This window comes from Ursus arctos, unplaced genomic scaffold (genome assembly GCF_023065955.2).
Source record: "Ursus arctos isolate Adak ecotype North America unplaced genomic scaffold, UrsArc2.0 scaffold_20, whole genome shotgun sequence".
In the NCBI taxonomy this organism is placed as follows: domain Eukaryota; kingdom Metazoa; phylum Chordata; class Mammalia; order Carnivora; family Ursidae; genus Ursus; species Ursus arctos.
Genome location: NW_026622875.1, coordinates 40,663,572 through 40,807,750, shown reverse-complemented (window position 1 = coordinate 40,807,750; position 144,179 = coordinate 40,663,572). Strand labels below are relative to the sequence as shown.

At 38.5% G+C, this 144,179-nt stretch overlaps 2 protein-coding genes and 1 long non-coding RNA gene across 5 annotated transcripts; 2 read left to right on the top strand and 1 right to left on the bottom strand.

The window, feature by feature from the left end:
- Positions 1-72,778: 72,778 nt before the first annotated feature.
- On the bottom strand, positions 72,779-82,289 carry OXSM (3-oxoacyl-ACP synthase, mitochondrial). 2 transcript variants are annotated; one of them, XM_026496893.4, is made up of 5 exons: positions 82,210-82,289; positions 81,289-81,424; positions 77,430-77,720; positions 75,764-76,878; positions 72,779-73,271 (listed from the first exon to the last, which is right to left on the bottom strand). In XM_026496893.4, exons 4-5 carry the CDS (start codon positions 76,741-76,743, stop codon positions 72,869-72,871), a joined length of 1,383 nt encoding a protein of 460 aa, XP_026352678.1. In that variant the 5' UTR covers positions 76,744-76,878; positions 77,430-77,720; positions 81,289-81,424; positions 82,210-82,289; the 3' UTR covers positions 72,779-72,868. The 2 variants fall into 2 exon arrangements, with proteins under 2 accessions (XP_026352678.1, XP_057171900.1); XM_057315917.1 differs by lacking the exon at positions 82,210-82,289 and adding an exon at positions 81,913-81,976.
- Positions 77,717-81,295, top strand: LOC113253865 (uncharacterized). The gene is made up of 4 exons (XR_008960621.1): positions 77,717-77,919; positions 78,440-78,587; positions 79,365-79,407; positions 80,933-81,295. It is a non-coding gene; the product is annotated as an uncharacterized LOC113253865 (long non-coding RNA).
- NGLY1 (N-glycanase 1) lies at positions 82,219-137,742 on the top strand. 2 transcript variants are annotated; one of them, XM_026496890.4, is made up of 12 exons: positions 82,219-82,457; positions 92,885-92,999; positions 97,485-97,730; positions 108,288-108,453; positions 117,318-117,540; positions 119,950-120,071; positions 121,055-121,200; positions 123,200-123,310; positions 124,598-124,762; positions 129,136-129,321; positions 136,508-136,685; positions 137,048-137,742. In XM_026496890.4, the coding sequence occupies exons 1-12, from the start codon at positions 82,327-82,329 to the stop codon at positions 137,221-137,223; spliced, it is 1,965 nt and encodes a 654-aa protein (XP_026352675.3). In that variant the 5' UTR covers positions 82,219-82,326; the 3' UTR covers positions 137,224-137,742. The 2 variants fall into 2 exon arrangements, with proteins under 2 accessions (XP_026352675.3, XP_026352676.3); XM_026496891.4 differs by lacking the exon at positions 136,508-136,685 and having other exon boundaries at positions 82,281-82,457; positions 137,048-137,213.
- Positions 137,743-144,179: the final 6,437 nt, after the last annotated feature.

The window sequence follows — 144,179 nt, the reverse complement described above, 5'->3', positions numbered from 1 at the left end:
CCCCTTTCTTTTTAAATCTTGTTCAAGTCATTAAATAGACTCATTTTGTAGTCTGGGTTAGTGTTTAGGAAAAGTGGGGACTGTGGTAGAGCAATTAAGGCAAAGAAATTCGTGGTAGGCAAAATAATGAGCCTCTAAAGATGCCCATGTCAGAATCTTTAGAAACTGTGACTATGCTGTCTTACCTGGAAAGGGGACTTTGCAGATGTGATTAAGCTAAGGATTTTGAGATTGGGAGATTATCCTGGATTACGTAATTACCAATGTAATTACCAAGGCCCTTCTAAGTGAAGAGGGAGGTAGAAGAAGAGTCAGTGTCAGAGTGATGCAGTGTGAGAAAAACTCAACTGACCATTGCTGGCTTGGAAAATGGAAGGAAACCATAAGCAATGAATGTGGGCAGCCTCTAGAACCTAAAAAAGGCAAGGAAATGGATTCTACCCTCTAGCTTCCAGAATGTATGTGGCTCTGCCATCAACCTGATCTTAGCCACTGAGATGCACTTCAGACTTCTGACCTACAGGACTGTAAGGTAATAAATTTCTGTTGTTTAGCACCCCCTCCCCAGTTTATGATAGTTTGTTACAGCACCAGGAGGAAATAATACAGTATCTCTGGTGTTCAAAGTCATAACAACTGAGAAGGCCTCTACAGTAGTTGCTTCAACAACTCTCAAGGAACTTCTGCTACCTTTTCAGTTAGAATAACTTAAGTCTATCTGCTTATGCCATCCTCCATGGCTAAACCCTTTAGATCAGAAGTAGGACATTCAAATGGTAGGGGCAGCAGGTAATAGAAATGAGAGAATTGGATGAACATAAGAAACTGGGGATTGGTGAAGACTGAGGCACACTGAAGAATGCACACACCATCTAATCCCGTGCCGTGCAAGAGATCTTTCTACAGTAATGGAAACACTCTATATCCACACTGTCCAATAGGATAACCAAATAGCCACCTGGAGCTATTGAGTACCTGACACATGCTAGCATGAATGAGAAGCTGAATTTTGAGTTATGTTTAATGTAATGTAATGTAATTTACATGTAAATATAAAATATATACATATGGTGTCTTATTAGGCAACACAAATATGAAGAGTGCAGAAATAAAGGTGCTAGTATGTGCAGACCTTCCGGTTTTTCTTTTTTTTTCCCCCCAGATCTTCTGGTTTTTCAAGAAAAACCAAAAACATATGCTTCCATGTGAAATATCTTGGCTTTTATATGTTGGCTCAAATTGTCGTTTTGTAAAAAAGCAGCTTTGTTGAACTCTGTTTGATATACAAAATACTGCATATATTTAACTGTTTACAATTTGATGAATTTGGACATATGCATACACCTGCAAACAGATATATCCATCATTTCCAAAAGTTTTCTTGTGTCCCTTTGTTTTTTGTTTTGTGGGAATAACACTTTGCCTGAGATCTACCCTCTTAACAAATTTTTAAGTGCATCATGCAGCATTGTTGACTGGGGGTGGCTCAAATGTTCTTTTAAACAGTATATAGGCCAGGGATATTAAGGAGATGATATCTTGCCAGCAGACCAAACAGTGTTCTGTCTGTTTTAGATTTAAACAATCTTTCTCATGTGAATGGACCTAGAGAGTATTAAACTAAGTGAACTAAGTCAGACAGAGAAAGACAAATACTATATGATTTCACTCACACGTAGAATTTAAGAAACAAAACAGACGAACATAAGGGAAAAGTAAAATAAAGAGAGAGGCAAACCATAAAACAGGCTCTTAACTATAGAGAACAGAGGGTTGATGGAGGAGAGGTGGTGGGGTGATGGGGATTAAGGAAGGCACTGGTGATGAGCACTGGGTGTTGTATGTAATCACTAAATCAGCAAATCCTACACTTGAACCTAATATTACACTGTATGTTTGCTAACCGGAACATAAAAACTTGGAAGAAAACAATAAATAAAATGTTATTTAATTGGAAAAAAAGAATTTTCTACATGCACAATCATGTTGTCTGTGAATAAACATAGTTTTACTTCTTAAAAAAATAAATAATAAACAATCTTTCTTAGTCTCAGATATTCACCAATTGCCTCTGCAAGGCATATTCCTCCGATACTGGAGAGACCCTAAAGAAGACCAATGTGCCTGTAAACTCGAGACACAAGCTTCCAACCTCCTTGTCACTGTTATCATCTTCTGAAGTTCTTACATAGTTTCTGATTACAGAATCTACTACAAGCCTAAGTTTTAAACTCCATGAGACCAGAGACAGGTCTTAAACTCTTTCGAAGCTCTCGTTAGTACCTGGAATGATTCTATTTTCAAAGACTATTGGTATTTCCTGCTATTGTTATTGCATCCCAGATGGAAATTGTATCACAAGCATGTTCCATTTAGGGCAAAATTAATGTATACATTCCAGAATTACAACAAAAAATTAGCAGGTTATTTTGTGTCTACATAGAGAATTCTTTTATTGACAATTTTGTCTCTATATTTAAGATATGATTCTAGAAGAAAAACCAATATGTAATTATCAGTGGACATATCAATTGTACCAAACAGTGATGGTGTCTAAGTTGATGGTCTCAAAACTATTACCAATAAGACAGAAATATATTTGATAATCAAGCCTTCAATCAGAACCAAAAAATAAATAATATTTGTTTTCAAATTTCAGGTAAGAAATTAAACACTAAATACAAAAACATTATTTCTACATGTATCATTTGGTCAACGAGACAATCCTACAGATAAAGGGACCCTAACATACAGTCCAAATCAAATTAATAATTAAAAAGTAACAGCCCATTTTAAAATTGGGCAAAGGACTTGAATAGATATTTCTCCAAAGAAAATATAGAAATGGCCAAAAAGCTCATGAAGAGATGCTCAGCATCATTAGTCATTGGGAAAATGAATTAAAACTCACTGAGATACCACTTCACATCCATTGGGAAAATAACCAGTGTTGTCAGGGATGTAAAAAAATAGAACACTTGAGGGGCGCCTGGGTGGCACAGCGGTTAAGCGTCTGCCTTCAGCTCAGGGCGTGATCCTGGCGTTATGGGATCGAGCCCCACATCAGGCTCCTCCGCTATGAGCCTGCTTCTTCCTCTCCCACTCCCCCTGCTTGTGTTCCCTCTCTCACTGGCTGTCTCTATCTCTGTCAAATAAATAAATTTAAAAAAAAAAATCTTAAAAAAAAAATAGAACACTTGTGCATTGCTAGTGTGAATGTAAAACAGTGCAACCACTGTGGAAACCAGTTTGGAGCACCTCAAGAGTTAAGCATGGAATTACTATATGATCCAGCAATGCCACTTCTAGGTCTATATCTAAATTGAAAGCAGAGACTCAAACAGATATGTAGAACGATGGTCAGTGCAGCATTATTCACAATAGCCAAAAGGCAGACACGACCCAAGCTTCTACCAACAGACAAATGGATAAGGGCGCCTGGGTGTCTCAGTTATGCATCTGCCTTCAGCTCAGGTCAAGATCCCTGGGTCCTAGGATTTTAGCTCCACATCGGGCTCCCTGCTCAGCGGAGAGCCTGCTTCTCCCTCTCCCTTTGATTCTCCTCCTCCCCCTGCTTGTGCTCTCTCTCTCTCTGTCAAATAAATAAATAAATAAATAAAATCTTAAAAAAAAGAAACAAAGATAAATAAAATATGGTATACAAAGCACTACCTGAGCTGAGCTGAGCCTAAAAAAGCCACAGTGCTAAGACCAAGGTCACAATTTCTTTGGCCATGTTTTAGCAACTTAGATTTTAACAGGAATAACCACTGGTAATTGGCCTAATCAAAACAAAACTGATTTAATTGATCTATGATCAACCTCCAAGGTCCACGCAGTTCTAGCATATTTTAATTCTCTTATTGCAAAAATTGCTGAAATAACCAGCTCTTCGATCTAAAGACTATTAATTTGGGGACTATGAGTACCCACAGTCTTGAGTTTACGACTGACTGACTCACTGCTTAGGAAGACATTAGCAATTGTCAATTAAGCTTTAATGACAGTATTAAAATGCAAACCAGGATAATTCATACACTTTTCTATGACTTGGAAACAGAACTTTTGTTCTACAGAACAAAATCTATTAAAACAGCCTTCATGAATAAATCGACTACAGAACAAAATCTATTAAAACAGCCTTTATGCATAAACGGAAAAAGAGAATAATTTACATGAAACTGATAATAATTAACTCACACTTGCATAGGGCTTTAAAATTTACAAAGTGTTTTAACATACATTTCCTCATTTAATCCTCATTAATATGTTGTTTTTGTGAGCTGTAAGCTGAATATTCAAATTTTCCATTATACAATCTAAGACGGAAATAATGCAAATAGTAGTGGCTCTAAGAATGAACTGAAAACTACCTTAAATTTACAAAAGAAACCTCACAACTTTTTTCTTGATAAAACCAGCAAAAATTCCCTCAAGACTAGAACTATAATGCTTAAATAATTCTTGAGCCTAAATTACTTGTTTGAACCATTAAACAAAATTACAATATGTGGGCAAATGAAATTCAAACACAAAGATAAGAATGAGTAAGTAACTAGAAGACTAGTCCCCCTTAATCACCACGGAAAGACAAACAAGAAAGAAAGGCTGAAAATCTGCTATTTAAAATAAGCAGGAGTTAACCTTAAACTATTTTTAAAAGGATTTTAGTTTTTAAAATTTGTTTGCTCTCCTTGTCTCCTTATGTTTATGCTTTAAGGACCTGTGTGTTTCAAACACGTAACAACGATAAGTAAAACATTTTAAAAGTATTTTAAAATGTGAACAATGCAAAACTGAGATAAGGAATTCCAAGGAGCAAATTGTACAGAAACATTCGATAATGAGCAGGACATCAGGTTCCCTGCATACAGTAGGCAGAAGAGTCTCAGAATTTGGCTCTTGTTGGGGGACAGGTTGGTGTTGGACCCCAGCACTCTTGAAAAGAGGGCAAGTAGATTCTGCTAACCACTGCCTGTGGCTGCTACTTGTATGAGCCCCATGCCTAAAGAGGCAGATGAATATACATACCACTTGTAGCAAGAGGCTGAGCCAAACTAGCCATGACTCGGTGACAGATTCTGCAGGAGATCAATCATCACGGAGGGACAAGTGCTGGGAACCACCGTGTGAGACACGGTTCTGAATCAGAGGCCTGGGGATAATCAAGTGGGAAGCAGGTAGGTGTAACCTCAAAACTGCTAATGGTTAAGCATCTGCCTTTGGCTCAGGTCATGGTCCTGGGGTCCTGGGATCCAGCCCCATGTTGGGCTCCCTGCTCGGTGGGAAGCTTGCTTTTCCCTCTCCCCTCTGCTCATGCCCTCTGGCTCACTCTCTCTCTCAAATAAATAAAATCTAAAAGACAAACAAAAAACAACAGACACACACACACACTCACACACACACACACACACACACACACACAAACACACAACAGGGAGAACAGAGTACAGAGTGAGAGATGGCCTTCAATACATGATAAGCCTGCAAACCTTTATGACCAAAATACATAAATAAAACTATAGCAAAGAAAGATAGTCCATAAATCAGAATATGGCTTTATGGTCAACAAATTGTTTGGCATGCTCAAAGAGATAAAGTAATAACACTCATAAACTTAAGCAAGAAATTCTAAATCCAAAGCAGTTAGTAATAAAGTTAAGAACCGATGATGGTAAATAGAAATTAGTAAAAGTGAACTTGCAAACACTAAAACACGAAGAACAGACAGGATAACGCCCTAGCTGGACACAAAGAGAAAAAGGAAACAGCAAATTGGAAGGCAGTCTAAAGAATTAACTCAGAATGCAGGACAGAATGACAAAGGGGTTTTAAAGATACCTATATCTATGTGGATAGAGAAAAGGAGCAAGAGAAACATGGAGACAGAGAGAGGCTCAAACAAATACCCAATAGTAGCGCCATAAGAATAGAATAAAGGATATGGTGGAGAAGTAATAGTCTCAAGATAACTGCTCAGATCTTCCAGAATTGCTAAGAATATAAACAAGATTATGCCAATAAATTTAAGTTAGATAAAATGGATAATTTTCTAGAACAGCATAAGAACATCAAAATTGGCTCAAGAAAAAAAAATGGAATTCCTAAGTAAACAGCCATTGAAGAAATTGAATTAATTTTTTAAAATCTTTAACAAAAGAGGATCAAAACCCCTACAATTTTAAAGGCACATGTACCCCATCTTCAAGGAAGAGATAACTTCTCTGCTATAAAATAAGTTAATATAAAGACTTATTATTAAGCTTTGGTAATTAAAACGGTGTGGGACTCATGCAGGAATGGAAAAAAAGTACCAATGAAACAGAAAAGGATGCTCAGAAACAGACATACCTGCATATTGAAACTTGGCGTATGACAGAGATGTCCCTATAAACCAGAAAGGGCTAGTTAATAAATGTTCTAGGATAAAACCCTTCCAACTATCCAGCTGAAGGGCGCCTGGGTGCCACAGTCAGTTAAGCATCTGACTCTTGGTTTCAGCTCAGGCGGTGATCTCAGGGTATTGAGATCAAGCCCCACCTTAGGCTCCACATTTAGCGGAGTCTGCTTAAGACTTTCTCTCCCTCTGCCCTCCCCGTCTCTCCCTTCCCCCTGCCCCACCCTGCCTCTCTCTCTCAAACTAAAAAAAAAAAAAGTAGCTATCTGAAAGTTAAAACTTTCAGAAGTAAATACAGGAAAATCCTTTTATGATGTTGGACCGAGTACAGATCATTAGGGATAAAACTAATTTTAAAAAAATCCACCAAGTTAAAACTTAAAGTGCCTGTGTCTCAAACAGGATCTTTTAAAAAAGTTAAAATATGAGTCCCAGACTGGGAGAAGATACCACATAAGCAATAAAAGATCGATATCCAGAATATCAGAGGAAGTCCTCTAAATCAATAAGAGACAAACCACCTGGCAGCAAAGGAAATGAACAGACAATTTACTGAGAACCACATATTTGAAAGGATGTTCAGCCTCACTAGTAGCGAAGGCAGTTCAAATTAAAACATCAACAGGAGACCATTTCACACCCATCAAACTAGCAGAAAGTAACAAGTCTGAAAATACCAGGTGTTGGAGAGCGAGAAGAAAAACAGGAATTCTCATACACACTGCTGGTAGTAGAGAAAATGGTGTAATGACTTGAAAAGTAATTTGGCAACAGTAGAACTGCAGATGTGATTTCTCTTATCAAGCAATTCCCTAAATATATGCATTAAAACTCTCATACGTATGCACGAGAAGAGACAGAAAGACAGGTGTGTGCACATGTGTGTATGTACTTCCCACTCACTCCACACTTGGTCTCTGAGGTTCAGCTGTTCCATACACATATGTGGCCTGTCATTGCAATATGACTCATAATAGTATAAAAAAATTTAAGACAGAAACTATCTAAATATCCATAATTGGAAGATGAACAAATAAGTCGTTGTTCAGTAATATGGAATACTATGGAGCAGTATAAATGAATGAACGGGAGTTAAAGGTATTGTAATGTAGAAATCTGGAAAACAAAATCTGGTTATAGAATTATACATACAATTTGATCTAATATGTTTCAAAATAGACAAAATAGTAGTATTTTGTACAGATACATATCCTTTTAATGAAAGCTGCATAAAAGCTAATGACCAACTTAAACAAAATGTCTAGCTCTGGGGATTGGGGAGAGAGTAATGGCATTTAAGAGGCACGACACCTATTTTTTTTAAAGATTTTTTTTTTTTTATTTGAGAGAGAGAGAGCGAGCACAAGCAGGAGGAGCAGCGGGCAGAGGGAAAGGAGCAGCAGACTCCCCACCGAGCAGGGAGACTTGACACCGGATCACAACCTGAGCTAAAGGCAGACACTTAACCAACCGAGCCACCCAGGCACCCCAAATACCTATTCCTTAAAAGAAAAGAATTAAAGTAAATGTATAAGATATTGGAGCTAATTTGTTGATACAGGTCTCTTTTTTATGTACTTGTAAATGTATTTGAATATTTTCTAATAAAAATATTTTTTCAATAATTTTTATCAGAAAACTTCCCAAGAAAGCTAATTGACTGAAAGTCAGTTAGTTGAAAGAAAACAGAACTCTCAGATTCACAAATAGTAGCAATAAAAAATGTTAGAACTTCTGGGCAAGTGTCATCTTGAAAATAAAAATGAATGACATTTTATAATAAATTTCAGAGTTGTGTCTTCAGTGAAAAATGTCTATGGATGATTCTCTGAGCATTAAACTAGAAAACACTGAGGAGAAGCACAAAATGAGATACTATTAGAAATGTAATCAATAAATTTGTACAACCATCTATGAAAAGTGACAGGTGTCCTACATAATTTCAAGTTTGATTTTATATTCTTTCAATAGAAGTCACTCTCTGCCTTTCGAGTGTGTTCTAACATCTGTGGAGCCACAGAAGGAACACCTAAGTGGCGTCATGGAGCCTGAGCACTGGATCTGCCATATGCAGGTCCTTGCCATTCACTCGTTCCACCCAGGTCCAGGGGCCCTTTGAGCCCTGCCCAGCCTTGAGTCAATCCTAACCAAGGCTTCCAGGGTATTAGCAATCTCAGAAACATCATTCGGTGGGCTCTAAATTTCATCTTACTGCCCTAAACAATCTAGCCTTCCAATCCACTCCACACTTGGTCCCTCGAGTTTAGCTGTACCATAGACACATCACAGCCCCACCTGTCCCATGAGAAGGAGCATCACATGCATGCCAGCACGGTTGGCCATTTTTCTAGCCCTACCTTCCTAAGCACAAAAGCTTCCAGTTTTCTTAGTCCGGTTGTGATGTTTCTGATTCTTTACCCTCAATGTTGACACTTACTTGGAGGCCTCTCCAGGATTTGATACCTTCCCCCACATTCCATTCCTCGCTTTTTTGCCATAGCCCGGTCCTGTTTCAAATGCTTCCCATTGTCTTAAATAAACGTCCCTCTCTTGGCTCCCAGTCTCCGGACAAAAATGCTGCCGTCCTTCTCATGCTACAGCCACTCAGCAAGTACCCTAAGGTATGGTAACAGTTCATGCAACTCCTGGGCAGAGGGGAGCGTTGAGGACCTCCCTGTCCACCAAAAATTGGACCCATCACTCTAGTGTCTGACCTGTAACTAAGCTTCCACTCTGGTTTCCACTCCACTTTTCCTTTCCGGAGTAAAAGCCCTGCCTTGCAAAATTAATAATAAAACAATAATAGCTACTTACATCTGTCAAGGTTGAGTACGAAGAATAGAAGGTACTCTGTAGAGGTATATTTTAATACACGGATTTAGGTGTTTACACACCTGTTGAAAGAGCCTGGGGAGAAAGGGTCAGAAAAGTCCCCACCAGCAATCTTGGGCTGCAGCACTGATATGGCTGATTCTTTAAGGCTCACCTGAAAGCTTTGGAAATCTCTCTGTCTGTGTTTCCAGCTACGCTGCCTCCAAAGGCTTCCTTCTCTTATCTTCCAAATCTCACTCAACCGTTTCTCTTGGAAACACCCTAACCAAGATCTAGAGAGAGAAGGAGAGTCTGGGGGTGCAGCTTCTACAGTGTGTGCAGACGTGTGTGGACCTGTCTCTCTACTTTTATTCAAGCTGTTCTCTCCACTTGGAATGCCCTTTTTACTCCCCAGTCGCCCCTGGCAAATAACAGCCTATTTCTCAAAGCACGTTTCAAATGTTACTTAACAAAAATCATATGTCTCAATAACGAACATCAACACGGTGCTTGTATCCTGACTATTTGCGTAAACATATTATCTGCTCTATTGCCCTGCAAACCATCAAGGGCAAGGATTATTTGTCTTAATGACGTCTTAATGATATCCCTCACCCACATTTTCACAGACTCCTACAGTGGACTAAGACATGATAGATGATCAATAAAAAACTTTCAACTTTAATGTAGAAGTTGAAAGGAGGTCAAGAAAACTGTTATCTAATAAAGCAAAACACTTCCAGTTTTCCCAAATTGGAAAAGACATTCTACACAGTAATTTCTAGCTATATAAAATAGAGACCTTAGATGATGCAAGTGAAAGGAAATTTAATATGACACTACCAAAATATGACACTACCTGGGTGGGGGTGGATATCTAGCTTCCAGTTACCAATGGATTTTAACTATCATCCCATCCAAAGGTTGGAGACCCATGAAGAATCAGTACAGGTTATAGATTCTGACCATTTATCCAATTATGTTCCATTTGCATCCATTATTTTCAGTCTATTAAAACACTTATTCAAGCCCTTGGGATTTCCCCTACCTCCTTTCCTAAAAGTATTTCCATCAATACGTTAAATGAGTAACAGAAGCTTTTGCTGAATCCTTGCCGAAATACACTAAATACTGAAACTACAGAAAATAAATCTCCTGAGTCATTGAAATATAGGAATATCAAACACCTGGAGAGAGTAATAGCCTAAGAATATAGGAAGCGTCAAAGATTGAAGCATTGGGAAGTCTTAAGGCACAGACACCAAAGGTTGTGTGGCAAGGAATCTTTGGCTTTCACTGAAAGGAAGCATTCAGATTATAGGCATAAATATACCTCCAACCTGAGGCTAGTAGTTGTCAGGTATAATCCAAAGGCCTAGAAGCCAAACATTGAAGACAGAGGTGTTAAAAGTCTGTAAGGGCCATTGGTATGGATACACAGATTCCTGTGGATATCAGGGATCAGAAGTAAGTCAATTTGAAACACAAAAGGGTCAAAGCAGAGGTGAGGAAGACAACAGGATCTTAATGGTCAAGGTAGACATAAATAAAGAATTATGAATGTCAAATTGATCAAGACAGTGTACACCAGGAATAAGAATGTAAGTCTGTTTCGTGAAATAAACATGATGTATTTGTGACACGAATACCCTCTGACTTCCTCTACGCATTTTATTAATTGTGAATTATTCCATGTTCACAGGTAAATGGCGAACGTAAGAAAACTAGCTGGAGCCCAGGGGCATTCCTGATACAGGTGAGCTCTATTGGCAGCTAGAATAGGAGTAGATGAACCGAGTGTGGCCGATTATATTTTCCAAAGATGGTCACCACAAAATCTCCCATCAAATGTGCTCTTCTGCCATGCGATCTTGCCATTTCCCCATCAAGAAGTGAAGTCTCATTACTCTACCTCAGCATGGCCTTAGTGATTTACTTGACCTATGGAATGTGGCAGAAGTGACACTCTGGGACTTCTGAGACAGGATTGTAAGAAGTCTTGCAGCTTCTACCTTGGCCTCATAGAAGGGTCACTCTGGGGCTGCTCCCTCCAAGAACTTGCTGCCATCCTATTAAAGCTCTAGGCCCCATGGCAAGTCCATGAGCAGGTACTTGGGAGGCCCAGCTGAGCTCTCGGCAGTTAGCATCAACTGCTAGCCACGTGACATTCCAACTCAACTGAACCTTCAGATAAAAGCAGCCTCGGCCTCTGTTTGACTTCAGTTGCATGAGAGACCCCAAGCTGAGCCCAGTCGATCCACAAAACCGTGTGAGAAAATAATAAATTGTTATTTTAAGCCGTATGTTTTGGAGTAGCTTGTTATGTAGCAGTAGATAATCAGCACCTGCAGTTTCAGGGCTGATTTTGAAAATTACCTCTATCTATAGCTAGCTATATTGGGGACATGTCATTTACAATTATCGCCTCGAGCAGACTCAGAAATTCACTGTCTCCCCCGTCCACTGCCTTTGATGTTCTAACAAAAAGTTTGGTGGAGGAAGAATCTGAAATTTAAAATGATATTTGGGAGTATCTGGGGAGTTTGGCTCACACTGTCTCTGTAATGCCTATTGCTGCACATGCCTGAGATTTGGCTGGAGCCTGGAACAATCGAAAACGTGGAACAGTCTATATTAAAAGGCCAGGATGGAGCATGAGCATTAGACATAATTGAGCAATTACTGAACACCTTAGAGAATCCATACTCTGGCAATAATTGCCATTCACAGGGTGAAATTTTCCAGAGAGATAAATCAGACCTTTCTCAAACAATTAATACCAGCACTGTGCTGTTTGTTATGTTGTTACATTTCCTCGTGAAACATTACAGTGCCAGGACATTTTGCTTACCTCTAAGCCTTCAGTTGTTCAGTCCCTGATAATGCAGGGACATAAGGCAGCACATAAAGTGATTCTCAGTTTACAGTCAATTCTCAATTATCCAAGGCTTATGGAACTACGGTTCAGTCCATTAGAGCTCTGCTTAAATATTGGCTTCATTGACATTTGGGCACATCTGGAAATCCAATCTGTTTAATTATAATTTTGCTATCACAATGAAGTTCTTTCAAATCTAAATACCCAATCACCTCCCATGAAAGTTTGGGCTAAATAGGAGGGGAAAAAAAATTTATAGATTGTCTTTTGTATACAATTGCTTTACCATATATTATTTAATTTAATCCCTGTAGCAATTCTATGAGGTACTGTTATCTTTCTTCTGTAGAAAAACTAAGGATCAGAGAGGTCAAGTTCACTTTGCTTCCCTCCCGTTTGCTGTTTGACATTAGAATTATAGACTCTAGAATCAAAAAGGTTGGAATCAATCCTGTTTCCATCGTGATATGTTAACATTAGAATTGGTTTTCTAATGTAAAGTTCATCTCTGTTTTTATATGTGGCAGTTTCTCTATGCTTTAGCTTTCAGAAAAGTTATATTTTTCTTAAATGACCTAGCGTCTACTTTTATTTAACTCACATCTTCACTATCTGGGAAACATCTAGCCTTAGAGGTGAAACAGGCAAACACTTAGCTCAAATAGTAGCAGCACTATGCACTAAAACAGAATGAGAAGTGGAAAGAATGTGACATGTCATTTTAAAAGGTATAATGACCACATGACCTGGAATTTTTTTGATAGTGTTTTCTCCTTGTGTTCAAAACTACAATTCTACTCTACCTGAGTTTTGTTTGGAAAGCACGGTCATCCTTTGTTTAGAGAAAAAGTAGCCCTTGACTAATAGTCTATTAAAAGCTGATTGGTGGCCTTTTTCACAAATATGGACCATTAATATGGATACAGATTCTTGCCAATATTTCTTCATATTTACATGCAATAACAGGATAGACATATAAATAGTCTGCAATGCAACGTGTCGTTTCAACTTATTAAAAAACTTGGTGCTGGTGACTTATCCATTTACTAAAGGACTCCAGGCAGATGGTTCTAATTCTCTTTCAGTAGTGTGCAGTTTGCCTGGTTCCCGGCTGACAGCTGGAGTTAAACAAAGAATTGAGTTTCATTCTTCAGTATGACAATCTTAGGCGAACACTAAGAGGTAAATTAAAAATTAGTCTGCAATCTCTCATAAAATGAAATCATAAAAACATTTGCAGGCCTCACATAAGAAGCAACAACAGAATGCAGAGTGTTGTAAATCAGAGAGCACACAGACCATACTGAAGATTAAGTAATGACAAGGCACAAAGTAACATTAGCAGTAATCTCTGAGGAATACGTTTTACTGGGGTAATATCAATCTTAGCGCAGGCAGGCAGGAGGGAAAGAAACAAAAGCAAAGATCAAAAGAGAATCTCTAACAAGTATATATAATTTTTGAAATGTAAGGTAAAGGAACACAATAGCAGACCTAACTTCTTTTAATCTAAATAAAAATGTGAAGAAATTAAAATTATCTGTAAGTGATAACTAATCAGCTAGAATTGTTTATCAACCCACAGAGACAGGTAAAAAAAAAAAAAAAAACAAGGGAAGGCACCCCAGCACAAAACACCCCAGGACTCTAGACAGCACCTTCCATTGCTCCAACCGCCCTGCCGAGGTGACCCCTGCTTGGAGGGCAAGGAGGCCCACTCCCACCACTTTCTTTGACATAGCACTGGAAGTTCTAGCTGCAGCAATCTGACAAGAAAAAGAAATAAAAGCTATCCAAGTTGGGAAGGAAAAATTAAAATTGTCACTATTTACAGATGACATGATACTGTATCTAGAAAACCCTAAAGACTTCACCAAAAAAAATATTAGAACTAATAAAATTAATTAAGTTGCAGGATATAAAACTAATATACAGAAATCTGTTGCATTTCAATACACTAATAATGAAATAATGAAAGAGAAACTAAAAAAACAACCCCATCTACAATTGCACCAAAAATAATAAAATACCTAGGCAGAAACTTATCCAAGGAGATGAAAGACTTCTACTCTGAAAACAATAAAACACTGATGAAAGAAATTAAAGATGACACAAACAAATGGAAAGATAGTCCCCATTCACAGACTGGAAGAAATAATACTGTTGCAATGTCCATACTATCCAAAGCAATCTACAGATTCAATACAATCCTTATCATAATACCAATACCATTTCACAGAACTAGAGCAAATAATTATAAAATTTGTTTGGAACCACAAAAGACCTTGAATCAACAAAACAACCTTGAGAAAAAACAAAGCTGGAGGTATCACAATTTCAGATTTCAAGATATACTGCAAAGCTATAGTAATCAAAACAGTATGATACTGACACAGAATGGATACATAGATCAATGGAACAGAATAGAGAGTCCAGAAATAATCCCATGCTTATATGGTCAACTAATTTATGACAAAGGAGGCAAGATTATGCAATGGAGAAAAGACAGTGTCTTCAGTAAACCGTGCTGGGAAAACTGGACAGCTATATGCAAAAGCATGAAACTGGGGGCGCCTGGGTGGCACAGCGGTTAAGCGTCTGCCTTCGGCTCAGGGCGTGATCCTGGCGTTGTGGGATCGAGCCCCACATCAGGCTCCTCTGCTATGAGCCTGCTTCTTCCTCTCCCACTCCCCCTGCTTGTTTTCCCTCTCTCGCTGGCTGTCTCTATCTCTGTCAAATAAATAAATAAAATCTTAAAAAAAAAAAAAGCATGAAACTGGACCACTGTCTTACACCATACACAAAAATAAACTCAAAATGGATTAAAGACCTAAATAAGGAGCACCTGGGTGGCTCAGTTGGTTAAGCATCCAACTCTTGATTTCAGCTCAGGTCATGGTCCTGGGATGGAGCCCCACACACTATCTCAGCAGGAAGACTGCTTCTCCCTTTTCCTCTGCTACTCCCCCTGCTTGTGCTCTCTCTCTGTCAAATAAACACATAAAATCTTTAATATATATATATATATATATATATATATATATATATAAAATAAATGATCTGATTTTTAACTGAGCAGAGAACCTGCATGGACATTTTTCCAAAGAAGACATACAGAAGGCCAACAGACACATGAAAAGATGCTCAACATCACTCATCATCAGGGAAATACAAATCAAAACCACAATAAGATATCACCACACGCCTGTCAGAATGGCTAGTATCAAAAAGACAAGAAATAACAAGAGTTGGTGAGGTTGTAGAGAAAAGGGCAACCTTGTGCACTGTTGGCAGGAATATAAACTGGCTCAACAGCTATGGAAAAAAAGTAAGGAGATTCCTCAAAAAATTAAAAATAGAAATATCATATGATCAAATAATTCCACTACTGGGTATTTACCCCCTTCCAAAAAAATAGAAACACTAATCTGAAAATATATATGCACTCTTACATTTATTGCAGCATTATTTACAATAGCCAAGATACGGAAGCAACCTACATGTTATTGACAGGTGAATGGATAAAGATGTGGTGTATACAAATACAATGGAGTATTATTCAGCCTTAATAAAAGAATGAGATGTTGCCATTTGCAACTACATGGAAGGACCTACAGGGTATTATGCTAAGTGAAATGAATCAGACAGAGAAATACCATATGATTTCACTTATACGTGAAATCTAAACAAACAGAAAAGCAGAAAGAGACCCATAAATACAGAGAACAAAGTGGTGGTTACCGGGGGCGGGAGAGGAATGGGTAAATTGGGTAAAGAGGAATGAGAGATAAAGGCTTCTAGTTATGCAATGTATAACTCATGGAAATGAAAGTTACAGCATAGGAAATATAGTCAATGGTTTTGTAATACTGTTGTAGGGTAGCAGATGGTAGTCACACTTGCGGTGAGCAGCACAGCATATTGTATAGGGTTGTTGAACCACTGACGATGTACACCTGAAACATGGTGTGTCAACTATACTTCAATTTTTAAAAAGTGAAAACAGCAGATTATTTCATATTGATAATCAAATAAATATGAAAGAAGAAGTAGGATGTTTGAAAAATTGGACAAAGCCCTTTAGAAAGGAAGATCCACTGAAGAACAATGATCAGGGGCATCACTAGATACAGGGTAGATTGGGCTAATAGGGCCCCCCTTCCCATGACACATTATAAAAGTTCAAGACATGGGTGAAGGTAGCTCTACCTGCCACTCCAGCAGCCCCACGTTATTGGACCCAACTGTAGGCTCCAGGAGATAAATGCACCGTGTGGGGTTCAGAACAGGCACGGTGATGCTAGAACTAGGACTCCTACAGAGAACCAGAAACTAGATCCAGGCATCCAGTCCATGAAATAGAAACTAGACTCTATCCTCGTGGAAGACAAAGTCCAGGAAATTCGGGAAAAAAAGAAAGTCTCCTAAAAACAATTTTAAAACCCAATCCTGCCTTACATGCAGGGGTAGAGTCAAGAGAGAGTACTATGTGAGTGATGATAATAAATTGTTATTTTAATCCAAAGCTTCTGGGGTAGCTTGCTATATAGTAATAGAGTCAGTACCTGGAGTTACAAGGATTCCTTCACATTGCAGGAGTTTCAAGGAAAGAAATTAACACAAGAAAGTTGATCTAAAAGTGATGAAACATGAATCACTGACAGAAGCAAAGAAAATCATGCTGAAGTGATGTTTCTAACTCACTGAGACTCAGACACTGACAACATGATAAAACCAAGTTAAAGATAAACTCACAATCGAAAATTGCGAACCACATAAGGAAATGAACACCCATGAGATGGAGAGAGAGCATACAAAAATAATGGAAAACTTTCCAACCTAAAAATGTTTATAAACTGTGTACTTAAAATTATTAAAGAAATTAAAAATAGGATCATGTATAACTCAGCTATTTCTTGATTTCTGAACTATGCCCTCAGACATTCTTTTGGTAATGTTGATAATAAACTCTGTTTTTGTTTATCTGAAAATGGGGGTCAGAAGAGGGTATCAACTACAAAAGGCATGAGGATTTTGGGGGGGGATGATGGCAATATTCTAGAACTTGATTGTTGTGGGGTTACAAAACCGTTTTGTCAAAACTCACCAAACTGTGCACCTAAAAAGGAGAATCGTACAATATGTAAATTATACCTCAGTGTCTGACATTAAAAAAAAAAAAAATCAGTCTCTTCTCTTTCAAGGTCTCCACAGACAGAAAACAGAACAACATAAACATTTTCATTCAGAGAACAAGAATTTGTGCAAAGATTCACTAAACAATAAACTCAAACAAAACAAGTAGATTCAAATCCTACTAAGGGCTCACTGATATAAGTTAAAACTTACCTGAACACCAGTCCGCAAAAGCAGACCTGGAGGAGGCAGCCTCCCACGGGAGGCTAGTGTGAACCGAGTGTGAACACACAGCCACATCCATTTTTTGAAAAATTTATAACAGAAATAGTCACATGCATTTATAGCACTGGAAAAATAATAACTAAATCCTTAGTAAACAGGTTTATCACTGAAAAGTCAGAATCAATTTGTTGACTCAGGGGGCACCTGGGTGGCTCAGTCGTTAAGCGTCTGCCTTCGGCTCAGGGCATGATCCCGGTGTTCTGGGATCAAGCCTCACATCAGGCTCCTCCACTGGGAGCCTGCTTCTTCCTCTCCCACTCCCCCTGCTTGTGTTCCCTCTCTCTCTCTCTCTGTCAAATAAATAAATAAAATCTTTTAAAAAAAATTTTGTTGACTCAGAAAATAAGGAAATCATTCAAACTCAGACTTTGCCAGTAATAAGTAATATGATCCAGAGGCCAAAGTCTCACTTCTCTGCTCCTTAGAGTCATTTTTTGCGTTAATAAAGATGATCCCTCGGGTCCACTCCTGCATTCACGTTCTAAGAGTTCATGACATTTGGACTTAGACAAGGAGCCACTAAAACTTCAAAGTCAAAATACCAAATCGGAGAAAATTTTGAGGCCCGTAAAACTTAACTGCCATGGTAGATCGAGGTTGTACCATTTCAGAGAGTAGTAAAATCATGCTTTCTGCAAAAATCTCCATGGGGAAGGGGGTTTACTATAGAAACTAATTTCTCACCAATGCAAACAGAAGAAAAATGTGAATTACAATATTTGAAATTCAATACATGAAGTTGAAGAAGAATTAGCAAATCACAGCTTCATGTGTCATGCTCCATTCCTTCAAAGTTCTATTCTCTCTTTGTAAGAGATGATGGAAATAGTAGCCAACTCCAGCCAGATCAAGCAAAACCTGTAGTCTATTAGAAAAATACCAACAGATCCCATAGAACCCAGGAAAAAAAAGTATAGCCAAGCCCCAGAAGGTGCTAAAACAGAACATTGGGACTTGAAGTCATTCTTCTTGATTCTCTGGGGCCATATTAGAGGTTCTTCCGGCACCAACTGATATACTGCAAACTAATTGTGGTACTAACTATCTGAGATCAGCACAGACCCCACAAGTTAAGGGCTGAGTCCTCCACAAGACTACCCTCATTTTAATGCCAGTCAGACATCAGGGGTCCCTGGGCCACCTGCACTTCCAACTGACTGGCTATATATTCAGAGGTTCCCACAAACCCCTCAGGCTTGCTAACTTGCTAGACTGACTCGCAGAACTCAGAAAAGTACTATGCTTATTATTACAATTTTGAAATAAAGGATACAGATCAGGACTTGTTAAATGAAAAGCCACAAAGGCCAAGGTCTGGGAAGTTCCTAAACACAGAGCATCCATGCCCTCTTCCCAAGGGATCAGGACAAGTCACCCACCTGGCACACTGACGTATTTATCTATCAGGAAGCTCCACTGAGCTTCAGTGTCCAGAGTGTTTACTGGGGTTTCCTTATATAGGCAGGATTGATTAGATCATCAATGATGTGATTGAACTCCATTTCTAGCCCTTCACTTCTTCCTAGAGGTCAGACTGCTCAAAGTCAACCTTCTAATCATATAGTTGGTCTTTCTGCTGGCCAGCCAGAAGCTGGCCCATCCGGAAGCTATTTTAGAGGCTAACCTTGAGATATCTCATTTGCATAAACTCCGGTGTGATCCAAGGGGCTCATGAATAACAAAGACACTTCTATCACTTGAGAAATCCCAAAAATCTTTGTGCCCAGAGCCCAGAACAAAGGCCAAATTCTTTATTATACAACAGAGCTCATCTCAGATTCTCTCTGTGCAGTCTTTTTAGATATTTTTTTCTCAGCACACAGGCATTCCTGGCTTTAAGATTCTGGTTGATCACAGCTGTCCCAGCACAGTGCTCCAGTTTGATATGACCATTCCCTTTCAACACTCAGCTCCAACTAAGTGACTTACATCCTTGAGTTAGCATTTTAAATCTCTGGGAGAGAATGTCTAAATGTCACAGCTTGAGTCAAGAGACCACTGGTCTAAAAAGCTGTGATCAGAGGGACAAAGTCACAGGATGCTTCAAGATGGGCCTAACAATTCTCAGAAAACAGAACATGGACTTGGCAGGCACCAGACAATATAGCTTAAATGCAAGTTCTACAATTATGAAAAGCATAGGTGTGTAAAGCAAGACCCTAGGAAATGTGAACAAGGATATACACAAAGAGAACTAAATGTAATCAAGCTCCAGGATTGTTGCCATCCCTCCTGTAGTCTCTTTATAAAATAAGCACAGAAATATTTCAGTTCAACTTTATCCAGGTAGGATGTCATTAAGATCAATATTCATGGGAGGCAAACCGAAGTTGGACATGTTCTTCTTGTGTGCAAATGATTCTATTTGGTTTTAGAGAATCATCATCAATGAAGAAAGCACTTTATAGGGAATGGGAGAAAGAGAAAGTCCATTTGGGAGTACTTTCTGGAATCAAAATATGGAGAGCTAATAGAAGAGTTAGGTAAAGCCTAACCAAACAGTACATAGTTGAGCTAAAAGAGAAAAAAAAAAAAGATCTCTTAAGCTGCATATGAGGGAAACTAACTAGAGCTAGATTAAGAAAAATGAGAATTTGTCATAATGATGAAGGCGTAACTCATGAACTCCAAGTGCAAAAATGCAATCTGGCCTCCAGAAGGTACTGAGACCCAGCCTCAGAAGCCTTCATGGCTGCTCTCTGTATATTCGCCAATCTCTCTGTCTCTCTCTCCTTCTGCTATTCCCATTTTGCTGTTTCTCAGGTCACACATCTGTGCATGAGGGCCACTTCACAACCCTGAGTTTACTTTCTGAAAAAGTTAGAGTCCCTTAGTTCCAGGTCTTTAGCTCCAAGAGACACTGTCTGGCCCCCTTGGAAGCAACCAGGAAAGGTATTGGGCAGGGATCACATAGTGCAAACTTGGCTGCAGGGAGCCATTTTTGTGGGTCCAGGAGGCAGTGAAGGAGCCATTTGTGAGTTGAGAAGATGCCCCAGAAAGTAGCTCTGATACTGTTCCATTTATTTAGAGAAAAACAATAGCCGCCCTGAATAAATGACAATGTCTAAAAAGCATGTCCCCAGGCTACATGATAGTTTCTGCATTTAATGTTTTTCTAAATTATGTGAAGAGTGAATGCGAAAGAAAGAAAGAGAGAGGAAAGAAAGAAAGAAAGAAAGAAAGAAAGAAAGAAAGAAAGAAAGAAAGAAAGAAAGAAAGAAGAAAGAAAACAATTCACATTTGCAGATGAACAAATATCTCTGGAATATAAGTAAGCCAAGGTGATAGGAATAAAATGTCAACAGCTAAACTTCAGTGAGTATAAGGGAAAAGTAATAAAATCAGGGCAAATGATCTAAATCCATTAGTTATAAGAAATCAAAGGAGCATAATCTTGAATGCACTGAAGAAAATTTCAAGTAAAGACCTGAGATATTCCTATAACCTAAAAGATGAAAGGAGACTTTTATTTATTGAGTGACTTTCAGTCTCAAGTATTATTTACTCATTTGCTCATGCAACAGAAATATACAAGGAAAGAAGGGGGGAAGGGAAAAATGGTGAGAGGGAAGGGAGAAGATGAAGAAAAGGAAGGGAGAGAGAAAGGCAGGCAGACAAGGGGGAAGGGAAATCCCCCCCCCTACCATGTCATACATACCTCAGGAGGCAAAGGTTATCAATCTCATTTTTCAGATGAGGAAGCTGGACTCAAGATCCCATAAGTTACCCAAGACCACCAATTAGTAAGTAGAGCCAGGATTCCAGGTCAGGTGTATCTGCGCCCAAAGCCTATGTTCTCTCCACCACATGATTACCCCCCATTTTCAAGATTTGGCATGAAATTCTTAGCAAAAATATTAGCGCATGTTAAAATAGCCTAGTAAAAAGCCATGAGGTACTGATTTTTCTAATACCACATAGAAGTCCACAGATGAAACAATAATCCATTTGGAGTCAGAGCATGACACCAAAAAAAAAAAAAAAAAGGTAAACATACGTTTCTCTACCCACCTACATTTGTACCCCCAAAATGCTGCCCTGTTTGCTTACTAGGGCCTAAAATTTCCAGTAGGAAAACTTTGGTATCAAGTAAAGTGAAAATATTCAAACCTAAAAACAAAGAAGAAATAATGAAGGGGAAAAACAAGATATATCACATTACAGAAAAATTAAAAGTTACTTATAGGCAAGTAATACCAAAAATAAAGTTAAATTGGAAATCATGTGTAACATTTATGACAGTTACTATTCTTAATAGCTAAAGAGGTCATACAATAAGAATACTTTGAAAAAATGTCCATCCTTATTAGTAACCGTAGTATTTGTCTATCCAACTGCAAGTCTTCTCTTTCTTTTTTTAATAACAATAACCAGGTTTTGTGGAGGATATGGGGGAATGTGCTTTCTTAACATTGTAAGTGAACATATAAATGGTATGCATTTTCTGAAACACAATTAGTCAATAGTATCAAAAAATTCAAACATCTGTCTACCTTTTGACTCAACACTTGCACTTCTAGGAATACATTCTAAGACAAAAATGAGATCGCAAAGACTATAAACAGGAATGTGTTTATACCCAAGTATCAGTAAAAACTGAAAACACCTAATAACCAAGAATAACAATTGCTTAAAGAAAGTTGATCCATCACACATCATCATTGTTTGCAATCACCAGAAAGTATGCTCTAACAAATAGTAATACTCTGAATAATTAAATGAAAAGGGTAACTTATGAGATTATGTTCACTTATCTATACAATTTCAGATACGCAAGCATTATATATTACATATATATAATGTAATAGAAATGGTATATAGAAAACGTAATAGAAATAATTTAAAGTACTCATCAGATACTCACTAAAATATTAACAATAGCTCTTTCTGCATAGGGTTATGGGGATTTTCACTTTGTACATAGAGTTGTTCTCTATTTTTCACAGTTTCCACAATAAATTAAGTTGCATTATTTTTATAATCAGAAAACAATGACTTTAAAATAAAAATGCAAATTTTTCAAAAAGAAGGCATAATTTCTGCTCATCTAGTCTATGTGCAGAATGGATTCAAACAGGTTTTGATCCCACTGGAGGAGGTCACCAAGGTGGCAGGTCATCCTGCGTGGCTGTAAGTAACTGTCCTATTTATAAATGTGTGGAGCCTTTTTAAATATTCCTTCCCAGAGTAAAACACAACCGTACATTTCTAATAAGAGCAATTTGCTTTTGATGACGAATTCCTACCAAAATAATTAAGACATTTTTCAGAATCATCAAAACCAAAAATACAAATAATAGCAACAGAATAAACACACAATAAAAAGGATAAAATACAAAAGCAAAACAAGGTCATCTCATTAAAAACAAGAGATTACTGTTGAAATTGCCCAGGGTCTCATCGGAAGGACTTTATTTTCTTTAACAATAGCTTTGATTTGAGAATGGCAATGCCAAAGCGACTTCATTTTCCTCTCAGTGTTTTCATGACCGGGTGTGGATAGCTCTGAGAGTGCTCACATGGTTGAGGAGGGTGATTTGTAGAAGAGGGAACATATTACTTGTAATATTCAAAAACAAAACAAAACACGCTACGTGCAGATAATTTATTTTAAAATGTACTATATTTTTTTGTTTCATAGAAACAGTATAAACTGAGTTAGGGTTTTTTTTATTATTTTATTTTTTTACCATTTTAAGTATACTCTTTAATTCCCATCACCTATCTGACTCATCCCCCAACTCGCCTCCCCTTTGGTGACCATGAGTTTGTTCTCTATTAAACTGAGTTAGGTTTAAGCAGGTCTGGCCCCTCTCTTCCTGTTCTGCTCCGCTTCCCAAATATTTCTCCCACCATATGCCAAAGAGGTCAAAATACACCATTATTGAGTCATTTCCTGGGGTCCTGCAGGCATTTACTTTATCAAGAATCATTCATTACTTGAAAGCAAATACTCTCTGAACCAAATTCATCTCAGCCCTTGCTTAGTTGCAAGTAAGTGACCAAGACAACATACCAGGTGAGGGGACTGTCTAGGAAGGACAAGCATATGGGAAGGCATACAGAGAGCAAAAGGAAAGTGAAAGGATCATGAAAGCAAGCACTGCTATGCATATACAGATAATGGATATAATCATCAAATTCCAGCTAAAAATAACTGATACCCTTTTAAAATCAAGGAAGCATCCGCTTGACCCCATTCTAGTAAGGCACAGAAAGCAAACCACTCACTCCCTGAAATGATCTACTTCCTCTTCTAACCACAAGGTGGGGCTCTCCTTAGGATCTGCAAACTCGGAGAGCGTATTTAGAGCTGAAACAGCGGGAAACTGGCGTTAGAAATCCCATCTATAAGCCATGCTCCTCCAGTCAATCCAGTTTTACATAGGACTTGCTGCCAACGAAACACGCTAGGCAAGTACAGAGTTCTGTCCACTGAGGACCCCTCTTCACTGATGCTGCATCTATACGGGCCAAGTCACCTCTGCATTTCAACAGCTACAGCCATCACTTTCTTTCCTCAAGCTGAGCTTTCTGTGATGGAACTGAGCTCTCTGCCTACCCCTCCCCCCTTTTCTTCCTTCTTTTTATTTCTTGGATCTCGTTTTTTATTTTTGTGTTGTGACAAGTCAAGTGAAATGTCATGCCATAGCAGATATGGAGATATGCCACCCGGATTATTCTTCAGGAAAAGACTGGCTGCCCAGCTGTGAAGACTGCCGTCATCAGAGTGCAGCTGTCAGCTCCTTCACAGTGTCAGCTAGAGAGAGCCACCTCGTTCAAGCCCATGCCCTTCCCGGAGCGGCCGACCTCAGGGATCTGGGAAGGGTGGGTAGGGATATGGAGACCCAGCCACCTCAACCCAACGCAAGGCAACTGTAACAGGCAATGCTTGCCCTAGAGCTTTGCTGGGCCTCCACTGCACATCACCCTTGTCCCCTGGTTAACGCTGCTTCCAGCCCTCTTCGTTTCAAGGTACTAATCCCTGATAAATATCTTGCACCCCAAATGACATGTCTGTGTCTACCTCCAGAGAACACAGTCTGCAACAATGTGAAAATAAATTTCTCAGATCACCCGACAATGATAGGCTATTAAATAATTTGGAGTACTTAGCTTTTGCTTTTATACACTTTCGCGCTTCGGATGTTTTCACTGAATCCCCATTTAGTCGTTTATTCAATAAATATCCAACTGCCTGCCCAGAGCTGCACACGATGCTGGGTAAAGGATACCTGAAAAATATCAGGACTGGAGGTGAAGCAGCCGTCTTGGAAGCGTGAAAATGAAAGCAGCGATCCAAGAAGAGAGCCAGAAAGAGCCTTCGTGGAGCAGTCATGACTGCCCTGGATTGCCTGACTCTGACCTTCTCATTGTGTGAGAAAAGCAACCTCTACTTGGTTTTTCTATTGTGTGCAATGGAACATCAACCCTAGCTGAGAGAGTGCCCCCAGCTGGCACTCACTATGCCTGATGCAAATACCATGCCTTGGCCATTGTTTGTTAATGTGCTGACGGAGTAAATGAACAAATGAAAGATAGTTCTTACTATCATGTGACCCCACATCCCCTGGTCAAATCTAGAAAGGCAGCCAGTAATAAGGAATCAAGCCCTAAGAAGTAGTCTGAGCCCTGACTGCCCACTCCTAGGCTCAAATCTGCTCACTTTATTCTTCCCTATTTCATTTCAAAACTATATTCATGTTATTCCTTTTATAGTATTGCCACATGAAAATGAACAACAAGCAAAGCATTTCTCCAGTAAGATCGTTTTTGACATTTTTTTCTTCTATGTCTCATATACAAAGAAGAGGAAAATTTGACACATGGGCTGTAGGGCTGTGTAAACATACAGCATATTACTTAAAATGCTTCAGTTTCAGGGCAGCTGAGAGATAAATGGCATGTCTATAATTATCCCTGCACCATCAATAAGCTTCAAATTACTATCTACTCTCAAGAGTGGAGAAAACGTTAAAGTTATTTTTTATGAAACTTCAGAAGTTGCATATTTGGTAATTTGTTATACCATAAAGTCCCAGACCCAGAAAGTGTCTTGAGATTCTATTTACTTGAAGGGAAGTTTTCAATTAATTGTCCAATTGGGATGTAAGAAGACCAACAAGAAAAGTCTGACCCATGAAGCAAATCCAGGCTCGCTGAGGTTCACAAAAGTTTTCCGCCAAAATTAGCAGCCACTGGTGGTATAACACTCAATTCAGCTATTTCCCTATAAATTTCCTTCTTCCCAACGATGTTTCCTCTTAAGTTATTGATTTATATATCTATTCAACAGACATTCATTAAACATCAATCACGTGCAGGCATAATAGAAATAATAATAGAAAACCAAGTAAAGGTTACTTTCTCACATGATGAGGTCAGAGTTAGGCAATCCACGCACTAGAAAGAAATAAGGCATGGCCTTGGATCTCAAACTACAGACTTTACAGACAGATATAAACACACAACAGAGCATTTTAATACAATACCATGTGTCCAATAAAGGTGTGCACAGGCCGTTTGGCGAAATCGCAGAAGAGAGAAACCTAGCCTAGCATGGAAGAACAGTCCGAGCAAGAAGTTTTTCTCAGAGAAAATGGCCTTTGAGTTATCCTAAACAATGAACAGAAGTTACCTCTACCTCCTGTAAACATATGCCAATCCAACTCTTTCTGCACATGTGCACCTGTGCTGGCCAAGTCCATCATCCACCTACCTGGTTCACCACAAGAGCCTCCCAACAGGTCTCCTGAACCCAGGCCCTTACATCAGCCAGAGGGAGCCTTTTAAAAGGTAAATCGGGGGCACCTGGGTGGGGCTCAGTCGTTAAACGTCTGCCCTTGGCTCAGGGCATGATCCCAGAGTCCTGGGATCAAGCCCCGCATCGGGCTCCATGCTCCACTGGGAGGCCTGCTTCTTCCTCTCCCACTCCCCCTGCTTGTGTTCCCTCCTCTCTCTCTGGCTGTCTCTCTGTGTCAAATAAATAAATAAAATCTTTAAAAAAAAAAAAAAAGGTAAATCAGATGATATCACCCCTCTAATGGCTTTCCTTCATCCTTAAAATAAAAGTCTTCGCCATGTCTCTAAGAACCGATATGATCTGGTATCTGGCTACCTATTCAATTTCATTTCCTGTAACTCTTCCCCTGGCTCACTGCCCTCCATCTACACTTGCACCCTTGCAGTTCCTCAAACACAACAAGAAATCTGTCTCCGGGCCTTTGTACTTGCTGTTCCCTCTACTTAGAAATATTCTAATGGCTTACTCACTTCATGTGTCTCTACTCAAATGTCACTTCCTCAGAGAGGCCTTCCAGGACCATACCCCTGAAAGTACTATATACCATCCCCTTATTTGACTTCAGTTTTCTTCCTAACACTTGTCAATATCTAACATTATATGTAATTATCTACAGCCTATATCTCCCTCCGGAAGGTAAGTCCTATGAGAATAAGATTTTATTTATTTCAATGCTATGTCCCCAGTACCTACAGCAATACCTATGATTCACAATAGGCACTCAATAGACTGTTGAATAAATAAACCCATAGCATCTGACCACAACCCAGAAAAGAAGAAGTAAAAGGATAGTGTGTTTAGAAGTTGTTTACATGGCAGGCCCAGGCTCTCTGCTCCCATTCTAATTGAGCTAAACAGTCTGTCTAGTTAACTACATGAAACCAAACAAAGAAAAGATCAGCTTCAAAGTGGGTACAAAGGTGGGGGTGGTAGGACGGTTTGGGCAGGATTACTTGTCTGAAAAGTTTTGGAAACGGTATTGTGAGTGAATCAGAGCCATGATACTAAAAGCCTTTTGAAAATCCTTCAAGTTCTAAGTGACTACAACGTCCAAGTCCATTTGGAAACATGCTCAGCCACCTCGGCTTGATGTCACACTCTAAAGATGGGGTATTGTGACGGACAGGGTTCCTGGAGAAACTCTGCTGTGCAATCTCGGTGGGAAGCTATGTAAGAATTCCCTACACACAGAGATAAGAGTTCTTAAAAATGGCAACCCGGAGGCCCATTCTGTATTTAGGGATTGGGTTGTGTCGGGGCGGGGGGGGTGTAAATGTATTTTTCTGTATTGAAGCATTCGAAGATTTCACATTAAAATCCATGTTCTATTATCTCTTGAAAATAGGAAAACTCAGGCAAAATGTAATAGTCAGCTGGAGCCTAGTTACAGCCGCTCCCTTCACTCTGTAGCTTGGCACCATGCTTGACACAACCTCTTTATTATCCCAGGTGGGTTCTCTCATTCATTTATTTGACCCGTCTGGGCCAGGGAGGCATGTAAGTCATGATTCCTGGCCTTAAACTTGATTGGTTACTTGTCCCAGAGTCAGGAAGATCATAAAAAGAGCAAAACACTCAACGACTCAATGCCATGAAGAGCCACCAAGTATTAAAATGCCACAAGTCCTCGTAGAGATGCAGAGCTGGAAGGGGCCTCCGAAATCATCCTGTCAACTCCGTTATTACAGGTGGAGGAACAGAAGCCCAGGTGGGTCAAACTTTGAACAGATCAAAGATTGGATCTCCTGATGCCCACTTTGGGTCTTACACCTCCCAATAAGTGGTTATCAGAACATATAGTAGCAGGTTAGCAAACACTGCCATGTAACCCTGGTCACTGTCATAGCCACCCACTGATCTTCATCCCTAATATTTGGAAAACGTTTTCAAAAATTTAAATATTAAGAAAAGACAGCATTTATAACGATGTAAGGGCAATTGAGAAAAATCTGCGGAATAAAAATCTTAGGAGGCCCAGACAAGATTTGGAGAACTGAGTTGGCCTCTGTCAGAGATAAGTAAATTCTTTTGGTAAAAGGCCAGATAGTAAATATTTTAAATTTTGTGGGCCATACAGTCTCTATGGCAACAACTCATCTCTGCTGTTGTAGCAGGAAAGCAGCCATAGACAATATGTAAATAAATGTTACTCTGTTCCAATAAAACTTTAGTTATGGACACTGAAAGCTGGATTTCATATAATTCTGTGTCATGAAACAATCCTGTGATATTTGGGGGGGGGGGTACCATCTAAAACTGTAAAAAGCACTCTTAGCTCCAGGGTCATACAAAAACAGGTGGTGGGCAGGATTTGACCCAGGGGCTATAGTTTGCTGATCTCTGGCCTAGATGGTGAGGGCAGATAAGAAGAGCAGCCAATCCTGCTTGTCCTGCTATCCCAGGTCTTCTTTCAGTTTGAATAGAAGAGATCTCCTAACTCACAGGTCTGACTTTCTAACGATAGTATTTGAAGGGTCTTACAGTTTATCAAGTTTATCCAGTTCTCTTGTTTGCTCTTCACAATGATTCTCTTAGATACACAGAATAGGTCTATGTGTGTATTGCATTTCAAATTTGTTCACTTTTTGTACAGGTTATAATGACAATAACAGAAGAAAAATTTGCCCAAAATATCACCACCTCAGGAAAAATATTTGATATTTTCCTTTATATTTCTCTATTCCTTTTTTTTTCATTGGTATGCTAACTTTTACTGAATTGGCATCATCATGAGTATAAAATGGTATATTCCCATTCTTCCCATAGTGGATTTCAGTGTCTTGCCCAATGCCACATACTTGACAAAGAGCACTTCGGACTCTAATTTATGCCTTTTGCTCTTTCCCTTTGATGGCACCCAAGGATTTCCTGGGACTTTGATATATAGTTTTGATTTCTTGCTCACTCTTGGGGGCATTTCATTTGCAGACTGACTTCTAAGTCCTAGATATCAGCCAATCTGTCCTTTCCAGATTCTTGGACCCCATTGGTCCCTCTCTAACCTGCTACACAAATCCAGAGGCAATGCTTTTCTTCTTTTTATTTCTTAAATTAAACAAGTAACAGATGAGCATTATGCGACATAATATTTGTGCCTTCGAACTCTCCTATCAGCCTGGTCACTAAACTTAGCACAGCAGTTTCCCTCATGACAGCATATAGATTGCTATTAAAGGAGATGTCGACAAGTTCTAACTCTGAGTTCATTTATATTCATAATCTTTTATCCACATTCTGATATTTCAAGGTTAATGAAATCAGTACTCCTGAAACTGAGAATTAATATCCAAGAAGAATTCATATGAAAAAAAGTGTAATACTTCCTCCTCTTTATTTTTTCCTTTACAAAAACAATATCCCCAAGAAAGGTCACAATTAGAGGCAAGAACAACTAACAGGAGAATTTTGACAAAACTATAATCTCTGCCTGTTTCCTATCATCTTATTCTGAATGAAACGCAAAGATAGAGTCTGCAAACTTCCTTGCCAGTTCTTCATCAGTCCTCCCGAGACGGTTTTCTCTAAGTTTACTCATTGACGTAGCTGTATTTCTAGGTGTTGGTTGCACTGGGTAGCAACTATGATCTGAAGTCTTTGAGGCAAATCTGGTTCTAGGAATTAAGGATACCTGTGGATATAGATTGGGGGCGTATGTGGGTCTAGAGCATGTGTCAGGAGACCTTTTTCTTACATAGCCAGACAGTAAAGATTTTAGCCTTTGCAGGCAAAAGGTTTCTGTTGCAACCCTTCCACTCTGCTATTACAGCACAGAAACCAGCCATAGACTATGTGTAAACAAAGAGGTGTGGCTACGTCCCAGTGAAACATTTACCAAAGCAGATGGTAGGCCTGCAGGGCATAGTTCGCTGACCACTGGTCTAGACGCTGATAGAACTTGCACTTCTAGATGTCAGTACCTTGGCACTTTGTAACACTTGATAATACTTCAACGGCACATACAATCTCAGTTTTGGTGTTTTCTGGCACTTTGTGAAACCAGCACAGGGTGAAGTCTTCTCAGAATTTGGTGGCACTTATGATTCTAGACCTTGATAGCGCTTGAGGTTTTATGCTTGATGATTCTTGTGGTTGTGAGTGCTAGCGGCATTTCTATTTCTAGAAGGGATCTAATGTTGTTAAGGGTCATTTGCCAATCCTAAAGTCATAGCCCTGATACCATACTAAACACTCAGAGAATGTTTGCTGAGTGAATAAATGACCTCTTTGGAGATCTTCAAGTGTGCTAAAAATTTTATCTCTAATATTTACACTTTCTCTATTCCATGCTTTGTACTCAACAAAAACTGGCTACTTAATTTGGAAAAGGCGACAGACTTTGGCCAATAGGTGGCATGGGTATTCATGAATTCATATTCGCAGTCACCATGGTAGAAAATATTAACTGAGAATCTATCATGTACAGGGTATAGTACTTCCTCTAACCTATCATTTCAAATGTTGTATTGAGGTATCTGGGTTCACAGGCTTATAAATATCTCTTATTGAAGCATGGTATATCTTCCAAAGTACTCTGGAGAAATTTCTGCGTTCCCAAAGGAATAGAAACGGTATCATACACAGATCCTACTGGTCTCATTCTTAAATAAATAAATATGGAATTTTAACTTTCTTCTGTACCACTCTGAGAATGTGCTACTCTGTGTTAGAAAACTCCAATTTTACAAGTGTAAAATATTGAGAACGAAGTCGGTTTTATCTCATGACCTAAGAACATAGTAAGAAATAAAACCTTACTTTGAAAAAATTTCACTTATCTTCAATAGATTTGTTTTTTAAAATAAAACAACTAAGCGAAGTTGGCAACGTTTATGTCAAAGGAGTTTGCAAGCTGATCTGAAAAGCCATACTAACTACCAAGGTTTTGGCACCATCATGTGGCCATTTAGATTTATCCATTAAAAACTAAGCTAAGCGCCACCGTAACCAGTGTATTCCCACAACTCCGCACAAATCATAACGGATATCTGGAAATAAAGAGGAAATTCTTCAAAACAGAGTTTCAGTCAAACCTGATCTCTGACAGGGGACAAAAGATTATTATAATCAAACTATTACCTGACTTACAAACTTAGCTTGCTTTTTTGGACACAACAGTTGTGGAATGTATGTTTCCGGAATCTTCTCTCTTCTGTCTCTCCCACTGCCAGCACCCTTGTCCAGGTACCACATCTGTTTCTCAGCCGATCTGTCTCATGGTCTTCTAGACCCATCTCCCTGCAAACACTCTTGATTCTCTCCAATTCATTCTCTACTCTGTTGCCACAGTGATTTGTGTTAATACAAAACTGATGGTGTCACTCCTAAACTCTACCTAAAACCCTTCAATAACATCCCACTTCTGAAGAAAAACGTCCCAATCCTAACATAGCCCGCAAGCCTCATCGAGCTGTCCAGCATAGCAGCCTCCAGCCACAGGTGGTTAGTGAACCCTTGAAATGTGGCTGGTACAAATTAAGGGTGCTGTCAGTGTCAAATGCACCCTAGACATTGACTACTTAAAACATAGAAAAGAATCTTGCCATTTGCAACGATGTAGATGGAACTAGAGACTATTATGCTAAGCGAAATAAGTCAGTCAGAGAAAGACAATTATCATATGATTTCATTCATATCTGGAATTTAAGAAACAAAACAGAGGAGCATAGAGGAAGGGAGAGAAAAATAAACCAAGACGAAATTAGAGAGGGAGACAAACCATAAGAGACTCTTAATCATAGGAAACAAACTGAGGGAGGCTGGGGGGAGATGGGGTAACTGGGTTGTGGGTGTTATGGAGGGCACATGATGTAATGATCACTGGGTATCATATAAGACTGATGAATCACTGACCTCTACCTCTGAAACTAATAATGCACTGTATGTTAATTAATTGAATTTAATTAAAATAAAATTAAGTGTAAAAAACAAAAAGAATGTAAATTATCTCATTACTAATTTTTATAGTGATTACATGATTACATTACATAAAATGATAATGCTTTGGATAGAATGGGTTAAACATAATACATTTTAAACTTACTTTCACCTGTTTCTTTTTACTCCTACAAATGTGGATCTAAAACCTGAGGCTATCGTGAAGCAAACAGGAAAAGTTCCTTCCCAATGGCTCTAACATCTCTTGGGAGAAATAGGGCATAAACAATATGTATCAGAGAGGATGTGAGATAAAATTCATTACAAGCAGAGGAAACAGCAAGGGCAAAGGCAGGGGCAGACCTTGTTTGCTTAAGAACTAGCAAAGAGGTTAGTGTGGCTTAAGCTCAGCTACCAAGATGAGAAGGGGAGGTCAGGGCAATACCAAGAGCCAGATCTATGGCCTTTAGCTGAGGGAGACAGGAAGCTACCAGAGATTTTCAATATCACATTTATGCTGATGCAGAAATTTTTATCTCCACGGGTGCCTGGGCGCTGCAGTCAGTTAAGTGTCCAACTCTGGTCTGGCTCAGGTCGTGATCTCAAGGTCTTGAGACCCAGCCCTGCAGGGGGCTCCACACTGAGTGCAGAGTCTACCTAAGATTCTCTCTCTTTTCTGCCCCTTCCCTTCCACTAGCGTGTGTGTACTCTCTCTGAAAGAAAGAAAGAAAGAAAGAAAGAAAGAAAGAAAGAAAGAAAGAAAGAAAGAAAGAAAGAAAGAAATCCTATCTCCAGCCCTAGCTCTTTACCTGACTCAAACCTATATATCCAACCACTCGGTATCTTCCCTTGGTTGTCTAAAAACTCTTTCAGATGTTACATAGACACCACTGATTCCTGATATGCCAGTCCTCCATGCCCTGCCAAGACCTGCTTCTCACCCAGGATTCCTTGTCTTGCTAAAATTGGATCTACATAAACCTATTTACCACTTAGATAAAAATAGTTTACAATAAAAAGCTTCCAGTTTCAGCTCCAATATGTAAAAAGATTCAAAATTGTTGGGGCGCCTGGGTGGCTTAGTTGGTTGAGTGTCTGCCTTTGGCTTGGGTCATGATCCCTGGGTCCTGGGATCGGGCCCCACGTCGGGCTCTCTTCTGGGTGGGGAGCCTGCTTCTCCCTCTCCTGTTTCCTCTGCTTATGCGCGCGCTCTCTCTCTCTCTGTCAAATAAATAAAATCTTAAAAAAAAAAAAGATTCAAAATTATCACTCTCAAATTCCATCAAGAAACAACTGAACAAACTGAAAATCAATGGCTTTTCTTGGACCCATCACAGAACTGGGGTAACAAGGCAGATAACACCCTGAAATCTGGAGAGACAGGTGCGTGCAGTGAGTTACAGCCAAGATCTGCTCACCTGGAGGAGAAGCCGCTGGAGTCATAAACTGGTAGCCTCAGGTTCCACATGGTTGCTACAATTACAGGGAATTTGACTCCTAGGCAACTGACAGATGTCAAAGGCTTTTCCAAGTTAGAATTGAAACCCAGAGTAAAATATTTACAGGAGCCATGAAATCTAAAAGACAGGTTTGACTACATAAAAATGAAGAACTTCTGTACAACAAAAAGGAAAAAACAGGTAAAAGATAACTAGGAAACTGGAGGGAATTATTTCCAGCATAGGTAACAAAAAGCCAATGTCTGTAATATATAAATAACACCTACAAATCAATTTTTTTTTGAAAAAGAAAACCCAACACATTGAAGCATAAGAAGGCATTTGGAAAAAAAATAATTGTACTTGAAGCAAGCATTTGGAAAAAAAATAGTTGTATTTGGGGAGAATCTAGTAGATTGAGAAGAAATGTTAAGAGACAGATAACATTTGGTGTCAAAGGAACAAGGGGAAAAAGGCACTGTAAAACAGCATTGGTAGGAGTGTATACAGGTAAACCTTTCTCAGGGGACAAGTGACAGCATTTGCCAAAATATTAAATGTACAGACTTTTTGAGCCAGCAATTTCACTCCTAGAAATTGTTAAGTGAATATATAGAAATATATGGATGAGCAAGTTCTTGTTACGTTGTTTCCAATACAGAAAATTCAAAACAATTTAACATTCACCATTAGGAACTGGTTAGGGTAGGTATATCCATTCAGTAACGTTCTATGCATGTGATCAAGGCTTGTTGTAACTCACCTACCGTCTTAAGAAATGGCCATGATTTGTATTTAAATAACAAAAACATGATAAATATTCAGAGTCTTATCTCAAAAAAAAAAAAAAAAGCACTTAACATATTTATTCAAGACCTCTTTTTTTGGCCCCACAGTGAGGTTTTACAGTTTCTTCCAAAAGGACCTTTACAGGTTAAGTTTAATTTCTGTATGGTTTGTGTTCTATGTTGCCATTATGAATGGAATATATTTTTCTATTATATTTCCTATATAAATTTCTATAGTTATATAAAATGTGTTGTTTTTATATAAGAAATCTGCTGATTTTGTCTGTTTAATTTATAACTGAACTCCTTAATGAACCGTCGTATTGTCTAGAAGTTTCATTACCTACCCCTTCTATTTTTTATATTTCCTTCTCTACCCCCCAAGAGAAGCTATTAAAATATGATTGCAGTTCAGGGGAATTTTACTGCTAAACACCTGGGAAAGGAGAGCAGGGAACCATAAAATTATACAGATTTGGAAACAAAATTGTTTTGCAAAATCCGGTAAGTCACTATGTGGTCTCTGAACTAAGGTTCCTAAAGTCATTCTCCATCTAGACAGTGGTGTTATTCACATACTTTTTAAGTTCTCTCCAAATGAAAACTTGGGCAAGAGCACAATATGTAAAACTGAGCTTGCCTGGTTGATGCTGCCCTAAAAATTACTCTTTTTCAATGCATGGGGGTCCTGAGATAACTTTTAGACACAAATAAATTAGGCATTTGCTACAGTCCTAATGGAATGTTCCACAATCATCATCATCTGGGATTCGATTGGGCTTTAAGGAACCAAAAAACAAAATATTGTGCATGGTGACTCTCTGCTTTAAAACTTATTTAGCCAATTCTTGAAAATTCCTACCTGTTGACCTTAAAAACATACCATACTGAATGATTGAAATACCAATGTTCCTGCTGATTTTATGTCTTTATGAAGGTTATCAATTTAACAAAAGTCGTACTCTGTATGCCCACCGCTGCATAAGGAGAGACAGCTTCTCCAGAAGTCAGGAAAATCAAATCAAAAGTGGAAAGGAAGGGGGAAAAAAAAAACTTTTAAAACAATGTAGACCAAGGACGGAGCTTTACAACAATGGGGCTTTCACCCGAAACTGTGCCTGGTGCAAATCATTCTTCAAGTTCCATTTACATAATTGGCTGAAGAGAGGTCTGCTGTCTGGCAAGCGCTCACTTATAAATTTGGTTCTTTTAGTCCTATGTCAGGTAGGGCTGGCAGCTGTGCTTTGGGCCTTCTCTTACTCTCCTGGCACACATCTCTGTGTGCTTGCATAAAATTCCATCTGGTGGTATATGGAGGGATTTTAATTGCAAGACTGCATTTGGCGAGTGGATGAGATAATACATCAAAAGTTTTCCACATGATGAAATTGCATCTCCCAGCATTATACTTTTTGAATCACTGACTAGGCTAAACTACATTGTTTTTGAGCAAAAGCCTTTCTCCCCAAATCATGTTTTACAGCAGAAGGAGCTGTCATGCTCTGAGCAATCACACTGACCAGAAGGCTTTCTCTAAAGCAAACCCTGTCAGCTGCTCAGGCTCTATAGAAAGTACAGTATGGCCCAGGGATTAAATGAGTATCTTTGGTAACTGCTTCGCCACGATTGGTATAAAGAGAATAAATACACAATTGAGGAAAATTGCAGCTATCCAGATGCACATTACTTAATTAGCTTAGCCACAACTGAATGCGCTAATCATTTTCCCCTTAACATGTCCTGCTTTCACTTCTCTTTTTCACAAGTTAATTGTTACCCCCATCCCCAGGCTTTGGCTACACTCTAGCTTTCTGTCTAGGTTTAAGTCTGGACTTAGAAACTGCAGAATGCAATACCTCCTGTCATAGCCAAATGATGCGTGTGTAAGTTCTCTCCGAGTCCGTATCTTCCTGCCCACAGAGCTCTCCCACTGACCCTGAATATACTGTACATTGGTTTTATGCATCAAGTATTGCTGATGAAAAGTCTGATATCATTCTGATTTTCTTTTCTTTGTAGGTAATCTGTTTTGTTTTGTTTTTTTTATCACTGGTAGGCTTTAGGATTTTCTTTGTATCCCTAGTGTTTTGAAGTTTCACTATAATGGGTTACTTTTTTGTGAAAGGTGTAAGGTTCATTTTTGGCATATGGATTTCCCATTGTTCCAGCACCATTTGCTGAAAAGATTATTCTTTCTCTATTGAAGTGCCTTTGTTCCTTTGTCAAAGATCTGAGGGGTCTATTTCTAAGCTCCCAATTCTGTTCCGTTGATTTAGGTCAACTACGTGTCTGTTCTTTCACCAACAATGTGCCCCGCAAGAAAGGTTTACTAATACATACTCCCCCACTAACACTGTTTAACATTGATCTTTTATCCTTATCCCCATCAACACTAAATGTTATCTGTTTTTTTAATTATTTTTCCAATCTACTAGACTCCCCCCTTCAAAACACTCTGCCTTTTTTTCCAAAATGCCCGCTTACCCTTTAATATATTGCATGATATTTTTTAATGATTTGTTGGTACTGTTTACATATTATATATTGACCTTTTGTCATCAATTTTTAAATATTTCCCTCCAGTTTCCTAGTTACCTTTTAACTTTTTTTTTCTTTTGTTGTACAGAAGTTCTTCATTTTTATGTAGACAAACCCATCTTTTAGATTTCATGACTTGTATAAACATTTTACTTCCGGGTTTCATTTCTAACTTTAAAAAGCCTGTGACACCTGCCAGGTGCCTCGGAGTCAAATTCTGTTTAATTGTAGCAACCACGTGGAATCTGTGGTTTACATATTTTCATTTGAAATTTTTGCTTTCTCATCTCAGCATTCTAATTTTCTTAACATTTTTTAATATTTGATTTAGCTAATGTATCTAACACCACCTTGATTAATGTTTCCATCTCACAGAAATAAACTCCCAGCACAAAGTGGGTAAAAATGAATGTACATTCCACTCCTAGGTACATACCCCAAAGAACTGAAACCAGGTGTTCAAACAAAAACTTGTACACAGATATTTATAGCAGCACTATTCACAAAAGCCAAAATGTGGAAATAACCCCAATGTCCATCACATGATGAATAAATAAACAAAATGTGGTATATCATACATTGGAATAGTATTCGGTCATTACTAGGAATGAAATATTGATACATACCACAACCTAACGAACCTTGTAAACCTTATGCTAAGTAAAAGGAACCAGATACAAAAGTTCACATATTGTATGATTCCATTTATACGAAATAATCAAGAATAAGTGAATCCCTAGAGACCAAACGCAAATCAGTGGTTGTCAGGAACTGTGGGGAGAGAGTAATGGAGATTGATTGCATAATGAGTATGGGGTTTCTTTATGGGATGAGGGAAATGTTTTGGAACTGCATAGAGGGAACGGTTGCACAACATTTGTGAATATACCAACTGCCACTGAATTGTACACTTTGAATGGCTAAGTTTACATTACATGAATTGTACCTCAGTTTTCCTTAAACACAAATATATAATAAACACTTCTTTCTAAGGTGGGGATCTTAATCTCTACCTACTGCAAATGATTGTTATAAGGCTCAGATGGTAAACAGCAAGTTAGAGCATTATACAAATACAGCATGATCAAATATATCATAATCATGATTGTTTTCTAGGACAGATTTTGCCTTCCTTTCAAAGCTTCTCAGCTGTGGTTTGTCATTCGTAAATCTGTTAGGACAACAAATTGCTTAGTTTCCACCCCTGCTCTGCTTGAATTTCAATAAAAGGAAGGTCATGGTTAAAATTCCAGCCCATCTCTGTCCCTGCTCCAATTAGGAGCAGGCAGCTGGTGTTCCTACTGACTGGATTACAAACTGTGTGGACTCAAAAAAAGCACAAAAGGCAAAAACGGTGAGCCCCTTCCCTGAGGGCACAGTTCACTTTGGTGCTGCTATTTTATTTTCTTATTCAAAAATTAAACATTGTTGAGCACCAGCTATATGTTGGGTACTTGGGCTACATTTACCAACAAACCAGTCAAAAATGCCAGTCCTTGTAGAGCTTGCCTTCTGTAGAGGGAGAGAGAAAAAATAATAAACTGAATAAGGAAGTAAATTTTATAGTATGTTAAAAGGCGATGAAGCGCTATGGGAAATGGAATAGGTAAGGAGCATTAGGAGGGTAAGAGAGGGTACCCTTTCTAACAGACGAGCAGGCTAAGGCTCCTTGGAAGAGTGGCATGTGAACAAAGATGTGAAGGAAGAAAGAGGTGGACCTCCAGGAATCTGACATTTATCATGAAGAGTGCTTCATGCCAAGTGTGCATTCCTCCACGCAAATGTCCTACGGCAGGAGCATGTTAGAGCCTCAGCAAGTAGACCCGCGTGGTCAGAAAGGAGTAAGCGATGGGAAAGAAGTCAGAAACGAGATCAGAGGGGTAAAGGGGAAAACAGATCACACCAGGTCCTTGTGGGCAATTATAAGGACTTCCGTCATGAGCAAATAGCGAGTTTCTGAGCAGAGGCCTTGCTCATGTCCAGCTTGACTTTGCATCGTTCCAGCTGGGTTTCCCTCAACGACTACCGCTCAGCATATCACCCCCAGAATCATAGGCTTCTTGTGCATATTTCAGAATCTTCTTAACCTTTAGCCACTGTCGCAGTTACTAGTTCTCTCCGGTTACTAGTTCTTTGATCTCCTTTGTCCCAGAGCAACCAGAGCATGCCCCGCCTTAAGCTGCGCTGTATACCACTTGCTTTCTGCCCAGGGATTCTCTTGAGGCTAAGCCAAGATGTCTTCCAAATCACTTGGAATTCTTAATCCAGATGTACAAGGAAGTTAACATCAGCGTAGCCATTTGTGACCCTGGGGAGCAGAAGTCAATGAGTAAATGCTTCCCTCTTGCATTGCCACCAAGAAAACTGTTCTTAGATGCATTTCATAAGGCTCCTCAGGAAGTCTCATTGGATTCAACACAAGATGCCCCTAGCACTCGTTTGACTCAATAACACATCCTTGTATTGGCTTTTACTCCCTTCTCGTTTCATTCCGCCATCCTGTACCCCTGCTCCCTGAGACCATATTTCCAAATAGACTTCACACAAACATATCTCAAGTTCTGCAGGAACCTGAAGGGAAATTAGGGGAAATCCAGTTTAAGACCCCTCCCTACACTTTCAAACTGTGCACTTATTCCTCCAGAGTGCAGTCCCCTAGAATGTGATACCTGCCTGGGACGTCACAAACTATCACACTCACCCAGCCTTGAGTGACTGCCAGTTCTACCCCGGCTGTCCCTTTAGCTCCCCCTGCTCCCCACAGCCAGCAGCAGAAAATGAACTCAGAAAACAGGTGGCCAGCAGATTGTGAAAGGGCTGGGATGCCATGCCCAGAATCTGTAGGCAGAAGAGATTCACTGGATGTTTTTAATCAGGGGAGGAATGTGATCACATTTTGGAAAAGTAACCAATGGCAGTGTAGATGGTAGATGGGAAGGAGAAAGTCTGGAGCCATGAAGATTAGGAGCAAAGGAAGTTGAAGAAACACACCCTGAATAATTAGTTTCTCCTCAAAACTGGTCATCTGCCAATAGTGTTGGGCCTAGGAGTAGAGCCAGGGCCCCAGGGGAATGTAGATGTGTCCCCTCCCCAGTGAGGTCCTCCTGTGGAGGGTTGAGTTGCCCTGGGTTGAGGGGCTGGCAGGATAGCTGCAGAAGAAAGATAATCAGATGAAGGAACATGGTGATGTGAGGATGTGGTTGAAGGGATAGACTGTACTGAGATCGTAGTGAGATCCCTTATATTGAATGGGAAAGGTACAGAAGCCAGGCACAATGGATGGTCTAAAAGAATCAAGATAGTCAGAAAGTGGTGAGAAGTGAGAAGGGACAAAAAGGTGAAACTTTAAAATGTCCATCTTACTTCTTAATTACAATTCTGAGTGGAAGGCTTGCTATAGAATACACGGATACTAATCACTCAGATGAGGTTTGGGGATTATTGGTGGATTTCAAGGATAATTGGACTGAATATGCAATGAAATTCAATTCTGCTTAACTGATGGGAACTAATGATCTCATTTCAAAGTCTAAAGTGAGAATGGACAAAAACTTTCTATTAGTTTGACATAAATATTAATATGGGGCCACGGGTACAGGGCTGGAAAAATGAAGCCAGAGTACAGCCTTAAATTTATTTAGAATAATGGTCAGAACTAAATGCTATAGCATTTGTAAGAGTGCTAAACTGATACAAAATATAAATAAATTAACACTCTTTTAAGCCCAATTAAAAAATAAATTTGGTTTATTAATTTGGTGATTTTTCCTCTTTCTTAATAATTGAACTTTTCCATTTTCTTTCTATAATTGAACAACTAATCACTCATCTTCCTTTTCACAATTAAAATGATTTTCATATACATGAAAAATAAATAGCCAAGATAGGAATGAGCCACCAAGGAGGTTTTTGTTTGTTTGGTTGGTTCTTCTAGTTTTATCTAATTATAATGGATATACAAAATCACTTCCACAAAATTGCATTTATCACCTTGAAATAAGTCCAGAAAAAATATATCAAGGCTTAAAAAACTACAAATCAATATATGTACCCATAAAAAAGTAAATAGCCAAATCCCACTGTATCAATTATCTATTGCCACATTAATGCTTTGTAACCAACACCCACAAATCCTCATTGGCGTACACAGTTCAGTGTTCTCATCACTGTGCATTGGCTGTGTGGTTCTGCTGATCTCACCTGGCTCACTCAAGTGTTTGTGGGATGAGGAGGTGGCTCTGATTTAGTCAGAGCTTTATTGAATCTACTGAACTGGGCTAGTTTTGCTTTTACTCTCCTAGAAACAGCAGGCTAGCTAGGAATGTCCTTCTCATGGCAATGGCAGAAGCTCAACTGCAAAAACACTTTTCAAGACCGTGCTTGCACCACATCCCTAACATCCCATCGACCAAAGCAAGTCATCTGAGCCCGACGTTGGGACATTTACATCCTGCTCACAGTGGAAGACTACTGAAAAGGAACATGGCAAAGAGCACAGATACAATGAGGAGGGAAAAAATCCAGCCACTGGCGCAATCTACAGTACCCATGGTTCAGAATTTACCCAAGTAAATAGTTTAAAAGGATAAAAAACAAAACTATGCATAGGACTCATTCATTAACATACTGATTACAATATGAAAAAATCAGAAATGTAAATATCCGTGAATAGAGGACTTGTTAAGCACATCATGATATAAGAAAATGATCATTTATACCACTATTAAAATTGAAGTAGGTCTCTTTTTCCCTTTTTTGAGATTTATTTACTTATTTGAGAAAGAGAAAGATGGAGGGAAGGAGGGAAAGTATGCCGCGAGCCACAAGCTGGGGAGGAGCCGAGGGAGAGAATCTTCAAGCAGACTCCCTGAAGAGTGTGAAGCCTACCCCGGGGCTTGATTTCACGACCCAAGAGATCATGACCTGAGCCAAAATCAAGAGTCAGATGCTTAACCAAATGACCCATCCAAGCACCCCAATCTTTTTCTTTTTTAAATGGAAAGATGTCCAGGGCACCTGGGTGGCTCAGTAAGTTGAGCAACCAACTCTTGATTTCGGCTCAGGTCATGATCTCAGAGTCCTGAGATTGAGCTCTGTATCAGGCTCTGCACTGAGCATGGAGACTGCTTGGGATTCTCTCTCTCCCACTGCTCTGCCCCTCTCCCCACTCGTTCTCTCTCTCTCTCTCTTTCTCTTTTTCTCTCAAAAAAAACCCCCCAAAAAACCATAAATGGAAAGATGTCCACTGTATGTAGTAGACTGGAGGGGGGGTGTGGGGAGAAGCAACTTACAGAGCAGAATGAATGGTATGAACCCATTTATGTAAAATGCATACATATTTCCACATGTTATATGCATAAGAAATATCTCAAACAATGTCCATCTATACTTTTCTCTGATTGTAGAGTTTCAGATGCTTATTTCTCTCTCTGTATTATTTGATTTTTTATAATGCGTAAATATTTTATAGAAGCAATACAGTGCTCAAAAAATAAGTAACTCCTCTTTAAGATTAAATATAGGAGAAAATAAACGTTTCTTCTCAATTTTATTCCTGACTCATTGTCAGATTTAGATAGGAAGTCCTAGGTTTTATCCCCCCCCAAAAAAGAGTAAATATTCATTTAAAAACAAACTTTTGGGGCCTTGAGTGGGTCAGTCAGTTGAGCATCTGACTCTTGGTTTTGACTCAGGTCAGAGTCATGATATCAATCCCCTCATCAGGCTCTGCATTCAGTGTGGAGTCTGCTTGAGATTCTCTCCCTCTCCCTCTATCCCTCCCCTCAGCTTGTGCTCTTTCTCCCTCTCTCTCTAAAATAAATAAATAAAATCTTTAGGAAAAACGTTTACTTTTTAATTACCTGGGTGGAAAATATAAGAATATTTGTTATATTATGTTTTATACTCTTTTATGTCTTAATTATTTCAGATTAAATATTTTTGAAAAATCCTTGTGCCAAAACTGTTTCACTACTCAATGTATTTGTATTACAAATGCAATTTTTTTTCTTAGTCTGAGCCTTGATGTCCAAAAAGGATGTTCATATTTGAGACTATTTTTAATAATTTGCTGGAATCCTCTAAGAAATAATCACTTAATAAAATAATCATTTATTGAATTCCTACTGTATACAATGTACTATATTATGGGCTATGGGAGGCTTTTTTTAATGTACATGACAGAGTCTATTCCCAAAGAGCCGAATATTTCATATTTTAAAGACTAGACTCTAAGTAGAAAATAATATGAAGAATTTCTACCTCTAAAATTATGTAAGTATCAAAGCTAGATTTCATGGTGAAGATCCATCTCATCTACAGGACCCTCATGTTAGCATCAGTGGCTTGAAATGAACACATAGGTGTTCTGGGTCCATGCTTCTACTGGCTTGAAACTGCTCCAAAAACTGTGGGCAGTCAATAAGCAAATTTATGCCCCAATTACAAGCATTCTGGCTACAGGGCACCAAAAAGAATGTATACTAAAGAAAAAGAACAAAGAGTTATTTTAAGTAGTAAGCCTAGTATGGTGATCCAAAATTGGTCAATATCCCAGTGACTATTTGCCATGACTCTTTAAGTTCCTGAATATATAGTTTGTTGTCAAAAGAATCTAATGTATGTAATAGTCATATTAATATGACTATGCACACAAATTCAACTGCCACATTTTCAACTCATTGTCCTCCACTTTCCACCAAAATAGGGATTCCAGCTGCCTGTATGCTAATATACACTGCAAGAACTTTGCATCATTACCAAACACCATATTGCGGCCAGGCTTCCTAGTAGAATACTGAATTGGTGATATACTCATTTTAGTTTTGAATACCAAATACCAATTAAAGGTAATATTTCTTCTTTACTCTAAAATCCTATAGTTCAGTTTTTCAGGGCAATTGCATTTAGATGTTGACCTTCATTTAAAGCATTTTCTTTTTTTTTAAATAATAATTTGTTTACTATATTATGTTATTCACCATACAGTACATCCCTAGATTTTGATGTAAAGTTCCATGATTCATTACTTGCGTATAACACCAAGTGTACCATGCAATACGTGCCCTCCTTAATACCCATCACCGGCCTATCCCATTCTCCCATCCCCCTCCCCTCTGAAGCACTCAGTCTGTTTCCCAGAGTCCATAGCCTCTCATGGTTCATTCCCCCTTCTGTTTACCCCCCCTTCATTCTTCCCTTTCTTCTCCTACCGATCTTCCTACTTCTTATGTTCCATAAGTGAGTGAAACCATATGATAATTGCCTTTCTCTGCTTGACTTATTTTGCTTAGCATTATCTCCTCCAGTCCCGTCCATGTTGCAGCAAATGTTGAGAAATCATTCTTTTTGATGGCTGAGTAATATTCCATTGTATATATGGACCACAACTTCTTAATCCAGTCATCTGTTGAAGGGCATCTCGGCTCCTTCCATGATTTAGCTATTGTGGACAATGCTGGTATGAACATTGGGGTGCATATGGCCCTTCTCTTCACTATGTCTGTATCTTTGGGGTAAATACCCAGTAGTGCAATTGCTGGATCATAGGGTAGCTCCGTTTTTTACATTTAAGGGACCTCCACACTGTTTTCCAAAGTGGCTGTACCAACTGCATTCCTACCAACAGTGTAAGAGGGATCCCCTTTCTCCACATCCTCTCCAACATTTGTTGTTTCCTGCCTTGTCAATTTTTGCCATTCTAACTGGCGTAAGGTGGTATCTCAATGTGCTTTTGATTTGAATTTCCCTTATGGCTAATGATTTTGAACATTTTTTCATGTGTCTGTTAGCCATTTGTATGTCTTCATTGGAAAAGTGTCTGTTCATACTTTCTGCCCATTTTTTGATTTGATTATTTGTTTCCCATGTATTGAGATTGAGAAGTTTTTTTGTAGATCTTGGATACTAATCTTTTATCTGTAGTGTCATTTGCAAATATCTTCTCCCATTCTGTGGACTGCCTCTTAGTTTTTTTGACTGTTTCCTTGGCTGTGCAGAAGCTTTTTATCTTGATGAAGTCCCACAAGTTCATTTTTTCTTTAGTTTCTCTTGCCTTCGGAGATATGTCATGAAAAAGTTGCTGTGACCCATGTCAAAGAGGTTGCAGCCTATGTTCTCCTCTAGGATATTGATGGATTCCTGTCTCACATCAAGGTCTTTCATCCATTTGGAGTTTATCTTTGTGTATGGTGTGAGAGAGTGGTCAAGTTTCATTCTTTTGCATGGCTGACCAATTTTCCCAGCACCATTTATTGAAGAGACTGTCTTTTTCCACTGGATGTTTTTTCCTGCTTTGTCAAAGATTAGTTGCCCAAAAATCCAAGGGTCCATTTCTGGGGTCTCTATCTGTTCCATTGGTCTACGTGTCTGTTTTTTTGCCAGTACCATGCTGTCTTTGTCATCACAGCTTTGTAGTATAGCTTGAAATCCAGAAACTCAAACACTAGGAAACTAAGAACCATCAAGCTCAAGAATGATTGGGTAAATGAGGAAATTAAAAATCAATTTAAACAATTTATGGAGACCAATGAGAATGAAAACACAATGGTCCAAAACCTATGGGACACTACAAAGGCAATCCTAAGGGGAAAATACATAGCCATTCAAGCCTCACTCAAAAGAACAGAAAAATCTAAAATGCAGTTTTTATATTCTCACCTCAAGAAGCTGGAGCTGGAACAGAAGAACAGGCCTAACCCACACACGAGAAGGCAGGTGATCAAGATTAGAGCAGAGATCAATGAATTAGAAACCAGGAGCACAGTAGAGCAGATCAACAGAACTAGAAGCTGGTTCTTCGAAAGAATAAATAAGATCGATAAGCCACTGGCCAGACTTATTCAAAAGAATAGAGAAAGGACCCAAATTAATAAAATTATGACTGAAAGGGGAGAGGTCACAACCAACACCAATGAAATAGGAAGGATCATTAGAAACTTTTATCAATAGCTTTATGCCAATGAATTAAACAACATGGAAGAAATGGGTGCCTTCCTGGAAACCTATAAACTACCAAGACTGAAACAGAAAGAAATTGATGATTTAAACAGACCAATTAATTACGAAGAGATTGAAGCAGTGATCAAAAACCTCCCCAAAAACAAGAGTCCAGGGCCTGACGGATTCCCTGGGAAATTCTACCAAACATTCAAAGAAGAAATAATACCTATTCTCCTGAAGCTGTTTCAAAAAATAGAAAGAGAAGGAAAACTACCAAACTCATTCTATGAAGCCAGTATTACCTTGATCCCCAAACCACGCAAAGACCCCATCAAAAAGGAGAATTACAGACCGATTTCCCTGATGAATATGGACGCCAAAATTCTCAACAAGATCCTAACTAATAGGATCCAACAGTACATTAAAAGGATTATCCATCATGACCAAGTGGGATTCATCCCTGGGATGCAAGGGTGGTTCAACTTTCACAAATCAATCAGTGTGATAGATCATATCAACAAGAAAAGAGTCAAGAACCATATAATCCTCTCAACTGATGCAGAAAAAGCATTTGACAAAATATAGCATCCTTTCCTGATTAAAATCCTTCAGAGTGTAGGGATAGAGGGTACATTCCTCAGTCTCATAAAAACCATCTATGAAAAGCCTACAGCAAATATCATTCTCAATGGGGAAAAGCTGGAAGCCTTTCTCTTAAGATCAGGAACACGACAAGGATGCCCACTCTCACCATTATTATTCAACATAGTACTAGAAGTCCTTGCAACAGCAATCGGACAACAAAAAGGGATAAAAGGTATTCAAATGGGCAAAGAAGAAGTCAAACTGTCTCTCTTCGCAGATGACATGATACTCTATATGGAAAACCCAAAAGACTCCACTTCCAAACTACTAGAAGTTATAGAGCAATTCAGTAATGTGGCGGGATACAAAATCAATGTTCAGAAATCAGTTGCATTTCTATACATGAACAATGAGACTGAAGAAAGAGAAATTAGGGAATCCATCCCATTTACAATAGCCCCAAAAATCATACGTTATCTCGGAATTAACTAGAGACGCAAAGGATCTATATTCTACAAACTACAAATCACTCTTGAAAGACATTGAAGAAGACACAAAAAGATGGAAAAATATTCCATGCTTATGGATCAGAAGAATTAACATAGTTAAAATGTCTATGCTACCCAGAGCAATCTACACTTTCAATGCCATCCCAATCAAAATACCAATGACATTTTTCAAAGAACTGGAACAAACAGCCCTTAAATTTGTGTGGAAACAGAAATGTCCCCGAATCGCCAAGGAATTATTGAAAAGGAAAAACAAAGCTGGGGGCATCATTTAAAGCATTTTCATTCAGGGCTTGCCTTCCTTCATTGATTGTATTTTCCTTAAAGACAAGAACAGTATATATTAATCATTGAAGCCCCATAACCCCCTACCACATTGTCTGGTAAAGAGTAGACTCCCAATAAATGGCTTCTAAATAAATGAATAAATTCTAATTCTATTTCTATTTCTGAGCAATAAAAATAAATCGGATGAAATAAAATTAAAAGAGCACTGGGGCGCCTGGGTGGCTCAGTCGTTAAGCGTCTGCCTTCGGCTCAGGGTGTGATCCCGGCGTTCTGGGATCAAGCCCCACATCAGGCTCCTCTGCTGGGAGCCTGCTTCTTCCTCTTCCACTCCCCCTGCTTGTGTTCCCTCTCTCGCTGGCTGTCTCTATCTCTATATCAAGTAAATAAATAAACTCTTAAAAAAAAAAAGAGCACTGGACTTTGAGTACAGAGATGTGGACACTGTTGGCTACCAAACCACACATTCACTTTGCAATACTATCTTCTTTTACAGCAAAATCTGCCTCCAGTGAGAGGGACTAAAAATGCCAGATATTTACTTTTTCTGCCTTCCTTGTTACTAGGGATAAAAATATAACCAAGTTCTAGCCAATGAGATATATAGATAAATATTTGCAGAATTATTTCTTGGAAAGATGCATCTCCTAACTAAAGAGATGAAGAAGGAAAGAATGTGAGAGATGAAAAGACAGAGAGAGAGGTCGACAAAATCAAAGAAGAAAGGGGGAGGGGGAAGAGAGAGAAACAGAGAATGAAAGAAATAGGGAAGAAGGAAGGCAGAGAAAAAAGAAGAGGCAGAGGGAGAGATTGAGAGAGAACAAGAGGTCTCCTATCTTTCTCTTTCTGCTTTAGATTGATTCTATAATGTGAAGATGTGATGTTTGGAGCTACTGCAATCATCTTGTAGCTTCGAGGGAAAGGTCAAGAGAATCAGAGACATCAGTCTAGCTCCCTGAACTAACCTAGAATGATTTGTTTCCAATCTTCTTTTAATGTGGGATTATTAAATGTCTTTTTTGTTTACACCACTGTTAGCGAGGTAACCTTTCATAATGAGCCAAAAATATCATATTTGATGTAGAAGGCATAGGTTTCAGTCTCAACTCTGCCACTTGCTATCTGTTTGACCTTAGAAAACCTTGTTAATGTCTCTGATTCTTCATTTCTCTACCTATCATGACTTTCCTGCCAGGGAGAGTGTAATGAAGGAAGGAACACTGAGAAAAGTAAACAACTATAAAAGTCAATTCAATTGCAAGTTGAAACTGAGGATGTTCTTATATTTTTTCAATGATTGTCGATAGATCATGTCTCCAAATCTCAAAATCAACAGGTAAAGATAAGTAAACCATAAAAACAAAGTCAAAATCTGCTGACAAAGAGAAGCAATTAAATCCCTTACATCTCTAGCTTATCTTCCTATCAAAGAGAACTCCCGAGCCTCGTTGCACCAACTCCAAGAATTAGTTTTTTTCATAAAATCCTATAACATGATTTTAAACAACATGGATTTTATTCTTCTTAAAATATGTTTAAAGTGGGCCAAGAGACATTTTTCTGGATCATAATTACAGCAAATATGAACTAATTACAGGATCAAGCCAAAGGCTGTTTTTCTATGACAGGTTGCACACTGTAACCTGTAATGGCTCAGTCACAGCAGCATGTAATTACTCAGCATTCACAGCTAAGTACTTTCTATGCCTTTGCCAAATGAAACGATGCAAATACCAAAGAACAGACTTTAGACGAGTACATGGATCAGGGAAAGCGTAAGTGTTTTACTTTCAGGTTGCCTAGTCTACAGCTCAGGATGCTTTGGTGTTCTTAGTTGTACACGTTTGTGGGAGGGAATTCCAGCCAGCTTAGAGTCAAACAACCAGGGCACAACCTGCCCTAAGTGAGAGGCTTAGGCTGGACTTCTTGCTGATCATGTCAGACTGTAGTAACTACTATTTTATCCACTCAGCATACACATTTTGCCCTCTCCTTTCTCCTGGTAACAAACTTTCCCCACCGGTCATAGGCTTGGGCATGTGACCCAAACAAAATCAGTTAAGTGCCATGCCCACCTGACCCCAGTGACTGGTTCAGGAATGTGCCCGTGACCCATGTAGGACCAATCAGAATGCTGCCCTGGACTTACTGTATAAATGTTAAGAAAAGCCCGTCTCCATAAGAATCAGCTCAGCGCATAGAAATAACTAGTTTCATTGTTTGGTCAGGCTTTTAGTTTCTGCATAACTGGCAGGTTGCCAATCCAAATGACTTTTTTTTTTTTTAATTCAATTAGCCAACATAGAGTACATCAGTAGTTTCAGATGTAGAGGTCAGTAATTTATCAGTTGCCTATAACACCCAGTGCTCATCACATCACGTGCCCTCCTTAATGCCCATCCAGATGACTTCTGGCAAATATTCACTGGTTAACCCAACGACGTGACTCATTTGTTCCTCCAGATGGTAGCAAGCAAAAAGTGGGCAGTAAAATCAGCTGTCATCTAAATGCAGGTAGAATTCAGGAAGGACTTTGATTATCTATACCATTAGAACATTGATTAACATAACAAGCAGAAATAAAGAGTAATTAAGAATAAAGATTAATTGATCCAAAGAAAAATCTAGAGCAGTACCATCCAACAGAAATATTCTGTGAGCCAAATTTAATTTTAAATTCTCCAGTAGTAGCTATAGTTTAGAAAGTAAAATAAAAGGCAAAAATAATTTTAATATATTTTATTTAACCTGAGAGCTAAAATCTTATCGTTTTAACATATAATATTTTAAAATTCTAGTCATATGTTCTTTTTTTTAATTAGTAAGTCTTGAAACCCCATGTGTATTTTATATTTACAGCTCATCTCAATTCAGACTAGCCATATTTCTTTTTTTTTTTTTTTAAGATTTATTCACTCATTTTGGGGGGAAGGGATAAAGGGAAAATGAGAGACAGTCTCAAGCAGACTCCATGCTGAGTGCTAAGCACGGAGCCCGATGTGGGGCTTGACCCCACGACCCCGAGATCATGACCTGAACAGATATCAAGAGTCAGACACTCAACTGACTGCGCCACCCAGGTGCCCCTAGCCATATTTTAAGTGCTCAATAGCCACATGTGGCTAGTGGCTACTAAATTAAATAGTAAGGGTCCAGAGAATAAAATATCCTGATTTTTAAGTTTTGGTTGCAGCTCCCTATTACTCTTTGAGCTGGGAATCAGGGTGATTTTCCCTAATCCAAAGATGCATTTACCAATATGATAAATAAAAATGCCATCTTTGATATTTTAAAAGACAAGTTCCAAGATTACCTGTGGCTGTGGGTGCACCCAGGCATGTGTACCAAGAACCTGAAACACCTCTGGTGGGCTCTCACACCTCCCCAGCAAACACACAACTATGAGTCATCTACACTGCACCTGTACCCAGGTTGTTGAGCTCTCTCTTGGAGAAAAACCCTGTAACTCTGAGCATTGGTATCATTTACAAATTCAAGGCTTCAAATCTCAACTTGAAACTCAGTATTACCCAAAATAGCCTGCCCCTGATCAATTCCCTTTGCCATTGTACTCAAAAGCATTATCGTATCTTCACCATTTTCTTTAGGTCCACTACCTTTGCATACCACCTTCTTCTGTCATTTCTCCCTGGGCAACTCCAATCTTTCTTCATAGAGAAATGGAAGCCTCACATAAGAACCCCATTTCCCTGGGGCGCCTGGGTGGCTCAGTCATCAAGCGTCTGCCTTTGGCTCAGGTCATGATCCCAAGGTCCTGGGATCGAGCCCCACATTGGGCTCCCTGCTCAGCGGGAAGACTTTTTCTCCCTCTCCCACTCCCCCTGCTGGTGTTCCCTCTCTTGCTGTGTCTCTCTTCTCTCTCTGTCCAATAAATAAATAAATAAAATCTTTAACAAAAAAAAAAAGAAGAAGAAGAACCCCATTTCCCATTTCCCTACACCTGTTTCCTCCTTCAAATTCCAGGGTTCAATATTTATCCATCCTTTTTGGCCTCTTGTCTAAATCTAATTGCAGTCACCTCTTGCCTCTGTCAGGCCTTTCTCCATCAATCACACCATGCCTTGCATATCCAACCTTTCTTCTCTGCTTCCTCTTTCTCTTCAGTACCTAAAGTTCTAACTTTCATTGTATCGAAATTATATACATCCAATTATTGCTACTGCTTGCTTTCTCTGCATCCCTTTGTAGAAATCTACCCTCCTTACTCTATTAAAACTGCCCAAAGATACTGCCTCCTGGAAAATCCAACACAGCCTGTTCTATCTTTATGTATTTGTTTCTCAGCAACATTTGACCAAGTTGAGCATGTCCTCTGTCATGAAAATCTTTCCACACTTAACTGCATGACACCAATAACTATCTGATTTTTTTCTTTTTCTGGCTTTTAACAATTTCTTTGCAGTTTTTTTTTTCTCCTTTGCCTATTATTTAAATGTTTTTCCTTAAATACCAAACATCTACCTTCTTCATTTTCCAAGTGTGGTCCATGGACCAGTAGCATTGCCATCATCTCAGAGCTTGATGGAAATGCAGAATCTTGGGCTGCACCCCAGACCTTCTGAATCAGAACTTGCATTTTAACAAGATTCGCAGGCACAACAGGCATATCAAACTTACTATAGTCCCACAGGAATACCTGATCTCATGTGTTTAGATAAAGGGAAGATCATGAGAGGAGCAATCATAAAAGAATACGTTGGAATTGGAGTTGAATTTGACATGAGCCAAAAAGAGGGGGAGGACCAGGATTCATGTAAATAAAAAGTGACAGAAAGCCCAAAGCCCATTTATCTTCAAAACTAATAATGTAACCCTTTTTTCCCAAGGCAGTAGTCTCCTGGCAGACAATATAAGGAAGAGGTAACTATTCGGGGTTTCTTCAGCCAGCATGAGAATTCACCTAGACCTCTTGGTCGCTATCCTCTTCAAATTTCTTTTCATTCACAGTTACTTGTTGAACTTCTACTCAATAGTGTCAGGCACTATTCCCAGTGCTGGTGATAGAGCAAAGAACAAAACACAAAAGTTTCTGCACTCATATTCTTAATAGAAATATTTATTGTCTCCCCTTAATGAGTCATTTAGAAAGAAGTCATCATGCAACTTGAGTCCCTTTGTGATCAACTCCCTGTCAAGCTCGAAGGCTCAGGAAGAATTCCAAAATATCATTCGAAATACTTTAAAGCAAAGACTTTGTCGTGGGAAAACTTACAAGTAAGGGTCTATAGGCAAAGAAGGGCTGGATCCTTCACTTCCCTATTGCTTCTACAAAGAGGCTTGCTGGAAGCTGACCCCCTGGTAACCCCAGAATGACTGAGGCACTTACTCAATGTTTATACAGACTGAACTCTGATATCACAACAGAAAAGAACATTTCTGCCCTCCAACAGGGACATGAGGTGAATGTCCAGGACGAGTACAAATCCACCACCACATCTGAGAAACTTTTTCCAAGTAGATGAATAGGTTTATCAGTGCATATAGAAACAACATGGAACATTCTCTTGTGGCTCTTAGTTTATACAGATTTCACTTGTGACATATTCCCCACTGCTTTAACAGACTACTTAGAACCACCACCATAGTTCAACCACAATAGTGGTTGAAAATGAGTAGGGGACACATGTCCACAAATGTGAAAGTAAGTCGATTATAATAGAGTTGAGTTAGGAGCAGAAAAATATTGATAGCAAAACACTAAACCACAGAAAATTTACATTGGAATTATAGATTAACTGCAGAAAGAGAGCATTTCCCTGACACTTTCATAAAAGGAGGTTTTCCTCAAACCCCAAAGATCATGCCCTTCAATATGGTCGATAATTGGAAAAAGTTCAACTGTAAGTCACCACACTTATCTCTTTACATTTCTTTTTATATTGCATTTTAATGCTGATAAAATAAAACAAGGGAGAAAAAAGTAGAGCTCTGATATCATGCCTCTTACCTTCTGATTTGATTTCAATCCCATTATCACATATTTCCAGAAATATACAATAGTGCCGAATAGCTTTCTCTACCTTGGGGTGGTTTCCCTGTATATTAGCTGTCATTGTAAAATTATTGTGCCTCCTACGTGCAGACTAAAATTCCAAACAATGGCTACTGACAAATTTCTCTATAGTTTACTGATTCCTCACAGAAAATGGATTTTTCTACCCAGCGAAAATTAATTACCGTTGTTATAGAAATCAGAATGCATCTGTCGGCTTGAACAGAAAACACTGTGTGCTTTGCTTTCCTTTTTATTGTATCGGTAATACATGCTCAAAGTCAATTAGTATCTTATAACCTTCCTAAAGAAATAGCTACCCACTATCCCTGCTTACTGTGGAAAAGCCCCTGGGTCTGTGTATCCCTCAGGTACGAGAATCTCATGACCGTGGAGACTCTGTTTTGGGGACCAGGAGAAGCCTTCAGCGAATATCTTATCACCTCTAGCCTGCACCAAGAATATGAAGGATCTGAGAAAGTGACACTATGGCACTAAGAGCCCGAGACGGGGAGGTTCAGGGTGTTGAAGTTACCACTTCTGGCCTAACAAGCCACCTAAAACTCAGTGGCTCAAAACAGCAGCCATGTATTATTCCTCAGATGTCTACAGTCCGCCAGGCCCTTAGTTTGTTCGAGCCCCCCTTCTGCGTCTGCAGTCAGCTGGCAGCTTGCTCATGCTTCAGCAATGGCCCCAGCAGGACACCTTGGAGGTCTCAACTCTGCTCCCTGTGGTCTCACCTTTCAGCAAGCCGGCCTGCGCTTATTCTCAGGGCAGCAGCAAGGAGAGAAGAGAAGCGTGCAAAACCCTTTAGTGACTCGGGTTGGAATGGGCATCCCGTCTGGTCCCCAGCAGGCTGCTAGCCACAGCGAGTCACCAGTCAGCCCAGATTCAAGGCACAGGAAAGTGGATTCTACCTCCTGATGAGAAGATTTTAAAACCACATTGCAAAGGGCTAACATAGCGGGGTAGAGCATTACTAAAGTGTTTCAGCTGTAAGTCGCACATTCATGGGAAATCCCTGGCTAGCCTCCTTGGGTATTACACTTCTACCTGGCACATCCTTGGGATCAGGTTCATGCTGAGACTTTCTCTTACTATGGCTTCTTATTGCAGATGCTCTTACACCGTAAAGGGCAAGTCAGAGAAGAGATAGTGCCAGAAGAAAAGAAGATGCTGCCTGTCTGTAGGACTTCATTGTCTCTCAACTCCCATCAGTACATCCAAAACACTTGCTGTGGCTTCTTGGTGGGGGGAGTAAGCTTTCCCACCCCTTGACTTTGGGAGACCCATGTGCCTTGCTTTGGCCAATGACATGTGCCACCAGCAAAGATTTAAAATGTGTTTCTGGCGTCTGAGTGGCTCAGTCAGTTGAGCAGACGCCTCTTGATTTCAGCTCAAGTCATGATCTCGGGGTCTGGGGATGGAGCCCGAGTCAGACTCCCTGCTCAGTGGAGAGTCTGCTCCTCCCTCTCCCTCTGCCCCTCCCCCTGCGCACGCACGCACGCACTCTCTCTCTCTCTCTCCCTCTCTCAAATAAATCTTTTAAAAAATAAATAAATAAAAATAAAATCTGTTTTTACATTGCCTATATTATTGCATTTAGGCCTGGGCCCCAAGAGAAACATACCCTGAGTAGACACTGACTCTTCAGCATGGAGTGAAATAGCCCAGACAATCCACAGGTGCGTGACCAGCAAACAAATGCTTACAGTTGTATGTAACTGAAATTGTGCGGCAGCTAAACAGAAACATTGAATGAATTATTGAGAAACTGAATTAAAAGAGTAAAGAAAAAGGCAAGGAGGAGACTGGAAATTCTGAAGGCAGGAAACCAGCAAAGAGGTGATGGAATCACTATCTTTAATCTGGGTTTGTACAACACATGAATTTTCTGGAGAGAAATCATGCAGAAAGAGTCTTTTTTCTTTACTGAGCAATTCAATCATTGACCAAGAACATCTTTTCTACTGCGTGTGTGTGTGTGTGTATAAACATATTTCTTGTTTATTAGCAGGTGCTATCTGAGGCCACTCATTAGGAAGGAACTTTGCATTGTTTTTCTAAGTATAACGGGATACACTGGTGTTTGTTCAAGAACGAAACCACCTTCCCCCATCTGTGAAATGGAAATTAACATGCTAAGATGCTTCAAAGGATTCTGTTTTCTTGGTTGGTTTTTTTTTTTTTCAAAGAATAATGGAAAAAATAATTGAAAACATTTAAGAAATACAAAGTGATATAAACACTAAATAATAATTACTTGTGAGAATTGAAATGAGAACTGCTTTGCCAAGAATCTTAAGTTAGATTACAGCTCCATTACTTGTGAGGAACAGCTAATGGGAATCTTCATAAAATTTCTAATTTTCTACTGACCGATTCTTTACCAGATCAAAACCATTAGCAAATCCATATCAACCATCCATCATGAAAAAGAATGATATTCAGCACAACCGGCCTAATTTCCTTTTGGGATACAGTTGACCAGGGTTGTCAGGAGTCACACAGCCATTGCAGGAAGATGTGGTACTTCCAGTTGAAGAGGAAAATAATCATTCCCCCTCGCAGATAAGGCTTCACAAGGATACTAGGCTGGGGCCTCTAGTTAGTTAGTTGGAAGACTAACTGATGTAATATTTGTACTATTACCATTCCAAAAGACTCATTGTTGATTTACATACGCACACTAATAATGATAACAATAATAATTGCTACCGCTTATTGAATAACTACTATTTGCCAGGAACTTTATATATATTATCTCATCCCCAACACCTATTATGTATGGTTCTTTATATATAATAGAAGTTAATGAATACTTAATGAATGAATGAATATTCCTTCTTACAGATAAGAAAAATGGGAGTTATTTAAAGAATTAAAATAACTTATGTGGCACATGACAGAGCCAGAATTCAAAGAAACTGTCTGAATCCAAAGCCTAGTCTAGGACACAGAGTACAATCTAGTACATCTTACTCCCCCTCCCATGTAGACACAAAGAAGAGAATGTAAACAGAATCCTTGCTCTTTAGACATTTCTGATTTAAGCCAAGGCAAAGTTACCTGGTGCAACCTGAGTTCATCTGGGTCCAGCCGACCCATGCAAGGCAATGTGGAATGCCGTGGACCAGATCATGGTGACTTTCTCTATGCCCTTCTCTGATTCTCCCAAGGCTGTGCCGTCTAGAGTCAATTTGAAGTAAGGTATCCAGGTATTTCCAAGTAGAGCATCCACCAGTAGGGCCTCAGCTCCAGCCTTTCCCTAGTTCTTTCACTGGTCAACCACCCTGTGAACACACTGACCTGCCCTTGTACCTCATACCTAAAAAGATGACCCTGTTACCCAGCTCCAGGAAAACATATGGGCTAACTGGGGCTTTCAGGGACCCTTAATTTTTTAATTTTCCTTTCATCTATCTGGCTACTCAGAACACTCCCCACATCCCACTTAGCTCACCATGTTCCCCTCCAGTGTTTGCTGTAATATCGTGAGCATAAAATTTGGAGCCAGAAATCCCACCTCTGTCATTTACTAACTGACTTTAAGAATGTCTCATAATCAGGGCACCTGGGTGGCTCAGTCAGTTGAGCTCCAGCTCTTGATTTCAGTTCTGGTCATGATCTTGGGGTAGTGAGATCGAGCCCCGCATTGGGCTCTGCCTTGAGCATGGAGCTTGCTTAAGATTCTCTCTCTTCCTCTCCCTCTGCCCCTCCCCCCTGCTCACATATATTTGCTCGCTCTCTCTCTTTCTGTAGAAAAAAAAAAAAAAAAAAAGGAATGTCTCATAATCATCCTTAAGCCTTGGCTTTCTCATCTATAAAGTGGAAATGAATCTAAGCAGAAAAAAATATACTTTAAGGCAGGCCTTTCAAATCTCACCGAAAGTACTGTCCATCCACACACTTCAGATAGAATATTATGACAGGGGTGCCTGGGTGGCACAGTTGTTGGGCGTCTGCCTTCAGCTCAGGGCGTGATCCTGGCGTTCCGGGATCGGGCCCCACATCAGGCTCCTCCACTAGGAGCCTGCTTCTTCCTCTCCCCAATCCCCCTGCCTGTGTTCCCTCTCTCACTGGCTGTCTCTCTCTGTCTAATAAATAAATAAATAAATCTTAAAAAAAAAAAAAAGAAAGAATATTATGACAAATTGGGATAAAAGAGAGTGACTTTTTTTTTTAAAGATTTTATTTATTTATTCGACAGAGATAGAGACAGCCAGCGAGAGAGGGAACACAAGCAGGGGGAGTGGGAGAGGAAGAAGCAGGCTCATAGCAGAGGAGCCTGATGTGGGGCTCGATCCCATAACGCCGGGATCACGCCCTGAGCCGAAGGCAGGCGTTTAACCGCTGTGCCACCCAGGCGCCCCAAAAGAGAGTGACTTTAGATGAGGGAGCTCTGTCTATGACCCTAAGATCATGCTGCCTAGGAGCCTACCTGATTCCCCGTCTACGCTGGCCCTGAGCATAGCTCTTAAAAGAGGTAGATGTAGTAAAAACTCAGTGAGGGTGAGGATTTTTGTTTGGTTTACTAATATATCCTAAGGAGCAGACACATGGTTGGTGTTCAGTAAATATTTATTGAATGAATGGAGAAATTGTCATAAATGGCCAAACTTAGAGCCATTGTAACCACTGGGGAAGTAATTGGCCTAGTGGTTTAAAGCAGTGATTTAGGGGTTTGATGGATTTGAGTTCCATTTCTGGCTCTGCATCTTACAAACTATGTGAGCATGGCAGGAGCTAAACTCCTAGGTCTGAGTTTCATCATCTGGAAGTGAAAATAATAATAGCATCTACTTGCTTAGGGCTGTTTGAAGGATTAAATGAGATAATACATGAGAAACATTTAACACAGTGCCTGGCACACAGACCAACTGCTGGGAGGAAGAAAAGCTATGAGTATTGCAGGAGTGGTCCTCTGGTTTATGGATTGCATTTGTGTTCTCTTTATAGGTATAAGTAACAGCAATTCATTCATTCACTCAGCAAATACATTTTAGGGACTTCCTATGCACCAGACATTGATTTAGGCACAGGGAATGCTTAGTGAACAAAACAAAGAACTTCTGGTGGAAACAAACAGATAAGCAACAAATGAAATAAATAAGTAAATTTTAAGGTATGTTAGAAGGTGACTAATGCTTTGGAAAATTAAAAGTAGAGCAGGGTGAATGTGATCAGCAGTGGGAGGTGAGGAGCAGAATGTAGTATTTAAATAGGGTGATTCTTGAGAAGGTGACATTTGAGCAAAGACTTGAAGGAGGTGAGAGACTTGGTCATGTGTGTATCTGGAAGAAGAGCTCTGAAGGCAAAAGGGAATAGCCAGTGCAAAGGCCCTGTGGAGGGATATGACAGGTGCCTCTATGGGTCTGAAAAGAGATAATCAGGGCTGGAGTAGAGTTAATGGAGGTGGGTGCAGATTATTTAGAAGCTGGTAAGCCGTTGTTTTGAGTAGTACAGGTACAATAAGAGGGATTTGAACAGGGCGCCTGGGTGGCACAGCGGTTAAGCGTCTGCCTTCGGCTCAGGGCGTGATCCCGGCGTTACGGGATCGAGTCCCACATCAGGCTCCTCCGCTAGGAGCCTGCTTCTTCCTCTCCCACTCCCCCTGCTTGTGTTCCCTCTCTCGCTGGCTGTCTCTATCCTGTCGAATAAATAAATAAAATCTTTAAAAAAAAAAAAAAGAGGGATTTGAACAGAGGAATCATTTGACATAGCCTGAGTTTTAAAAGGGTTATTCTGGCTGCTGAGTTGAGAACATGTCATAGGGAAGGAAGTGAGTGCAAAAACAGGGACACGTGTGAAGAAGCTATTGTAGTAATATGGACTGGAGATGATGGTGACGTGAACCAGGGTAGCAGGGGCCTGGGAAATGGCAAGAAATGGATGGATTCCAGATATATTTTAAGGTGATTAGAATGGGCAGAAGTGGAAGGTTTGCCCTTGTGAAGGTCTGCTCATCTCCACCTATTTCCAGATAACATGATGCACAATCAGTAAAGATAAATATGAGTAATTTCATAAAATTATAGTGGGTAGGCCTTGCCCTGTTCAAAGAAGCATTGCCTCCACTGCTGATTTTTATTCAGAATTAACAATTTATAAAACTTGGCCTGTCTGCTAACATCACAAAAAGATAGTTGCGCTGACTCATGAAGGTCCATACTACCCTTGAATGGTGTGTTCTTGTGAACTTGGATCAAGTCAAGTCCCTAGTTCCAACCACTAATTTCTAGGCAATATAGAGGACACAGGAACATGTTAAATAATACCACAGACTTGCAACCAGCAAAATACAAATGTGTAAGATTCTATAAAACAAATGATCTGTTTCTTTAACAGATAAATTGCAAGGGGAAAAGAGAGGAAAGAGACTGACTCCTTTAGATCGAAAATGACTTAAGAGCTACCTCTTCCAAATGTATTAACCTTATTTGGATCCTGTTTTTCAATAAAACTTAAAAATTTATGAGATATTTGGGCAAATGTTAACACCCATTTGATATATGATAATATTAACACATTATTGTTAATGCTTTATAGGTGTGAAAATGGATTATGGTTATGTTTTTAAAAGAAAAAGACAGTATCCCTGTCTTTTAGAGTAGGCGTTGACAAACATTTTCTAAAAAGGGTCAGAAACATTTTAAGCTTGTGGACCAAACATTCTATCACAATTACTCAATTCCACCATTATAACACAAAAGAAACCATCCACAATAAGTAAATGGATAGGCATCACTGTTGTTGAGAAAGAAAATCTTTTCCTCTATACTCTTAGATTCACTTTTGGGGGCTTGTGAATTAAACTGAATGAAAAACAGATTAGGAAAGACAGATTTTTATTCATGAACATAAGAGTTCACACACATAAGAGGTGGTTAAAATTTGGGACTTAAGTATCACCTTAATAAGGGAAGAGGAGGGGGGGCAAAGGATGACTTATGGGAAACCAAAATGACTTTTAGGATAGATAAATGGGCCCTTAGGAAAATAGATGACAGATACCATAGTTTTGTGACAATGTCTGTTTAGATGTGGTTCCAGCTTCTTTGTGATTAAGAATCAATCTTTCATAGTGCTGAAATTCCTGCAGAGGGGACTTATGACAATTGAGTTCTTTTGGGAGACTCTGCTTTTAGGCACATAAGGGAGTTGGTAGAAGAAAAGCCTATTCTTGAATGACTTCAGCTCAAAATAATTTTTATGCCACATGGAATATTCTGGACCCCTTCACTATGTTCCAATTAAACTTTATTGTCAAACAGACATTGAGCTGTAATTTGCTACGTCTATGTCAGAGATACGTACTGGAATATTTATACGTGAAGTAATATGATGTATGAAATCTGTTTTAAAATAATCAAGTAGGGGAAGTGAATGGGCAGTTAGGTAAAACAAGATTGCCCATAAACAGACAACTGCTGATGAGTACATGAAGGTTTATTACACTTTGCTCTATATTTTTAAATATGTTTGCTATTTCCTATTATCAAGGTAAAAAAAATGGTAAAAAAAAATAAGCAAAACAAAAAGCAAACAAAACGCAATAATACTTAAGATTTTGCATTAATCAATATTATTGAACTCATTATATTCCAGAAACAGTGCTAACCACTTTATAGGTACTAACTCATTTAATCTTCAAAACAACCTTAAGAAGTAGGTACTATTATTGTCCCCATTTTACAGATGAGGAGCATAAGATACAAAAAGGTTAAATAAATAACCAAAGTCACAGAGCTCATAAAAGGTCAGAACCATTATCTGACCCAGGCAGGTTGGCTCCAGAGGCCAGTCTCCTAAAATACTACACAAGTTCCTTATTAGGTATAAGATGCTTATGGATTTGTAGAATTCTCTCTCTGTTCTCTGCTAACAATGACTCTTTTCTAGTTAATATGCTGCTCCAGTAATGTCTAGTCTGGGAGGATTACCTCCTGGATCTTTGCATCCTACATTATTATTCATTCATCTTTCTGAACCGCAATATGATAACTAAGCTTAGTTATTAAAATGATCTAAATCCTTCTGTATCTGAATGCATTTTTTATCAGCCTTCTCCCTCTTGCTTTCGTCCAAAATACAACAACGAAAAAATCTTCTTGAGGAGAAAAAAGACCCAATGGCTTGTATAAAACATGAGCATTTGAGTCCTGCTAATCTCAAGTATACAATTTTAACCATGCAGGCATAGATTCAGGTCAGGAGCCAGTATTTTCAACCATCACTGTGTACAAAGGATTTCACATCAGCAGTATTAGCATAATCTTTAAATAGACATCAAAAAACAAAACCCAGGCTACAAGGAACCTTGAGAGGTCATCTAATCCCCCCTGCTGCTAAGAAGGGGTGGGCCTGAGCCAGCCAAGAGAGGCAACCTTTCATCCCTTCACCAGGAATTTCATAAGCTTCTTTTTAACATTTCTACGCCTCAAAACGCTTATTTTAGAGGAAATTCCTGAAGCTTGGATATGGTGCTTTTTACCCTGACAAAGCTTTTCTCCATTTAATAATAGGTCTGTCTCAGGGACAACAGTATGATGATGATGATTATAATAATAATAATAATTATAACAATAATATATAGATATAAAATATAAAAATAATGATAAAATCCAAAAGCAATTGAGTTTTCTGGACACAATTGCAAAGCTCCTGGAGAGCTCATCAATATGGAAAAGACCATACTCGTCTCTTAACATAATAGCCACTTTTTACACAGATGATCACACTCCGCGTATTATCGATCAACCTATTTGAGGCTCAAAATCATTGTTGCACAAGTAGTATTACTGACTCCATTTACAGATGAGAAAACCGAGGCCCGGCACCAGTGATTTCCATCTAGGTCTCCTGAGTCCAGTCTCCCATTCTGCCTACCACACTGCTCTGGGAAAGCAAGGAGATCTTCAGGTGGGTTGTTCACCATCAGACCATGGTTAACAGAGCTTGGCTAGGGTAGAATTAAGCAGTGAAAGGAAAAAGGAAATTCTCATGTGCTGTTTGCTGAAGTCAAGCCAGACCAAAATGGCACCATATATATCAGTTACTTTGAGGTTATAACATATTTTTTTTTTAAGATTTTATTTATTTATTTGACAGAGAGACAGCCAGCCAGATAGGGAACACAAGCAGGGGGAGTGGGAGAGGAAGAAGCAGGCTCCCAGCGGAGGAGCCTGATGTGGGGCTCGATCCCATAACGCCGGGATCACACCCTGAGCCGAAGGCAGACGCTTAACGACTGCGCTACCCAGGTGCCCCAAGGTTATAACATATTATTAGCCAGTGATGAGGGGTGGGGAGAATGGGTTGACTTATATTCTTCCCCACTGCTTTAATTTTTTAAAATGAGCATATATAGGGGCACCTGGGTAGCTCAATCAGTTAAGCGTCTGACTTGATTTCGGCTCAGATCATGATCTCAGGGTTGTGAGATGAAGCCCCAAACCAGGCTCTGTGCTGGGTATGGAGTCTGCTTAAGATTCTCCCTCCCCCTCTACCCCTCCCCTGCCCTGTGCTCACTCACTGCTCTCTCCCATATATATATATATATGGGGTGCCTGGGTGGCTCAGGCAGTTAAGCGCCTGCCTTCGGCTCAGGTCATGATCCCAGAATCCTGGGATTGAGCCCTGCATCGAACCCTGCATCGGGCTCCCTGCTCAGCTGAGAGCCCACTTCTCTCTCCCTCTCTGGCTCCGCCTGCTTGCGTTCCCTCTCTAGCTGTCTCTCCCTGTCAAATAAATAAATAAATAAATAAAATCTTTAAGAAAATTAATGAGAAGATATTAAGAAAACACTTGAAATAATGTGTGGCATATAACCATTAGTTATTGTTCTTATAATCATTATTATTACTCCAATACTGAAATTCACCTTTTAAGGTTATACTGCAAAGTTTCTGGACACTTCACTGGTGCAGAAAGATTAGATGGCTAAACATTTCAGAGAATGTCAGAAAATGTGCTTCCTTGAAGAGCTAGGGCAGGAACTGTAAAAATACAGCCATTGACCAAATCTGCCCCCTTCCCTGGCAAATCGTGCTACACCCACCCACTCATTTATGCATTGTCTATTGCTGCTTTTGAACTATAAGAGAAAGGTTGAGAAGTTGTGACTGAGACCATATAACACACAAGGCCAAAAACGTTTGCTATCTGCCCTTTACAGAAAAAATGGGCTGAACTCTGAGTTAAAGGCATTTTTGCTCAAGACAGCATATTTAGTTTCTTAAAATTCAAGATAACATTGCTTATAAGCAATTCTAAAGAAACTATCAAGATAACCATGAGCTTCCCTATTTGATCCCAACCATCAACGCAGTGTCTCAAGTAGCTAAACAGATAAAAAGCATGACAGCTTCCACTAATTATGGTCATGAGGTCCATCCCCTGTACTTAAGACCCTACATGGGCAACTCCTACCTTAATAACAACTCTTTTTGTTTTTCTAAGACCATGGGTGAACGGCTCTTCCTCACTACCTTCCTGGAACAAAGTTATTTTTAGTCACATTTGGGACTAAAATATTTCCATTTGTGTTGGTCATGTGTTTGTGTGTGTACATGTGTGTGACACCTGTGTGTGCCACACACTTTGCTGGATTCTGGGAATACAATTTTGGTGGGGGGAAGAGGATATAATTTTTGTTCCAAGGATTGATAAGATTTCTTTTTCCGTGAAGCTTACATTCTAACAGAGAGATTTTTTTTTAAAGCCCAGAAAACATATTGTTAAAAGGGGATAATTTCTGATAGTAAGAAAAGATCAAAAGAAATACCCTGGGGCTCGGGGATGGAGAGGGATTAGTAAGGAAGAGAGGGGGCTACTTTAGAATGGGTGACCAAGAAGACCTCTCCCAAGAAGGGGCATTTGTGTGGAAATCTGAATAACAAGAGGAAGCCAATTTGCACATACATTTTTTTAAAAAAATCATATTCCAGGACAAGGGAAGAGCAAGCATAAAAGCAGAAATGAGCATTGCGTATTTGAGGAAGAGAAAGAACACCCGCGTGGCTTGAATGTGAGTGGGACGAGGCAAGATTGAAGAGGGAGGTCAGGGCCAAATCATGTAGAGACTCAAGTCTTGGTAAGGTGTTTGAATTGCATCCTACATCAAATGGGAAGCCATGGAAAGCTTTTCAGCAGAGCAATGACCTGATCTGATTTATATCATACAAAGATCAATTTGGCAGCTATGATAAAAGTGAATGGTGTTTGGGAACCATTGAAGAGCGGAAGCAAGGAGACCAAAAAAGTGGCTCTTGTACTAGTTCAGGGGAGAGATGATAGTAGTGGTGGATGTGAAGAGCAGTGACTGCTCAAGGTACAGATTGGGTATATAATCAGCTGGAATTGCTGAAGGATTGGAAATGGGAAAGCAAAAGCAGGGGAATAGAGGATGACTCTTACTTGCGGTCTTGTGGTCTAAGCAACCAGGTAATTGGTAGAGCAATTTTCAAGATTCACTCATTTGTTCACTCAGCAAATGTTTATTGAGGACCTACTTTGTGCCAGGTATTATTCTAGGCACCAGGAACTCTAGCAGTAAGATAAGCCGCAAGAATTCCTACTCTGGTAAAATTGATACTCTAGGAGGGAACAGAGAATACAGAAGATTAAGGGAGAAAAAAAGAATTTGAGGAGGAAGATGGGGGGAATCATCCACCAGATCCTGCTGATTCTGTCTCCTAAGTATTTCTTGTAGTAGTTCAAGTTGAAAAAGATGGCAGCTGCATTGAAGCCACATTTACCTTGTTAAGTTAATTAAATGAGGAGGCTGTTAGACTGAGCTGGCTCCAATATTATGGCAACCGATGTAGACAAACCAAAATCTAAGCCTGTATATGCCTCAAGGTTATTAAATAGAAACCTAAGGACAACCAATCACAAACGGCCAACCAGGATTTAAGCTATAGCCAATCAATAATTGCCATGCTTTGCTTCTGCCTTTTCTCTATAGAATCTCTCCCTGAGCTCTTGCTGGTTGAACGCTCCTAACAATTTCTGGTTTGGTACTGGCCAATTCAACTCGATAAATTTTCAGATAAACTCTGAAAATGTTTAGTATGCCTCATTTTATCTTTTAACAAGGAGTAGACTTGAAAGACATTGGTGAGGGGAAACTTCCCGATGGGCAGAGCTGCAAACAACACAACTGGTGATCTACTTCGTACAAAAGCCCAAGAAGGGAGACTATATAAAGATTCCTAGAGAGTAGCCAAAAGTCTGGCCTTTAGTCAAGGGTCTGGGAAGAAAAGATGGAAAGATCAGAGGTAAGAATATCTGGTGCAGAGTCATGCAGATGGACATACACTTAGTTGAAGAATAAAGAGTTTTGTATCACACATTTATACCCCCCAGAAAACATCCACCACTGTAGAGGAACTGTACAACCAAGTAGACAAAAGGACTCTGCCAACTGACATTAGTCAGCCTTGTCATTGGCCACCTCGGGACTCGCATGAGAAAGACACATAAATGAAGTAGTCACAGTGGTAGAAATGGTGGCTACATATGGGCTCACCAATATGGAGTTTCACTTACCAGATGGATCTAGCTACCGCTGCCTCCATTTACTAAGTACAGTTTAGCTACAGCAGCCCTCCCTTGTCTGCAGGGGATGCCTTCCAAGACCCCGAGCGGACACCTGAAACCACAGATAGTACCTAACCCTGTATACACTGTGTTTTTTCCTATACATACATACCTAATTTATAAATTAGGCACAGTGAGAGATTGACAATAGAACAATTCTAACAATATACTGTAATAAAAGTTACAGGAATGTGCTCTCTCAGAATACCTTACTGCGCTGTACTCACCCTTCTCCTTGTGCTGATGGCAGAGAAAACGCCTACGTGAGATGATGTGAGGCGAACATGGCGGGCGCTGTGACACAGTGTTGGGCTCTTACTGACTTTCTGACCATCCATCGGGAGGATGACTGGCTTCTGGACTTGGCGGAGGGTAGGGAATTGAAACCACGTTAAGCTAAACTGCAGGTAAGGGAGAACGACTGTACCGTTGCCTCTCAATGTCCAGCGCCGCTCAGAAAGAAGCATCTGTGTTTCAATGTCGTAGGTATAGAGACTTATTTTGGAGGGGGGGTGCCTGTCCTGCCCACAGAGCCCCAGCCAGCATCACCATCTGCAGGCTCGTGGAATACCGGATCCGCAGGCATGGAACCCCACACAACACAGCATCTGAGCGGTGCTCTGCAAACTCGGGAGCTTCCCTGACAAGATCTGAAACTGGCCCCTTACACCGGAGGGCAAGGAAAGACTGAAGAAAGAGGCTGGCCACTCCTGATTGGAGTGTCCAAACAAGTAAGGGAACTTGATGAGGCTTGTTTCCAGTGGATCTCTGCATCCGCTGCGAGAATCTTCAAAGTTTATATAGAGGCCTTAATGAGGTTCAGGTGTGTAACTGCCCAGATAGTCTCAACAACACATTGCTCGCTCAAGGCTGTGTCCTTGAAACTGCCTCACTCTATAGAAAACGAGGGCTGAATGTACATTTCCAGGACAGCGGAGGGAGTCAGGAGCTTCTAATTGCCCGGGTCTAGCCTGAGGGTCAACTGGTGTTCCTGTCCTCTGGATGACCTCCTCCAACACTTTACCCCTCGTGACCTGCCTTTACAATCTTGCGTGCCCCCACTCCAACCACGCCCTCTTCTGCAAATTACCCTGAGCAGGCAGCAAGGAGTTTCACTGGGATGGAGGTGACTTTTTTTTCAGTGACCTGGCTGCACAGGAGGCAGATACCACAACAATAACAGACACATGCAAGACAACACAGATTAAGATAATGATTCCCAAAATAAAGAACAGCTTTTTCCACCAAAGACCCCATGAGCCAAACTACCAGTTTATTAAGTCACCGAAGAAGGGTGTCAGATCATTCAGAACATTGATTACTTGCATCCTCACGTGACTCTGCTTATGTGTTAGCAGAGTCAGCAGCTATGAACCCAGCATTCTCTTGGGTAATGGCATAGATGCCTCCTTGCAAGGCAATAGTAACCTTCAAGGCCATCCTTTTTTTTTTAATATTTTATTTATTTATTTCACAGAGAGACAGAAAGAGAGGGAACATAAGCAGGGGGTGTGGGAGCGGGAGAGAGAAGCAGGCTCCCCGCTGAGGAGAGAGCCTGATGTGGGGCTTGATACCAGGACCCAGGAATCACGACCTGAGCAGAAGGCAGAGGCTTAACAACTGAGCCACCCAGGCGCCCCAAGGCCATCCTTTTTTGGAGGATAGTGTTTCTCGTTAGAGACACTTCAGTGCTCAGAAAGGACAGGCTGTGTTGGCTCGCATTTAAGGCTCCCCGGGTGAATTTAGTAAGGTCTTCTGTGTGAGCTATAATGCCCTCCAGGCCAACAGTGGGAACAAAGACAATGGCCAAATGATTGTACCAGTGGAAAACAGAGTGTATCCATCTGGCCTAGAGGACAGTGAGTTTGGCAGCTTTAGGAATTTGACCTGGTTATAATACCCTGCATGTTTCCTGGGGGAGGCAGCACTGTCAGGCATGAGGAGATGGACTGGGGACAGGATATGCCAGATCAGCACCTCTACCTTCTCCCCGTTTACAATGGTGCATGCTTCATTCCAGGTAGAGTACATTTCAAAGGTCAAGCTTGCAGCAGCACAACTGGATCCCAGGGGAGATTAAGTAGTTCCTCCTTACACAGGGGTGCAAAGTAATTATTCATCCATTCAGGTGGGACAACCCATTGCAAATTCTGGTAGGTAATACCTTCCCCAGGCATCATGGGACTTGATATCCTCAGCAGCATAGCACTTTGATCCATGGTGACAGTTGGTGGGGAGGGGACTGTTTCCCACAATTGCCATACCTTTGTGGTATTGGGTATCTCAGCAGGGTCCTCAGTCTGGCATATGGAGCAACAGGTGCCACTGGTTGATCATTCAAATGTACTAAAACATGGGGTAGTACCTTAGTCTACCCAGGCAGGATGGTTTTACCCTTTAGTAATTTAATCTATTGCTTGCAGGTTACAGGGAAGATGGAACCTCCATTCAGTGTCATACTCTTTTGCCCAGTTTTGTACGTCATGATCACCATCTGTTTGCTGAGGGTATCTACTCGGTACTTAACGTCTCTAATCCCCTAATGGTGGCAGCATGGTTTGTGCAGTGACAGAGGAATACTTGGGTTAGGCCAGACACAGTGTTGACACAAACTAAGGCATATTTAGAATTCTCACTTGGTGGGAGGGGGCCAACGTCATCAACTTGCCAAACTCTCATTAGTTGGGAACTCCAGTGAATGGCCCTTGGGCATTGTTTAGAACACACAAGACATGTTGTTACTGTATTAACCAAGTCGCTGTATTTCAAGGGCAATTTGGCATTCTTGGCAATATGCCATTCCACCTGGGCGCTAAAGTGGCATCTACTGAAGGGTCAGTATGAGGGCTCGTGCAGAGCAACAGCATTAACTTCCTGATTGCCGGGAGGTGTCAGTGCCTTATGAGCCGGGATGTAGAAGGCAGTGAGAAATGTCTCAGGCCTTTGCAGGTGAACCCAAATGTCTTTCCACATATTTTGACCTCGCAAGGGCTTATTCATGATCATCCACCTCTCAGCTTCCCACTGGTCCAAGCCATGAGGTTAATCCCTTTTGAATAGCCCAACTGTCAGCACAAAGGGTTAATGGCCAGGGCTCGTTGAGTGATCACTAGCCAAATTGCTCTGAGTTCAGCTCACTGGCTCCTGTAATTCTTTCCTGCTACAAGGAGAACACATTCTTATTGAACCTATGCAAATAACTATATGGACATGAAAATAAGAATATACATTAAGAATTTCCAAATTCTGGAGGGTTCAGATAGGGAAGAAAAGATAAATGTTTCAACTCTGTTCATAAAAGTGTATGTTGGCAAATTGCTGACTGCTTAAGAAAAAAGAGAAAAAGCTTTCTTAAATCTGGAAAAACAAAACAAAACAAAATCAACAATGTTTCCAATAAAAAGTTAAAAAAATTAAAGACATCCTCATCAGCTTTTCCATTAGAGTTCTATAAGTTCTTATTCAGTTCAGTAGTATGATCATAGTTAATCAGACACCTGTACTTGTCAGTCTTTTCAATGAATCTCCTTGAAAATGAAGCACTTTTGCAGGAACACTTTTGCAAGAGAATCGGAGTGCAACAATAACTGTCTGTAAATGACAAAAGACTTAAAAATAGCTATGGTTAAAGATCTGGGTAAGAGTTCATTATAATGTGATTAACATGGAGATTTGGTTATGTCTGTGACACACATCCTCTCTATGACTCCTCCAGTACTGAGCAGGGGCACTTCCTGCACAGCAAAGGAGACGGACCATGGGAACAAGCCAATGACATGGGATCCCCGAGTTGTATCCCATGTCATACCATCCAGAAGCAGCCAGCCTCAGAAAATGCTGGAACAGCCTTCTAAAGGCAAACCTGAATCACCAACTCAGAAGCAATTTCCTGAATGTGGTGCCAACCTCAGGATGCAGCAGATGCTGAAATCAAAGACTTCTGTATGGGGCCAAGTCCCCAATAAGAAGAACACAAAGTGTGTGGGGAACAGGAGTGGCCCCCCTTATCATCACTCCTAATGATCCAATCACAATGGGGAATTTTCTGCTTCCCATCCTTGCAACTCTGGGCTCTGCAGTATTTAAAGTTCTGGTCTCCAAAGGGTATACAGACTCTTGCCAGGAAACACAGAAAGTGTCTCATTGAACAACAAACTGTAGTTACCACTAGGACGCTTTGGACTCCTTGTGCCCAGAGCCCAGAAAGTCAACATGCTGGCTGTGGTATTTGACCCTCATCAGCTGAAGAAGGTGGTGCTGCTTTACAAGGAGGACAGGGAGAATATGTGTGGAATCTAGGTGGTGTACTTGGGCACCTTCTGGTATTTCCTTGACTCCTGATGCCAGTGGTCTAGACACAAACAGCAACTGCTGTCTGGAAAAGGTGTGGTTTGATTGCCTAGGGCCCAGGGTGTCGGGAACGAAGGTTTCAGTCACACCACTAGGGGAGCCAGCAAGGCCCGCCAAGATAACATCTGAGTGCGAGGGGGAATTTAGGATGAATAGTGGATGAAGGGGAGGACGAGGGCCAGTGTGAACCTGAAACCTACTACCGCATTAGGAGCTACTACTTGTCCCACTAAGCTTCCTCTTCTAGGAGAAGTGGTCTAACTGTCTGTGTAAGGCTGTTATGTTCACCTGTTCTCCTCTGATGCTGGAATCTGAAGTCCACAGGGCAGGCAGTTGGAAAGGGAAGATGGGTGTAAGGTTTCAGTAACAAGCTGGAACCCACAACCACAAGAATAAACTGAAACCACTCAGACCTTGCTTCTTCTGATTTTGGGGATACGAGGGCAAAGCTGGGGCCCTTCATCATCATGGAGCTAGACACATAGCTGGTCCAGGAGTCCGGGAAACTGAAGGAAGATCCAGAAACAGAAGGAAGAAGCGGTTGCAGGCTCAGCCGCTGCCTCCACGTGAAGGTGAGCCACCAAAGCCCCGACGTGGATCTGCTACAAAATGGCTGCTGCTTCACTTCCCCTCTCCAGTCTCCTACAAGAACCTCTTACGGCCAGCATTAACTGAAAACATACAGTAAGAAGAATTCTAGGAAGTGTAGGTCAGCCTACCAAGTTGACACCTTACAAAACCATCATAACCTTACCTTAAATGACCTCCCATTACTTTCATACTGTTAACAAAATTTGTGAGGTTCCTTGTGACCTGACTTCCACCAGATTTTCTGCTTTATCTCCTATTCATCCCCACCACCATCCCCAGTCTCAGGCTATTATGTATTTGTTTAGTACAAATGTTCTAACTTTTCTAACCTTTCCACACTATTCCTCGTGGCTGGAAGACTTTTCATTCCTTCCCTCTCTTCTTCTTAACCTGGCTGAGACCTATTCACCCTTATGGGCTCAGCTTCTTTTAGGAAACCCTCCCTGATATATCACTTTATCATTGGTGGCCAGTACAAAACGAGGTCCATAGTTAGCACCCAACAAATTTTGGTTGAATAAATTAATATGTGCCTATGACAATTAAAACTGATTATAACTGAATGAACATGGCCGCAGTCTTGGGCATACGGGGGATAAAATGCTATAGTCAAGGTCAGTGGGTCGACAATATATCCAGCCTATTAAAATGTGTACAAAACTATTCAGTTCTGCAGAAGTATACATGTTCCATTTATCCACTTATTTACGCCATCCCTTTGCTATATAAACCCCCATTTCAACACATACTTCTTGCTTAGTTTGAGTCCCCCACAAAGCAGAGCCTAACATAAGGTAGTTTGTTTGGGAGGTGATACTGGAAGCAGGATAAAAGATCAGGGAGAGAGGAAAGGGAAGGGGGGGGGAAAGCCAGTAAAGAGGGTTACTGAGCTGGTAAATGTCCTGACCACTGAAATTTTATCTGACCAGAAACCCTCTGAGGAACTGCGGAGAACATTAGATATCCCTCTGAGAGGAGGCTGACGCATTTGACCACTAACCCAATCCCTCACTGGTTTTGAATGTTGCTCTAGGGAACTTGTCCCTATCCCCTCCCCAATACTTGCAGCCAGACGGGGATGAATGAGATCTCAAAAGATCTTTAGAAAAAGCCCCAAGGTGGAAAATTAGAGGCACCACCAGCACTTGTGGGGGACATTAGAAACAGCCACAAACACGGTCTACCACAGCTGCAATGAAGGGGGGCTGAGGTGATGTGGCTGGAGTCACCAACAAGTTCTGCTCCACTTCCCAAGGACCTTTATCTCCGTTAATCACTAGATGCCACCATAAATACAAAAAGAGTAAGAAACCAATTTTACCTTCTTCTTTCAGAGAACTCATGACTTGGACGTTTAGGGAAATGCCACAAATTTACTGCATCTCTACAGATAAAATGAAGAAAAGAGAGCTAGCTAGATAGAAGGGGCAAATAGCTCATTGCTGGCTGACTGACTGCTTTATTCAGAGTGTCGATCAATGAGGCAAACTCCCAGGTGTATTTGTATTCCTTCTCCTTATGTTGTATGGGAATGGCATGCCTGGAGTTGTACAATGCAACAACCTTGCCTAGCCCAGAGCAGCTACTCACCAAATATTTGTGGAAGGAACAAGAGCAGGTGAAACATCAAAGAGTTGTTTGACCTAGAGTATTAGAAAAGTAGAGATCAGTGGTTCTTATATGGGGATGATTTTGCCACCCAGAAAACACCTGGCAGTGTCTAGAGACATTTTTGGTTGTCAGAACTAGAGAAGACAGTGCTTCTGGAATCTAGTGGGTAAAGATGAGGGTGCTGCCAAGCATCCTATAATATATAGGACAGCTCCTCTTACCCTAACAAAGAATTATCCTGTCCAAAATATCAATAGTGGCAGAGTTGACAAACCCTGACACAGATAAAGGGTATCTGGGTATTGATATAGATTGATATATAGACTTATACACAGATTGATATTTATATATTTATATAATATTTTATTTGTCCACTTAATATAGTTCATAATATTTTTTTAAAAATCTATGTTTAATTATAAGTGATTTGTCCTACATGCCAGCAATACAAAGTGTTGCATTAGTACCACCAAAACCAAAGGAATTGGTGAGTCCAATACATCTTTTCCCAATTTTCCATTCCTGTGCCTTTAATGGAACATAATTGAGATCAAATTCTGGTTCTGTACAATCCAGGTTTAAAGTAGGTGGTAGTTTTTGATAATAACAAGCCAAAGCAGTAAAAGCTGCCTCAACCGCCCCTGCAGCTCCCAACAGATGTCCCGTGGCTCCCTTAGTTGAAGAAACTGCAAGGGCAGGTGCATGGTCTTTGAAAAGATGTTTGATAGCTTTGTTTTCAGCAGCATCTCCCAATGGGGTGGAAGTAGCATGTGCGTTGACATAGGATATCTCTTCAGGTTGTACACCTGCATCTCTTACAGCTGCAGCCATACATCTAATAAAATAAGGAGAGAAATTTATCAGAACTAAGTTTAATTTGAACACAGGAGTCTCTATATGCTTTATGAGAAAGAAATAAACATATATGCTGGATGAAGAAAATCATTTCCTCTAATAACAGAACCTCAACTTGGATCACCGTATGAGTTAGAATGCCATCTGCATGGGCATAATGAGTCACCCCCAGTAACCTGGACTGACTCAACACCAGAGATAAATACACAGGCCTATGGGTTTTATAATCTCTAACAAAATATATTTCCATTTATTTGAATTGATATTTTTCCCTGGGGAAAATATCATGTTGACTCATGATATGCTGACTCAAACCTAGAATAGTTTTTCTTCTAGGAATTTTTTATCAGTGGGGTGTGCGTGCGTGTGCATGCGTGTGTGTGTGTGTGTGTGTGTATAGTGATTCCAAATATGGAGAAAAAATTTATAAAAATGTTTTAATTTTTTCTCTCACATTTAAATGTAAAACTTGGCATATTTCCCAATAATCTAAAAATGTCTGCACCATTACTTTGGTGCTTCAAATAACCTTTTCAAAATTCTATTTAGGCTTTAAGAATTCTAAATAAATGAAGTACGGTGCCAAGCCAAAAAAACAAACAAACAAATCTGAAAATAAAACATTTCTCTGGAACAATCTCTGAAAACATCATCAATGTCAACACCTTCTTTTTTAGTTCCTGATCTCTGGGTTGCATACATTTCCTTAAGAGGCAGCTCAGGGTATAATGTGAAGTGTGATGAAGGGTTTCACCTAAATATAACTATTTCTTCATCTAGCTGGCTACTATGTTTGACACCAGGAACTATTTACTAAAACTCAAAAGCATAATTCAGGGGCCAGTAAACTGTGGCCCTGGCCAGATGCCTGTTTTTACAAACACAGGTGACCCTTGAATAATATGGGTTTGAACTGTGTGGGTCCACTTACATGTAGATTTTTTACAGGATTGTACTATAAATGTATTTTCTCCTCCTTATGATTTTCTTAATAACATATTCTTTTCTCTAGCTTACCTTATTGTAAGAAGACAGTATATAATACATACACAAAATACGTGTTCATTGACTGTTTATGTTATCAGTAAGGCTTTCTGTCAACAGTAGCCTATCAGTAGTTAAATTTTGGAGGAGTCAAAAGTTATACATGGAATTTTTTTTTTTTTTTTAAAGATTTTATTTATTTATTCAACAGAGATAGAGACAGCCAGCGAGAGAGGGAACACAAGCAGGGGGAGTGGGAGAGGAAGAAGCAGGCTCATAGCGGAAGAGCCTGATGTGGGGCTCGATCCCATAACGCCAGGATCACGCCCTGAGCCGAAGGCAGATGCTTAACCGCTGTGCCACCCAGGCGCCCCTATACATGGAATTTTTGACTGCACAGCAGGCCAGTGCCCCTAACCACCCACATTGTTCAAGGGTCAACTGCAGTTTTCACTGGAGCACGCCCATTCATTTATGTATTGTCTATGGCTGCTTTCACACTAGAAGACAGATTTGAATAATTGTTGACAGAGACCCTATGGCCTACAAAGATGAAAATACTATTTGTCCCTTTACAGAAAAGGTTTGCCAACCCCTGGTCAAGTTAACTGCTTAAAACGTAATATGACCTAAGCAGGCTAGTCTATTAGCTAACACATTAATTTTTTTTTTTAACTTAACTATCTCTTCTGCAATACCAACTTGCTTTTCAAATTGTGGTCCTCAGACCAGCAGCAGCAGTTTCATGGGAGCTTGTTAGAAATGCAGAATCTCTAGCACCACCCCAGGCCTAGAGTCAGAATCTGCATTTTAATGTCCCTGGGTGGTGAAAAGTTAGAAAGTACTGATTTAATAAAAGCAGAACCCTGTTGAAATGGCACAGAGACCACACACAACTAGAAGGGCTGACTTTACTGTCTGAGTCTGATGAAGGGCCAAAGAGGAGGACTGTGAGAGGAAGCACTCTGACAGTTGCTAAGCACAATTGGAAACATGAAAAATTGGCAAAGACACACATGGCCCTCTTTACAACTTTATAGGCCTTAACTAAAATCTAATTTTTGTTAAGGATGTTCAAATGCTTTCAAATATTTCAAACATGTTAAAGCAAAGAATTCAAAACCATTTTGTCTTGTCTAAAATGGAAAAACATCAAAGATACTGTACACCAAGGGCAGATACTACAATATCGGACTCCCTACTTTGAAAGTCTAATAAAATGTCTTATTTGGAGAAATATTTAAATAAAACAACAAGTCTTGGGGCACCCGGGTGGTGCAGTTGGTTTAGTGGCCCACTCCTGGTTTTGGCTCAGGTCGTGATCTTGGGGTCCTGGGATCCTGGGATCAATGTGGAGTCTGCTTGGAATTCTTTCCCTCCCCCTCTGCCCTTCCCACCCCTATCCCTGTGCTCACTCTCTCTTTCTCTCTCTCTCAAATAGGTAAATAAATCTTTTTAAAAAACAAAACAAAACAAAGAAGTCTTTACCTTAAGGCACCTTCTCCTTCAGGGTCAGGTGCAGTTATGTGACCAGCATCACCCGAGAGTCCATAGCCCAAAACTTCTGCATAGATCCGGGCCCCTCGTTGAACAGCATGATCATATTCTTCCAGCACAAGCACAGCTGCACCTTCTCCCATTACAAAACCATCTCTCTTTGGGTGAAATGGTCGACATGCCAACTTAGGATCAGGGTTTGTGCTCAGAGCACGGGCTCTGGAAAACCCAGCAAGAGATAAAGGACTAATGCAAGAATCTGTACCTCCAGCCACCATCACATCAGCATCACCATGGGCTATAAATCTAAAAGAGTCTCCCACAGCATGAGCTCCTGTGGTACAGGCTGTAGACACTGTATGATTGGGGCCCTTGAGTTTATAGCGAATGCTGACCTGGCCTGCTGCCATATTGATGAGAATCTTAGGGACAAAGAATGGGCTGACTTTACTATAACCTTTTGTCTGAAACATCAAAGCAGTTTCAGAAACAACTTCAAGAGGAACCATTCCCATACCAATTGCAACTCCGGTAGCCACTTGATCAGCTTCTGATTGAGGGTGCCAGCCAGAATCTTTCAAGGCTAACTCTGCAGCCCCGATGGCCATAATGGTAGGAGAAGACATGGACTTGATATCGGATTTGGACACAAAGTTTTGTTCATTGAACTGACCTTCATCACAACCTCTTGGCACATAAGCAGCAACACTGCAGGGGATATTCTTATACTCCTCACCGACCACTGAAATAATTCCAGTCTCTCCTCGTATAAGACGATCCCATACCAGCTGAGTTCCAACACCCAGAGGAGTCACTAATCCAATGCCTGTAATGACAACCCGCCTACGAAATCTGAACGTTGGCACAGTTCCTAAAAACCTCCTTTTACTTCCTATTAATCGCTGGCATAATCTTGAATATAGATGAGGGCTTGTAATTTTTAAGAAATTTTGCAAGCAGTTTGACAACATGGTTGAGATTCAGATGATCAGAAACACATTCCTGTAACAGATCACAACACGCGCAGGAGGTAATCACTGTTGTTTAAATAGCTTATAGGCCTAAGAAACAATAGCCGAAAACTTCTTTCAGGTGCTCGGTGTGAGCTGTTAATGAACACAAAGAAAACAACGTTAACATCACTTTAATTTATACTAATCGTCAAACCAACTGTTTTGAGTTCCCTTTTTAGACTGTAAATACCTCAGATATTCCAAGACAAAGAGGTGAAATGATGAGTCATTCAATTCACCACAATAGAATTACACCATGAAAAATATAAAGGCACTCCTGGCCTTTTATGGACTGCAGGAAGCATCCTGTATCAGGATTACTGAGGCCTTATTCTAGGTAGTATTTCTGGTGCCAATGACACAAAAAACACTTCAGGGCCTATTCTTTGAGGTAGGGGTAAGTAAACTTTATTGGTCTTCAAAATGTGGAGAAAATTTGGGTTTTTGACTAGGGCGGGGTTTGGGAGTGAGGGGCGTGGCCAACTCCCCACACCGCCTCTCAAGCACACCGCACACCCCCGAAGAAAGCACTCCCAGAGGAAAAGAAACCAGGCCCAGGTCATCAGACTCCCCTTTCCCGATCCAACCCCCACCCTATCTGGCGGTGCAGGAGCGGAAGGAGAAGCGTAGCACGCAGCTGATACCTTCACCAGGCCTCGCGCCGGCCGCGCAGCCGCCGTCTGCACACGCACGTCCGCTCATGCGCGCGCGCACGCACGCCCTGCGTCTGAGCCGGGTGCGGCCAGTGGCCCTTCCGCCGCGTCACCTTGGTGGAGGTCAGACCGCGGGAGGCGGCAAGGCTCAGGTTGCACGGGAGGGAGCTCCCCTCGTGCGACTTCAGTGACAGGATGATAATCAGGACGCGATCAGATAGCTTTTTTGCCCATCAGGAAAGGATTTTGGGGGGCGGGGTAATGATGTCCAAATATTTCCATCTGTTAGGAGAAAGGACACTGTCACATTCTACTGAAATCCTTGGAAAGAATTAAGGAAATAACTGTAGCCTCAAAGTTATTACCGTACCTCCCAAAGTTGTTTATAATAGTAAAGTAGAACTAACCAAAGTGCCTAACAGTAGGAAATGGGTTACTTTGTAGTACACCTAAAGGCTGTGCAGGCGTTTAAAATAATTTTGTAAGTGAATGTTCTGTGGAAAAATGTTGAAACCATGTTAGGAGATACAAGTTACAAAACAGTATATATACCTTTTAAAATATATTAAATATTTTAATAAATAATAAATAGTAAGATAAACATATTTAAAATATATTTTCAGATCTGCAAGGATGTACAATGATTGTGAAGTTCCCCCATTTTTGCTTAGTCTTAGGTAGTATCTTTTCTATAATAAACAAATAGTACTTTTGTAATAATAAAGCTATTTTTACTTTTTAAAATTATTGGATCTGGGGCAAGGCTCAAAATGCCATGTGCAATGTCTAACAAGAATGGAGACAAAAACAGATTGTAGACATTTATTTCTAAGTGTCTAAAAAATACAACTTCATTTGTTCAGAGTTAACTGTGAATCTATAAAGGGAAAAACATGAAATATTTTAAAAAACAACAAGAAAGCAAGATATTTATATAGATGACCATCTTTTGCTCACATGCTAACCCAGGTATGAGATTTGTGTCCTTTTTTCTTTTTTAGATAAAGGATTGACCATGTAATCTGCATCTGATCCTCCCAGCCATATTTGTTTCTTTCTGGACAGTGTCTCTTGAAATGATTGTTTCCGAGTGCTCTTCCTTCTTTCCCAGCTCTAGAGAAGAATTTTGGTCAAGCTCAGATTTTCCTGGTTAGTATTGGTTATAAATGAGTTTGGAAATGTACTTTGCCTAAAATAGTTTAGGAAACCCTAGTATGACCTTACGTTTTCCTTGATCCAAGCCTATTCAGTCACTTCTTAGCATGACCTTCATTCATTAACCATAGAGTTAACTTAAGAGGAATTAAATAAACACATGTGGTTATAAAATAATTAAAAGTTGTGAGTGAGAAATACCCAAGCTTGCTGTCCCTTTTCATTGTTATGCAATATGTTGAAATTACAGTGTGAAAAGACCTACAATATATTCTTTAAACCCAAACTCCTAGGAAACACCCAGTTTTAATGTGCTGTTTTTTCTTTTGTAATATCACAAGATTATCTTGGATAAGGAGTGACAAATCAATTAAAATCTTGTAGAAAAGTAAAACCACCAAAAAGTCATTTCACTTCTATTTCTACCTCTGATCTCCTTTCCTTTGGTTTGTAAAAGGGATAAGAATGTCTATGATACTCCAATAGCCATAAAATGATTTAGTACCATATTCCTTGCTGGTGATGCTGATACTGATCTAACCACGGCTATAAACTCATTATAACTTCCATGAAAGCAGGGCCCATGCTTATCTACTTCACTGCTTCACGGTATCTAGCACAGTGCCCGGCATTTAGTAGCCACTTCATAAATATTTAGTGAATGACTGAATTATGAAATGAATGAATAAACACATACACTTCTACTGGTTAGTATCATATACACTGCTTTGTGTGTTTTTTTTACCAAATAACTTTTTCTTCTTTTCACAGTAACTTTTTTGTTTCATCAGCTCAAGGACTGTCTGTGTGTAAGGTATGATCATCAGTTTTGTCTTTCCTACTAGATTAAAAATCTCTTATGTCCTCCATCAGACTACTTTGTACACAACAGGTGCTCAATAAATAATTGTTGGTTAATTACTTAATGCAATCACGCAATAGTGAATCACCGTACAATTTCTAAAAGGCTTCACTGAGGTCAGTGTTTTCTTTTTTATGTCAAAACTGACCCTGGGGAAATTTAATGGGTTATTTCTTTTTTCTATTCCATTTAAGAATAGTGCCACCATGTGTCAACTCTAATGATGGTGTGCTTAATAAAGTTGGAATCCTGAAAAAAAAAATTCATTATTTTGGAGGAAAAAAAAATCAAGTAAAAGAATGGAAAGTTCAATGTTGATTTAAAACTAGAACACCCTTTAGTTGAAGTGATGGTAAGTATAAAGAGATTAAGAGGAGCCTCCTATCTTCAATTTTTCTCAAGGAACTGAAAAATCAAAATATTTTCAACTTGACTTAGTGGAAGAAGCAGACAGGGAAAAGAACAAGTCAAAGTCCCTTATAAAACTCTCTTAACAGCTGCATAAATGGTGGTATCCAGGAGAGATTGTAGTTACTCGAGAACTTCAACAGGAGTATTGGTAAACAGTAATTTGGAATGATTTAAATTTCAGGTGATTTAAAATAAATAATAATTTACTGAATTACCCTCAAAATGATGATTTCTATGATTTTTTTAAACTCTGCATCATTATCACAGTATTAACTCTATGGCATTGGTTTTCACACCGTGTTTGCTTATTCCTCACAAATGCCTGGTGGCCATTATCTCTGTCAAGAGACAGGCTAATAAGCTGATGGTATTCTGTCCCTCCTGCCCCCCCCTCCTGCTTCAATTCCAGAGCATCTCCACTTTGGTGTTTTCTATATACTGGGTTTCCTCCTAAGAATTTATTTGAAAAAAAAAAAAGTGTTCTATTACTTAAAAATAAAAGTCAAAAAACTATATAGTATGTAATAACCTTAAGCTATTACAAGGATAAATAAATGTGAAAAAAGAAAAATTAAGGTGCATATAGTTTGTGGTTAGAGACAGCTAGCTATAATTCTAGGCCCTCTTCTCTGCACCTTTCCATCTTTCAGAGTTGTGGGTAGTACATGTCCAGCTAGGGACTACATTTCCCAGCCTTCCCTCTTTTATCTAGATGGGGCTCCATTTTCTCCAATTATATGGTAGAGAAAATGCTATATGTCATTTTGGGCCCATGTGGTTAAGAAGCAGGTATGCCTTCCTTTTGCCCAACCACTAACAATGCAGAAGTATCTGAGGCTCTATGGCAGGAGTTAGCAAACTACAGGCCAAATCCAGTAGGCTGCCTGTTTTTGTAAACAGAGTTTCATGGGAACACAGCCATGCCCATTCATATTAGAGTACTGTCTACAGAATACAAGTGCAGTGGCAGAATTAAAGAGTTGAAACAGAGACCCTGTGTCCACAAAGCCTTAAACATTACAATCTGGCCCTTTACAAAAAATGTTTGTTGACCTCTATTCTACAGGATGGAAGGTGCCTGGGAGCCTGAGTCACTACGTGGAGGAGAGCCGCTCATTGACTAATGACACCTGCTTTTTAAACTGTTATGTGAGCAAGAAAGAAACTTCTCTTGTCACTGAAAATTTTAATTACAGCAGCTAGTAACATACTATCAGTTAAACACACTAGTCTTGGAAGCTGGTCCAAAACCTACTTATTAAAAACTTTTCCCACGTATCTAGCAGATGAATGGAAATTGAAGCAGATGGCATAGCTCAAGGTCTTGCTCTGAGATACTGGAAGAAAACTTCAAATTTAAGAAGCAAACAGAAGATAAATCATCAAGAACATTTAAATAAGCTACTTACACAAATAACTTACCTTAAAAACATAAGGTCAAGAAAAATATTTGTTGAGGTTTTAAAGGTATGTCTGCAAAGAAGGAAGCCATCGGTAAAGTACACTTTCAAGGACATGGTGAGGCAGAGAATGGATTAAAGAAGCTAGGATTCATCTTCTAAAAGGAATAAAGGATATTAATGACATGATCTATCTGTGAAACAAAGTCACAGAATAATACCCACCCTTACTATGTGAGATGCATATTTTTACTGCCAACCCCTCCTTCCATTTTATTCTATTCTATTTTGTCCTTATGGTATATATGTTTTATGCTGGTCACCACACGGTAAATTGAGTCCACAACCCACTACGTTGCAACCTGCGGTTTGAAAACTACTTCTTTACAGAGACATCATACTATTTGAACTGGTACTTAATGAAAAAGATTTTCAATCATTCTTCTAATTCTAAAAAGAATCTATATACCAGAAACCCAGCAGAGTTTACAGACACCCGTTTGATTTTAAACATTTGTTGCTCCTTCCTTCTGAAGTTCCTTGATCCACACATGTCTAGGAACACCTGGCAGTCTGCGAGGAGGAAGCTGTAAGGTTGTTTTGTTTGGGGGGGGGAAAGAGTGGTTGTACTAGAGGGTTTCCCCACCTTCGTGGCTGGATCAATCGAAGCGCACCCTGCGGCGCGGAAAGAGCCTGGTTTCTGGGACAAACCGCCCATCACCGGCCAGCATCCCCCTGCCCCTCCTAGCTGAAGCCCCCGGGCCCTGACAACCAAGCACCCCGCCCCTTCTTTCTGATCGAAGCCCCGAGGCCCAGGCGACGACACCCCGATCACTCCAGGTCCAAACCCCCGACCCTCCCGGAACCGCCCCCAGCCCGCCTGGCTGAGGCCGCCCCGCCCCTCCCCGCCAAGCCCCCCGCCCCTTCCCGCCAAGCCCCCCACCTCCGGGTCGAGCGCCCCGCCCCTCCCGGCTCGCCGCAGAGGAGGCCGCGCGCTGTAGCGCCTGCTCAGTGAGGGACGCGGCGCGCGAGGGGCGGCGACGGCCCCGGGCGCTCAAGCATGGCGGCAGCGGCGCTGGGCAGCTCGTCGGGCTCCGCGTCCCCGGCTGTGGCCGAGCTGTGCCAGAACACCCCGGAGACCTTTCTGGAGGCCTCCAAGCTGTTGCTCACCTATGCGGACAACATCCTCAGGTGCGGGGCAGAGGAGTCACACGGGGTGCCAGGGCGGGCGGTGAGGGGGCGCCTGGTTGGCCTGGGTTTGGGGGCGCCCGGCTTGGGCCCGGAAGGGTGTCGAGGACATGAGGGACCGGGCCCTGAGCCTGGCTCCGGTTCACTATCCGAGCCCACCCGCCAGGGACTTCGAGACACAGGCGGGCCACTCCCTCCCGAGAAGAGTAAGTTTCTTTGCACTTGTGACTTGGCACCCAATGTCGGGGTGCTCTAGGGTGAACTGGAGGTCGCGGGGATTGCGCAAGGCGGAGGGAGGTGAGAAGGCGTGCCCTAAACACTTGCTTCCGTTCGGGTTAATTGTCTTAATGTCAGCACAGAAAGGGTAACAGCGTTTTATTCCCGCTGCGTGGATTTTACCGAACATAGTGCCTTAGCCACAGGCTTCTGAGAAGTTAGTCTCGACAAAATCCCCCCCCCAACGTTTTGTGAATACCTTAATATTAAAGCATAATACTACAGAAGTGGTGGGGTTTTTACATTTTTATGGTCTTTTCCTGCCCATTTTGTTGATTGAAATGTTATTAACCATACTAAAGTTACAATTTTCATATTAACACCTGTATTCTACTTTTCAACATGACCTTTTAAATAAGAATTAGTGAAGATTACCTTGGTTGAGGGTAATTTGTTATTCTCTCGTGAGCAGAAGTACACTTGTAGATCCTTAAGGGACCTTACAGGTTTGGGGAATTGGGAGGCAAGTTTGATTATTCATTTTGAATCATTTTCCACCTCAGTTCTTAGATCAAATCATGTAGTGGCTTGTGTAGGGTAGGGAAATGGGACCGAGGTTAAAGGAGCTCCAGGTGCCAGGTAGTTGAGTGAGTTTACCGCATTCATCAGGTCATCAAGGTTACTATCTAGGTTCTCTCTCCCACTTCACCCCCTCGTGCACTTATTCTTCTAAGTGGTGGGTATATTGGCACGAAGTCTAAAAGGAAATGCTTAGTTTCAAGGTTATAGATTTGATGTGACCCAATTTTAGAGACATTAGTTACAAGTGTAGTGTTTTAGCCCATGGCGTTTCATTCTTCATGGCAATATATTGTTCATAGAGGTAACATTAAGGATTTTAAAAGTAAAGTGAAGGAAAAATGACCCTTTATTATTCGCCCAATGCTATAACGGATGTGCAGTATGTGCAGTGTACACAGCCACAAAATTGTGACCTATGTGGAGACTGCCTTTCTCCTCTGTGACACCTTCTCAACTCACCTCTACCCTGTGAGATCTAACAGCTCTTCAAAGCACAGGGATGCCAATGGACTCTGCATGAATGAACTCATAAGCTGAGTCCTCCAGATATTCTGAGCTGGGACCCCCAAACTGGAAAGCCACCAAACTATTTAAACCCCTTTATTCAGAAAAGGGGTTAGTTTCAAGGTTATAGATTTGGGAAAAGGGAAGGGAAGTGGCCTTGTAATAGGATTCACTTCTGCTTTTAATCTAGTGAAACCCAAAATACTAAGATCAAGGTGTTTTGAGGAAGGAAAACCTTTGCATGCAAATAATGACTTGGCATCATAATCACCATTATGAATATTTATCAGACTCATAGAAGAAACTTGGCATGCTGTCAGTTCATGTTACAGTCTTTCCTTTGGCTTATGTTTCTGAATTGAAAAGTTTTTATCTAAAAAGGGAATTAGGAGTCTAGAACTCATAATTGAAGATAGTATGAAAAGCTACCCTTGTTAGTTTAATTACAGTTATGCCTTGTTTTATTGCTCTTCACTTTATTGTGCTTTGCAAATACTGTGGTGTTTTTTTTGTTTTTTTTTTTTACAAATTAAAGATTTGTCTGTTGAGCGAGTCTATTGGTGCCATTTTTTTCAACAACTCACTTTGTATCTCTGTCACATTTTGGTAATTCTTGTAATATTCAAACTTTTTCGTTGTATTTGTTATCTGATCAGTGAGCTCTTTCATTTAATTGAAATATACTTGACACATAATGTTACATTAGTTTCAGTAGTACAACATAGTGATTCCACAACTCTGTACATTATGCTGTGCTCATAAGTATAGGTACCATCAGTCACATACAGTTCTATTATAATACCATAAATTATATTCCCTATATGTATCGTTTATCTCCATGACTTTTTTTTTAGTGAGCTCTGTGCCCAGTGTGGGGCTTGAACTCATGACCCCAAGATGAAGAGTCACATGCTCTACTGACTGAGCCAGTCAGGCGCCCCCCTCCCACCCCCGTGACTTACTTATTCTATAACTGGAAGCCTGTGTCTCCCACTACACTTCACCCATTTTGCCCATCCCGCACTCCCCCCTCCACCCCTACAACCATCATTTGTACTCTGTATTTATGTGTTTGATTCTGTTTTTTGTTTGTTTTGGTTTTTTATCCACATATAAGTGAAATCATATAGTGTTTGCCTTTCTCTGTTTGACTTACATCTCTTCTCATAATACCATCTAAGTCCATCTGTGTTATTGCAGATGACAAGATCTTATTCTTTTTTATGGCTGAGTAATATTCTGGTGTGTGTGTGTGTGTGTTTGTGTGTGTGTATGTATACACACCACATCTTCTTTATCCTTCAGCCAGTTATCTTTGATGTTAATAGTGTTTTGGGATGCACCAACTGTACCCACATAAGATGGCAAACTCTATAAATGCTGTGTGCATTGTGACTGCTCCACCCATTGGCCCTTCTCCTGTCCCTCTCTTTTCCCTGTGTCCTGACACACAATAATAATTGAAATTAGGCCAATCAGAACCCTGCAATGGCCTAAGTGTTGAAGTGAGAGAAAGGGGTGCATGTCTCTCACTTTAAATCCACAACTGGAAGTAATTCAGCTTAGTGAGGAGGGCATGTCAAAATCCATGATAGCCCAAAAGCTACGCCTATTGTACCAAACAGACAAGTTGCAAATGCAAAAGAGAAGTTCTTGAAGGAGATTAAAAGTGCTACTCCAGTGAACACACAAATGATGAGAAAGCGAAACAGCCTTATTGCTACTAATGGAAGAAGTTTTAGTGGTCTATCTAGATAGAGGATGAAGCCAGCCTCAGCATTCTCCTAAAAACCAAAGCCTAATCCCAAGCAAGGCCCTACCTCTTCTCTGAAGGTTGAGAGAGGTGACGAAGTTGAGGAAGAAAAGTTGCACCCTAGCAGAGGTTGGTTCCTGAGGTTTAAGGAAAGAAGCTGTCTCCATAACACAAAAGAGCAAGGTAAAGTAGCAAGTGCTGATGAGAAGCTTCAAGTTATCCAGAAGACCTAGCTAAGATGATTCATGAAGGTGGCTACACTACAACGGATTTTCAGTGTAGACCAAATAGCCTTTTATTGGAAGAAGATGCCATCTAAGATTTCATAGCTAGAGAGGAGAAGTCAAAGTCTGGCTTCAAAGGACAGGGTGACTCTTATGTTAGGGGTTAATACAGCTGGTGACTCAAAGTTGAAGTCAGTGCTTATTAACCATGCTGAAAATCCTAGGGCTCTTAAAAATTATGCCAGATCTACTTGGCCTATGGTCTGTAAATGGAAGAAACAAAGCCTGGATGATAGCACATCTGTTTGCTATGCAATTTACTGAATATTTTAAGTCCACTGTTGAGACTTGTTCAGGAAAAAAAGATTCCTTTCAAAATATTGCTCATTGACAATGCGCCTGGTCACCTAAGAGCTATGATGGAAATGTACAATGACATAATGTTGTTTTCATGACTGCTAACACAGCATCCATGCTGCAGCGCATGGATCAGGGAGTCCTTTGGGCTTTGGAGTCTTTTATTTTAACAATTACATTTTATAGAGCTATAGCTGCCATAGATAGTAATTCCTCTGATGGATCTGGGCAAAGTAAGCTGAAAACCTTTTGGAAAGGATTCACCATTCTAGATGCCATTAACATTTGTGGTTCATGGAGGGAGGTCAGAATATCAACATTCATAGGAGTTCAGAAGAAATTGATTCCAGCCCTCATGGATGACTTTCAGGGATTCAAGCCTTCAGTGGAGGAGGGGACTGCAGATGTGGTGGAAACAGCAAGAGAACTCGAGTTAGAGGTGGAGCATACAGATATAGTTGTAGCTAAATTGCTGCAATCTCATGATAAAACTTTCATGGATGAGAAGTTGCTTTTTATGGATTAGCAAAGGAAGTGGTTTCTTCAGATGGAATCTACTGGTGAAGATGCTGTGAGGATTGTTGAAATGACAACAAAAAAATTAAAATATAACAAACTTTGTTGATAAAGCAGCAGCAGGGTTTGAGGGGATTGACTCCAATTTTGAAAGATGTTCTATCAAATAGCATTGCATGCTACAGAGAAATTGTTCATGAAAAAAAAAGAGTCAATTGATGTGGCAAACTTTTTTGTCTTGTTTTAAGAAATTGCCATACCACACCAACCTTTAGCAACCGTCAGCATTGAGGCAAACCCTCCACCAGCAAAAAGATTACAACTCCTGAAAATTCATTTGGTAGTTAGCATTTTTAGCGTTAAAGTATGTTTAAGGTATGTACAATTTTTTAAAACATGCTATTAAACACTTAATAGACTACAGTATGGTATAAACATGACTTTTATATGCAGTGGGAAATTTTAAAAATTCATTTGACTTGCTTTAGTGTAATTTTCACTTAATTACAGTGGTCTAGACCCAAACCTATAATATCTCAGAGGTATGCTTATAACAGTATTAGTCCCCGCTCTTATATTAGAATTAAAACTCCTTTAGCCTTCAGGAAGTTAGAAAACACTTTCTTCCACTTCTAAGTCCAGTGACTTGTTAACCTCTTAACAGAAAAGCCCCTGAACTCTTCTTGATCTCTAGCTACACTACCTTACAGAACCGTTAATCTGACTTATTTAAGAGTAGAGAAAACCAAGGTTTCTGTTCCTTTTGTTGTCTTGGGAAATTGATCAGTGTTAGAGATAAGGGACTGTATCAGGGATGTTATCTTGGTATATCTTGTTCCTACCTTAGGGTTTGACATAGTGTTTTATGAAATGAGTGCTGAAATAAGAATTTTATTAGTAGGTTTTGTTTTGTTTTTTTAACAGCAATACTTGTCACTGCACTCAAGTGAAGATAATACCTTTGATTACATTTCAGATTTCTGCTTCAGGTGATGTTTACCTTTTCCCCAACTAAGAGACATAAAGCTAGTGAAATTATAGAATAAAACATAAGCTAATTTGCATGCACTATATGCTATGGGTTTGAACTTTTTACTTTTTTTTTCAGTTCACTGACTTCTAGATAAAGATGAGCTGTCCTCAATAATATCTACTTTGCAAAATTTATAATAGTTTGACTAGCATTCCACATGTGTTCCTTAGATAATTTGCTCTGTTCTTTAAAAAATATGTTTGATGTTCCACTAATTTCTTTTGAAAACTGCACAGAGTTACTGGTTACAAAGTGCCAAGGGCCAAGAATAGAAAGTGGTTTCTTCGAAGAAAATAAATATGTTTAGGAGAAAGACACAAGTATGGAAAATAGCCACAACATAAAATCTAGAGAACAGTTGGAAGATAGTGTTCAAGCAGTTACATGTTTATGTGTGGAGATGATAGAGGGACCTAGTGTAGAATAGTTTTGAGAACGGAGGTTTGATAAGATGGGATGGGTTCATGGAATAGCAGAGAACATATATTTGACATAAGAGGCAAGAGAAAATGATTGTACTTTCTAGAGTCAAAGAGAAACATGAAGGAGTTTCATGAAGAATAATGATGTGTGAAGACACAAGGCATAGGTTTCATTTGTGAAACTATTACAGTAATCATAAGCATAACTGGGGATAGAATGGAGAAAGAACTATCGGAGACAGGGATTGGCAGTTCTTGATGACTGAAAGCAAGGAGTAGAGCTGGTAATGAGAGGAGACAAAATAACCCAAATAACTTCAGATTTCTAATCTGCGTGACTGTTGACAACTGGAGAAATTGAGAGAGGGTAGTTAATTGAGGATTGGTGAGCTTGTTGGCATATTGTATGGTGGAGAGTATGTAAGCTTTGTAATCAGACCAGTGGGTTTATATCCCAGTCAATCATTTCCTAAGAATATGGTTATAGGCAATTTATGTAAAGTCTCTGGGTTTCAATTTCCTCATTTTTTTTCAGTTTCCTCATTTTTAAGAGGAAAGAAAAATGCCTGCATTATACGATTGTTGCAAAAGAGAAATGAAGATACATATGTTGTCTATTGTTACCATTATTCAGTTTTTCATGTTGAACAAGCTAGATTTTGTGTATGTTTCCCTTTTTGTCAGCTACATAGAATGGTAGAGTTAGAGCTAGAGATGGTTCCCAGATGGTTCTAAAGATGTTTTTGAAAAATGTACATGTATCTCAGAATAGTAGATTTTCAGAAGGCCTAGAAATATTTTTTAAATGGCCTACAAACTGACTTTTGTGATTAGTAATAAAAATACAAGATTATAGGATTTCTCGTGTACTAAATTTCCATTTATGTAAACCTTTCTGAGATTATGCATCCTAAAGAGGTAGAGGGCTAGTAATTGGTTAGATACATTTAATTACCAGCATTTCTGAAATTCTGAGATAGAAACATTTAAGTTTTTCTTTTTTTCTGAGTTGGTGACCTCAGTGGGAGACCTACTGTTAACATATCTTAAGATCTTTTTGGGGGCTCCTGATGCCTTTGGCTCAGGTCATGATCCCAGGGTCCTTGGATCGAGCCGCATCAGGCTCCCTACTCAGCGGGGAGCCTGTTTCTCCCTCCCCCTCTGCTATTCCCCCTGCCTGTGTGCTCTCTCTCTCAAATAAATAAAATCTTGAGGAAAAAAAATCTTTTTTTTTTAAGATTTTATTTTTTTATTTCAGAGAGCAGAGGGCAAGGGGGTGGGATTCAAAGGGGGAGAGGAACAGGGAAAGAATCCCAAGCAGACCCCGTGCTGAGCACAGAGCCGGACATGGGGCTTGATCCCATGATCCCGAGATCATGACCTGAGCTGAAACCAAGAGCTGGACCCTCAACTGACTGAGCCACCCAGGTGCCCCAGTGTGTCTTAAGATCTTAAATACATGGTCGATTATTTTTTATAATAATTTTTTATTATGTTAGTCACCATACAGTATATCCTTAGTTTTTGATGTAGTGTTCCATGATTCATTATTTGCATAATTATGACTTTCAGGGTGAAAAGCATGACTTTTTTCTACCATTCAGTTGTAAAAACAAAGACAGCGAGGGGGTAAGACAGCTAGGAAGACACCAAAGTATGTTCAAAGTGATGGTGAGTGAGGTGTGGGACACTTTGCTGCCCTTTCAAGATCCCATTCTTCCAACATCATCCAACAAACAACCAAGAAAAAAAAAGCGAAGGTGCTAAATGATTGCAAACAAGCAAGATAAATATTACAAGTTGCAGGAATAGTTAAGGGTCAGCAGAGGTAGAAAAAACACAATGAAGAATTACAGCAAAAAATATTTGAGAAAAGTCTGCAGAGGAAATTAAGTTAATGGAAGAAGAAAATGAAGCAAAAATAAAGGTGATCCCTAGGGGTACTTCAGACACTGCAAGATAAGGAGAATAGTAAGGAGTTCAAGGGTGGTGGGTATGCTGGCATGAAGCTAGAGATTTAGGAAATGTTTGTTTGGTACTTTTCCAAGGGCAGGAAATGGGATCTGCTGGATATGAGCTCTAGTGTCTTTATGGCAAGTTCTCTAAGCCTTTGAGGGCTTCAGGATGAACTTTTGGCACTATTGTGTGTTCAGTGCTATGGCTGATGTGCTCAACATATTTAAAAAGAGGGAGGCGCCTGGGTGGTGCATGGGGCGCTTGGGTGGTGCATCGTTAAGTGTCTGCCTTCGGCTCAGGGCGTGATCCTGGCGTTCTGGGATCGAGCCCCACATCAGGCTTCTCCACTAGGAGCCTGCTTCTTCCTCTCCTACTCCCCCTGCTTGTGTTCCCTCTCGCTGGCTGTCTCTCTCTGTCAAATGAATAAATAAAATCTTTAAAAAAAAAACATTTAAAAAGAGGAAGATAGGATTTGGGTAACTGGACATTACTGTTGGTCTTTTTGATTTGTTTTTGTTTGCATTATGTTTTTAGGGAGAAAAACAGATAATGGTATGTGAGGCCCATAGATGTTAAAAGATAGAAAATTGCTGACTAGACTGGAGCCGAAAAGCTATATCAAGAATTACTTTGAAACATGTATCAAAATAATAAGCTGTATCAGATCAACTAGTCTAGGTTTTATAAGAATTTTTAAACAGTGGTGAAAGAGGAAAAACTAGAAAATTAAAGCCAGAGAAAGACTTTTGATCATGTAAAAATCTGGAAGCTATTGGGGAAAAATAGGTTAAAAAAAATCAGGCAGCTTTGCACCAGTAGATTATATCATCCCGGTGGTACTGATGTTTATGACCCTGTGAAATGTGTTGAATATCACGAAAAGATGCTTCGTTTATCTATAACTGGCCTTGATAAATGTAGGAGTATCGTATAGGTTAATGTTTTTTGTTTTCATGGTAAGAAAACGAGGCACACTTATATTGTGGCATAAAAGCCAGAGATGCTGAATATCTTGCAGTGCTCAGGGCAGTCCCCTACAACAAAGACCTCAAATGTCAATAATACCAAGGTTGAGAAACTCATTTAATACACAGAATAAAAGAGTAGAGCGTTTATTATTGTCTTTTTTAACCACCTGTGATGCTCAAAAGACCCGTATTGAAGAACAGTGTTTTTTTTCTTTTTTTCCAGTTTTTTGTGGATCTATAACTTTGTAAAGTACAATAAAAATTTCATGGCATATCAAATTGTTAGAAAAATTGCTGAGTAGTCTTAATTTCAGCACTTCTCATGAATGACTAGCAAGGAGTTTATAGATGGGCACCAGTCTATGGACATTTTGAATAACACTATTTTAGAGCTTTATCTCTGAATAATCTGTAATAAACTTGTATAATTTTTGAAATTAAGGAGAAGTTTAAAGAGGATTCATGTATTTATGACATTTTGGCAATAGAGAGTTGTTTGATGGAAAACAAATGTGAAATATGTTGAAATTTCCAAAGTTCAATTAGGACAGAAATGGTTAATGAGTTGCTAACAGTTGATAGCATTGTCCACTATTCCCATTCCATACCCCAAGCAGATGGCCTTGGCACTCCCATCGATGGACCCCTGACACAGCCTCCGAATCCGTCTTAAAATAGTGCTAATGAAAGCCACTACTTTTGTAAGGGAATTCGTATCAGATATGAAATCTCATCAGGATGCCAGGGTGGCTCGTTCGGCTAAGTGTCTGCCTTTGGCTCAGGTCATGATCCCAGGGTCTTGGGATTGAGTCCTGCAGCAGGCTCCTTGCTCGGTGGGGAGTCTGCTTCTCCCTGTGACTGCCATTCCCCCTGCTTATGCGTGTGCTCTGTCTCTCTCTGACAAATAAATAAAATTTTTTAAAAATCTCATCATCCTAAATTATGTTTTGAAGGTCTTTTGAGTGTAATACTGTGATTACCTTTTTTAAAATTTTATTTATTTATTTATTTGAGAGAACATGAGCAGAAAGGAGGTGCACAGGGAGAGGGAGAAGCCCTACCTGGGGCTCGATCCCAGGACCCCAGCATGATGACCTGAGCCAAAGGCAGATGCTTAACTGACTCTCCCACCCAGGCTCCCAATACTGTGATTATCTTAATCTTGTATTTTTTTCTGTTTTTTTTTTAAACAGCCTTTCTGATTTATCAGGATTATTAAAAATCTCAAAACTTTTCACAAAGCTGGTCTCATCCCATGTATGCTATTCAAAATTTTAATCATGGTAAAAAAAAAATTTGGCTGTGACAAAAATATATCTTTACTTAAGAGTAAAAACAATCATTGGTCTAGGGAGGAAAGAAAATCAAGTGACTTTAAGGTATACCTGGGTTTGTATTTGTCAGAGGTAAAGTCTTTGAGGAACTGTGATCCATTTTTATATAGCTTCTTAGTTTCTTTTAGTCATTCATTTCACAAGTATTTATTAACTACCATCTGTGCATCAGGCACCATTCTCGATGATTGAGATCCATCAGAACAAAATAGGCAAAACCTGCGCCCATGTCTGGAGCTTACCTAGATTTTTTTCTTAGCAACCTAAAAACTCATAAAGGTACGTGGCTTTAACAGCGTAGAATTAAAATGTCGCATGGATTTCCCTTATGGAAGCATTCATATTATTAGCTATGAAATTAAACAATAAGGTGGTAATAAATGTATACTGAGGTAAGAATCACAGAATCAGGCCATTTTTCCCGACTGTGCTTTCTCTTTCTTTGAAGTTGGGAACTATACTACCTTGTAATGGTGTAGCCAATATAAAAGGTAAAAAGGAATGCAAAAACACTGTGGAAAGTATAAATTGTTATATATAATCAAACTTTCTTTATTTAAATCAGGAACCCTAATGATGAAAAATATAGATCTATCCGGATTGGAAACACAGCTTTTTCTACTAGACTCTTACCTGTCAGAGGAGCCGTTGAATGTTTATTTGAAATGGGCTTTGAAGAGGTAAGTTAAAGGGTTTCTTCTACCCAGTTCACGTATAAAGAATTTATTATAATGTTGATGGATAATTATCTAAATAAGATAATATTTTTAGATTAATGTATCATTTTGGAAATCTGTGGAACTACTTGCTTCTTCACCTGTTAGACTTTTAAAAGTCACAGTAAATATATTTTAAAATCACAGTAAAATATAACAACTCTCCTACAGGGAACATTCTTACAAGTTTTAATCCTTTAGAACAGGGAGGTCAGACATACAATCCAAAGACCAAATTGTGGGTCATTTTAGACTTTTAGCAAAAATCTGATTTGTAAGTGCACATGAATACTAGTAGGGTCTAACCACTTGTCTCCAATAAGAAATGAAAAGAGTAAATGCAGAATAGCTGAGTTCAGTTGCCACATGTAAGAGATTTCTTCTGTGACAGAAAAGAAGAATCTCAGTATGTTTTTTTTGTTTTTTAGTCAAAATAAAAGTTTGGTGTTTTCATCTTCTGGAATCTTGTGGCATAGCTTAATTTTATGACACAATGAAAGTAGTTATCAGTATTGTCAGTTTTCTTTATGTATATATGTTTAACCATTTCTAGTTTATGGAATATTGAAAGAAGTTGAACCAGGTTGTGGATACACGGTAGTCCATAGCAGTCAGAATTGTCAAGGCTGTAGAAGTTGTTAAAGAGATATACTGAGTTGCCATAAGAAGTACTTTCCTTCCTGCCTCTCTGCTTTTCTCCCCATATTCTGTTCTAGGCCCTGAAGGGTATAGTAGTGAACTGGAGAAATAGATCCCATTTCACAGTGAGCCTGGTTCTGATAGGTTAGACAAACCGTAGACATGAAAGCAAAGATGAGTGCAAAGAAGAAAATAAGGAGTGGTAATACACTGAAAAGCAACTATAGAGGGAGCAGCTACGTAAGAATGAGTGGTCAGGGAAGAATGAGTGGTCAGGGAAGGCCTTTCAGGAGATAATATTTGAGCTGGGACCTAAATGAAGAAAAGCATTTCAGGTACCTGATCCCTCAGGTAAGAGTACTTCAAACAGAAGGATTCATGTGTGCAGCGGACTTCTAGTAGAATTAGCTTTGGCACAGAAAGGAGCTACACAGGCCAGCAGAATCCAGGGTGTGGGGTTTTGAGGACCGTGATAAAGACTTGGACTTCATTCTAAGTGAGATGGGAACCATAGGAAGGTTTTAGGCAGGATAGAATATTTAAAAGATTACTTTAGCTGTTGTAAAAAGGATGTTCTGAATGTTCTGGGATGGGGGCAAGGGATGAAGCAGGGAGACCAGTTAGAAAGCTTTTATCAGCCTAACGAAGAAACAATAATGGTTTGTATGAGTTCCATGAGGGCAGAGCCTTTTGTCTTTTTATCCCCCCTGTTGCCAGCTCCTAGAATACACTGAGGCATTCAGGAAACATTTGTTGAGTTAAAGACTGATAGCAGTGGAGATGGGGGAAAAGTAGAGGCATCTGGATTTTTCTTTTTACTTGAAGCAGAGCCTGCAGGACTTGCTTAAGAACTGAATGTGGGGTACAAGGGAAAGGAAGGAATCAAGGATACTTCTAGGTTTTGGTTTGAGCATCTAAGTGGATGCAAGTACCATTAATTCAGATTGAAAAATCTTGGAGTGTAGCAGATGTCAGAAGAAATCACTGTTTCTCTTTTGGATAAATATAACTGACACACTGTTAAACATTCAAGTAGAGATAAGAAGTAGGCAGTTGGATATATGATTCTATAACTCAAAAGGAGAGGTCAGCCTGGAGATATAAATTATGGTGTTATCTGCTTGTTGGTTACAGACATCTGAACATAAAGAACTTAAAAGTATAGGAGACAAAATTGAGAACATTGCAGATTTTGTTCAAGGAAATACAATTTTCAAGTTAAATGACAGAAAAATTTAGTAAATGACAGCTGGAAACTGTATGATTTCTCAGTTTTGAAGTATCACATATTCTGTGGAGTCATATTTGTCTTTTCATTCAACAAATATTTGAGTGCCGGGTGTGATGACTAACATCCCAGTTTGCCTGGGGCTGTCCTGGGTTTAGTACTCAAAATCCCACATTCTAGAAAATCCATCTCAGGCAGACCCAAAAGTTGGTTACCCAGTGCCAGGTAACAAGATAAATTGAGACTTGCAGTAGTATTGGACACAAATGGAGGAACGGTTTCGGGAAAGATTAACATGTTTTGATCAGACTAATTTATACTTCAAGTTTCTGAGTGAATTTAGACTTCACACCTCAGGACCCATCTGCAGTAAATGTTTTATCAGTGTGGCTAAGTTGCAGAAGGAACCAATGGAACTGCAACTGAAGTCTACCATTAGAAAGAAATTCAGTAGGCTTTACGGTGAAGTAGGAATCTCAGACCCATCCCAAAATGTTCAGGTGTATACTAAAATCCTGGGCACTTTTGGGCCTCCTTGCCTCTGAGGCTACATTCCTTGTGAAAATTTTGAGAAGGAGGTTGAGAAAGACTGGGATCCATGTGGATATGTGACTCATCCAGCTTGCTGAGTGGAGTGGTTCTCACCAGGTACCATCGGAGGAGGGCAGTTTTGGTTGTCTTGGTGACTAGAAGATATTATCAGCGTTTGGTGGGCAGGAGCCAGGTTTGCGAGAATTGTCTTAGCAAAAATATGTTGAGAAATAAGAATTTTGTTAAATACTAGAATTCTCATTAATTTCCTAAAGTGTTATTGGGTCTAGTGCAGTAAGCCTGTAATTTTGTCCTTTTCGTGAAAATACAGTGCTGTTGATGAAACTTTTTGGTGCAGACGCTTTAGCCATAATCATACATTCTTTTAGGACTGGTCCTGAAAAGTTAGAAGGGAAGGGAGCAAGGCACAAGCAGCATCTCTGTCTTATAGGCCTTCTCTGAGGTATGGACTGAACATCGATCCCGATACCTGTTATGCTGGATTTCCACCTCGGCCCATGGTGTCTTCTACCTCTCTTAGTGCTGCTTCACTAACAGTATGAGATGGGAAACCTCCGCATTTGGTTTTAACCTAGATACCTGTTTCTGAAGAGAAACCTCATCAGAGATGTGAGGTGGTTCCTTTCTAATGGTGGAAAATCATTGTGATCCAATTTGTGCTAATCATGGGTGTCATCATCACAGCTGTAGAAATATTTTCTTTTTGCTTAACACTTACAGCTATTAGTACAAGCTTATGAGTTTTTGTCTCTCTTCAGTCTAAGATGTAGTCAATTATAGTTTAACAATTAAGGTTTACTCCAACAATTACTCTGTAGCATCAGGCAGATTATTTTACTTTTCTGAGCTTTTGTAATTTCATATAAAGGATAGGGATAAACCTAATACCTACATTTCAGGGTGGTTGTGAGAATTACTTAAGATAATGTACATAAAATGTTAGCATAGCACCTAGAACACATGAACACAATAAGTGATAGTTTTGTTTTTACAGCTATTGTGGGTAATGAATATGTAGAGCTTAATGGCCTCTTCTAGCTTTTTAAAAGGGATTCATATGGGATTAATTTTCATGTCATTAATTTTCATGTCATGTTAGTCATTTGATTCTGATAGGTCTGCCATCACCAGGAAAATAGGTCATTCTTAGTTGTGGAGCTTAATTTAAATGCTTAAAATCTACAAGTCTATCTATTGCACGTTAACAATTATTTTATCTCATATGCAGTTGGAATTACTGTTGCTTCTCAAGACCTTAAAACTTGATTGAAGATATTTTCATTTAACTTTTTTGTTTTGTAATTTGCTGACTATTTTACATTGTGAACTTTGTTGTGATGTTTATTGTATCTTAAAGCTTCTCTGATTATATTATGGGTATTCATTAAATGAATCACTACTTGAAGAATGGGAGTTTTATTGTTTGTTTTATTTGGACCACCTTTGTATTACTATTAGCAATGCATAGTTTTGAATTGACCATCAGGCTGTACTTTTTGTTTTCTTGAGAAAATTAGTGGACCCCATATCCAGACTTCTTTAATCTTGTAGCTATTCTTTAAAGTCTTGGGTTTAGGAGATTCAGAGGTTATTATATAGATATAACTTCTTGACCCCGGATCATTTTGTATGGCTGCATCTCTAATTACTATTATTTCATAGGGAATTTCACAGAGAATAATAGTATAATATACTATTGCAGAGAAGATAGGAATGTGCATTTTTATAATAATTATGAGACTTTGTGACTTATTATTCCTAAAAGAAAATATTTTTCTAATGGCTTTTGAACCAATCAAATAAGCTAAGCATTATATGCAAAGGAGACCAATTTTTTTAACTTCCTCGTTCATACATAGGCACTTTTTACCTTTGACTATTTTTTAAAAAGTACCATAATGGTAGGAAAACAGAATGATTGTTAAAATATTATGTATTCTATAGTATTGACTTCATTTTACAGATATATATATATATGAATGTCAGTATAAAGCAAAGGTTAAAATTGTTCCCAATTTTATAAATTCCAGGGAGAAACACATCTTATCTTCCCTAAAAAAGCTTCAGTGGAGCAGCTGCAAAAAATTCGTGACCTGATTGCCATAGAAAGAAGTAGCAGATTGGATGGATCAAATAAGAGTTACAAAGTAGAATTATCTCAGCAACCTGCATCCAGTACCCAGCTTCCTATAACACAGTCTTCAACTCCTAGTGGGTTAACCCAGCATGCAGGGAACAGTGAAGGACAGTCATCAAATCTACCATCTGCTCCAATGGTAATGTTAGAATTAAACCTTTCTTAACCAAAGTATTGAAACAGCAAAAGCTTTGAAATATGTTGTGATTTATTCCTGAATTTATGCCCTCGTTATTCTTGGTTCTTAGAATTGTAATATATCCAGATTTCCTTAGGTGTTTAAAAAATTGTCAAATTTGTAACAAAGTAGGGAAAATGTCTTTTTTTATACTTTTAAATCTTAACTTTTGGTTTATTGCTTCTTAGGCATTTCATCATTTTATCATTCATAAATTCACCCATTGCTTTGGTACATAAATCATTAACACAAATTAGCATAGGTCTTTAACCTAAAACAAAGTAACAGACTTGCTGGACAATGGCAGTCATATTAGATTTCCTCTACTGCACTGATACTTCTGATCTAAATTTTACCTGTTGCCATTCATTATGAAGATTATTAATTCTAATAACCTAACCATTATCAGTCCCTCATTTGGTAAAAGAAAGCAGCTTCTTTAAGGTAAATAATAGTGCACTAATTTATTGAGAGGGGTGCTACCAGATTAGTGAAGTTGAGTTAGCGATATACACAGAAGAACTGCATTCAAACTTTTGATCTCTTACAAACATCCTTGGTACACTTAACTGATCTCATTTAATAGGAAACTATCTTTTTACCAAAATTTCTTTTGATAGAGGTCCTTAAGTTTTCCTCTGAATTTTCACTCAGAAAAATTTCATGATTTTTTTTTTTCTATAGTAATTTTATCAGTTGCCAGCTTCAGTTTATATCTGCTTATTTTGATTTTGGTAAAACATCTTGTCACTGTCCTCCATAAAGCAGAACTTATATGTAAAGTCAGTTATTAAATCTACCCTTAATCTTCTCCAATTGAGTAATCCACAATCTTTAACCTCACTTCCCTGGTGGTCATTTCTTTGTTTATGCTGAGAAGACACTAAGCTTGTCTTTAAAAAATAACGAATAAAGGTGGTAAAGGCTATCGGGAAGAGACAGAGAGTTAACTGTCCTCTTATATAATTCTTGTTGAGTGATTTCCAAACTTTTTTCTTTTTTGTGGAGGATTAACTCCTCTAAAACATATTTCTTTGTGCTTCAGTTTACGTAGATTAACCTTTAAGTCTTTAAAATATTTTCTCCTCTCATTAGCTTCACAGCTAATGCTTACTTATAATAATAATAATAATAAATACAACTAGTGTTTACAAATGCTTTGGAGAAACTTACTGAAAATTTCAGATCAACTAGTAATGATACTAAGTGGCTGTGGGTATTCCATGAGATAGCGTATGTGAATACATTGTAAACTGTAAAGGACTTTGTAAACTATAAAGGTTTGCCCTTGGTAATAATAATTATTTCTATAAAGTATCGGAGCTGCTTCTTTCAGTACAAAGTTATCACAGAGTAATGGAAAAATGGGACTACTTAACTCTAATGTGACATAATAGTAACCCCAGTCAGTCCATTCTTTACAAGAGTGGCTTTTGGTTACACATCTTAAAAGTAATAAAATGTTGAGTACATAACCCAGAGTCCATTTCCTTATAAATTATATACTTCTAATATGTTATGTACCTTATACAACAATTATGTAAAAAAGGTGAAATAAAAAGTAAATCTAAGGTGCACCCCAGTGGATTCTTTTGCGCCCCTCTCATGAGCATATTTGTTCTATCTTGGAATACCTGAGGTTGTCTTCAGTTTTGCAGTTAAGGTTGATATAGAAGCACATTTAACTTGTTCATTTTGAGCACCATTTGTTATGTTTTCTAATTATAGTGTTAGAATATATCTTTTAAGATTCCCTACTTTATCTTTGTTGAATCTCAATGTTACAGTTTAAAATGCATGGTACTAACCAGCTTCACAGAAAAAGCATGTAATACATGAAAACATTTTATTTTACAAAATACCTATTTCCTGGACTAAGTAGTATTTTGTTAGTGTTCTGACTCAGGAGATTGATTTACATTTTCTGACTCTTCTGTAACCTCTTTCTTTTTTTTGACTCTTAACCTTGCAATTCAGATATAATTTGAGGCCTTTAAAACTCTGTAATCACCAGAAAGCCTCTGGATACTAACCTAAAAACAAAATGTCATTTTATTGACAGAACAAATGTAGAGTTTAGAAGAAAATAAACCGCTGGGTGGCACAGCGGTTGGGCGTCTGCCTTCAGCTCAGGGCGTGATCCCAGCGTTATGGGATCAAGCCCCACATCAGGCTCCTCCACTATGAGCCTGCTTCTTCCTCTCCCGCTCCCCCTGCTTGTGTTCCTTTTCTCGCTGGCTGTCTCTATCTCTGTCGAATAAATAAATAAAAAATAAAAAATAAAAAAAAGAAGAAAATAAACTTTCCTAAAGACATATGCTTTTAGTAGGCAGTCTGTTACCAATTCTTATTTCTCTAGTCCTTGGTACACAGTATCTTTTTCTGAGTTCCTTAAGGGAACTGGGAGAAATTAGAATGAATCTTCTTTTTTATCACCAAGTCTTGGTTACTCATGGATCACTGGAACGCGTAGTTTAAAAAAGTATTTTGTTATTTAAACATTCATCACCACCATTTGTTGTACTACAGAATTTGACAGTTATGCTCCCCTGCCTTGCCTGTTTTGAGTGGGGGTACTTAATTGGTAATTAAAATAGACCAAAGTCAAGTAGCAAGAGAAAGATTTAAAAAGCATTGAATGCGTATAAACTAGATAAATCCTGAGCACTAATGTGCTCATAACTATTATAATCATACTTTGTTAAAACTGCATCAAGTAAAATTTTGAAATATAATTCAAAGTGATAGTCACTGATGTTGAAGTTTGCCAATAAGCTTTTGCTTTAAAATACAAAGTAATGGAATATATTGGTGCTCAGTAAAAGGTGATGTTGTTAGAAACTTATTTTGTTGCTTTTTCTGAATATTTTACGTAAATGGAATGTATAGTTTTTTGCTTTTGGCTTCTTTTACTTTGTATGTTCTTGAAGTTTATTCATATTGTAGGATGTATCAGTATTTTATTCCTTTTTATTGCTGGATAGTATTCCATGATGGACTTTTGGGTTGTTTCCCATCTTTACCAGTTATGAATGATGCTGCTGTGAACATTCACATACGAGGCTTTGTGTGGGCATGTTTTCATTTCTCTTGTGTAGATTCCTAGGAGTGGAACCACTAGGTTGTATGGTAAGTTTATGTTTAATGGTTTAAGAAATTTCCAAGCTGTTTTCCAAAGTTGTTGCACCATTTTACATTCTCACCAACAGTGTATGAATGTTACAATTTCTCAATATCCTCACTGACACTTGTTATTGTTTTTTTTATTACGGCAATTTTAGTGGTTGTTAGGTAGTATCTCATTGTGGCTTTAATTTGCATTTCCCTAATGACTCAATTGACTTTTAAATTTGCTGGTTATACATGCTGAGTGTTTAGCGTTCCTAAAGGACATAATTTCCCAATAACCCTTTATATATTTTTATACCCTTTGCCTTCGAGAAGCAGTTTCGAAATAGCAGAGATAGTTTTTCAAAGACATAGAGCCTTAGAACGTTAAAAGCGCTGTATTTTGAATTTTGCAACTTTATCTAGGTTGAAAATATGTGATTCTGAATGTGTTTTGCTTAAAATAAGCCTTCAGTTATTACACAACTAGTTTAGCTGCATACTTTTATTTGGCACATGCCTACTTTTAGAATGTGTATAGAGTTGTTAAGGACTTTTCACCAACTCTAATTACTGTAGAAATTACTACCTGTTGTGTATATGGGTATACATTTATATATTTAAAAGAATTATCATTTGAAATTATTCTCTTGAAATTATAAATGTATTGTTAGACAATGATAAACAATATGAGTTCGTTTATTTTTTTTTTAATGAGTTGGTTTATTTTTATAAGAAACCTTTTAGTCTGGATCTTTATTAGAGAAAAGGTACCCTTCAATAGGGGATCACTTAAATTACAACACATCCATATACCAGAATTCTTAGCATCCATTAAAAATGATGATGTGGGGGGCACCTGGGTGGCACAGCGGTTAAGCGTCTGCCTTCGGCTCAGGGCGTGATCCCGGCGTTATGGGATCGAGCCCCACATCAGGCTCCTCTGCTATGAGCCTGCTTCTTCCTCTCCCACTCCCCTTGTTTGTGTTCCCTCTCTTGCTGGCTGTCTCTATCTCTGTCAAATAAATAAATAAAATCTTTAAAAAAAAAAAAATGATGTGGCCTGTTTTGGCATTAAGACAGTTATTATGTGGGGGAAAAATGGTAAACTGAGAATTCTAAAATTAAACAATATATGTTGTGTGTATGTATATAATATTTCAATTTTCTTACTAAAAATGCACATACATAAATATGTTCATTTTTTAAAAGTCTGGAAAGCTATACCGAGACATCTTAGCCATAATTTTATCTTAGGGTGAAGTTACAGGTGATTCCATGTTATTTATACCACTCAGTATTTCCTGAGAATTTCTTACAACATTTACTTTTATAAATAGAAAAAAAAAAGAGTGGGGGGGGTTGTAAGAAATAAGGTGATTGAAGTCTCAAGCTGATTAAAACTAACATTAAAAAGTTATTAAACAGAACTTTTATGTTTAAAAACAGGTTCTAAATTTAAAAGGCACAAAAGCAAAAGGCTACATAAAGGTAGAAGGAAGACTGGTCCTTTACTAAAGAAGTAAATTTGCTAATCCAGCTTCCACAGGTTGTATCACATGATATGACAAAATATACATATTATACATTTTTTCTTATAAAGGGTCTTGAATATATTTCACATTAGAAACCAAAATAATTGAAATCCAAGTATGATCAGTGAAGCAAACCATTTTTTTTTACCTAAAACAGATTGCACTTTTGAACTTCTATTTGTACTCCAAATAACTTCAGCTCTCTCAGGCAATTAACTGGTTGCCCAGCTGCAGTAGTCACCTTGCAGCCGGCGGACTTTGCTTTTATCACTTAGTGTTTATAGAGTTGTGCCAGACTATGTGAAGAAGTAAGGCAAGAAAATAAATTGCTCAGGATTGTTTGAGTGCCATAAAAACCACAACCAATGAGGTAATTTCCAGATTGGAAGTATCAAATTGAAAATAAAAATTCTCTGGATGAGTTTTTACCTTCATAGGTTAAATGAAAACCTATGTTTAAGAACAACAACAAAAAATATAACTGTGCCTTCTTTTTGTAAGAATTCTTTAAAAATGGAGACCTGTTTTGTATGTCTCTGTATCAGTTCTGGCAGAGGAGCGTATTCCTCTCTGTTGGGAATACCCTGGATTTCTCATCACTAGATCTTCAGTAAGTTTCTTCAGTCATCTGTAAAACTCATCCCTTTTGTAAATGGGGAAACGTGTCTGCTCTTAATAAAAGCCAGCTCCTCCTTTATCCCTGCATCGCTTCTCCTCTGTTCACTGTGGAGTCTCACATGGACTTTGTGCAGTCTTGAACCTCCTCTTTTCTTGGGGATTCTTCTCATTGGCCTTTAAACCTTGCTTTAGTCCAGTTTTCATCTAAGGTTAGGCTGTTGGCATCAGCATGAGCTGGACATTCAGGTTCCTAGATGTAACCCCAGACTGGCTAAATCAGAAAGAGATGTGGAGGGCGGGGGGGGGGGGGGGGAGCTGTATTTTTCACAAGCGAATTAATGTTTAGGAACCTTTCCCATAAACTCTCCTATCTTAGAAACAAGCCAGCATACAAATATCCCTGGATCCTATATGTCCTCTAGTTCTCATTTCTTCACAGCAAGTTTCCGGAAAAGCTCCCTGTACTCATCACTGTATCTTTACTTCTCACATATAAGCTTCCATTCTTTAATTATGTATCCTATCAGTAAAATGTTTGAGCATAGCCTTTCAATATATATTTTTGTTTGTAAATTATATACATGTACTATTACGTCATTATACCATATCGGGAAATAATGTTAACAGAAGCTAGCGACTAAATAATATTTTTAATTTTTAAATGTATTAATGACATTATTGATGTGAGGGGCGCCTGGGTGGCTCAGGTGGTTAAATGTCTGCTTTTCGGCTCAGGTCATGATCCCACTGGGATCGAGCCCTGCATCAGGCTCCCTGCTCAGCAGGGAGTCTGCTTCTCCCTCTTCCTCCCCTCACTCTCTGGCTTGTACTCTCTCTCTTGCTCTCTCTCTCTCTCAAATAAATAAATAAAACCTTAAAAAAAATTCTTTAATTATACATATATATATCATTGAAGTGAATGTAAATGAATTTAGATATAAATCTGTTTTTAAATCGTCTTGATAATTTTGAATTTAGGGGGCTAACTTTGTCAGTTCTAAGTAGATTGTGATTTATTTAATTTTTTTGGCATTAAAATTAGCTGTTGAAGGGCTCATACTAAAAAAGTAGATGAGTTAGCCCTGCCATTTCTTTTTGCTTATGTAAACTTGCAGTATTAGTATTAGCTTCCATGCCTAGAGGTCTTCGAATCTTTTTTTTTTTTCTAAGTTTATTTTTACGTAATCTCCACACCCAACTCAGGGTTTGAACTCACAACCCCAAGATCAAGAGCTGCATGCTCACAACTGAGCCACCAAGTGCCCCCAGTCTTTGTAATCTTTTACAGCCAGGTTGAGGGTTCATTAGTGAAAACTATATAACATAATCTGTAAATTCACTTAGCCAGACACATAGGAATTGCAAAACCATGTAATATGATAAGAGTAGTAGTAGGAGTGAACATGCCAGTTGTTAGCCCCCCTGTACTTTGTGGTACTTTCTCTCCTCAGGCTAGCTTGCTAGCCACTGATCACCCAAATACTAAATGTTATTATAACTTAATTGCTTTATTTTTTTGACAAAAAAAATAATGTAAATAGGAGTTCTAATATTTTCTGTACACTTTCCAGTAGACCATTTCATGCAGCTGCTTTAGTACTCTTCAGGCCACTTTGGGACACAGTTACACAACTAAGTTTCTTACAACTTGTTTTCCTTATTAACACCATTAGAAATCTTCCTAAGATCATCAAAGAACTCCATGCTGCTAAATTTAATGTACTTTTTTTCAGTTCATTTTTACTTGACCATTCATCTTCTTTAGCTCAGTCACTTCCTGGTTTTTCTTCTGCTGTAAGTGGTTCAACCATTGACCTAGTTAGTTGCTCACTCAAAATCCACAGATCATTTCTTTTTTTTTTTTTTTTTAAAGATTTTTTAATTTATTTATTCGACAGAGATAGAGACAGCCAGTGAGAGAGGGAACACAAGCAGGGGGAGTGGGAGAGTAAGAAGCAGGCTCATAGCGGAGGAGCCTGATGTGGGGCTCGATCCCAGGACTCTGGGATCACGCCCTGAGCCGAAGGCGGACGCTTAACCGCTGTGCCACCCAGGCGCCCCATAATCCACAGATCATTTCTAATGTATTTTTCTACTTTTCTAACTGCCCCCGACTCCACGATTACGTCACCAAGACTTGATGATCCTATTTCCTAAGTTCTTTTTATTCCCTTTACTCCTGCTAAACCATCTAGTGGAAGCCACCAGCTCTTTCAGACTTCCGCAGTAGGCCCCCCTTGGATCATCCTTTCTCTAGCTATAGCTAGGGTGATATTCTGAAAATGTAAATCTGATGGTTTTACTCCCTTGCTTAAGTATCTTTAATAGCTTCTTATTAGAATGGAAAGAGACCAGAAAGATCTAGCTGCTTACCAACTCAGCTTCATCCTCAGCTTTCTCTCTCCACCATTTCCCCTTGGTTCTTCATGCCATCGACACCCTGATTTTCTCTCTGATCGTACATTTCCTAAGCATGTCCCCGTAAACACACTCCCCAGCTACCTATATGCTGTTCCTTCCGATAGGAATTAGCCTTTTCCCTTTCCTATTAGCTTCTCATCCTTAGTACTTCACCACAAATATGAAAAATAACATTTTTTCAGGGAATTCTAGGTTCAGAACCCCTGTTGTACGGTGTCACTATTCTCCGTATTTGCTTACTCTTCTTATACCTATGAATAAATTATCTAACTTACCATTATATCCCCTGTACCTAGCAAATAATAAAGGCTCATTAAATGTTTGAGTAAATGAACATTGTTGTGCCAATATTAGTTTGTATCAATAGACTACTTTGCGAGGATAATATCCTCGACTATTTTGGTCACCATTATTTTTTCAGTATGTAACACACACACACACACACATTTATACACAAATATTTGTTGACTTAATATGGTGGTTTTGTCATTATTTAATGCCTTTCCCTCTCTTAGACAATAAAGTGATCATGTCTGTCTTATGCACCCATCCCCAGTGCTTTAAAAAGTCCTAGACATTAAAGGCAGTTTCGGTAATGGTTTTTATTTTTTAAATTAATCTATGTCCACCTTTTAATATACACATTTAACCAATTCACATTTACCATAATTGCTAATATGTTTGAATTTATTTCTGACATCTTATTTTGTGTTGCCTGTGTCCTTGCTTTTGTTTTTTTCCTTTTTTCTTTGTCTTATATTGAGAACAGTTTTCTTCCATTATTTTCCCTTTAAAGGTTAGAAAGATAAATATCTTCTTTTTAGTCTTCTATTATTGCCCTTAAATTTTTAATGCAGATATTTACTTCTGTATTTTTTTACTAACATCTTATAACAAGACAGGAACCTCAGAAAGCTTTTACTCTTTTTCTGCTCCCTTCTCTGCTACCTTCTTTATGAGAAAATTTGAGATTTTGCTTTTCAATTATGATTATTTGTAATAATCAGAACTTAGCTTTTACTAGTTTATTTTTTTAACTCCTGCTGCTTTTATCTCAATTTCTACTCCTGGGTGATCTGTTTATTTACTTTGATTATATTATATCTTGAGGGGACAGTAACTTCTCTAAGAATTCTTTTGGATAGGATTTGGGAGCGATATACTTTTATACTGCTACATATCAGAAAATGTATTTATTCTACCCTCCTGTGTATTAGTTTGGCTGGGTAGGAATCTTGTGTTCCCTATCATTTTCCCTCAGAATTTCAAAGATTTTGCTTCATTGTTTCTAACAAGATGTCTGATTCATAAAAGGCTTTTGGGATTTTGTTTTTCTACTTAACTGTTAATGAAATGTCATTATTATATGCCTTGTTTTATCCCCGCATTCATACTGGTTCTTTCTTCAACTCTCAGAAATTTGTTTCCATTATTTCTTTGAGAAATTTCTGTTTTCCATTCTTTCTCTTCTACTTTCTAGACTTCCTGTTAGCTGGATTTGGAAACTTTTAGATTTATCCTCAGTGTCTGGGTTTTTTTGTGCCGCATTCTCAGAAATGTCTTGGCTCAGTCTTCTAATTGATCACTCTTTAGCTATGTTTATTCTACTGTTTGACACCATCTGTACTTTCTTATTTCAGTGTTTAAATTTTTAATTTCCAAGATCCATAGTTGTCTTTCTCTGAATATGGTATACTGTCAAATCTCTGAAGATAGACTTGCTGCTATGGCTACAGTGTTAGTTTTTCTGATGTTGATTCTAGTGTATCTTCGCAACAGTATGGGTTGTTGCAGACCCAGTGAATCTGAGAGCTCCTGCTAGCCTGTCTGAATGCAGCATCTGCTTCTAGCAACTGTGGGGAAGGGTAGGACATGCTACAAGATGGCCTGTACCAAAAGCAACTGTTCGAAGCTTGGACGTCTCTCTTTCCTTTTGGGAATCTAAGCAGCCTCCCTCACTTCTCAGGGGCATCTTCTTTGTTGAGAAGGAATGATTGGGGGAGGGGGGGATGTCTAGCTATTCCTCCTGCAGAGCCCAGCCAGTGTCACTAATGTTCCATCCAAGGCCCTTTTCTGCTCTGGATCCTGGGGCTCCTCTGCCCTTGGAATTACTTTGAAAACTTTTTTTTGGTTTGTATAACCACTCTGTTGGAGGGGCATATTGCCATGGTTTGTCCTTTAATCCATTTGTATCTGTTTTTCCTCTTTCAGGAATATCTCAAAATTCTTGATCCCCTAAGAGTACTCCTCCTTTGCTAATGCCATATGGAGGTTTGTTTTTTTTTTTTTTTAATTATGTTACTTGCAGGGATTTGAGCTGGAAAAGCTGTCAGATGCATTGCTCAGAGCACTGTCTTTTTTTTTTTTTTTTAAGATTGATTTTAGAGAGCGTGCGGGTGCATGCGCGGTACATGTGGGAGAGGGAGAGAGAATCCTCAGGCAGACTCCCTGCTGAGGGTGGAGCCCAACTCAGGGCCTGATCCCAGGACTCTATGATCATGACCTGAGCCAAAATCAGGAGTCAGCCGCTTAACGGACTGGGCCACCCAGGTGCCCCTCAGAGCACTATCTTGATCCAAACTTGTAATCAAGAATCTAGCGTATCTCTGTTTAAATATATCCTCAATAATATATTCAGAGGGAAAGAATGGATGTATCTTAGATGGTGACACAGATACGGGTATCTCCTAAAACTAATATTATATAGGCTTTGAGTATTATATTTCAGTGAATCCATACAATCCTCTTCATGAAATCATAGAACCACCATTTTCTGTTATGTGTTATTTTTGTCGCATATGGAGAAAAGCTAATCAATATATTTTTTTTCTATTAGGTTACTACTGATTCAGTCATTCTAAAAGTTCTCCGGTCCAACATTCAGCATGTGCTGGTCTATGAGAACCTTGCTCTCCAGGAGAAAGCACTGGCTTGTATTCCAGTCCAAGAACTAAAAAGGAGATCTCAAGAAAAGTTATCTAGAGCTAGAAAATTGGATAAAGGTAGTGGCTTTATATAATCATTCATTGCTAAATATACATCATTGCTAAAGAGACACACTGAAATGCTGGCTTTTGCTGTATACATCATAAAATTCTAACAGTTCTATTTTGATCTTTAGAAAGTCCAACAATAGTGAAATTTTACTGCATGTACCTCATTGACACATCTATTAACACATCTTTTTTTTTTTTTTTAACCTCAGTATGTGTTTACAGTTTAATCATTGGTATATGAATTTTTTTTAGGTATAGTAGAACGTAAGAGTGTAGAACATATGATAGTATTATTAGTGAATTTTAATGTGAATTAGACAGAAACCACATTCAAGATTAATCAATATGATTAAACCATTGATTCACTTTGGCTAATAAAGAGAGAGTATTTACTGGTATATGGTTCTTCCTCACCCACTACTATTTATTGCCTGGGAATAAATTCAGCTCTGCCATTTTACTGTGCATCACTGAGCAAGTAATTTGATCTCTGTGCCTCAGCTTCTTCATTTGAAAATAGGATGATTTTTAAAAATAAATGAAATAGTACATGTAAATGGCTCAGAACAGTACCTACCACATTCATCAACCAATAATTGTGTGTTATCATTAATGGTCTTAGGATTTTTGTTGTTAAATTTTTCCAATGTTAGCATTTGTACTTTGAGTTTTTATGTAACTAGCTTTTATCTAAGTCATTTCTTAATACCATATTTTTTAGGGGATAATATCGCTGGGATATAGAATTCTAGGTTGGTGAGGTTTTTCTTTCAACAACACTTTAAATATTTTACCTCCCTGTCTTCTTGCCTGCATTGTTTATGACAGAAGTCTGCTATAATTCCTATCCTTATTCCTGTCTAGGTAAGGTTTTCCCCGCGTCCCCCCAGCTCACTCCCCATCCCCAGCTTTATTCAAGATTTTCTCTGTCTTTGGTTTTCTACAATTTGAGTAGATATGCCTGGGTGTAGTTTCTTGGTGTTTTCTGAGCTTCCTAGATCTGTGGTTTGGAATCTCATTAATTTTGGAAAATTCTTGGCCATGATTGCTTCAAATATTTCTTTTGTTTCTTTCTCTCTTTTCCTTCTGCTATTCCAAAATGGAAGTATCCTGTTTTACTTACATCTGTCTCTGCCTCAATTTCCCATAGTTCTTAGATGTCTCCCATAGAGAATCTTGAGATTCTCCTGCAGTTCTTGGATGTTCTATGCCTTTTTTTTTCTTTTTTTCTTTTTCTTTTTTTTTTCCTCTTTGATTATCAGTTTGGGAAGTTTCTGTTAACCTGTCTTTAAGCTCACTGACTCTGTCCTTGGCTGTGTCCCATCTACTTATGAGCCCATGAAAGGCATTCTGTTACAGTGTTTTTAATTTCTGGCATTTCCTCTAGATTTTTTTAAAGCTTCTAAACAAACTAAAAAAATCTATTTACATTATCCATCTGTTCTTACATGTTGTTTACTTTTTTCATGAGAGCATCTAATATATTAATCATAGTTATTTTAAATTCTTTATTAATTCCAAAATCTGGGTGGTTCTGATACTTGCTTTATCACTTCAGACTGTTTTTTCTTGCCTTTTAACGCATCTTGTATTTGTTTGTTGGAAGTTAGACATGATGTACTGGATAGTAGGAGCTAAGGTGAATAGGCCCTTTATGTAAGGTCTTGTGTCCATTTAACGAGGAGTTGGGCTATGTTTAATGTTAGCTGTAGGTGTCAGAAGCTTCAGACTTCCTCTGGTATTCTCCTTGTATCCCCTGTTGTCTTTTGGGCTTTTCTAAAAACTCCTCCTTAAATAGAGTCTGCATCTTTTAGCAGACTCCATTGTTGTTACACCAGAGCCTTGTTGGTATAGAGGTAAGGCACAGGGGAGCAGAAACCCTCTGTAATCTTATGATTAAATCTCAGTGCTTTAGTGGACCTATGTCCTCAGGCCTGTGACCTTCCCAAGTCCTTCTTAACTTTTCCCCCCTATAGACAAGATAGGAAGGCTAGAGGTGGCTAGGGTCAAGGAAGTTCCTTTTTCCACTTCAGAAAAGGCTCTGGTCAAATCTTTTTCCCTGAAAAGTAGGCCTTAATTGTAAAGAACGCTCTGGGCATACTTTGCAATTCTTAATCTTCTCCTCTTCTTCTCAGAGCTATGAGGGGATCTTTTTTGGTTCTTTACCTAGAAAACCTGGTAGGATTCTTGGAGGGAAAACCCTCAAAAGTGTTAGGAACCCCTCCTAAGATTGTGTTTCTTACTCAAGCTAGTCCGTATGCAGCCTCCAGCAATTTGTCGAAATTATCATTTAAGTGTTTCTACCAATTTATGACTCCAGTGTCTTCTGTTCCATATAGCAGATGGCTGGTTGTGATTCTGTGTATTTGGCTGAGATTCTCTGTATTTGTCTCTCCAGATTTCAGGGTGACAGTTTGACCTCTGAACTCTAAGGAGCTCAAGAAAAGTCGGTGATTTGGGTTTGTTCTTTTTTTGTTGTTGTCGTAACCTTGAGACAATTCTTCATCTTCTTGGATTAACAGTTTTTTTACTATTTATAAAATAAGAATGCTTATTATATGTGATCACAATGGCCCTGTCCACATTAAAGTACTGTGCTCCTTCAGATGATCCCTGACATAAACGCGTGTTTAACAGGTACTTACCAAAGCATGTTTTATTTGTGAGTCATTCAGCTGAGCCCCACAGGGGAGACACAGTTAGTAGTGTCCCTGTTGACATTTGCCTGGCATTTTTTCCCTCTAATTATAAAGGTAATACGTGGCTTTTTTTGTAGCAAATTTGGAAAATAGGGGTAGTTTAAGCCGTCTATAACTTCACATCAGAGTATGACTTTTGAGGTTTGTCTATATATCCTTTCACGCTTAAAATTTAAAAGCCCTATAATGGAATTTTAAGTAGGAAAGAAAGAACATTGGGTTGATAGAATGGTATTGTGAAAATCAGTAAAAGATTCAACTTTTTTTTTTTTTAAAGGTTATGAAGGATGAGTTGGCATAATAACCTGAGATGCCAGAGGACTTATTAAGGCAGGGATCAGGGATATTATTCCAAATGTAGTGAACAGCATGTATGGAGGCAGAAGAGTTACAGATTCTATATGGGGAATAATGAGTAATAAAGTCTGGCTTTAAGTGTGTAGTGTAAGGAGTGGGTAAAACAGTAGTGAGAGATCAGGTAGGCTGAAATCATATTTTGGTTGACATTGAATTTCAGGCAGAGAAATGTACACTGAATTTATCTTACACTTTTAATCTTTCCAAAAAGAACTAGCGATAAAATGGAACAAAGAATACTTCTAACAAAGTTTTGAAATAGAAAATAAGGACCAAAGAAATTAGGAGGATGCACATGTCTTAGTTGAAGGCTAACATTACAATGTACTGTATTCATTAGCAAGGAGGAAATAAAGCGATTGCTCAGGGAAGTCAACTATTCTTGATTACTTAATTCAACAGCATTAACCATCGAAGCTTTAAGCAAGTGAGTGACATCAGAGGTGTGCTTGAGGAAGATTGATCTAGCAATAACTTGTAAGATGAACAAGAATAAAAGTCCAAGGAGAGAACGGTTGAAACACAGTAGTAATAGAATTTCCACAAGAGGAATTAGGATGAACAGGGTATTGTGACAGCAGGGGAGAAAATGGATGTGAGTTATTGGGGTGATAGAATACAGACTGATTGCAGTTGATGAGTGTATTTGATGTGACAGGGCATTGTCTGTGCTTAAGGAAAATGTCAAGGAGGACTGTCCAGTTTTGAATTCAGGCAACTAGAAGATTAGAAGAGTCAATAGGAACAGGCTTTGAAGGGAAATGGTTTAAAGTACCTGCTGGCCATTATCTGGACCAGGTGAAAATGTAGGCCTAGAGTTCTGTTAAGAGGTCAAGCCTTGAAGTACACTTTAGAGTGATAGGTAAAACTGTGCAAGTAAATGAGATTTCCCAGAATGAAAAAACAAGGGGGTATTGCAAAGGTTCTATAAAACAGGGTAGTACTAGCCACATGTAGATATTCATATTTAAATTAATTTAAGTTTTAAAAAATTAAAAATCCAGTTCTTTAGTTACAGTCAACACATTTTGAGTACTCATTAACCACAATTGACTAGTGGCAACCCAGTCGAAAAGTGTGGATATGAATTATTTCCATTATTGCTGAAAGTTCTCTTGGGTGGTACTGTTCCACAAAAATAGTAGGATATTGAAAGAGTTACAGTCATAAGTGGAGGAAATTCAAATATATAGCGAAATAAGTGGTATTAAAGGCATAATGAATGGATCATTTAAGGTTAGAGTGGGCTGTTGAGTAATGGGATTTGTGACCCCAGTGGCTTAGGATTTATTTTCTCATGTAAGAAATTATTGAGGTGGGCAGTCTGATGCTAGTCGTAAGCTCTGAAACGTTATCAGAGGCATAGGTTCCTTCTGTCTTTTGGCTCTGGCATACATGGTGTCCATTCTGCAGGTTACATCTTATAGTCTAAGATGGCTGCTAAAGCTCCAGCCATTATATCTGCAGACCAGGCATCAGGAAGAGGAAAGGGAGAAAAAACAAAAAGGAAACTCTGAGCCTGTTCTCTTAAAGCAGCCTTCCTTGGAATCTCACACAAAGCTTAGTCATTTGGCCTCCTTTAGCTACACGGGAGGCTGGAATCTGTACTCTTTTAGCTAATGCATTGCCATCCCTAATAAATTATAATTCTGTAAATAAAGTATTGGCAGATGGATATTGTGTGGCAACTAGCACCCTCTGCCCCAGTGACTGGCACTGAAATGATGACAAAACCTCCTTTGTCCAGGTTGTTGATTTTCTTTCATTCATTTTTTTTTTTTTTCATTTTTCGCCCCAAATTAAATCTTACTCTGGGTTTCTGAACTAGGAAAAGTGTTCTGGTCTGAAGCAGAAGTGAGGACCTGGGAAGCCTACCCACTGAGATACCTTTAGAGATAGTCAAGGCTCAGAGAAACATGATTTCATAGCTCTGGCTTGGAAGACTGAAGATTTATCATGATTGAGTGTTCCAAATACAGCCGAAACACCTTTTGTGAAGAGGAAAGAACCCTGTCGTTTTGGAAAAGTGAAACAAAATATATGTTTGCCCACTAAATTGAATGTGAAGACATGGGAGGAAGAATGTTGAGTATTAAGGTGTGTCGAAGGATGAGGCTACCTGTACTGATGTTTTTACTGATTTTCTTCTCATTCCCTCTTTTGCACACTAATGTCTGTGATTTTCATAGGATGGAGTTAAGACTTACACATGTTAATTTTATCTTTGTCACTGAAAAGTTACCAGAAATCTATTGTATGGTGTTTTTGAAGATGCTAAATGTATTAATCTGAAGTCTTGAGTATAATTTTAAAATGTACTCTCCACATTCTAATATATTCTCCATACTCTGCATACTCTCACAGAATTCAGCATCTAAAAAAAAACAAAAAACAAATAAAGAATTCCACATCTAAGTCCAGCCTCCCTTTAAGCCCCCGATCTCTGAGCTTTCTGAGCTCTTATCCTCTACAGACAGGATTCCACTTGCGTTTCTCTGAGCCTTAATAAAGGATATTGCTCGATCAAGGAGCACAGACCCTCATAGTCCTACTTCTAACTGGGAGGCTGCCGGTGTATACCTGGAGTACACAGAACACAGAAGCACAAGGATGCTGTCTTCCTTTCCCTTCTTTTCCCAATTTGATAATGACTATTTGGTGAACAGTATTAATTATAGTTAATATTATGAGGCTTATTTGTTTAGTCCTTCCATCATTCATTCAGATATTTACTGAGCACCTATTGTGTGACAAACACAGCTCAAGATGTTGGGGATACAGCAGTGAACAAAACAAAATCCCTGTTGTCACGGGGTGAGACAGACTAAAAAACCCCAAGTACTCAAATATAGCAGGTTGTTAAGTGCCGGAAAGACAAGCAAGTCAGGATAACAGTAGAGAGAGTGACTAGGAAGGTTTGGTATAAGCTTCTCTGGAAAGCAGTGATTTACATTCCAGGTAGAGGGCACCATCAACTGCACAGGCTCCCCTAGGTGAGAGTGAGCTTGGCATGTTTAAAGGATGGCAGGGAGGACATTGTGCTTGTAGCAGAATGAACAAGACAGAGGTCAGAGAAGTAAAGAGGGTATATTAGTTTCCTGTGTCTGCTGTAACAAATTATCACAAACTTGGTGACCTAAAAGAACAGAAATTTATTCACTCCCAGTTCTGGAAGTCCATAATCAGTGTCACTGGGGCCACGCCTCTCTCTTCTGCTATCACATCGCCTTATCTGTATGTGTGTAAAATTTCCCTCTGCTTCCCTCTTAGAAGGATAGTGTGCATTTAGGGTCCACTGAGATAATCCAATATAATCCCCCATCTCCAAGTCCTTAACTTCATCATATCTTCAGACTGTTTTTTTTTCTTTTTCTTTTTTTTTTTTTTTTTTTTTTTGCTGTATTTAGTAACAGTTATAGAGTCCAGGGGTTAGAATGTGGGTATCTTTTGGTGGACCGTTGTTCAGCCTACCAGAGGAGACCAACTGTGGTAAGGAAGAATAAGAGTAGAGACTTTGAACTGTATCCTGAGTGAGATGGAAACCTCATTGGAGGGTTTTGAGTGATATAATAATCTACCTTGCATTTTTAAAAAGATGACTATGCTTTAGGCTCTTGATGGAGAAGAAGGGTGTCAGTGCTGTATTTCTAAAGTTCATTTTTAATTAAATACAGACCTTCATATTATATGAGAAAAGCTAAACTCTCCCTGCCAGTTGGTCCTACACCTCTTCCATAGGTAACAGCTATTATCATGTGGTATGTTCCTTTTCATATCTTCTCCTATGTATTTACACCCATAAATAGTTACCTGCAAAAATAGTTCAAGTTGTGTGGGTTTACATAAAATTTATCATCCCATATATCTTCAATTTCTTGGTGTTTTTCATTTACTCACTTGTCTTAGAAATATTTTTAACCCTCCGTAGTGTTCTATAGTATGCATATACCATTATTTGTACAGTTCCCTATTGATAGACATTGAGATTATTTACCATTTTTCTCTATCCTAAATGCTCCTACAGTGAGAATTCTTGTAAAGCATGCCTTGTGGTGTATATGCACAAGTGTTTCTCTGAGATAAAAATGTCAAGTTTGTGTGACTTTAACACTGTAAAGGTTCCTGTCAAGCAAATTGCCTTTCAGTTTACATTAGAAGTGTCAGAGTATTTATTTCCACTTAATGAAATTATTGGACTTCTTTTATAGGCTTTGAATTTTTCTAATGGGTTTGCTAATATTCTTACCGATTTATAGAAGTTCTTTATTTTGGATACTTTTCTTTTTTAGACATGTTACATTTTTTTTTCCTCCTGGTGTTTTGTTTAATTTCATTTAGTGTATCTTTTGAAATTCATAAGCTTTAACTTTTAATATAAGAAAGTTTTTTTTCCCATTATAGATTTCACAGTCTACATCTTGTCTAAGAAGGCCCTTCCCTACCACAAAGTCACAAACGTATTTTTTGTAACTTCGGTTACCTTTATAGTATTCCTTCTCTCAATATAGAATTTTTGTATTATCCCCAAATCATTTATTGAATAGTCCGTCCTCTTAGAACTACTTTGAAAGGCTAACTTCATTAGATGCTATGTGTCACTTAGAAATCTTTCAGGAGTCATTCCTTTGTTTCTTCACCAATATCACAATATTTTAATTATTAGAATTTTGTAATGTCTTTTGACATGTACTAAATGAATTTATCGTATTGTTCTTAGTCAAATTTTATGAAAAATTAATTTATAAATTTTTAATTAAGTAAATTTTTTAAATTAAATACTTTTTAAATTATAATTGTAATTGGGTTTACATTAAATCACAGATTAATTTGTAGAAAATTAACAACTTTAGAATATTGTTTTCCCATCCAGGAACATAATATATTTCTGGCCTTTATTAAATTCTCTAGTTTTTTTCTAATATAGTTTTTTTCATTTTGAACTATATCAAACAGAAATAGAGTGAGTATAGAAATAGAGTATAATGTATCAAACACCTATGACCAGCATTAAACTTTACCAGGTCTTTGCATTATGCCATATATTTCCTTCATATGTATGTTTTCTGATCTCTTCTTAATAATAAAACATGAAAGAGATGAGAACTCCCTGTATGTGTCTCCTAGATTCTTTTCTCGTCTTGTTCTCTCCTCAGAGATACCACAGTCTTGAACATGGCCAAGAGACATCTTTTTATTTGATAAATAGATACAATTTTATGTAATATTATAGGCCATATTTACTTGCCAGGGTTGTTGAATACCGTGTAGACACTGTTGTGTTTTTAGGTGATTTGTGATGAGTATTCACAGATGGGTATAGTTGAAACACTGATAGAAAAGCTTATAGGTTGAGTTTTTAAGGTGTCTGGAATTCTATGATTTCTGCTTGGGATTTTCTGATTGTTTCTTGTTCACTTGTGTATATATACCTGATAACAAATTGAATGTAGTCCTTTTTAAATGTTTTTAAAAAATTAAACTGATTTCTTAACCTCCCTGTGTTTCAAGATCAACTACACGTTGACCATAGTTCCCTAAGAGGTTGTTGTGTTCAGCTCACTTGTTAGTACGTAATGTTGGTTAGAGGTTACGGAGTGGTGAATGTCCTGCTATAAATGTGCAACGTATTAGGTCATTGTATTTCAGCGTGGTTCACAATATGCTGACAGTTCTTTTCTTACATCATATTTGTGAAAACCTCTTAGATCTTATATTTTAATATATTTCGGCTCCATATTCAAGAATAAAATGTGTGTGCATATTTTTAGTTTTTGTCAGTTTTAGATCTTACTTGACTCTGTTTTAACTTCTCAGGTACTAATGTAAGTGATGAGGATTTTCTTCTGCTGGAGCTTTTACACTGGTTTAAGGAAGAATTTTTTCAATGGGTGAATGACATGTTGTGCAGCAAATGTGGTGGCCAGACTAAATCTAGAGGTGAATCATTATTCCCCAATGAGGATGAGATGAAGTGGGGTGCAAACAGAGTAGAAGATCATTACTGTGATGCATGCCAGTTCAGCAATCGATTCCCAAGGTGGGTGTCCACTGACAGTAAAGTTAGAGTGATCTCTTAATGGAATGGTTAGAAAAGAATTTTTATTAAATGAACTCTTCAATAATTAGTAATATATTCTTCAAGGACAGAGGTCAGCAAGCTGTGGCTGGCAGCCCAGATCCAGCCCCCATCTTATCTTTATAAATAAAGTTTTATTGGACACATTTATGCTGATTTGTGTGCTTACGGTTTATAACTCTCTCTACATTACAGTGGCAGGGTTAATATTGGCAGCAGAGGCCATATGGCCTGCAAAATCTAAAATAATTACTGCCTTTTTATTGGAAAAGTTTGTTTATTCTTGCTCTGGGATATAAATTATGTATAGTCTTAGCACATTTAATGCTGTAAATCTTGTATTATTCTTTTAATTATATAACTTTAAATTTTCTGATAACTTTAATAATAATTGATAGCACATAAAAATAACACTGGCGACATTAATAATAATACTGATAAACTGTGACAGTAAAGACAGTGCTGTACTTAAAATAATCATCAGATGGTGATACGGAAGGTAGAAGTATAGTACCATCATATTATTTTCTTTTTAACAACAGAATTTTGTTTTAATCAGGTGCCTCCCCTACCCAACCTAACATATCCTCATTATCTAAATTTTAAACTAAAGAAGTTTGAACTTTTCAATTAACTTTTTTCATCCTTTAATTCACAAGCCTCTTATCAAAATTTTTAATTGACAGTACTTACAGACATTGGCTATGTCATTGGTCAAGAAAAGATACCAAGTATTTGAAATACTTAATTTTTGGAGCTTAGGGACTCAGTTTTGTCTTAACTAGGAACCAGCTCTGTGATGTACACAATATACTATGTACAGAGTCCAATATAAATTATAATTATATAAAATTAGTTCAAGTTATTTCTTCAGTCAGCATACATTTGCACAGGCACTTTGCAAAGACTGGAAGGTAAAAAAAATATATAATTAAATCTCTTTCCTCAAACTTTTCTAGGCAGTTAGATATAAACTGATAATGCAGTGTGGAGGGACACAGACTAACAAAGATATTTACTCTTTTCCTTTCTACCTGTTTGCTTGTTTAACTGTTGGCTGTTCCGTATACAGAGTTGGGATGATGAACACTATTAATTCTAGGCTAAGCTGGTGATTCAACTTGGCACAAGTAGTATGAAGAGGCATAGGATGCTCTAATTCTGCCATTATTACTTCTTCATGTAAATTTACATCTTTTTTCAATTACTTAACTACTTTAGTTACAGATTCTTTTAATTTAGCTAGTTTAAGCCATAGCACCTGCTTAAGACAGACTTGTCATTGTCGAGCCAGTTTATTCATGTAATGGTTTAAGCTCATGGCCAACATCTCTGCTGAGCTAGGGCACATTTCTTGCTTAGCTTTATCAACCAAGATCCTTCTCAACACAGTATGCAAAATTTGGTGTTCTCCAATTTTATGATAATTTTATAATTGGGGTAACTTTTACAGCATTGTTGCAAACATTTTTCAAAAAACAGCTTCCAAATTAGCAAGCACCTTTAAATAGTTAAGAAGGAAAAAAATTCTATCAAAAAGATCGTTAAAGGGATGCCTGGGTGACTCAGTCGGTAATGTGTCTGCCTTTGGCTCAGGTCACGAACCCAGGGTCTTGGGATGAGTCCTGAGTTGGGCTCCTTGCTCAGCGGAGAGCCTGCTTCTCCCTCTGCCTGCCACTCCTGCTTATGCACTGGCACGCGTGCACTCTCTCTCTCTCTCTCTCTCTGTCTCTCTGACAAATAAATAAAATCTTCAAAAAAAAAAAATCATTAGACAGAAAATTAGTGTTTTGAATAGAATTGATTTCAACTAAGTTTTTTTTTCAACTAAGTTTTAAAATCTTTATTGAGTAGTTTGTTAAAGTTATTTACCTTTTAAATATATGAGCTAATTATACCACTTGTTAGAGTAATACTAATGCTTTAAGCACATTTCCTAGAGAATCTGCCTGTCCAAATCTAATCTGTCCTTCAAGGCCTGATTCAAATACAAGCTCTCCTCCCAACCACACTCTCCCGTAACACTGAATCTGACCTATTATATAGTTTTATCGCATTCTGCCATGTGTTAGTTATTTATGTTAATTCCTTCTTCCTCTAAGGCCTGTAAACTCCTTGAAGGCTGTACTAATCATTTTTCACTAAAGCTTCTAACATAATGCCTCATATATTCTAGACTCTTTAATCATTATCTAAGAATGTGAAATGAAGCTAATATAATATTCTATGTCAACTATATTTCAGTTAAAAATAATTTTTAAAAATGTGAAATTAAAAAATATTACTGTTTAGCACAGAGGTAATATAAATTGTGTAAAATTCTTGATTTTGTCAATGAATCAAAGCTTTTTTATGGTTATTTTAAAACAGATATAATAACCCTGAGAAACTTTTGGAAACAAGATGTGGACGGTGTGGCGAGTGGGCCAATTGTTTTACACTGTGCTGCCGAGCCTTAGGGTTTGAAGCTCGCTATGTTTGGGACTACACAGGTACAAAACGTGTGAGCAGAGTAGTAGGGCTGTGCAGACTTCAGGATTGGGTTTACAGTTTGGACTCATCATTTTCTGTTACTTTCTGTCCTTGTTATTCTGAGCTTCCATTTACCTTCTATAAAATAACAATAATATCAACCTCATTAGTTTTTTGTGGGGATCTCAAGACTTTTGTAGTACACTTACCATTTTGTCTGGTACTTTAAATATGACACTATAAACATTCTTTTATAAACAATTTACCATGACAGTTGTAATAATGCTTTTTCTATATGAATAATAACATGTAATATGCTGTAGAAATCTTCATTTTTGTAGGGATTAGTATAAAAGATGTAGTAATCCTTAATCTCAGTATACAAAAAAAAATGTAATAAAAGCCATGTGAAATTTATATTGTCCTTATTTAGAAATGACTCGTCCCATCTACACATTTAAAAGTTGTTTCCCTTGTTCTCAGAATTTTACATGTGTTTCTGTTTTTTTAGGATAAAAATGAAACCTTCACTTAAGAATTACTGTTCTCTTGCAATCAAATAGAGAACATCAGTAACCAGAGATCCTTTGTTAGACCTCCTACTGGTTGTGGGACTTAAAGGGCAAAAGAGACTGCCGTTTCAAAAGTGGCATTAGCTCCTTTGTATTAGCAAAGATGGAGCCTGATGTTTTTGATGCTGTTCAGTATCTTCACCTTTTTAGAGATAGAGCTCACATTATTTTTAATTAAGCTTAAAACTGCATAAAGGACATATTCCAAAAACATTTTCAAGGATTTCAAAGAGACAGAAAAATTAAAACAAGTATTCTAGAGTCTTATGTGCCCCAAAATGCTCAGACCTATTAACTAAAATTTAGACTGTTACAAATTCTGATGTGATCCTTATCTTAGGAGTTTGTATATAGTTGTTGGAAATCATTCTGGTTTTATAAATTTAACTTTTATTTCTTTCCTTTCTGTTGCTCTCTTGTCTGTTGAGTAGACCATGTCTGGACAGAAGTCTATTCTCCTTCTCAGCAGCGGTGGCTGCACTGTGACGCATGTGAAGATGTCTGTGATAAGCCGCTCCTTTATGAAATAGGGTGGGGCAAGAAGCTTTCCTATGTCATTGCATTTTCTAAGGATGAGGTAAGGCATAAGCAAGAAACATTTTTTCCTAAGAATGAAATATAATTTCTTTTGGACAGCTTCTGAAGGTATAATTGACATACAATAAGCAGCTTATATTTAAAATGTATAATTTAATAAATTTTGTCATTTGTATGCACTCATGAAATTATCTTTGAAGTCAAGATAGTGACATACTCACTATCCCTGGAAGTTTCCTTATGTCCTTTGTTATCCCTCCTTGCCTCTCTCTAGGCAACCATGCATCTGCTTTCTCTCACTATAGATTAATCAGCATTTCCAGAGTTTTACATAAAATGGAATCATACAGTGTATATTCTTTTTGGTAGGCGTGGTCTGGTTTCTTTTACTCAGCATAATTATTTTGCAATTCACCCATGTTATTCTTACACATTAATAATTTATTATTTTGGGGCAAATGGGTGGCTCAGTCGGTTAAGCGCCTGCTTTCAGCTCAGGTCATGGTCTGGGATTGAGCCCCATGTCAGGCTCCCTGCTCGGCAGAGAGCTCTCTCTCCTTCTGCCTGCCAGTCCGCCTGGTTGTGCTCTCTCTCTCTCTCTCTGTCAAATAAATAAACAAAATCTTTAAAATAAATAAATAAATTTTTTAAAATCTTTAAAAAAATAATTTACTATTTTTATTGCTGAATATTCCATCGTATTCATGTACCATAGTTTATCCATTCACCTGTTGATGGGCATTTGGGTAGTTTCCAGCTTTTTACTATTTCAAATAAAAGCTGATGTAAACACTTATGAACAAGTCTTTATATCGCCATATGCTGTCTTTTCTCTTTGGTAAATGCCTAGAAGTAGAATGTCTGGATCATATGGTAGGTGTATGTTTAACTTTTTAAGAAACTGCTGAACTCTTTTCCAAAGTCACGTGCCATTTTATATTCTCACCAGCAGTATGTGAGAGTTCCCAGTTTCTCCGTAGCCTTGCTAACACTTAGTATGATCCTCTTTTTTTTTTTTTTTTTTTTTTTTTTTAGTTTTAGCTCTTTTAAAAGATGTGAGGTGGTATCTCACTGTGGTTTTCATTTGCATTTCCCTGAGTATGATACTGAGTATCTTCTTACGTGCTTACTTGCCATGCATAGTCCTCTTTGCCCATCTTTTTAAATTGGGTTGTTCATTTTCTTATTGTTGAGTTTTGAGAATTCCTTATATATTCTGCATACAAGTCATTTGTCAGATAAATGCTTTGCAAAGATTTTCTCTTTGTCAGTGGTACGTCTTTTCATTCCGTCAGTGACTTTTGAAGAGACAAAATTAATAAAGTCCAGGTTATCAATTTGTTCTTTTAGGGATTGTCCTTTTTTTCTTTGTTAAATGAGGTATAATGGACATATTATATAATTGCACATGTACAAAATAATGAATGATTCAGTATTTGTATAGATGGTGAAAGGATGGATTTGCTTTTTGATGTATCTAAGAAATTTTTGCCTATCCCAACCCACAGTGATTCTACCCTGTGTTTCCTTTGAAAGTTTTATACTTTCGGTTTTACATTTGGGTCTGTCATCCATTTTGAGTTAATTTTTGTATATAGTCCACTGTGTGGGTTGAAATTCATTATTTTCCATTTGGATAACAAGTTGTTCTAGCATCATTTGTTGAAAAGTTTGCCTTTTTTCCATTGAATTGTCTTTGTACCTTTGTCAAAAATTAGTTCTTTAATATAAATATAATAAAAATGGAACAAGTTTTTATTTGTTGAATTTTATGAAATCAGCTTTGTATATAAGTTTTAAAAAGCTAAATGTTCTGGAAATCTCATTTTATCAGTCTTTCCTGAAAGTGTACCTGTTAGAAAATGAATAAAAAGCATATTCTTTTTTATTTTTTTCCATAGGTTTTAAAATTTTAAACAAAGGATAGCATTTAAAAAATCTATTTAAGATTTTTTTTACATTTTAGATACATTCTAGGTAGTTAGCAAATTGAGGTTGATGGTTGTAATCTTATTAAATACTGTATCCTATAATTTGAGGTGGTTGATGTCACTTGGCGATATTCTTGTAAACATGACGAGGTAATCTCCAGAAGAACTGAAGTTAAAGAAGAATTACTTCGAGAAACTATTAATGGACTTAATAAACAGGTATGAGCATTTGGCATTTCTGAGAGGACATTTGAAGTTTTTTATATAATCAAGAGTGGCCAGTTTTTAACCCGTTGAAATTCTGAAAGTAGTAGCATTATTTTGCAAGCAAAAAAATTCTAATATGTTTAATTTTTTTTTTGTTCATTGAAAATTTCGAGGACTCATTTTAAATATTACGGGTTTTTTGCATATTCAGGTGTCATAACATCTTTTAGTGAAACAAAGCAAAGTTTAGTGAAAATCAGTGTAATACTAGACATAAAAAGTATGTTTTTATTTTTCAAAGAAATTGTGTCTTGAATATAATTACACACACTTCTCTAAGGATGGAAATTTTTGAAACAACGCACAGGAAATTGTTAACAGTGACTACTTCTGAAAAGAGGAACTGGAGTTTCAAAAAGGAAGAGTCAGTTTTTATTTTATATCCCTTTGGTAGTATTGAAATTTTTTACTATTATACATGTGTGACATTTTTTATAATTTAAACACCATGATTTTGCTTCCGGCAAACAGTTAGAATAGGGCAGACCCACTTAACCCAGTGATTGAGTTTCAAGGTGAAGTTTCTTTCGGTCTGTTTAGAATTTCACCTTCTACTGTGCAGCCCTTCAGAGATCCTAACCTGAAAATCTGGAGTGTTTACTGGAGCCTCTCACCTTGAAAGGCTTTGAACTCCAGCCTATTTACTCCACAGTACTATGATTCTTTAAAAATTCTGCTGTTTTTCAGCACATGAGCCATCATTTCATGGTTGCTTTCTCACTCTCTTTTGCTCATACCAGTTAATAATTGGCAAATGCCTGGAAGCAAAAGAGGTGGAGTATGTTCAGTTCACCACAATTCATTTCTTTCCTTAGGATCTTAGCTTCTTTAGTTGTGGTTACCTTGGTAGCTTTCTGTTGTATTTAAACAGGTGTTTGTACGTTTGTATCTGCATATAATGTTTTGCCCAGCTTTAGTCTTTTCTTGGACAGTTGGTCAGACACAAGCTAGTCTGTTGTAGCTGAAAGCAGAAGTTGCTATCTTCATTTTAAAATCTAGGACAGTAAAGGTCATGAAGAGTTGGATATGGATGTCAAATTATTTCCTTACATAAAATTTGTAAAATTATTTTAAGTTTTCTGCAGTGTCTTAGTTTCCAAATAACTATGTGTGAACAGAAAGTTGGTTACGTCTTTCAAGATCCCATTAAAATACTAATGTTTTATGTATATTCTTACTTATAGGTGAACCTTTACATTTCCCTAATCCTAATGACTTTTTTTAAAACATGAATTACAGAGGCAAATATCTTTGTCAGAAAACAGAAGAAAAGAACTTCTCCAGAGGATAATTGTGGAGCTTGTTGAATTTATATCTCCCAAAACTCCTAAACCTGGAGAACTTGGTGGAAGAATATCTGGATCAGTGGCTTGGAGAGTAGCCCGAGGTGAAATGGGTCTAGAGGTATTTAATTCATTATAGCATGATAATCTTTTCACTTTACTGTTCCCAATACTGTGCTCTTTACTTACAGAAAAATGGCCAAGACCTTTTTTTTTTTAAAGATTTCATTTTTCATTTGACAGAGAGAGAGAGAGAGCACAAGCAAGGGGAGCTGCAGAAGGAAGAAGCAGACTCCCCGCTGAGCAGGGAGCCCGATGCCCTGGGCTTGATCCCAGGACCCCGAGATCATGACCTGGGCCAAAGGCAGACGCTTAACCAACTGAGCCACCCAGGTGCCCCAGGCCATGACCTTTCAATGAACTTTTTAGAGTAATTATTAAAAAAACATAAACATTTGAAAGAACCAATAATTGATTGACATAGTATAGTCACATGCAGGAGTTAGCAAGGTATTTTAAAATAGGATTTTCTTTCATAAATTTTCAGTGTAGTGTAACTGTTACTGAAGTACATACAGAAAAATGCACAAATTATAAGTGTACAGCTTAACAAATTTTCACAAATTGAGCACCCATGTAACCAACAACCAGAGTGAGACGTAGACCACCGGAATCCGAGGAATAACCGTAAGTTCCCTTCTAGTCACTTCTTCCACCACCAAGAGTAACTGGTTTCTAACATCATAAGTTAGTTTTGCCTGTTATTGTGCTTTATGTAAATGGAATTGATAGCATATGTACTCTTATAAATACATTTTTCTCTTATTATTTTGTGAAATTCAGACTTGTTGCTGCATGTTTATGGCACATTTATTCTCACTGCTATATAATATTCCATTGTATAAATGCAATTTATCCATGCCACAATTGATGGGTATTTAGGCTGTTTCTGGGTTTTGACTGTTAAAAATCGTACTGCTGTGGACGTTTATATACGTGTTTTAGGTGAATATGTATTTATGCATTTGAGTTAGATATATACCTAGGAGTGGAATTGCTAGGCTATAGAGTAGGAGTTAGGAGTATGTTCAGCCTTGGGGGATACTGCCAAGCAGCTTCCCAAAGAGGTTGTGCCAGTTTACGCTCTCACCAGCAGTGTATGCAAATTTTCCACATTGTTCCCTGTAGTTGGTATTGTCTTTTCATTTTAGCAGCTCTGGTGGTATGTAGTAATATTACATTGTGATTTTACTTCGCATTGTGGTGATGACTCATGAAGTGGAATGCCTGTTCTGTAAATATTTGGATATCCTCTTTTGGGAAATGCCTGTTCAAGTTTTTCAGAATAAGGGGCACCTGGGTGGCACAGTCGTTAAGCGTCTGCCTTTGGCTCAGGGCGTGATCCCAGCATTCTGGGATCGAGCCCCACATCAGGCTCCTCCACTAGGAGCCTGCTTCTTCCTCTCCCACTCCCCCTGCTTGTGTTCCCTCTCTCGCTGGCTGTCTCTGTCAAATAAATAAATAAAAAATCTTTTTAAAAAAAAAAAGTTTTTCAAAATAAGATTTTATATATTTTAGAGAACCTTTTTTACCTTTTTTCATATATATGTATGTATTTAAAAACATACATACACATATATAAATTTTATCAAGTACAGTGAGAAAAATAATAGAGTCTGGTTAATTCAGTGGATGAAAGTGTTTATTTCTTATTTATTTGTTATATCCGTCTGGTATTGGCTAGAAATTATTATTGCTGGTGTGATTCCTATTATATTGTCAATTTTATATTAAGATATTATATCTTGGTTAATGTCCCAAAATTAACGAAAAATGGAAATATGCCTATATTAGGATCTAGGTGAAAAGCATTGTGCTCTGTAATGGACATTAAGAAAGTACAGTAGACCTGTCCCTTGCCCTTAGGGAACTTAAAGTTGACCCAGTAGAAAGTATTTTATATAAATGTCTAAGAAGATATGTAATGAAAGATGCTTAGAAGGAAAATAATCCACCATGATATATCAGAATTCCAAAGAAATTAGAGTTTTATATCTACTTTTTCTAAATTTGCCATTGTTGGAACCCATTTCTCCAATAAAGGAATATGTCCAAAATGGGTGAATTATCCCCAGTAAACTTTATGTTTGCTTTTTAATTTACTTCATCTTTAGGAGGCAGTTGAAAGTGTTGGTTCAGCCATAGAATTACAAGATCTAAATTCAACAGATAATTCAAATCACTGCTGATGCAGTGCAAGTTACAAGTTTAAATCTAAATGAAGCCAGTTTAAAAGAGCTAATTTAATTCACAGCTGTGTTCAATTTAAATAAAACATCGATATTAGGTCTTCATTCTTTTTTCTTTTTATGGATGGTTGTGCTTCCTCTTGTATGGCATGTAAGTTGATTAAACTTTAAAAATATGAATTGGGTCATATGCCCAGATTGTCTTCTCTTTTGAAATTTTTTTTTTTTTAATTTCTCAGTTACTGGAGACCATTACAGCCATGGATTCAAAAAATCATTTTCCTCTTTAGAAGTAGATGTTTGTTTTAAAAGTAAATTGAATAATGAAAAATGTCAGTCCTAAAAAGTTACAGAACTGTACCTTGAAATCATTTGGGAAAAAAAAGGAAACATTGGTGATATTGTTTCCTAAAAGAAAAGTTTTATCTTAATCTTAGATTTAAAAGATTTTATGAGGGGCATCTGGCTGGCTCAGTCGAGCGTCCGACTCTTGATTTCAACTCAGGTCATGATCTCAGGGTCATGAGATCAAGCCCCACATCAGGCTTCGCACTCAGTGTTGAGTCTGCTGGTCCCTCTCCCTCTGCTCCTCCCCCCACTCGCTCGCTTTCTCTCAAATAAATAAATAAAATCTTTTAAAAAATTCTATGAGGTATTAATGTTATTCTTACTCCAGATTATTCAGTTGCATATATGATTATGTTCAGTAGCATAAATATCTTTCTTTTCCCTTTGGTAATTAGTTATCCTTTGTAAATTAGTAGATAATGCTACTTTTAAATTTTATTTTCATTTCGTTTATGTCAACACCCTAAAATATCTTTGATAAAGAAGAAAAGAACTGGGAAGTTTTGTTACATCCTTGTTTTGAACTTATCATTCATAATTATAAATCAATTTCTAAAAATAAGCTGCTTTTTTTCTTTACCGTTTTGACAGTAATATTTACAGGTTCTACTAGGGAATTATCTTTTTCATACATTTAATGTTACTACTTTAATAATGCCGACAGTGATGTCTATACACACACACTTTTTTTCTTTTTGTTTCTAAGATGCTTTATATTCTGCTTATTGATTCTTGTACATTTGAAGTTTTCATATTGTTTAATACCAGTACCCAATGTTTAACAAAAAAGCATTGCCTACTCTTTTGATTGATTAGCACGTACTGTGGCAAGACATTGACACAGACTAGAGCAGCGGTTCTCAATGGTGGGTGATTTTTGCCTTCCAGGGGATATTTGGCAATGTCTGGTAAGACAACCTGCAGTGCACAGGGCAGCTCCTGTAACAAAATGCTACCATGCCCATGTCTAAAGGACAGGGGCCATTGTGTTAGTGGCACATAAAGACACACAGGATAAATATATTATCTTTCTTAAACTTTAGATTCATTCTGTGATTTCAGGATTTCTCGGGACTGATTTACATTACAACAAACATGGATTTATTTTGGGCTAGAATGCAAATTTTTCCCTAATTGTGAGGTAAAACATAACCTTTTGTAGTAATTTCACACATTGAAGATTGTTTCAAGCTATGTGTCCCAGGCACTGTCCTAGTTTAGGGTATCCGGAAAGGACATTAATGAAATGGCTTTAAGTTGAGGCCAGAAGGATGAGAATCAAGTATATGGAGAGTAAAAAGAACAGCATTCCAGCAGCAGGTGTCAAGGTCCCGAGGCAGGAACTAGCTGGACCTATTTGAGAAGCTAATGGAAGAGTAACATAAGACTGGTTAGAGAAGTAAGTAGGGAATAGATCATTTAGAGCCCTAGTAGCCTTGGTAAAGGTTTGGAATTTAAATACAGTGGAAGTCATTGGAGTGAGTTAAGCAAGAAAGTGACGTATCCCAATTTATCCCAATTTCTAGAAAATCACTTTCATTACTATGTGGAGCATGGATAGGAGAGGTAAGAGTTGATAGCTGGGAGTCAACTTTAGGAGACAATGGAGATGTTGGTGGTAGAAATGAAGAAAAAGAAAGGAATTTAGGTTGAACACAAATCACAAAAATATAAATCAGAGCTATATATAGTTAACACTTCTTATTTTCTGTTTAGTAATGGTTGGTGTTATATCCACATCCTACTAATCCTATTTAACCTATAAAATATTTTCCAAATTTTTTAATGGCACCAACTCTTCATTTTCAACTTGAAGGAATCTCTTACCACTGTACATAGCAGTTCTTCATATATAGTCTTCCATTATTTTGAAAACTAATTCTGCTTTCTTTTTAAGAGAAAAGAAACCCTGTTCATTCCCTCTGAAAATGAGAAGATTTCTAAACAGTTCCACCTTTGTTATAATATTGTGAAAGATGGTTATGTCCAAGTTTCAAATAATAATCAAACCATTTCTGGATGGGAGAATGGTGTGTGGAAAATGGAATCCATATTCAGAAAAGTTGAAACAGACTGGAACATGGTAATTTCATGCATGAAGCTGTTTAAAAACTTTGTCATTGTTTAAACAAATGTCGATTGTTTCAGTTGTGTGTGGATAATTGATATATCAAAATTACTTTTAGTAATCCTCAAACCTGTAAAAGAAAATCCTGCTCCGAGCGTTTAATCAAAAGTCCCTAAGAAATCTGTGCATTTGTATCAAGGAAGCATCTGTTTTCATCAAAGAGGCTGAACTTAATTCATGGGAAAAATAAGTGTATGACCAACTCATGACTAGTTTTTGCATGAATATATAAAATACAGCGTTATTTAATTTCTTCAGAGATACTTATTGATTACCTACTAAATGCAGGCTATTGGGGACTCTCACTTTTTTTTTTTTTTGAAGATTTTATTTATTTATTTGACAGAGATACAAACAGCCAGCGAGAGAGGGAACACAAGCAGGGGGAGCGGGAGAGGAAGAAGCAGGCTTATAGCGGAGGAGCCTGATGTGGGGCTCGATCCCATAACGCCGGGATCACGCCCTGAGCCGAAGGCAGACGCCCAACCGCTGTGCCACCCAGGCGCCCCGGACTCTCACATTTTATCTAAAGTCCCAAGAGCTAACCATAACACACTTTCATTTCATAAGAATGTGGATGATTGAGCAGCAATATTGGTTATTTCTTCTCTGTGCCCTAAAGAATAAAGAAATGGATACTAGGACTATAGTAGTTCACTTATACCACCCTGCATTGTCGTCCCAGGTTATCTGTTACAAGTAAGAATCTTTGCCTTTAAACTGCCTTCCCTTAGATAGGCACCAAAAATGAACACAAAACTATTCACATGACCTCAATAGATCGAACCGTATTATTGATAGATTTTCATAGGAGTTAATCAGCTTATAGGGAGCTTTTAAAGTTCACTTGCCAAGATGTTTGAGTAGGAAGGGAAGTTTCTCATTTGTAAGACACACTGGCTAGATTTAAAAAGTGAGTCATGGGTTAATAACTGCTAGTGTTTATGCTTATCACTGTCCTAGGCATTAATCAGAATACAGAAGACATACAGAGATAAGATCCCTGCCTTTTTTTTCCATTCATGTTTTCGTTCTAAAATTTACCTTGGTGCTTATTTTGGTGATCTTTTTGTATTAAACCAAGAATACCTTACAATATTATTAAAATTTTAGGTTTAAGAATCTTCTTCTTGAGTTGAAGAGCATAAGTAGAGCAACATCAATTGAAAATTTTAACATGTGTATATCTGTAATTGATTATGTAGTTGATGAGAGAGGATGAACTTCTCTGGAACACCATTCTTAGCCTAAGATTCTTCTGAACAGAAAGCAGGATAGGAAAGACATGTTATTATCCAAGGACCAAGCTATCCTTGTGGAACTAAAGAAAGAGTATGCCTTTCTTCCTCACCGCAGTGTTAATGGAGAAACTTAATGGGGAAAATAATGACTTTCTGCAAAGATGTGGTGTGATGAGAAACAGGTCGATTCTATGGAATATTTCTTCTCCATCTCACTGTTTTGTTCATCAGCAAACATTTACTGAATGCCTATTATGTCAGGTGTTGTTCTCAGCTACATGGATCAAAAGATAGAGATAAGGTTTCTGCCCTCACAATCTAACGGGGGAAGCCGAAGCATAAACAGCCATCTTCCCACAATGCTGAGTGCTATAATAAGGATATCAACACATTGCTATGGAAACACCGAGGAGGGAGTAATTAGCTCTGGCTGTGGGAGTTGGGGAAAGCTCCGCAGAGCAGGCGACATTTGAGCTGGATGCTAAAGGATGAGTAGGTGTTCATAAAGCAAGGGAATAGTAGGGGAAAAGCATGGAGTACATGGCATGTTTTGGAGTTCTCTAAATAGACCATTGTGGCCAGAGGGTGTATTTTTATGAGTAAGATTTAAATGTAAATGAGATGCAGAGGCCATTAAATAAAAAACAGGCTCCTACTCAATTAAAGTTTATGCCTTGATACACCTGTACAAAGGGCATCACTTTTAAAAATTGAATGAATCTGTTTCCAGTTATATGAAGAAAATAATAGAATCTTAATTACACTTACAGAGTCTAATGACTCAGGAGTAATATATTGCCATCGAAACATTGAATTTTCCAGCTTAGTCAGTATTTTTAGTTTTGTATTAGCTTATTCCCAATTAGGGATTCTCTAGCTCCACGAAATAGAAGAAGCCTGTTTCCCACCACACCTTTCCTCATAACCTCCAACCTGGAATCATGACAGATCACATGCAGCCTGCCTTCAGATATTTAGAACAGATTCTTACCCTCTCAAAGAGTTAGACTCCCAGGAACATGGAGACTTACTAAATGTTACTACTTGGCAAATACACTGTTCGGTGATGTCTGATTTGGAAGGAATATAAAAAGCTGAATCAAGAAGACTAATATATTTTTTAGAAGGCAAATGATAACACCTTGATAAAAGTGTTAATAGCTTCCTAATTAGTCTTCCTGCATCTCACAGTTGTTTTCCATGCCATTAAGCCAGAAAAGCATTTTCCAAACCCTAGTCATTACTGAGTGCTCAAAGGGTAAGAAACAGCTCAGGTCTCTTCTGAGTCTGGCCTCTGCCTTCTTCTCTGGCCTTGCCTTGCACCATGCTACCCCCTTGCTCTACATTGCAGCTGCACTGCCCTTCTACCCTCTGCACAGATCCCCTTTTATTTTCCTTTGTATTAGATTCACTTATTCCTTTGCTTGGAACTTGGTGTAAGCCTCACTCCCTCTAGTCCCAGCTAACTGGATCCATTTCCCCCTTTATTCCCTGTATCATGTACCTGTCCTTCATGACATTTATTTAACAAATTTGTTTAAGAATAGATTATTTGTCACTGTCCTACTAGAATTGTAAACATTCTCAAAGAAAAGACTCCGTGTTTTTCTACTCACTTGTACTCTCAGTATGCCTATATCTAGCATAGTGCCTGATAAATGTTTAGTAAAGACTGCTGAATGTAAGAGTGTTTGAGTGCATATGGCATAAATTCTACACCACCCTCAGACTGTGTAGAGTGTCAGAGATACTCTATCTTCATTCAGACTATCCCTTGCATGTTCTTAAGTACTTTGCATTTTTGCAAAATATCATCTTTGTCACTTTAGCACTTTTTGGTGTATGGCATTATGTCAAGAATTGATTCATCTAGTCATTCAGTAAATGTGCATTGTCAGACACTGTGCTTGGCACTTAGGATGTAATGATAAATTGAGAGTCAAGTGTCAAGGTGAGCATAGAATAGTGAAAGAGAAAGACATGTGGACCAATTGTTTAGATTAGTGAGATAAAAAGAATATGGGTCTGTATATGACTCTAAGGGAAAGAAGACAGAAGGAAGAGCCACTACCCCTTCTTGAGTCAGAGGTGATGACCTTGCAGAAGAAGCAATACCTAAATAGGCTTTGGAGAAGGAGGCAGAGGGAGAGTTTCTCAGTGTGGAGACAAGATGTAGAAGAAGGGAGCAGAGCTATAGCACGTGCAAAAGCACTGGCGTGAGAAACATCCTGTATATTCAGGGAAGAGTAGGGAATATGGGGGAGAAGAGTGGGAAATGAGACCAGAGGTGAACAGTGGTCAGGTCCCAAGGACTTTGATGACCTTACAGTTATGTAACAGGAAACCGTTAAAGATTTCAGGCAAGGGAAGGACATGATCACATTAGTCCAGAGATAATTACAGAAGCTTCAGATAGAAAAAATAAGCGCCATATAGAAAGATGTAAATACAGTGGGGACTGACAGTGATTTATGTTTGATTTCAGTGATAAAATGGAATAACCAAGAATAAGATTCATGAGCAATACCAGTTTATCAGCATTAAATTAAAATCTATTGAAATGCGGTAGTTCTGCTAGATATGTGTAGGAATGATTGACTGCAGACTGTCTGCTAACAGTAAACTTAATTAAGTTAATTTTTTTTTCACTAGAGTTAATCTTAACAGGCTAAGCAGAAGAATCATTTTAAGAGCAAAGCAAAGAACAACTTCAACAGTGCAGTACAAACCAAACCTCCAGAAAACCATAGCCGTGGACAGAACAGCCTGGCCATATAGTAATCAGAAAATCCTTACGTGAGGATCTTCTGTAGAATGTGAAAAACATAAAGCATAAAGAAGCTGACGTGCAAATTGTTCTCAGTCTTGAAAATCATGGTCACAGCCTTAACCCCAAGGATAAGTTTCCATTGTGTGCATTGTTAGTGGCATAGCTTAGACCTTAAGCCATAGACAGACTGGTCTCATTCTCACCCACATGTTGTGATCTGCCTGTACTGTATGCCTTACAGTTGCCAAAGAAGGGCAGGGATGGGTCACTAGAGGGAAGGGGTGGGTACCAGACAGATTTCAGGTCTACGGGGGATAAACTCCATGACTTCTGATTTTACTGTCCCTGCTGCTAGTGTAAGATAGCTCTTGGGGAGCCTGAGTGGCTCAGTCATTAATCATCTGCCTTTGGCTCAGGGCGTGATCCCAGGATCCTGGGATCAAGCTCCACATCGGGCTTCTCCGCTGGGAGCCTGCTTCTTCCTCTCCCACTCCCCCTGCTTGTGTTCCCTCTCTCTCTGGCTGTCTGTCAAATAAATAAAAAATAAAAAATCTTTTAAAAATAAAAAATAAAATAAATAGAGTAAGATAGCTCTTGGTAGTCCCCGGAACTGCAGGACCAAGCACGTAGATGACACTGATGAATTAAAAAGCCGACAGCCAAAAATTTATCTAAGATAACTCAAGAAGTGAGGAATATCCAATAGTAAAAAAAAAAAAAAAGGTTTTCTTTTCTCTAGACCAAACAATTGAATATTTGGAAGCTTATAAAGTATTTTGTCTCTCCTAAATAAATTATAATTACTGGTTCTGTTGCTATTACATACACAAAGGACTACAATTGGGGTTTATATAAATCTTACTGTTTTGGCACATTTCAGTTATCAAATTGAGTGTACATATTCTTAATAACTTCCACCTCTAAAAATGTTGAGTTAAAATTAGTTGGTTAAAATGGTACAGACAATATAGTGTGAGAAAAAGATGACATGAATTTTCAATATCAGTAGAGTCTGCTTTATTTCCATATACTGTTTTTTTAGCCTGAGAGACCTTTTATTTGCTCACAGTGTGTTTGAATGTTTATTTAAGAATTCCGTGATGAATTCTATCCTGTCCTTTAACTTTTTAGACTCTTAAAAGCTGATGCCTTTACGACTGAAAAATGTAAATTTTAGAACAAGCAATTCTCTCAGACATGTTCAACAGCTATTATAAACCTTTTGACAGTTAAAACCACAGTTGTGGCCCAAACCCACATGGTATAATTAAGACAATTCTGGGGGTGAACTAGGAATTTGAAACTAACCTGACTTCAATCTGTCATATTTTATGCCCACACTTTTGGGGGGAGGGGATCATTTGAAACTACTGAGCTCTAAGAAGACATAAGACATAAAGTATATACTGAGACATAAATGTGAATGTATTTGTCTTAAGATTACTTTTCCCTAGTCTTTTAGTTTCTTCCAGCCACCTTTCTTCCAATAACCCTACTGTTTGGCTCATCTTTTTCCAGTTAATCCCCTTTACTAGCCACACCTTTGAAGTAGTAATGAAGTTACAGGTAATCCCTAGATGGCCAGTAGTTTAGTATAGATGGAACCAGTGACTCCCAGGGAGCACGTGGTCATTAGAGGAGGTTACAGTGAGGTTGTCCTAAACTTGAGTGGAGCAGTCACCACTTCCAAACATCGAGGTGCGCCATCCAGTGCAATCTAGTCTAAAGAGTTCAAATGATTTTCCTTGGGGAGTGATTGTTTTTAGTTGTTGATAACCTCCAACTCACTGATCGTGAAAACTTTCCAATTAAATTAGCTGACATATTTAACCTGGAAGAAACACTATAGGTTGTGAAATAGAATATCAACAGAATGCTAGCAGCGATTGATTTTTTACTTGATGACTAAAAACAGGAGTAGGACATCTCCATGGCAGTTGTGTTACATGGCACTTCTGTTTGTCCCAATAAGTAAGATAGAGGTTTCTAAAAGAATATGTTTGTATGCAAACTTTTAATACTTAAACACTATTTATTAAACCCATATGAATCCAGAGCCTGTGCCCGCAGAAACTTATGATTTGGTTAAGATCATACTAAGTACACCTGAAATAAAAGTTACATTTGGATAAAAGAATTACTGGCAGTTCATAATGGGGTGAAATTCTGGAGGACTATGAAAGCCGAGAGTTTGGATTTAAAGCTCAAGCCAGTTACTTGCTGTACATTCTAGACCATGCAAATGATAGGAAGGAAGTGGGCTTTTAAAAACATTAATTAGGCAGTTGGAGAGACATGAGCATAAAGTCATGACTATAGTGGTAAGTGTGGTATAAATGAGGAAAGGGTTTTTTTGAGACTCTTTCAAAGAAACGCATGAGTTATTGTGTGAGTTTGAGCATCAGGGATAAGTGATTAAAGAGTCAGATTCGTAGGGGTTTGAGTGTGGGTGAATGGAGTTACCTGTGAAAGACAAGGCTGTGAATGTCAGTGTTCACGTCCACATCTTCAAGAATGTAGATGAAACTATGAGAGGAGATGCTCTGGAAGCAGCCAGTAAACTTGGATGCCTTAAGTAGTGTACATTTAAAGTGGTAAGGGTCACTGATAATGAAGGAATGGGAGCATACTATTTAGAGAGGCAGCACGAATACTACATTTTAAACCATTACTTAACAATGACTGAGTTTTCTTAGAGTAGATAGCCCATCTCAGCTCTAGGAAACCTTATCTGAAAATCCAGACTTAAAAAAGAAGATAAAGAATAATTACATTTAAAAGAATTCTTCATTTTCAGCAGGACTCATCATAAAGTTCATATTAAATAGCTGGACTTAGCTAATTTAAAAGAAAATATGATTTACCGAAATTTGGTTAGCATGTACCCCTTAGGGCTGTACTTATCGGGGCACCTGTATCCAAGTATCTTTCTTCCAGAGCAAAATACGCTATAGGAAAAATTGCTGATAAAAATGCAGAATGTTAACAGGGAAAACCTTCTCAATGGGGAAGAAATTAGGTTTTTAATAATCATTTGTATATAGTACCGTATGATAGTAAGACTTTGATTATATGTGTTTTCTACATTATTTTATTATTGATAATTCTTTGTTCTCCTCCTCCTTTGTAGGTATATTTAGCCCGAAGGGAAGGATCATCTTACGCTTATATTTCCTGGAAGTTTGAGTGTGGGTCAGTTGGCCTAAAAATAGATAGCATTTCTATTAGAACAAGTAGTCAAACCTTTCAAACTGGAACAATACAGTGGAAATTGCGATCTGAAACAGCCCAAGTAGAACTGTCAGGCGGTAAGCATTAGACTGGAGAATTAATCATGACGTGTACATATAACACTCTAAAGAATAATTGTGCTTATTTGAGCTTTTCATACCCAAGAGTCATTCATACTACTGCAGAAAAAAAATAAAATTAAAACTTGTATAACCTCATTCTGATAGAACTGTTTATGTTTTTTATTGTGAAACATAAATGGATGAAGAAAAATCATTATTTCAAAGGACATATTTCCTCCATAAGGAATAATTTGTATTTATTTTTTCAAGGGTTGATTTTACCTACAGGTTAGGTATATAATATGTATTCCAAAACTATTTCTTTATGTTAAGTTACTAAAAGCAAAGTGTTAATTTTTTTTTTTCCCCTCCAACAGACAAAACTCTTCGCTCTTATCATGATTTTTCTGGTGCCACTGAAGTTATTTTGGAAGCAGAATTAAGCAGAGGAGATGGTGGTGTTGCTTGGCAACATACCCAGCTGTTTAGACAAAGCTTAAATGACCATGAAGAAAATTGTTTGGAGATAATTATAAAATTCAGTGACCTTTGAGAACCTGAACATTATAGAAAAGCTGGCAATAATCAAGGACTTACCATGTTCTAAAGTAGTCTGTTGGTTCATTGCATGCTTAGTTGGCAAATTACTACCCTCTGCTAGCATATTTCTTTTGCTGGCTATCCATCATGTACCCCTCATGAAAATATATCTTTATACTATGGACCATAATGAAACCTTGAATTAAAAGCTCCCTTCCATATGTGACTGTAATTTGAAGTCAAGTCTTATTGCCTCAATATGAGATTTTAATCTAAAAATTGTAAGTATAGTTTTAAAAGTAAAATGAAGGTATTCATGATGAAATGCTATTCATGATTATGATATAATCTTAAGCTAATAGTAATATGACATTTTTGATCAGCCATTAATTTCTTCATAAGTAATTAGATTTCCTAATATTTTTAATTTTTAATAAATGTGAAAGTATAGTATGTCATAAGTTATGCATGAACATTTTTATGATTGTAAATACATAGGCATTTAAGAAATAAAATGAATTATTTTGCCTTATATCATTTTAGTGTTTACTTTGGCTAAATAAGAATCTTTAATAAGTATGCTAAACATTGAAAACTATTGGAATAGATGAGAGTTATGAAAACATTTAACAGAATGCGTATGTTCAGAAATACATTATAAATCCATGGTGGACGTTTCAGAATATGCTTTACTTTTGAGTTTACTTTTGAGTATTTCTATCTACCTCATTGAATGAAAATCTGTTCTTGTCTTTGAAACTATGTAACTAGATTCTACAGTGTATGCTAACCAAGAGTTTTTGGTGTGTCCATATAACCTGTCCAGTTGAATTTAGTGAACATTGATTAAGCGTTCGTGTGCAGGCATTGCGATAGCACCGAAGGAGGCAGAGGTGAGGACACAGCTCCTGTACTCTCACTGGCTTTGTGATGTTCTGCAAAGTGAGTTCTCAACTCTTCATACAAGAAAGGTACATTCTCGGAGATTCTCGCCTGGTGCAACTCAGTAGGACATTCATGTGCGTTACAAAAAATTGCACTAAGATCCTGAACAAAAGTCTTATGTTTGCTTTTTAATTGTAGTCAAACTGTTGAGGATCAATTTCTTGCTAAAAAGTTACATTTCAAAAAAATTTTCATGCATCTAAAGGTATGAGTCTTGAACATTAGAAAGTTTTCTGAAATTCTGAGTTAATCATAGCTTCATATAGTGACCAAATAATTAAATTGAAGCACCTTGACTCTTTACCTGTCTTGAGGTGTCTGGTATTGGCACATGCGTATTGTGATGAGCAGGTGGCCCAACCCTCGCAACCCTCATGAGAAAACCTAGAGATTGGCAAGTATAACAGTGTGAAGAAAAATGTCAGTCTCAACTGAATTACCTCATCTGTGAAAAGAGTACATTCTAATTTTTACTGTGGCTGTAAGCAGAAAAAGGATTAGAATTCAAATGTCTTATTTTTATAGAGATGAAATGTGGAAGAGGAAAGGTAGTTGCACACTTTTCTTAAATGTATTCCATGAGAGTCTCAACCCCAAGGGTAGCCAATACATAATAATAGATATTTTATTATACAGAAACTGTTGGCAATAGTACAGAAATTATGGAGCAAAACAGTTCTCGGTAACGTATAAAGCTAAGTGACAGTGAACTGGTGACGCAAAAGGAACAGGCAAATAAGGGCTGATAGGACAGACACCCCCCCCCCCCAAACTGGCACTAATATCAGAGCAGTTTACGTAGCAGTCCTTTAGGATCTTCTCACTTAGGAGTACATGGTGCGTTTTGCCTGGAGCAAATGCCAGAGCACTGAGGCATAACTGCACCACCTTCTGAAAACAGGCGCTGGTCGAGTAACTTTCTACTACTGCCATCGCTCATTGTTTAAAAAGGCTTTCTACTCTGGCTTCAGGTCAAGTCCCATCATGATAATTTTACAGTCTGCCTTTTGTTACAGTGAGTTTGGGTGGAGAGTAGTTTAAAAAAGTACTTGTGCTGGAATTCACATTCTTAAGATGAACAAGAAGCTACAACTGATAAAATTGTGAATTTTATCATTTCCAAGGAAAAGAAGTGCCTCACATTAAAGGAGGGTTTAGAGAACACTTTACCATGGACTTTTGGGATAGGAAGGGTGGTTGGTGATCATTTCACCTGGACGCCTCACTTTTCACTGAGGAAACTCAAAACCAGAGAAGTTAAATGACCTGTCTAAACAATGAGTTGCTGTTTTAGTGGGTGTGTCACGAATATAGATACTTCAATACTAATGTTCAAGTTAAGGTGTTAAAATTGATATGAGAGGGGCGCCTGGGTGGCGCAGTCATTAAGCGTCTGCCTTCGGCTCAGGGCGTGATCCTGGCGTTCTGGGATCGAGCCCCATGTCAGGCTCTTCCGCTGGGAGCCTGCTTCTTCCTCTCCCACTCCCCCTGCTTGTGTTCCCTCTCTCGCTGGCTGTCTCTCTCTGTCAAATAAATAAAATCGTCAAAAAAAAAAAAAATTGATATAAGAATCAATGATTTTTCTACCTATAGGTAAGCTTTCCTGGAGAACAAATTTATTGTAATTTGATGACAGATTGTTCTAGATATGAATGCTTTGGTGTTTGTGTAATAATTTTTTAAAGATTTTTTTCCTCTGTAACAGTAAATTGTATGTTGATTTTACAGTCCAAGTGAATACACTCTTTTAAGCTAATAACTGACTCAGGTGGCATTCCTTCCTTAAACACTCTTGGGGGGGAAGAGTAAGAATAAACCAACACACGTCATGATTGGGCTTATTCCACTTAGCGTGTGTTAACAGTTGCATCTTTATATGGACCAAAACAGTGCTTTATTTCTGATAAGAGATTTAGAATGGACTTAATAATGGTCAGCTTTGTAGTGTCTAATGAGTGCCAGTGAGTTCAGTGTCTCATTTGATCATAGTGACATCGTATGCTCGGCTTAGTGACATTGTATGTATTTTGAAACTGAGAGGCTGGGAGGACCGGCAGTATTTTAATGCCATTCCCTACCATTAAAACACCACAAGTGAGTACAGACTCTGAAGCTGACCTTGCTCTTAATTTTCTAAAGACTTGCTCTGAGGTCAACACAATTGTAGCAGCAGCTAGAAATCTCTAAGTAAGCCCAGAGAGGGCTCCGAAGAGCAAAAATAAATATCGTAAAGTCGAACCACGAAAGCCCATATTCTTTATTGTGAGAGAGCATTTTGGGTAGTCACTCAAAGTCTGTTATTTACTGATTTTAAATGCTTAAATTGTTAAAGCCATTTTTGTTAAAAGTTCAAGCAAGGCAATAAAATAAAAGTGCTCCCCACACTACGCCGTTTACAGAAGTAACTGCCAAAATGTTTACATGTGTTTTTCCAGAGCTTTCCTGGAGATTTTTGTATTCATATGTGTACGCATACACACAAAATCCGTTTCCATGTATTTGGTTTTTGTCTTTTTATGTAAATGGAAGTGTGTTTTCTTTCTGCTTGTTTTCTTAACAACGTGTCTAAAGAAATCTTTCCATGATTGGCCATAGATCCCCCACATTCTTCTTAACTGCCCCCCACACAGTATTCCTTTATTACCTTATTTACAGATACTTAAGTTTTTCCCTTTTCTGTTATTTCAAACACTACTGCAGTAAACATCATTATACATATTTCCTTCACACAATATATGCAAAGATATGTGCATTTTTAATGTCTACCATCCCATCATTTTCTAAAGGAGGTACATCAATTTACACACTCAGTGATAGTGCAGGAGAGCATCCATTTCCTCCCATTCTTGCCAAAACCGAGTACTGTAGTGTGGTAGCCAGCCTCCAGTGGTCCTCGCGTCCTGGTTTAATGTGTTTGTGTTGTCCCTTCCACACTAAATTAGAGTTGGCCTGTGTGTCCAATAGAATATGGTAAAAGTAACCATGTGGTATTTCTGAGGCTTTGTCATAAAAAAACCTCGCTTATATTGCTTGCTCTGGAGGAGATCCGCTGCCATGTCATAAGGCCACTCACACAGGTCTATGGGGAGGGACTGAGGCTCCTTCCAACCTCGAGCACCAATTTGCCAGCTGTAGAAGTGGATCCTCCAGCCCCAGCCAAGACTTCAGTGACAATGACGAGCTTCATGAGGAGACACCTCAAGATGGAAATGCCAACCAAACCACTACTGAATTCCTAATGCCCAGAAAACCATTACAGCTATTGATTTTTAAAAAGACACTTTGGAAGTGATCTGTTTATACAGCATTAGATTACCGTTATGGACTAAGTGTTTGTGGCCCCCTCCCCACTCCCCCAACCAAGGTCTATGTTGAAATCCTAACCCCCAATGTGGTAGTATTAGCAGGGGAGGCCTTTGGGAAATAATTAGGTTTAGTGGAGCCCTCATGAATGGAATGAGTGCCCTTAAGAGCATTTGCTGCTTCTCTCTGCTTCCCACCATGTCAGAACGCAAGAGGTCTATCTATAAACCCTGAAGAGGGGAGAGCCTTCACCCAGAACCCAACCCAATTTTAGACTCCCAGCTTCCACAACTGTGAGGAATAAAGGTTTGTTGTTTAAGCCTTTTGGTCTATGGTAATTTGTTACCTGCAGCCCAAACTAAGGCAATTGGTAAAACAGCAATGTTTGCCAATCTCATGGATGAAAAATATCTAGTTTTAAGTTACATTTCCTTGATTAGTTGTGAGGTTAAACAATTTTTCACGGGTTTATTAGCCATTTTTGTTTCTTATTTAAGTTTTCTATATACAGGCATACCTTGTTTTATTGCACTCCACTTTATTATGCTTTGCAGACATTGCATTTTTTACAAATGGAAGGTTTGTGGCAACCTTGTTTCCAGCAGTCTGTCAGCACCATTGTTTCAACAGCATTTGCTCACTCTGTGTCTCTCTGTCACCTTTAAGTAATCCTGGCAATATTTCAAGCTTTTTCATTGTTACTATATTTGTTATGGTGATCTGTGATCAGTGATCTTTGAGGTTACTGTTGTAATTGTATTGGAGTGCTATGAACAGCACCCGTATATGAGACAGCAACCTAACAAGTGTGTGTGCTGATAGCGCTACCAACCAGCTGTTCCCTTACCTCTCCCTCTTCTTGGGCCTCCCTATTCCCTGAAACACAATATTGAAATTAGGCCAGTTAATAACCCTGCAATGGCCTCTTAGTGTTCACGTGAAAGGAAAAGGTACACATCTCTCATTTTAAATCAAAAGCTAAAAATGACTCAGCTTAGTGAGGAAGGCATGTCAAAAGCAAGGATGGGCCAAAAGCTTGGCCTCTTATACCAAACAGCCAAGTTGTGAATGCAAAGAAAATGTCTCGAAGGAAATTAAAAATTCTACTGAACACATGAATAGTAAGAGAGCAAAACAGGCTTATTGCTGATACGGAGAAAGTCTGAGTGGTCTGGATAGATCAAAGCAGCCACACAACATTCCCTTAAGCTGAAGTCTAATCCAGAGCAAGGTCCTAGCTTTCTCTTCAATTCGTTTAAGGCTGAGAGAGGTAAGGAAGCTAGTTCATGAGGTATAAGGAAAGAAGCCATCTCCATTACATAAAGCGCAGGGTGAAGCAGCAAGTTATCCAGAGGACCTAGCTAAGACCGTTAATGAGAGTGGCTACATTAAACAACAGATTTTCAGTGTAGACCACACAGCCTTCTACTGGAAGAAGATGTCACCTAGGACTTTCATAGCTAGAGAGAGAAGTCATTGCCTGGCTTTCAAGTTTCAAAGGACAGGCTGATTCTTAGGGGCTAATGCAGCTGGTGACTTCAGATTAAAATCAGTGCTCATTGACCATTCTGAAAATTCTAGGGCCCTTAAAAATTATGCTAAATCTACTCCATGTATACTCTATAAATGGAACAAAGCCTGGATGACAGCATATCTGTTTACATCATGGTTTGCTAAATATTATAAGCCCGCTGTTGAGATCTATTGCTCAGGAAGAAAAAAAAAAAAAAAGACTCCTTTCAAAATGTGACTGCTCATTGGCAATGCACCTGGTAACCTAAGAGCTCTGTTGGAGATGCACAAGATTAATGCTGTTCTCATGCCTGCTAACATCCATTCTGCAGTCCAGGGATTAAGGAGTCATTTGGACTTAGTCTTATTACTTAAGAAATGCATATTTTAGGCTATAGCTGCCATAGATAATGATTTCTCTGATGGATCTGGGCAAAGGAAATGGAAACCTTCTGGAAAGGATTCACCCCTCTAGATGCCATTAACATTTGTGATTCATGGGACAAGGTCAAAATACCAGCATTAACAAGAGGTTGGAAGAAGTTGACGCCAACTGTCGTGGATGACTCTGAGAGTTTAAGACTTCGGTGGAGAAAGTCACTGCAGATGTGGTGGAAACAGCAAGAGAACTAGACTTAGAAGGGGAGCCTGAAGATGGGACTGGATTGCTGCCATCTCCTGATAAAATTTGAACAGACGAGGCGTTGCTTCTCATGGATGAGCAAAGGAAATGTTTCTTGAGATGGAATCTACTCCTGGTGCCGATGCTGGGAAGGTTGTTGAAATGACAACAAAGGATCTAGAATATTTCATAAATCGAGTTGATATAGCAGTGGCAGGGTTTGAGGGAATTGACTCCAATTTTGAAAGTAGTTCTATTACGGGTAAAATCCTATCAAACATCATCGCATGCTACAGAGAAATCAATTGTTCATGAAAGGAAGAGTCAATTGATGTGGAAAACTTCACTGTTGTCTTCTTTTCAGAAATTTCCACAGCCACCCAGCCTTCAGCAATCACTACTCTGATCAGTCATCAGCCATCAACCCTCAACAGAAACCCTCCACCTGAAAAAGTTTATGACTCGCTGAAAGCTCAAATGATGACTCATATTTTTTAGCAATGAAGTATTTTTTAATTAAGGTACATCCCTTGTATTTTTAGACATAATGCTATTACACACTTAATAGACTATGATATAGTGTACAG

Excerpts from the sequence above, each read along its gene's own strand:
- NGLY1 (XM_026496890.4), top strand. The coding sequence starts at position 82,327 with ATGGCGGCAGCGGCGCTGGGCAGCTCGTCGGGCTCCGCGTCCCCGGCT. Across the intron at positions 82,458-92,884 it reads TATGCGGACAACATCCTCAG|GAACCCTAATGATGAAAAAT; the intron begins GTGCGGGGCAGA and ends TATTTAAATCAG. Across the intron at positions 123,311-124,597 it reads TTAATGGACTTAATAAACAG|AGGCAAATATCTTTGTCAGA; the intron begins GTATGAGCATTT and ends CATGAATTACAG.
- OXSM (XM_026496893.4), bottom strand. The coding sequence starts at position 76,743 with ATGTTGTCAAACTGCTTGCAAAATTTCTTAAAAATTACAAGCCCTCAT. Across the intron at positions 73,272-75,763 it reads GAAGGAGAAGGTGCCTTAAG|ATGTATGGCTGCAGCTGTAA; the intron begins GTAAAGACTTCT and ends TTATTTTATTAG.